The sequence below is a fragment of the Coturnix japonica genome, chromosome 16 (genome assembly GCF_054131305.1).
Source record: "Coturnix japonica strain WE chromosome 16, WE-NBRP24, whole genome shotgun sequence".
Lineage (NCBI taxonomy): Eukaryota > Metazoa > Chordata > Aves > Galliformes > Phasianidae > Coturnix > Coturnix japonica.
The window spans coordinates 8978963-9121722 of NC_140678.1; the positions used below are offsets into that span (position 1 = coordinate 8978963).

Genomic DNA, 142760 nt, shown 5'->3' on the forward strand with positions numbered 1-142760 from the left:
GTAGCATGAGAAATAAATGGGACAAATCAAGAGAAAACCACAGAGCATTTCCTTTCATGCAGGCTGCTGCTTCTGAGCAAGGCCCTGAACACCAGTACCACAGTGTAGATGCAAGACCCAGCCAGGCTAAATCAAAACATGCTTCTGGAAGGGGATGCTTTCTGAAGAGTCTTTACGCTAATGAGACAACCACAAACATTCACTCAGCGAACTCCAAATCTCTGTGCCTTTGCGGGCCTAGGGTCTTGTTTGTCTCACAGAGACATGGTGGGATGGTTTCCACCTCTGAACTGTAGCAAAGTAGGTACAGGCTCTTCATTATGATTAGGCAATGAAGATGAAGAAAGGCTGCTGCTCTCTGTGAGAGTGCACTGAGCTCTGCCTGGGGATGGCAGAGGAGCCAGCTGAGAACTGATGGAAAGTTCTCAAAGTGGAGAGCAGCAGATTCTGTTCCTTGCTTCCCGATCAGGAAGAACAAGAGGAGGGGGACAAGCAGGTATCTGAGTTACAGCTGGGATGGAATTGTTTTCTTCAGACTGTCTGCTATGGTGCAGTGTTTTGTTTCTAAGAGATAAACAATGTTGATAACACTCTGATGTTTACAGCTGCTGCTAAGCAGTGTTCTACTGAGCCAAGGCCATGGTCAGTGGAGTGCTCAAGGAGCTGGGAAGGAACAGACTGCGCACAGCTGACTGGAAGTGGCCAAAGGGATGTTTTGTAGCACCTGACAGCACGCAGAAATTGTATTGAAAGCAGTGGCAGTTCATCTCAGTCTTTTCACTGCCCAGGGCCCAGCTGAGCATCAGTCTGGTGGTGATGAGCAAGTGCTTGTGCATCAGTTGTTACGTATGATTCCATATCAACAGATATATAGTGATATCTATTACTCCTCTCCTTTTATATCTCTTAGTAAACTGCTTTGTTACAACCCAGAAGTTGTACTTTTTTTCCCATTTCTCTTCCCCGTACCACTGGGAATGGGGCAGTGCACCAAGCACTGTGTGCTGCTGAGCCACATGTTGGGTTCAACAACCACCATCATTTTGGTGCCTGATGTGAGGCTCCAAGGGTTGAGATAACAGCACATCTGTCCAGAGTGGACAGGGCTTTGTGGGAGCTGGAGATGTGCAGGCCATGGTGCTGATAGTTTCCCTATTTGTGAAGCTTGCTGAGTCTTCTCATGAAGCTGCATTGCACAGCTCCTTGCTTGCTGCTTGTTTTCCCTGCTGCATTATTTGTCAACTCTGGATGCTGGATTAGGGTATTTATTTTGCTATGCTGTTTGACCTTGGTCTATATCACAATAAAATTGGCAGCCAACAAAGTGAAGTTTTGTGCACATTCAGCTCTTTGGACATCTTTGGGTTTTGGAAGTAATATTGGTGGTATGATTAGGAATTACACATTTTACATAGTCTCCTCTGGGAGCCCAGGGGTATTCAAGGAGTGACTGGATATTGTATTGAGGGACATGGTGAAGTGGGAGCTATTGGTAATAGGTGAACGGTTGGACTGGATGATCTTTTAGGACTTTTCCAACCTTGGTGATTCTAGAATTCTAGGACTGAGGTTAAACATTATTCAGGAATACCAGTGAGAGATCTGTTTCTAGGTGAGAAGGCTCTGCATGGCAGGGGGTGTTGGATGGTCTGGGCAGCTGCCTGGAGCGGTGGGCACCCCCAGGGCTTTGGAACTTCATCTCCAGGCAACTGCAGGATCCTGAGAAACTGGTAGAATATTGGGGGCATGTCTGATGAAACCCTGGAGATCTCAAACAGGCACAAATAACTGGAGTTTGCCAGTGCCTGGCCCACACCTACTGAGCTGTGTTTAACATTCTTCAGCATCATCAATGGGAAGAGAGCTGGATCTGCTGACAGATCCCTCTGTCACTCCACCCCTCATAATGAGCTCTGCAGTCACTCCTGCTACAGGTCCTGTAGCTGTTCCAAGTATTGCTATAAGAAAATGAAACAAATGCTTCCCAAGGGAGGTGCACTGTGCCAGGAGGTACAGCCCTGTGGTCACTCCAACCCCTCCAATGAGCACAGTGGCTGCTCCAACTTCAGTCACAGGTCCTACGGTGATTTCAGCTCTGGCAATGAGCTCTACAGTTGCTCCAACTCCTGCAGTAGGAAAACAGCCTCTCCAGTTCCTACAATGAACCTTCAGGCTGTTAAAACCCCTGCAACAGGTCCTAGACTTGCAAACAGATATGCATATAAACTATTATCATCTATGTATCATATGTATATGTATTAGTACATGCAGATATGTTAGCAACTGCCTATATTGTATAAATGTGAAAATATACTATATATATAAGATATGTATACATGCATTTATCATATTTATAATCGTTTTCTTTTTATCTTGACCTTAGAACACAGATTCTAAACCTCAGCACTGCCTTGAGTCCCTTACAGATCTCCTTGGGACTTCTGAAACTATCCCTGCCAGTCAGTGAAATGCACCAGAATATCTTGAAGTCTTCTCAGGGAGCAGCTCCTGAGATATATTCCTTACACCAGCTTTGGAAGAGGCCTCCAGTTCTCTGGACCTGCTCCGAAGGGGCCCTCTTGTTATGGCAGTGACAGCAAGGAGACCAGCACTGACGCAGTCGTTCATATTGCTGGCTACTGACTGCTGTCCCGGAGTGCTGCTGTAGACACAACAGGACTGTTGTGAGACACAGAAGACCTGAGAGCACTGTGGCAGTGTAAAGAGATCAGAATGAAAATGTTGAGCTGCTGTCTGTGGCTGCACCTACCCAAATCCAGACAAAGTAGGAAGACAGAACAGCTAAGCAAATGTCATTTTTGAAACCTTTATAGGTATCCTATAACGTATTCAGGGAATCTGGTTACATGTTTACATCAGCTCCTAAAGTGACAAAATGAAATTAGGTAGGAAAGAATTTAAATTCATTTTTATTTATAAGTTCAATAACATTATTTTCTTTTGCACATTCCTATATCTCACATAATCAAACAATCAAAGATGCATAAAACATGAAGAACCATCACTGGGAATCCTATGAGGAACTTGTCCATTTTATGGAAGCTGGAATAGTGCTTATTGCAACACGTTCCTGAGAGCGTGCTTGATCTCCCTGTTCCTCATGCTGTAGATAATAGGGTTCAGTATTGGAGGAACCACTGAGTACAGAAGTGCCACTGTCAGATCCAGGAGTGGGGAGGAAATGGATGGGGGCTGAGGCAGTGCAGGAGTCTCATCCCTTGACAGAAATCCTGGAGCTGAAATGGGATTCAGCTCTGTACACACCCACAGGATCTGGGATTCCTCTGGTTCAGTTCAGAAGTGCACAAGGAGTTGCCTGCATGTGAGCTCCTGCTATGAATCCTCGGCCATTCAGCAGGGATGTAGCTGCTTACACACAGACACTGGGTGATGCCCAAGGTGCCTGGGCTGCTCCTGATGTGTGCCAGTGCTTGTAAACCGTGTGGGAAGTCCCTGTTCTCTGCTGGATCTCATACTCTCCGGCAATGACAGTCTGGTGGGAACTGTGAAGGTCAATGAGGCATCAGGCCAAGTGCAAGACGCAAATGGATCTCTTTTTATTAATCTATTTATTTATTTATTTATTTATTTATTTATTTATTTATTTATTTATTTGTATTTAGGCCGTAAGCTTAAAAGATGTTCATTAATGTCAGTCAAACTGAGACAAAAAATTGAAAACAGATATCAAAATCAATGAATATGTGTTAACCCTTCTCAACATGAGAAATTCTCATGAGTCTTGTTTAATTTTAAGTTGTACATATGAATCTTTGGCGTGATATGATGACTTTTTTTTTTTTTTTTTAGTTCTTTTTCTGAAACTACGATGTTTTCCACAACTGTGTTTGCTGGACACAAATGCCTTCAGGTTCAGGGACACAGACAGTGGTGCCAGTGCCAATGCCCTGTTATGAAATCCTGGCGTGGCCATTGCTCTTCCCTGCAGCCTATTTGATGTCCCTCATCCTCCAGATGTCTTCAGCTCTCCTAAATAAATGGTTGAGGTTAAGGGCATGTTTTCAGCAGGCCACTTAGACACATGCTCCTGCCACAGCCTGCCAGATTTCCCCATCCCTTGCTCTTTGTTCAGTCAGATACCTCCCAATTATCTGTCTGATTTCAGATTTTTAGGGGGATGACTCAAATTTGCTCCATCTCGCCAAAGTCTGATGGACTGTGTTGTCAACTCCTTCACTGTGATTCTATCTAGCCCTTCCTATCTTTTCTTTTTCTCTTTCTTTTTTTTTTCTATGTCATTTCCTTTTCCTTTTCCTTTTTCACTTTCTTTTTTTTTCCTTTTTCTCTTTCTCTTTCTCTTTCTCTTTCTCTTTCTCTTTCTCTTTCTCTTTCTCTTTCTCTTTCTCTTTCTCTTTCTCTTTCTCTTTCTCTTTCTCTTTCTCTTTCTCTTTCTCTTTCTCTTTCTCTTCTCTTTTATTTTTCATGCTTTTAAAAAAAGCATGAATTCTGAAAGATGTTCATTAATGTCAGTAAATGTGAAAAAAAGTTGAAGATAAATAGAAATCAAGAAGAATGTGTTAGCCCGTCTCAATTTCTGAAATACTCACGAGTCCTGTTCAATTTTAAGTTGATACCTCCCAACTCCCTGGCTGATCTATCCAGGGTGATTACTGGAATTTGCTCCATTCCTCAAAAGTCTGCTTTCAACTCCTTCACTGTGATTCTATCTATCCCATCCTATCTGTGTCTAACTCATTTCTTGTGCAGATATTCCCTATGAAAGATAAACCTCAATAGAAGCTGCTTGGACATGGCATGCAGTTGATCACTGTGTCTGACTGTTCATTCAATTGCATCACCTTTCCTTCTGTTTGTTGGACGTAAATAAAGAGAACTCTTTCTTCTTCCATGTGCAGCTGGTTCTCTGTCGAAAGCCAGTGGGAGTTGGTACAAAGGAGGTTTAATACTGAGCGGGTGACTGCAGAGGAGGAGAGTGATGTGAGGAGAAGTGATGCAAGTCCCATGGGGCCAATGTGAGTAGAAGTGGGGTGGGGAGGTTGAGGAGGAACTTTGTCCACACAGAAACAGAATAGAACTCATTTGGGACATCCTGGATTGACATCAGTTGCAAAGTGCTTCTTTTACTTCCTGTATAGAACAAACAATAAATAAATAGACAATAACTATGTTATTTTGGATTGCATTTTGGATTCTTGCTCTTTAAGCTGTCTCCATTTTGCTGAACAAGTTCTGAAAACCTGGAGAACAGGAAGGCACAAGGCACAGGAGGCTCTTTAAGTTTTAATGGGCCCCAGGGAGCATTTGGTGCTGCATCCATCAACTTCCAGTGCAGAGAGAAGTTTGCACAAAGAACTCAGCAAGACAAAGTCAGAAGCAACAGTGAAGTTTCTTGGAGTATTAATGGGCCCACTGAGGGCCATTAGCAAGCAACCTTCCTTAGTCGCTAGATAGGGCAGATAATTGGAAGCCATGAATCCAGTGAGGCAAAGGCACTGGCACGGTGGCTGTGATGCTAAGAAAATCCTTCTTTATCTTAAGAAGCAAACAGGACAAGCCCTGCTTCCCAGACCCTTGGCAGGGAGATCCTGTCTCTCATGTTGGCTCAGGGCCCTTCCTGGGGCAGTGGGATGGAGGTCTGTATGAAGTTAAATGAAAGACGTGGGGACAGAAGATCCCAGGCTCTACATGCGGTGCACGGATACTGTGAAGTTCATATCCCACATGTGCCCTGTGTCTCATCGCAGGATGTCAGATGTGAGAAGGGCACAGTCTGAAGAAGCAATCAGTTCCAATGAAACTCTGAACTTCAGATCTCTCAGTTCCAGTGCCCTCCTGTGCAAACCCTCCCATAGTTTGATGTTTTCTATGTTCCGCTTTGCCCAGAAGTGCACCCAGTGCTCCATGTGAAGCTGCAGCAGCGCAGAGCAGAGAGGGACAATCCTTTCCCTTACCCAGCTTGCAAGAAATTGCTTTATGCACTCCAGGGGACCGTTGGCTATCCTGGCTGACTGGGCACACTGCTGACTCACTTCCAAATTGATGTTGAGCAGGACCCCCAATCCTTCTCATTCAGGCCACTCTCCAGTGTCCCATATCCAGTCAGTGTTTATGTCCAGTGTTGCTCATACCCAGGTGTACAATCAGGCACTTGTTCTTGTTATGCTTTATGCACTTGGTGCTTAGTACCAACTGGTACCCACTTCTCTGACTTGTCAACATCTCTTTGCAAGTTTTGTCCACCCTCAGTGGAGGCAACTGCACCTCCTCATCTGGTCTCATCAGCAAACTTGCTGAGAACATCTTCTAGTCCTGCATGCAAGTCATCTGCATAAACATGGAAGAGAAGTGGCCCTACAATGGAGCCCTGGGGAACCCTGATAGTGACCGTCAACCAGGCTGATGGAACCCATTGACTATAATCCTTTGAGCCTGACCTATTGGCCAACTGCTCACCCACCAAATTCTGTTTCTGTCTAGCCGTATGCAGGACATTCTGCCCAGAAGGTTGTTGTGAGAAACAGTATCAAAGGCTCTACTGTAATCCTCAAGAATAACATCATCTGGCTTCCCTGGTACAACTAAATGGACAACTGTGTCATAAAGGGGCCTGAAGTTAAACAGGACCTTCCCCTTGGGAACTTGCGTTGGCTGCAACCAATGACAGAATTGTCCTTCAGCTGTTTTTCCATAACTTCCACCATCAATTTCTCCTTAATTTTATCAGGTGCTGGAGTGAGACTGACAGGTCCATAATTGCCCCTGTCATCTTTCTTGCTCTTCCTTACAATGAGACAACATTTGCCAGATTCCCTTCAACTGGTATGACCCTAGACTTAATTAGATGCAATTGAAATGCAAGCCCAGAGAATACTAAGGTGTCATCATTGCAAGAACATAGATGTGCCATAGCTTTGCAGTGCCTTGAACTCTGGAGTATGCCACAGATGGAGCATAGAGAAAGACTGGCCTCTTCTGTTGGTAAGCAGAATAACACTGCGTGATACATGGGGACTGTGTCTCTTCTGCTATGCTCTGCTCGCAGGGGAAAGGTGCAGGGGGTTGCTCTCATGTCAGTGCTCATATGTGAGGTGTGGAATCAAAGTGGAGAGACCAGGCTCTTTTCAGCAGTGTGTGGAGACAAGACAAGGGGAAATGGAACAGAAACTGGAGCATAGGAAGTTCTGCACAAATGTGTGCAAGAACATCTTTACAGTGAGGGTGATGGAGCCCTGGAACATACTGCCCAAGAGGTTGGGGAGTCTCCTTCTCTGGAGATATTCAAGACCCGCCTGGACGCCCACCTGTGTGCCTACCTGGTGTTCCCAAGGGGTCTGTGCTGGGGCCTGTCCTCTTCAGTATCTTTATTGATGACCTGGATGAGGGCACTGCGTGCATCCTATGTAGGTTTGCAGACTACACCAAATTGGCTGGGAGTCTGGATGTGCCTGAAGTTAGCAAGGCCCTACTGAGGGATCTGGACAGGCTGGAGAGCTGGGCTGAAGCCAATGGGATGAGGTTCACCAAGACCAAATGCCACGTCCTGAACTTTGGGACCTGGAATGGATTTCCTAGGGTGGGGGTGGTGGATTCACGGACCCTGGAGGCGTTCAAGGAATGATTGGACGTTTTTTTGTTGAGGGACATGGATTAGTGGGAGCTATTGGTGATAGGTGACCAGCTGGACTGGATGATCTTTTAGGTCTTTTCCTACCTTGGTGATTCTATGATTCTGTGATATCCTGTCCTTGTATGAGTGCCCTCTTTGAGCAAACACTCTCTGGGAGGACTCAGCACATGTCTGGAATTAGTCACTGACCACTAGAAATCTGGTGTTTAATTCAACAGATTTTAATGTACTGTCATGATGTTGTTGTCTTTCAGAAGCTGTTGGCCGCGAGGACCCCGGGACACCACAGGGGAGATGAGTGGGAAGGATAAAAAATGACATCATCTGTTACTGAGCTGGGCTGGGCTTCTGGGACACAGGGAGCTAATAAAAGTGGAAAGTGTTGTAGTTGTAGTGCTCAGCTGTGCCCAGGAGCAGCTCTTGTGCACAGCACAGCAGGGCTGGGGCTTGAGCAACAGTTCACAAGAGGATAGAAGAGAAGGGAGAGAGAGCTTACTGTGTTTGTACAGTGTGAGCCTGCTGTGAGCTGACTGCAGGAGCATTGATAACAGATCAGCAGAATGGTAAGTGTCATGCAGTAGGCAATGCATCTGCTTTTCCTAGAGAGATCACCAAATTTGGGACATTCCATAGCAGATCTGGCTGCAAGCACCACATGTTTCTTTGCTATGTTAAAAGGCTTCTGCTCCACCTGAGGGCTTCTGTACTGCAGGGTCTGAGCACAGCCCTGAGGGCTGCATGTCCCAGCACGGCTGCAGGCTGTGAAGCCGGGGCTGCAGGCGAGTGCCCAGGGCTGTCCTGCAGAGCAGGGTCCCTGCTGTGCCCCAGGGGCTGTGTGCCGGGTATGGGACTCTGCCGCCCGCCAGGCTCAGCACTCAGCCTGCCCGGGGAGCTGCCCAGGGCGCTGCGGGGAGACGTGTGGGGGGAAGGAGCCCCCCAGCAGGGCTTGTGCTGCCACAGCTGCTGCCTGGGGCAGGGGATCACAGCTCCACTGCACAACTGAATGTTTCTACGGTTGCTTTGCCAGAGGAGAGCCAAGGCAGGGGGTTTCCATTTCCTGCTCTGGGGGAACGCAGAAAGGATTGGAGGCAGAATTGTAAAAGGGGCTGTCACAGCTCTGAGAATTTTTCTTCACTCAATTGCTTATTTTGAGAACAGTCACACATGATGTGCTCTCAGTCTCCCGTTTCCTGAAGGATTGAACCAATTGAAAATATCATCATTTTCAGTAGACATGAATAATTCACTTAACCTGCAAACGGGCAGTTTTTTAGAATTCACACTGAATGGCACAGAGGCTGTTTTGGGGGCTCTAAGAGCACCTGGAATAAAGATATGAGACATGAAACAGATGAAAATATCCAGGGAGAAGGGATAAGATAATAAGTGGAATGTTAGAGCTCCATATGCTGCTTCTGCTTAAGGAATGCTGAACTACATGAAATTAAATGCAAGTAATGGTGCTAAATGTACACTGTTGTAGGAGAATGAAAACATTTTATTATATAGCAGGAGGAGTCTCTCTGAGAATGGTCTGGACTTGTCATTATCTTCTGCACTCTGAACAGGACTCCAAGCCCAACAACAGCAGATGCCCAACAGCAGCTCCATCAGTGAGTTCCTCCTGCTGCCGCTGGGAGACACGCGGCAGCTGCAGCTCCTGCACTTCTGGCTCTTCCTGGGCATCTACCTGGCTGCCCTCCTGGGCAACAGCCTCATCAGCACAGCCGTAGCCTGCGACCGCCGCCTGCACACCCCCATGTACTTCTTCCTCCTCAACCTGGCCCTCCTCGACCTGGGCAGCATCTCCACCACTCTCCCCAAAGCCATGGCCAACACCCTCTGGGACACCAGAGCCATCTCATACACAGGATGTGCTACACAGCTCTTTTTCCTTCTCCTCTTCATGTCAGCAGAGTTGTCCCTTCTCACCATCATGTCCTATGACCGCTACATTGCCATCTGCAAGCCCCTGCACTACGGGACCTTGATGGACAGCAGAGCTTGTGCCACCATGGCAGCAGCTGCCTGGGGCACTGGGGTTCTCTATTCCCTGCTGCGCACTGCCAGTACGTTTTCACTGCCTCTCTGCCAAGGCAATGTTGTCAACCAGTTTTTCTGTGAAATCCCCCAGATCCTCAAGCTCTCCTGCTCAGCCTCTTACCTCAGGGAAGTTGTGCTTCTCATTTTTAGTGTCAGTTTAGCCTTTGGTTGTTTTGTTTTCATAGTGGTGTCCTATGTGCAGATCTTCCTGGCTGTGCTGAGGATGCCATCTGAGCAGGGACGGCACAAAGCCTTCTCCACATGCCTCCCTCACCTGGCCGTGGTCTCCCTGTTTCTCAGCACTGGCTTTTTTGCCTACCTGAAACCCCGCTCCATTTCCTCCCCACTCCTGGATCTGACAGTGGCACTTCTGTATGCAGTGGTTCCACCAACACTGAACCCTGTTATCTACAGCATGAGGAACAGGGAGATCAAGCACGCTCTTAGGAAGGGGTTGCAATGAGCACTATTCCAGCTTTAATATAGTGCACATCTTCCTCACACGATTCCTACTGATGGTTCTTTATTTTTTATGTATCTTTGATTGTATGATTATGTGAGATATAGCAATGTGCAAATAAAATGTTATTGAACATATAAAAATGTATTTCATATCTTTTCTACCTAATTTCCATTTTCTCTTTTCAAGAGCTCATGGAAACATGTAACCAGATTCCCTGAATACGTTATAAGATACCTAAAAAGGTTTCAAAATAGACATTTCCTTAGCTTTTCTTTCTTTCTACTTTGTCTGGATTTGGGGAGGTGCAGCCACAGACAGGAGCTCAACGTGTTCTTATCATTTCTGATCTCTTTACACCGCCACAGTGCTCTCAAGTCCTCTCATTTGTGCAGGCTGAAGGTCTTGTTCTTCTCACAACAGTCCTGTTGTCTCTACAGCAGCACTCCGGGACAGCAGTCAGTAGCTAGTAATATGAACAGCTGTGTCAGAGCTGGCCTCCTTGCTGGCACTGCCATAACAAGAGGGCTGCTTCAGAGCAGGGCCAGAGTACTGGAGGCCTCTTCCAAAGCTGGTATAAGGAATGTACCGCATGAGCTGCTCCCTGAGAAGACTTCAAGATATTCTGGTGCATTTCACTGACTGGCAGGGATAGTTTCAGAATTCCCAAGGAGATCTGTAAGGGACTCAAGGCAGTGCTGAGGATTAGAATCTGTGGTCTAAGGTCAAGATAAAAAGAAAACGATTATAAATATGATAAATGCATGTATACATATCTTATATATATAGTATATTTTCACATATATACAATATAGGCAGTTGCTAACATATCTGCATGTACTAATACATATACATATGATACATAGATGATAATAGTTTATATGCATATCTGTTTGCAAGTCTAGGACCTGTTGCAGGGGTTTTAACAGCCTCAAGGTTCACTGTAGGAACTGGAGAGGCTGTTTTCCTACTGCAGGAGTTGGAGCAACTGCAGAGCTCATTGCCAGAGCTGAAATCACCGCAGGACCTGTGACTGAAGTTTGAGCAGCCACTGTGCTCATTGGAGGGGTTGGAGTGACCACAGGGCTGTACCTCCTGGCACAGTGCACCTCCCTTGGGAAGCATTTGTTTCATTTTCTTATAGCAATACTTGGAACAGCTACAGGACTTGTAGCAGGAGTGACTGCAGAGCTCATTATGAGGGGTGGAGTGACAGCGGGATCTGTCCAGAGCATGGAGCAAACGCAGGACATGTGGTAAAACCTTGGACCTGCTGCAGGGTCTGTGCCAAGAGTTGCAGAGGCTGCAGCACTGTCAGCATTTCCAGCTCTCTGGATCTGGCACACTGCAGTCATGTGTGTTTCTTGGGGGCTACCAGGGCCACACCAGAATTGCCCCCAATATTCTACCAGATTCTCAGGATCCTGCAGTTGCTCGGAGATGAAGTTCCAAAGCCCTGGGGGTGCCCACCACTCCAGGCAGCTGCCCAGACCATCCCACACCCCCTGCCATGCAGAGCCTTTTTACCTTGGGGCAGGTCTCTCACTGATATTCCTGAATAATGTTTAACCTCAATCACCGAATCATAGAATCACCAAGGTTGGAAAAGGCCTAAAAGAACATGCAGTCCAACCATTCACCTATTACCTATAGCTCCCACTAAACCATGTCCCTCAACACAATATCCAGTCACTCCTTGAATACCCCTGGGCTCCCGGAGAAGACAATGTAAAATGTGTAATTCCTAATCATATCAACAATATTACTTCCGAAACCCAAAGATGACCACAGAGCTGAATGTGCACAAAACTTCAGTTCAGCTGCCAATTTTATGGTGATACAAACCAAGGTCAAACAGCATAGCAAAATAAATACCCTAATCCAGCATCCCGTGTTGACAAATAATGCAGCAGGGAAAACAAGCAGCAAGCAAAGAGCTGTGCAGTGAAGCTTCATGAGAAGACTCAGCAAGCTCCACAAATAGGGAAGCTATCAGCATCATGGCCTGCAATTCTCCAGCTCCCACAAAGCCCTGTGTTATCTCGCTCTGGACAGATGTGCTGTTATCCCAACCCTTGGAGCCTCTCATTGGGCACCCAAATGATGGTGGTTGCTGAATCCAACATGTGGCTCAGCAGCACACAGTACTTTGGGCACTGCCCCATTCCCAGTGGGATGGGGAAGAGAATTGGGGGGAAAAAAGTACAACTTGTGGGTTGTAACAAAGCAGTTCACTAAGAGAGATAAAAGGAGAGAAGTAATAGTTATCACTATATATCTATTGATATGGAATAGTATGTAACAAGTGATGCACAAGCACTTGCTCATCACCACCAGACTGATGCTCAGCTGGGCCCTGGGCAGTGAAAAGACTGAGATGAACTGCCACTGCTTTCAATACAATTTCTGCGTGCTGTCAGGTGCTACAAAACATCCCTTTGGCCACTTCCAGTCAGCTGTGCGCAGTCTGTTCCCTCCCAGCTCCTTGAGCACTCCACTGACCATGGCCTTGGCTCTGTAGAACACTGCTTAGCAGCAGCTGTAAACACCAGAGTGTTATCAACATTGTTTTTCTCTTAGAAACAAAACACTGCACCATAGCAGACAGTCTGAAGAAAACAATTCCATCCCAGCTGTAACTCAGATACCTACTTGTCCCCCTCCTCTTGTTCTTCCTGATCAGGAAGCAAGGAACAGAATCTGCTGCTCTTTAAGAACTTTCAATCAGTTCTCAGCTGGCTCCTGTGCCATCCCCAGGCAGAGCTCAGTGCACTCTCACAGACAGCAGCAGCCTTTCTTCATCTTCATTGCCTAATCATAATGAAGAGCCTGTACCTGAACAGGTCAAAGTCTGCCCTCTAGAAGTTCATGATAGTAGTTTTGCTAGTCACCCTTCTGACATCTCCAAGAACAGAGAATTCTACCATTTCATGGCCACGCTGCCCAAGATAGTCCCCAACTTTCTCAACTCCTACAAGTCCTTCGCTGTTAGTGAAGACCAGGTCTAGCAAGGAACCACATCTGGTAGGCCTTCATACCAGCTGCGTAAGGAAGCTGTCTTCCATACAAGCTAGAAACCTCTTGGACTGCTTCCTCTGCTCTTTATTATATTCCCAGCATATATCAGGGAAGTTGAAGTCTCCCAAGAAAATGAGTGCTGGCAATCTTGTGACTTCAGTAAGCTGCTCATAGAATGCCTCACCCATCGATTCATCTTGATTAGGTGGTCTATAATAGAACATTAGCAAGATGTCACACCTAAAGGCCTTTCCCCTGATCCTTACAAACATGCACTCATCTTGATGGTTCTGAAGCCCAAGCTTTTCAACATCAAAACTCTCTTTAATATAAAGGGCCACACCTCCAAGCTTCCTTCCTCATCTATCCCTTCTGAAGAGCTTGTAACCATCCATCACAGCACTCCAGTCATGGCAGTGGTCCCACCATGGGTCAGTAATAGCAACTAGGTCATGGTTTGTCAGATGCACAGTTGCTTCCAGCTCCTCCTGCTTGTTGACCAAGCTCCTTGTGTTGGTGTAGACACTTCAGCTGAGGCATCTGCCTCTCTCCCAGCTCAAACAGCATTCCCCTAGGCTCATCTCTGGTGAGCCCTGTTTTGTCCCCTCCCACATCGTAGCTAGTTTAAAGGTCTTTCAATAAGCCCCACTACCTTCTGTGCTAGGATTCATTTCCCCCTTTGAGACAGTTGGGTTCCATTCATGGATAACAGACCATGAGCCAAGTAAACTGCCCTGTGATCAAAGAAACCAAAGTTTCTGGCTCAATACCAGTCTCTGAGACAATTGTTCATTGTTTTGCTTTCCAAGCCTGCTCCGTGTCCCTCACTGCCACTGAAGGTAGAGAACAAAAAATGACTTGATCTCCCACTCTATGAACTAAATGGCCTAAATTCCTGAAATCTCTTTTCATGGTTTGTAGTCTTATCTAAGAAATTTCATTACTGCCCACCTAAACTATGAGTAGTGGAAAATAATCAGTGGACCTAACCAGCATGGGGAGTTTCCTCGTTATGTCCCTGACCTGAAACCAAGAAGGCAGCAGACTTCCTGACGTCTCGGGTCTAGTCTGCAAATGGGGCCCTCTATTCCTCTGAGAAGGCAGTCACCCACCATGACCACCCTTCTTTCTTTCATGGCAGAGGAAGTCACAAGGCTTGGTAGTGACTGCCTTGCATTAGGCTCCCTCCTAGGCAGATCCTCCATTGCCTCCCTATTCTTATCTCCTTCAGATTTCAGAGTGTCAAACCTGTTGCTTAGATGGATCAGGGGTCAAGGGCTAGGCAGGCATGGGGGGGCTCCTGTGATGTTGAGCTGGGACTCTCTTCCAACCCTCCTCATCAGTCAGGTCTGTCCGACTGTGACAGGGCAGGGAGTCAACCACTTTTCTGGGGGTATCTGCCTGGCAGCCTTCCCTCGGGGATGCCAGCAAGTCACTCCACCAGCCCATCTCCAGATCACACTCCCTGATGGTGAATCGTGAGTAAAACCTTGAGTAAAGTGAGAGTTCACCTAGTGAAAAGTATGAGTAGAAACCTGGATTGACGTGAGGGTAAACCCAGAGTAAATCCAGGATCCCATCCATCATCATGCTCGGCCTCTAAGGGCAACTTTTTCCAGTGTTGCTGTGTAAAAAAATAGGTTCCTCACATCTAACCTATGTCTCCCCTTTTTAATTTAAATCCATTTCCATGTGTCCTGTTATCAACAGACCATCCCATCCTTATTCTAGCGTTAGGCATTTCATCCTCAGATGGAAACCCTGGGGCTGAATTGGGATCAGTTTTTCAAAGAACCACGGGGGCTGCAAGTTCACCTAGCTGAGTTCAGATGTGCACAGTGAGGTGTCTGTGTGTGAGTCCCTCATCTGAATCCTTGGTTTTTATTCCACAGTGACTGCACTGCTTATACACAGACTCACAGTGATGCCCAAGGTGCCTTGGGTGATCCTAGTTTTGTGCTAGTGCTTGTAAACTGTGACAGAAAATCTATGAGATAGACACCTCCTTCTGGAGCATCAGCTGAGGGCCAGAATGGAGGTATTCTTGGCCATCCTAAATACCACTGCAACCCCGTGCTTAGGGCACCCATTGTGTCTTTTGCACCTGACCCCATGGAGTACGTAGTGATATTCAGCTTATCAAAAGGATGAGCTCAGAACAGAAGAGGCAGATTTTCCTCTCTGCTCCATCTGTGGCATAGTCTGGATTTCAAGGCATTGCAAAGCTATGGCACATCTACGTTCTTGCACTGATGACACTTTAGCATGCTCTGGGCTCACATTTCAATGGCATCTAATAAATCTAGGGTCATGCCAGTTGACAGGAAGCTGGCAAATGTTGTCACATTGTAAGGAAGAGCAAGAAAGACGACACGGGCAACTATGGACCTGTCAGTCTCACTCCAGTGCCTGGTAAAATTATGGAGAAAATGATGGTGGGAGTTATGGAAAAACAACTGAAGGACAGGTCACAGACAACACAAGATACAGAGGGGAAGGTCCTATTTAATTTCAGGTCTTTTTATGATACCATTATTATCCATTGAGCTGAACAAGGGAAGGAAGTTGATGTAATCCTTGAGGATTTCAGTAGAGCTTTTGATACTATTTCTCCAGCACCCTTCTGGACAGAAATTCCTGCATACAGCTAGACAGAAACAGAACGTGGTGTGTTGTAATACAAGAAGAATTTTACAGAGCAGCAGCCATGGATTGAGATAAGGAGTTCACAGAGCAGCAGCTGCGGAGCAGGATAAACAGCATGAGAACAAAGGACATCTCTAGGAAAAGAATGAATGGCTCGTGGCTTTGAAGGGGGGTTATAGGGTTGTTATTGCAGTAGCTTTCCTCCAATTAGCGTGTGTGATTTTTGGACACCCTTGTCTGTCTCCTTTAAAATCATGGCTTTTCGGGCAATAAATTGACGCAGCTATATGTAACTATATTGGTGTTTGTCTGTTTGTCCCAGCACGCTGACCTTTTGCCTTTCAGGTTCACCAGCAGTGGTGGGTGAGCAGTTGGCCAGTAGTTCTGTCCCAAAGGATTATAGTCAGTGGGTTCCATTGGGCTGGTAGATGGTCACTTCCAGAGTTCCCCAGGGTTCCATTTTAGGGCCACTTTCCTTTCATGTTTATGCATATGACTTGCATGCAGGACTAGAAGATGTTCTGAGCAAGTTTGCTGGTGAGACCAGATGAGGAGGTGCTGTTGCCTCCACTGAGGGTGGAGAGGACTTGCAGAGAGATGTGGACAAGTCAGAGAACTGGGTACCAGTTGGTACTAAGCACCAAGTGCATAACGCATAACAAGAACAAGTGCCTGATTGTGCACCTGGGTATGGGCAACCCTGGACATAAACACTGTTTGTATATTGGACACATGACGTCTGACTGAAAAGGATTGGGGGTCCTGCTCAACATAAAATTTTAAGTGAGTCAGCAGTGTGCCCAGCCAGCCAAGAAGGCCAACAGTCCCCTAAACTGCATCAAGCAATTTATTGCCAGCTGGGTGAGGGAAAGGGTCGTCCCTGTCTGCTCTGCATTGCTATACCCTCACCAGGAGCACTGGGTGCACTTCTGGGCAATGCAGAACATAAAGGACATCAAACTCTGGGAGAATGTGCAAAGGAGGGCACTGGAACTGAGAGATCTGAAGTTCAGAGTTTCACTGGGATTGACTGCTTGTTCAGACTGGGCCCTTCTCACACCCCACATCCTGTGATGAGACACAGGGCACATGTGGGATATGAACTTTAACAGCATCCTTGCACCACATGCAAATGCTTTTCCCAGTGCTTCAGTGTTCCACCACCCATTGCTTTCAACATAGTTTTCAACACCCCATTGTATCTTTTAATTTTACCAGAAGCTGGTGCATGGTAGGGGATATGATAAATCCACTCAATGCTGTGAACTTTGGCCCAAGTATTTATTAAGGGAATTTTTGAAATGTGTCCCATTATGAGACTCAGTTCTTTCTGAGGTGTCATGTCTCTATAGGACTTGTTTCTAACAACCCAATATTGTGTTTCTGGCAGTAGCATGGGGTACTGCGTATGTTTCAAGCCACCCAGTGGTTGCTTCCACCATGGTAAGCACAAAACGCTTATCATTATGAGATCCTGGCAAGGTGACATCATTCACCTGTCACTCCTCCCCATATTTATACTTTTGCCTTGGCCTTCCCCCCAGAGAGGCTTCATATTCTTGGCTTGTTTAATTATGGCACATGATTCACAGTCATGAATAACCAGTGCAATAGCATCCATAGTTAAGTCCACCCCTCAGTCTCTAGCCCAGTTATATGTTATGTCCATTCCTTGATGGCCTGAGGTCTCATGGAACCATCAAGCTTGAAATAATTCACTCTTGTTCTGCCAGTCCAAGTCTATTTGAGTCACCTCAATTCTGGCAGCTCGATCCACCTGATGGTTGTTTTGTTTTTCTGCAATAGCCCGACTCTTGGGCAAGTGTGCATCCACGTGACACACCTTTACAATCATATCTTTTTTTTGAGCAGTTATGTTTTTCTACAGTTCAGCAGCCCAAATAGGTTTACACCTCCATTGCCAGTTATTTTGTTCCCACTGCTGTAACAACCCCCATAAAGCATTTGCCACCATCCATGAGTCACTATAAAGATACAGCATTGGCCACCTCTCCCGTTCAGCCACATCTAAGGTCAGCTGGACAGCTTTTACCTCTGCAAACTTACTTGATTCTCCTTTACCTTCAGTGGCCTCTGCAACCTGTCGTGTGGGGCTCCAAACAGCAGCTTTCCATCTCCGATGCTTCCCTTCAATATGAAATGATCCATCAGTGAAAAGAGCATATTTCTTTTCATTGTCTGGTAGTTCGATGTATGGTGGGGCCGCTTTAGCACATGACACCTCTTCTCCTGGTGATGTTCCAAATTTTTTATCTTCAGGCCAGTTCATGATCACTTCTAAAATTCCTGGACGATTGAGGTTCCCCATCCGCGCTTGTTGTCTAATCAGTGCAATCCACTTGCTCCAGGTGGCATCAGTAGCATGATGGGTGGAGGGAACCTCCCCTTTCAACATCCGGTTCATCATTGACAGTCGAGGTGCCAGAAAGAGCTGCATTTCAGTACCAGCTACTTCGGAAGCAGCCCGAGCCCCCTTATACGTGGCTAAGATCTCCTTCTCAGTTGGAGTGTAGCACTCTTCAGACCCCTTGCACGCTCAGCTCCAAAATCCCAGGGGTCAGCTTGGGTCCCTCCTGAGGCTCTTTGCCACAAACTCCAAGTGGGACCTTTCTCTCCAGCGGCAGTATAGAGGATGTTCTTTACATCCTGTCCAGTCCGTACTGGCCCCAGGTCCACGGCACAGGCTATCTCCTGTTTAATCTGTTCAAAAGCCTGCTGCTGCTCTGGGCCCTATGCAAAATCATTCTTCTTCTGCATCACCTGATAAAGGGGGCTTACAATGAGGCTGTAGTTTGGAATGTGCATCCTCCAAAAGCCCACTGCACCCAGGAAAGATTGTGTCTCTTTCTTGCTAGTTGGTGGAGACATGGCAGTGATTTTGTCAATCACTTTTGGGATGTGATGACATCCATCCTGCCACTTTATACCTAAGAACTGAATTTCCTGGGCAGGCCCTTTTACTTTGCTTCACTTAATAGCAAAACTGGCTCATAGAAGAATTTGAATTATTTGCTCTCCAGCACAGCAGCACTCAGTGGGGGTGTGACCTCATTCAGGCCACGGTAGTCTACTGTCAGCCTCCATTCTCCACTGGCTTTACGCACTGGCCATATGGGACTGTTAAAAGGTGAGTGAGTTTTACTGATCACTCCCTGATTCTCCAACTGGCGAATCAAATCATGAATGGGGAGCAAGGAATCCCTGTTGGTGCGATACTGCCGTCTGTGCACTGTCTTTGTAGCAGTCGGTACCTGCTGCTCTTTTATTTTTACTCGTAGCAGCCTCACAACAGACGGGTCCTCTGACAGGCCAGGTAAAACTGACAGCTGCTTAATGTTGTCCATATCTACAGCAGCGATTCCAAAGGCCCAGTGATACCCCTTAGTATCCTTGAAATGCCCTCTTCTGAGGTAATCAATACCAAGTATGAACGGAAACCCTGGGCCACTCACATAGGATGTTTTTGCCAGTCTTTGCCAGTGAGGCTTATTTCAGCCTCCAGCGCAGTCAATTCTTGAGAGCCCCCAGTCACTCCAGAAATATGGATTGATTCTGTCCCTTCATGACTGGAGGGCATTAGGGTGCACTGTGCACCGGTATCCACCAGCGCCTTATATTCCTGTGGTTCTGATGTGCCAGGCCATCGAATCCACACAGTCCAATAAACTCTATTATCCCTTTCCCTCCCCTGACTGAGGGCAGGGCCCCTCTATTGGTTACCTGTGATGACTGGAGCAACTCCACTGGTGGTTGGTATGTCTAGTAGTTCTTTCACCCGTGCTCGTAGTGCAGAAGTGGGCTGATCATGCCACTTCCTCATGTCCTCTCCACGGTCACGTAGGTAGCGCCACATGGAAACACGCGGTGCAATCGTACTGTTGTTCTTTGCTCGAGCTGGGAAGCGTGTGCGTTTAACAGCTGAGACTTTTGATGATGCAGGTGGGGAGTAGGACTGGACTAGTTTGATCAGATCCTTCATTAGACCTGGTGGCCCGTATGAGGATTGACCTTCATCAGTTGTTTCTGATACTATTACGGGATCATTACAATTAGTTGATGGAAACAATTTCTTGCACATTTCATCTACTCGGTTTTCTAGCCGTGAGATGGCAGAAACTGCGGCATGCAGTTGGGGGAGCTGCTGACTGGTGGTTTGAAGCATTATAATCAGCTCAACAACTCGGGGCCATCTGTCCTCGAACCCTTTAGAACCTGTTACCAATGACTGTGCAGTTCTCTCTGGTGCTGTACTTGTGATTTTCTGCCACATGTCAGGATTGGCCCTCACTCTCTCAGGATCATGTTCGCTTGGATCAGGGCTGTACAACATTTTCGCCATGGCCAATTCCCTCAGGCGCTGAATACCTTTTTGGACGGTATTCCAACTATCAAATTTAGGCTTCAAAGCATCCTTATAGGGGTACCTTTCTCTCACGGCTTCTAACAGCCGCAACCAGAGAGTGGCAGCTCCATCCGAACATCTGCTAATCCCTCTGTCGATACCTGCATCTTGGGCAATGCTTCCTAGTTGGCGAGCTTCATTACCATCTAGAGACAAGCTGTTGGCCCCGTTTTCCCAGCAGCGAAGCAACCAAGCAAGGATACCTTCATCTTGACGCCGTGTGAACTCCTTTCTTGAGCCTTGGATTTCAGTCAGCTTCAGAGGTCGACAATAGGTGATTTCCTCCTCATCATCAGTCTCTTCTTCATGCCTCTTGGTTTTTGCCTTTGCTTTTTTCGGTACTGCTCCATGCCCGGCACCTGGGTCTTCTGCTGCCCCCCCCCCATGCTTCTCCTTCTTTTCGTTCTAGACGCATGGACACCCGTTTCCATTTCTTGCCTTCCACAGGGGCAACTGATATTGCTACTGATGCCTCCTGTGACTGATCAGAATTAACTTGGGCTTGAATCTCAGATCGGAAACTCTCTCTCTCCAGAATAGTATGATACAAAGCACGGTATGCATAAGCCAAACCCCACATAAGGTTTACCTCCTTAGATCTCTGACCCAAATACTCACTTAATTTCTTAGGGCCCCTTAGGTGTTCAAGAGTGAAATCCCATGACACTGCGGGTCCCCATGCTTCTAACACTTTTCCTAAACCTTTCCATATTCCCTGCCAGTCATCATTCTCTGGTTCTGGAGGAGACTTCCGCATAGAACGAATGCGTAGGAACATATATGCATGCATTGATAGTGATAACATGAATGCAAGTATGAACCCTATCTCAGTTATTGCAAAGCGTGTGGAAATCTGAGAGTACAACCTAAATAAAAAGGGTTTTTTTAGCCTGTACAATGAATTAAACATGGTGGTGTTTGTAAAATTGCCTGTTCCATCTGGGATGCAAGTATTTGTAAAATTGCCTGTTCCATCTGGGATGCAAGTGTTTGTAAGATTCACAATTACATCTGGGGTGTAGATGCCAAAATTCTGACCATACCACATCTCGTAAAAGTACCAGGCAGGTGTCTCCATCAGTATCCACCTTATTAGGCTATATACCTGCACAATTCCACAACACCAAATTATGGTGTTAATAGTTGACCAATACTTTAAGAAGATCATAATTGCTTTCAATCCCTTAAACAGAGCAACTGGGATGAAGAGTGGATTCATAGCTGGCAGGCTCTGTAAAAGTCAGAGCTAGCTAGCTTTGCTCTAAGGGAGAAAGAAATCCCTTTGTTTTCTACACAAAAGTTAGATAGCAATGCTGAGAATGTGCAGCAGCCCTTAATGTTGACAATTTGTCTGGTATTTCAAGGTCACGTTCTCCGTGAGCAGCTACGGAAAGATAGCGCTCCCAACACTCCCGTAACGAAGCTCTTTAAGAGCAAAGAGAGAGTCGTTCTAAAAGCTAAAAAGCTCTATGCCCGCATTCTCCACCAAAAAGTCTGTCACGGGTTACTTATATTTACCTATGCCCGTGACAGGGGAAGCCACCCCACGGCCCCCCCCCCGGGGCCCGGAAAGGAGGGGGAAAAGGGGAGTGGGATAAAACAGCGACAATCTAAGGAGGAAAAACTTATTTTACTAAATACGATATCGAAATACAAGATAACACAATATAATATAATTAAGGCTAACAAATCGAACGAAACAGAGAGAGAGAGAGTCTCCGAAAACCGAGAGGCCTACTGTGAACTCTAGGCGACACGGCTGGAACGCTTCCCACTCTCCGAGAAGTTCGAGAGAAGAAGGAGGGCACTCCAGCCTGGGAACGAGATTATATAGAGTCCTGGTCCCGTGACTTATTGTTACTCCTGTTGTTCTCTGGGATATGTAGTCTTCTTCTGTGGACTGCACATTCAACAGAAGTATCCATACTTGACATGATGTTATGATGTGGAATACTGATAGCAAAATTACAAAATTACAAAATCCATGACAGGGCTGCAGCTGTCTGGCCTGAATAGTGGTTCACAAGCCATGCACAGAGCAAGCTGCACGGAAAGTGAAAGAACTACCGACTAGAGCAGTGCCATTGAGAACTTTATGTATCATTTAAAAACCAAAAATGCTGATGTACGGTGAGTCTGGTGACCCAGAAATCAGTGTGAACTTTCTATCTCTGACCTTTCTGAGTTAAAAATAGTCCTCCAGAGTTCTAGGCAAAAATTTCCTTATGCTGCATTCTGGGTAGTTGTCACGGTTTAAACAAAAATCTACCTGTGTCCGTGACAGGGGGGCCACAGGCAAGCGAGGTGCTAGAAGGAGCTGAACCTCTGTCCCAACTACTTCAGAAGCAGCCCAAACCCCCTCGTACATGGCTAAGATCTCCTTCTCAGTTGGAGTGTAGCAGTCCTCAGACCCTTTATATGCTCGACTCCAAAGTCCCGGGGGTTGGCCTTGGGTTTCTCCTAAAGCTCTTTGCCACAAACTCCAAGTGGGACCTTTCTCTCCAGCAGCAGTGTAGAGGATGTTCTTTACATCCTGTCCTGTCTGTACTGGCCCCAAGGCCACGGCACGGGCTATCTCTTGTTTTCTCTGCTCAAAAGCCTGCTGCTGCTCAGGACCCCATGAGAAATTATTCTTCTTCCGTGTTACCTGATAATGGGGGCTCACTATGTGACTGTAGTTTGGGACATGCATTCTCCAAAAGCCCACTACTCCCAGAAAAGATTGCATCTCTGTTTTGTTGGTGGGCGGAGACATAGCAGTGATTTTTTCAATCACATCTGCTGGGATGTGTCGATGCCCATCTTGCCATTTTACACCTAAGAACTGGATTTCCTGGGCAGACCCCTTCACCTTGCTGCGCTTAATGGCAAAACCAGCTTGCAAAAGAATTTGGATTATCTGTTTTCTTTTCTTGAATATCTCTGCTGCTGTATGGCCCCACACGACAATATCATCAATATACTGCAAGTGTTCGGGTGCATTACCATGTTCCAAGACAGCTTGGATCAACCCATGGCAAATTGTTGGGCTGTGCTTCTACCCTTGAGCTAAACGGTTCCAGGTATACTGAACAGCTCTACAGGAAAAAGCAAACTGTGGCCTTCATTTTGCAGCCAATGGGATGGAAAAGAAGGCATTAGTAATGTCAATGGTGGCATACCACCTAGCTTCTTTTGATTCCAGTTCATACTGGAGTTCTAGCATGTCTGATACAGCAGAACTCAATGGAGGTGTGATTTCATTTAGGCCACGGTAATCCACCGTCAACCTCCATTCTTCACTGGATTTATGCACTGGCCATATGGGGCTGTTAAAAGGCGAGTGAGTTTTGCTAATCGCTCCCTGATTCTCTAATTGGCGAATTAGCTTGTGAATAGGGAGCAATGAGTCCCTGTTGGTGCGGTACTGCCGTCTGTGAACCACTCTGGTGGCAATTGGTACCTCTTGGTCCTTTACCTGGAGCAACCCCACAGCAGAAGGATCATCTGACAGATCAGGTAAAGCTGACAGCAGATAAACACCATTTGTGTTAACAGCAGCTATCCCAAAGGCCCATTGATACCCCTTGGAATCCTTAAAATATCCCATCCTAAGGTAATCGATACCCAAAACACTTGGAGCCTCTGGACCAGTCACAATAGGGTGTTTTTGCCAGTTTTTACCAGTGAGGCTTATTTCGGCCTCCAACATAGTCAATTCTTGGGAACCCCCAGTCACTCCATGGATATATATTGGTTGTGTCCCTTGGTGACTTGAGGGCATTAGGGTGCATTGTGCACCAGTGTCCACCAAGGCTTTATATTTCTGTGGTTGAGATGTGCCAGGCCACTTAATCCACACAGTCCAGTATACTCTATTGTCCCTTTCCCCCCCAGGCTGGGGGCAGGGCCCCTCTATTGTTTACCTCGGTGGCTTGCAGCAACTGGAACTCTCCCCTTCTTAGAAGAGGTCACCTTGGTAGTTGTTTCACCTTGTAATTCTTCCACTCATGCCTGAAGTGCAGAAGTGGATGAATTACACCACTTCTTCATGTCCTCCCCATGACTACAGAGGAAAAGCAACAAGGCAAGACGTGTAGTCTCATCGTTGATTCGAGGTGACTTATCATTGTCATTTGCTTGAATACGAGGACGTCTCTTTTTAATGGTTGAGATTTTCGATGATACAGGTCGAGAGGAACTCATGTTGTTTAGCTTTCTCAATAGGCGATCGTGGAAATCCTGGTTTCCATCATCTTGTACCACCGTGGATTCATCTACATCAGGCACATTAGCCAATTTGTCAATAATATCATTTTGTGTTCCCTCCATTTTGTTTAATCTTTCCACAATTTTGACAATGGCTGAAGTATACAGATTAACTTCTGTAGCGCTTATAAATAATTCAAGTTCCTGAAGTCTGCCAATTAGTTCATTCACAAAGGGTTTCCTTTCCCCTTTGCCATATACTAATGCAAGTGCACTGGCATGCTTTTCTGGAGCTGCCTTTGTAAAGTCACGCCACATTTGTCGTGGAACGCGGACTGCTTCAGGATCATGTAATTGGTTTGGATTGTTACAATTGAACTGGGGGCTGTATAGCATTTCCACCAGAGCACTTTCTCTCAAAGATTGGATACCTTTCTCTATATCAGTCCATTTCTTTCTCTCAGGCTCCAAGTCCCGTTTAAAGGGGAATCTATCTCTTACTGCTATCAACATCCGCTTCCAGAGGGTGTAGGACCGATTTTGGCATGTGCCAATACCTCTGTCCACACGCGAGTCCCTGGAAATGCTACCCAGTTGGCGAGCTTCACTGCCATCAAGCCATGCACTGTTGGCACCATTGTCCCAGCAGTGAAGTAACCAAGTGACCATATTTTCTTTTGGCTGACATGTGAAATCCTTTCTTAGATCTCGAATTTCACTCAGTTTAAAAGATCGATCAATAATGCTGCCAGAAACACTGAGGAGGCCAAGACAAGGGTCCCGATCTCACAGAAACGGGAGGCAGCAACCAAGAAGACTGCAGAGACCCAGACTGACGTCCTGCACTTGCCTTATAGGAAGGCTGCTGCCAAAATGTCTGAGGAAACTCAGACTGAGCCCCCAACCCAAGATGCTGGTGTGCAGGTCTCTGGCTGTACTGAGTGCCAGAGCCTGGCCCTTGCAGGGCTGGGTGAGGGAGGCAGTGATTGTGTTCACTGCGACCAGGTGAACTACTTGCTCAGCCTCGTAGTTGACCTGAAGGAGGAAGTGGAGAGGCTGAGGACTATAAAAGAGTGTGAGAGGGAGATTGACTGGTGGTGTCAGTCCCTCTCGGCCTCAAGTTCTCAGCACACAGTCGAGGCTCCTAATGGAGCATGTCAGCCCCTGCCACCTCACAAACAGGTGGTAAAGGGTAACCAGCCAGCTGGCAACACTGCAGCCGGCCCCCTGTCCTCTCTTCCCCCCAGCAGTAATTTGAGAAGGGAGGAGGAGTGGAAATGGGTACCTGCTCGACGGAAGGGGCATCCTCCATCACGACCATCCCCGGCTCCCCAGGTGCCTCTGCGAAACCGGTTTGAGGCCCTGGAACTTGAGGGGGGGACTAGTGAGAGTGTGGAAACAGGTGCACCCATGAGGTTGCCTCAGGTGAAGCGGTCACCCCGAAGCCTCAAGACTGCTTCTACACGTAAGGACAGATGGGTGATTGTTGTAGGTGACTCCCTTCTGCAAGGAACAGAAGGCCCTATATGCCGGCCTGACCCTACCCGCAGAGAAGTGTGCTGCCTTCCTGGGGCACGGGTCAGGGACATTTCAAAGAAAATTTCTAGATTGATTCATCCTTCAGACTACTACCCACTTTTAATAATTCAGGCTGGCAGTGAGGAAGTTGGCAAGCAAAGCCTGAGGTCCATCAAGAAAGACTTCAGGGGAATGGGGCGAATACTTGAAGGAGCTGGGGTGCAGGTGATCTTTTCTTCTATGCCCGTGGTGTCAGGAAAAGATACAGGGAGGATCCAAAAAACCCATCTCTTAAACAGATGGCTTAAGAGCTGGTGCAGACACAAGAATTTCGGCTATTTTGACCATGGGGCAATCTACACTGCACCTGGAATGATGGCTGCTGATGCAAGCAGCCTGTCCCTGAGGGGTAAGAGGGTATTAGCTGAAGAATTAGCGGGACTCATTGATAGGTCTTTAAACTAGGAACGAAGGGGGAAGGGGACAAAATAAGGGCTACTGGGGTTGAACGGTGCATTCGAGGGATTGTACCAAACTCTGTGGGCAAAGATTGCAGAGTGCAAAAGGAGGGAGTAGGGCAGGGGGATGCTGGGGATGCCGCTGTTCTAGCGGATCCTGGATCGCTTATGAAGGTGGTGAGACGGACAGCCCGGCTGAAGTGCCTTTATACTAATGCACGGAGCCTGAGTAACAAGCAGGAGGAACTGGAAACTGTGATGCACTCTGAAAATTATGACATTGTTGCTATCACAGAAACATGGTGGGATGACTCCCACAATTGGGATACTACCATCGATGGCTATAGGCTCTTTAGGAGAGATAGGCGAGGTAGGAAGGGTGGGGGAGTCGCCCTTTATGTCAGAGATTGGATAAACTGTGAGGAGCTCCCCATGAGAAACAGTCAAGAACAGGCTGAGAGCCTGTGGGTTAGGATTAGAGATGGGACTAATAAAGGTCAGCTGGTATTAGGGGTATACTACAGGCCACCTGATCAAGGGGAGGCTGCTGATGAGGCTTTCTTGCTCCAGATGCGTGAGGCGTCTGGCTCACGGGCTCTTGTCCTGGTGGGGGACTTCAACCATCCTGACATCTGTTGGGAAAACCACACGGCGAGCTGCAAGAGCTCCAGAAGGCTCTTGGAATCCATTGATGATAGCTTTCTGGTTCAGGTATTGGACAGACCGACCAGAGGTCAAGCGTTGCTGGACCTGCTGCTCACCAACGCTGAGGAGATCATCAAAGGCGTCAAGGTTGGAGGCTGCCTGGGCTCCAGCGATCATGCCCTGGTTGAGTTTGTGATCTCAAGCGATGTGGGCCTGGCAAAGAGCAGGACCAGGATGCTCAACTTTAGAAGAGCAGACTTCAAGCTACTCAATGGAATGCTGGCCAAGATCCCCTGGCGCGCTGCCCTCAAAGATAAGGACGTTGAGGAGAGCTGGCTACTGTTCAAGGATGCCCTCCTGGCAGCACAAGAGGTCTCCATTCCCCTGATTAAGAAAGTGGGCAGGAGAGGTAGAAAACCGGCATGGCTCAGCAAGGACCTGCTAAGAGAACTGAGGGTGAAGAAAGGGGTGTACAAGCTCTGGAAACAAGGCTGTGTCACCCGGGAAGAATACAGGGATGCCGTCCGAACTTGCAGATGTGGGATCAGGAAAGCCAAGGCACAGGCAGAACTGAACTTGGCGAGGGATGTGAAAAACAATAAGAAAACCTTCTACAGGTACATTGGCCAGAAGAGACAGGCCAAAATGGGCGTACCTACTCTGGTAAATTCAAAAGGAGAAATGGCTTCAACAGTTGAAGAGAAAGCTGAGGTGCTGAATGAGTTCTTCACCTCGGACTTCACTGGTGGCCAGGATTCTAGTCTTTTTCACGTCCCTAAGTCTTGCACCCCCATACCTCCATGTGGGGACCAAGGAGGTAAATCCCTCCCCACTGTAAGGGTAGAGCAAGTCCGAGAGTGCCTCCTTAGACTGAATGAGTATAAGTCTATGGGGCCAGATGGCGTGCATCCCAGGGTCCTGAAGGAGCTGGCTGAGGTGGTTGCTGAGCCGCTCTCCATCATATTTGAGAAGTCGTGGCTGTCAGGTGAGGTCCCGGATGATTGGAGGAAGGGTCACGTCACTCCCATTTACAAGAAGGGGAGCAGGGACGACCCGGGTAACTACAGGCCGGTGAGTCTCACCTCTGTGCCTGGGAAGATTATGGAACAGATCCTCCTGGACAACATGCTTGATCACATAAAGAACAAGCATGTGATCCGAGACAGCCAGCACGGCTTCACCAGGGGAAGGTCATGCTTAACTAATCTTGTGGCCTTCTATGATGGAGTGACGGCGTTGGTGGATGAAGGGAAGGCGACCGATGTCATTTACCTGGACCTGAGCAAGGCCTTTGACATGGTCCCCCATCACATCCTCATCTCCAAATTGGAGGGAGGTGGATTTGATGGGTGGACAACTAGATGGATAAGCAATTGGTTGAAAGGCCGGAGACACAGGGTGGTGGTCAATGGCTCTATGTCCAGGTGGAGGCCGGTAACGAGCGGCGTCCCTCAAGGGTCTGTCTTGGGACCGGTGCTCTTTAACATCTTTATTAATGACATCGATGAGGGAATGGAGTGCACCCTCAGCAAGTTTGCTGATGACACCAAGCTGAGTGGTGCAGTTGATACGGTGGAGGGAACAGATGCCATTCAGAGGGACCTTGACAGGCTGGAAAGCTGGGCTCGGGTGAACCTAATGAGGTTCAACACGGCAAAGTGCAAGGTTTTGCACTTGGGCCGGAAGAACCCCAGGCACCTGTACAGGCTGGGAGGAGTTGTCCTTGAGAGCAGCTCGGCTGAAAAAGACCTAGGGGTCCTGATAGATGAGAAACTTAACATGAGCCAGCAGTGCGCTCTGGCAGCCCAGAAAGCAAATGGGATCCTGGGCTCCATCAGGAGAGGGGTGGTCAGCAGGGATAGGGAGGTGATCGTCCCTCTCTACTCTGCTCTTGTGAGGCCCCATCTGGAGTACTGTGTCCAGGTGTGGAGCCCTCAGTACAAAAAAGATATGGAGATTTTGGAAAGGGTCCAGAGGAGGGCCACAAAGATGATCAGGGGGCTGGAGCACCTCCCCTATGAGGACAGGCTGAGGGAGTTGGGTTTGTTCAGCCTGGAGAAGAGAAGGTTGCGGGGTGACCTCGTTGCAGCCTTTCAGTACCTGAAGGGAACTTACTCCCAGGAGGGGAGTAAACTCTTCGAAAGGGCTGATAATAGCAGGACTAGGGGAAATGGTTTTAAGTTGAAGGAGGGAAGATTTAGGTTGGATGTTAGGGGGAAGTTCTTTACTAGAAGGGTGGTTAGGTCCTGGAACAGGCTGCCCAGTGAGGTTGTGGATGCCCCGTCCTTGGAGGTGTTCAAGACCAGGTTGGACGGGGCCCTGGGCAACCTGATCTAGTAAAGGTGTATGTTTGGTGGCCCTGCTAGGCAGGGGGGTTGGAACTACATGATCCTTGAGGTCCCTTCCAACCCGGGTAATTCTGTGATTCTGTGTGATCTGTTATACTTTGCTCACCTTTTGCTCTATCAAGCGTCCCAGGTGTTGATGGTGGCAACTGTGTTGATGAGGCTGCCCCATCTATAAGTTTGGACTCGAGAAATTCTCGTAAAGAAAATCTAGCTTTTGGCTCCTCTTCAGACTCTGACCCCGACCCTTGTGTTATTTCCTCCAGGTAACCCTCCTTCTTTTTCCTCTCTCCTAACTTCCTCTGCTCCTCTAAATTCTTCTGCTCCTCTAACATCTTCTTATTCCCCTCAGACATCCTCTGCTCCTCCAACTTCATCTGCTCCTGAAACTTCTTCTGCTCCTCTAACATCTTCTTATACTGCTCTAACATCCTCTGCTCCTCTAACTTCTTCTGGTCCTCTGACTCTCCCTGCTCTCCTGAGTCCCCCTGCTCTCCTGAGTCCCCTTGCTCTCCTGAGTCCTGCTCTCCTAACTCCCTCCGCTCTTCTAACTCCTTCTGCATTTTCTCTAACTGAGTTGAAACTTGTTTTGTCTTTCGCCCTCTTACAGGGGCAACCAACATTGTATCTGGTGTCCCCGGTGGCTAGTCAAATTGGACTACATGCGCCCCCAGTGGCTGGCCAAATTGGACTACATGTGCCCCCAATGGCTGGTCAAATTGGACTACATGTGACCCTGGTAGTTGGTTAAATACATTCAACTCACCTCGGAGGGCACATAGCTGGTCTCGGAGAGCGTTCCGCTCGAACTGGACAGCACCCAACTCAGTCTGGAGGCTGTCGTAGTTGGACTGAAGAGTGTTGTACCCAAACCAGAGGACTTTATGCTCGGACTGGAGAGTGTCGAGTTTGGATTGGATACTCTCATTCTCGGCCCTGAGACTCTCTCTCTCAACCTCAAAATCTTCCCTCTCAGGAATGGTATTGAATAAGGCCCGATAAGCATTAGCTAGGCCCCAAGTCATTTGTGCCTCCTTAGATCTGCCTGAGCCACAACATTCCTGTCTCAAATATGCAGTCAAACTCTCAGGATTCTTTAAGTGTTCAGGAGTAAAGCTCCATGACACTAAAGATGTCTGTCCTCTAAAAGTCTCTCCAAAGTTTCTCCACACTCCCTGCCACTCAGTATTCTCTGAGTCTAAGGAAGACTTCCTCCTGATGTTATAAATCCAGATACCGAGTGAGATCACTACAATAACCAACAGCAAATTCAGGGAGATTAATATGATTGACAGTGTGGTCCACTGGGACAACTGGTCAGTCGAAGACTGCTTAAAAGATGCAAAGAAAAAAGGAAAAGCACACTCAAAAACCACCATATCCGTACTATTGGTTGCATTAGTTGCATTAGTTGCTCCCTCTGGAGCTGCATGCAAATACCAAATAAGCGTTGCTAACCATGCTTTCAATCTATTATACATTCCTATAACTTCATAGGAAAAATAGGCTAGCTTAAACACGGTCCAATATGTTTGGAGCATGGCAAAAGAGGAACTAATGAAATGCAGACCTTATAAAGCACACTTAGTAGAGGGAACTTTTTTTTTTTTTCCAATAGAGAGGGAAAAAAAGTAAAAAAAAAAAAACCAAAGCTCAGCAGTGTTTATAAAATAAACCGGAGTATTGGCAGTCTGCCTGGACTTTCAAGGTCAAGCTCACAATCGCAAACCTAAGATAGCTCCTTAACAGGAAAAAAAACTTGTAGCTCTGTTAAAAGCTAAAAGAGCAACAGAAGAAAACACAGAAAAACAGCAACTCAATTTGCCCGCATTCTCCACCAAAATCTGTCACGGTTTGAATGAAAAGTCCACCTGCGTCCGTGACAGGGGCTGTGGGCCCCGCAGGGGCCCTAGGCCGAAAGGAAAAAGTTAATTAGGAAAAGAAAACAGCGGCAACGATCTAAGGAGGCACACTTATTTACTAAATACTATATCGAAATACCGGATAACACAATATAATACAATATAATTGAAAATTGAAAATTGAGCTAACGAATCAAGCAAAATAGGAGAGAGAATGAGTCCCGTAACCGAGAGGCCTACTGTGAAATCTAGGCGAACGGCTGAAGGCTCCCACACACTGCCCTGAACGCCAGAACTCGAAAGACGTCAGTCTGTTCTGCGACCGAGTTAATATAGAGTCCAGGTCCCGTGACCCATCGTGTTGTTCTCTGGGAGATGTAGTCTTCTTCTGTAAGTTGCAGATTCAGTAAAATTATTCATGCTTTATATGATGTTATGATGTGGAATACTGATAGCAAAATTACAAAATTATTAAACCATGACACCCTGGTATTTTTCTTTTTTTTTTTCTTAAATATTTTCCTTTTTTTTTTCCTTAAATATTTTCCTTTTTACTATTTAAATGTTATGGGCACATCTTATAGAAACACAAGGCTGTTTACTAAGAAGTGCATGCTGTGTTGCTGTATGATGAGCAAGATACATCTATTCTTCATCTAGCAGGAATAGTTGCTGAGCCTTAAGAACAGTTTCAGAAAGCTTTGGGAATTTGGGCATTTTCCTTGTTTCTGCAACACAAAATGAAAATTTACGCTGTATACAAAGTAAAGGGGAGTCCGAACTTGTACGTTAAATTTGAAGGAGATCAATCTGGGGTAATATTTAAAAAAACAAAAAAAAAAAAAAAAAAAAGGGAGTGTGGTCATCAAATACTATAACATATATTAGCTGTTACTAGAATGCCACTTATCTTCCCCCCATACGAATCACTGTCATGTTGTATGTGAATTTGTGAGGTGGGTTTTGAAGCTGAAATTAAAAACTTCTTGTATGGCTGTCTTCATAGTGGCTATCCAGACTATCTGTAGAGATAACAGCTATTATGTAGTCAGCTATTCACCAGTTTTAACTGATTATAAATTACGTTTCAGGGTGGAGAACATAGCATAGTGCCTGACACCTGTGTTGATCCTGAGGGCATTCTTGATTCTGTGCATTATGATGTCATGGATATTAAAGAGCAAGCTGAGGCAGCACATAGTTCCATTGTATCCCTGGAGGACCCGAAGGAAGATACTGGCTGGTTTGAAAAGCAGCTGGAGAAAACTAACTTTGAACTGATGGAGACCAAAGAAGAGCTAACAGAGAAAAACACCAAACTACTTAAAACTGAAGAAGAGCTTATGCAGAAGAACAAAGGTGAGTTATGCGATGTGAAAGGTAGAAGACAGAAATAGTTCATTAATCTAAAAGAGAAATAACCAGTTTGAGTAGGAATTAGAGGAGATGTTCTACCTTTGGAACCATAGCCTGTAGATAAGTGATAGTTTGTTCCTTGTGTATATTCAGGTTCAGCAATTCCACGGTTTTTGGTTATTTCTTTTCTTTTTTCCCCCCTCTCCTTTAAACTGCAACTAGCAGCTTTACGCTTTCGTAAGTATGGGGTTAAATGTCTATATCTTGATTTTTACTTTTATATTGTAATCTCTACTCTTCTTTATGTCTTGTTGATGCAATGTTTTCGTTCCAAGAAATATAGAAAACTTTTGAATCACTCCCAATAAGTGAAGACCACATGCAAATTAATTAATCTGTTCAAAAGCTACCTAAACATTAGAATATCTGGAAAAATTGATTACTTAATAAACTATCTATTGGCTACTTATGTAATACAACCTTTTCTGTGTGTTACAGACTTTGAAATGCAGATGATTAAATTGGATGAGTCTGTTGAGCAACTTAAAGAAGCAACTGAGGTAACTTTATCAAGAAGATGTTGTGTAAAATTGTTTTAATACCAACTTGTGGTAGCTTAAAATGCTATTACAGTAGGCTCCATTAATAGATTTCTTACCGAGCTTAGCTTAACTGAATTTGCCTTTAATGCATTGTGTAATTCAGCTACTTAACACTACATTAGAGACTGATGACTGAATTTTTTTTATTTTTTATTTCCAAGAAAATGAATGCACAAAATGAAAGGATTCGAGAGCTAATGGACATCGTGGTGCAGAAAGATGACATTATTACAGAGCTACAAGACTTAAAATCTCATTTAGAAGAAAAAGTAAAAGATTATGTGAGTTTTACACATCTCCGTATCCTTATACAAAAAAAGAAAAACACTAATTCTATGCTTGTAATCAACACATTTTTGGAAAACTGATTTTCTGTATGTAGCTGGTACTCGCTTGAAATTGTAAACAATTCAAATTTATCTGAAGGTAGTTGTTGTTAACACAAACAACAAAAATATCAGTGTGTTCCACTAACTCCTGCCTCACACTCCTACATCAGAGGAAGAGCAACAGTACAAGTATGTTGAGTAGAGTTGGAAGTACGAGTATGAATGGTCAGGATATCTCCACGTTCTATGCAGATAAAACTTTATCCTGACTAATGTACTGCGAGCTACTGAATATGTGAAGACTAGCTTGATTAAGTATGTGTGCATACCACTTCTGGTGGTTTTTGTTCATTTTTTGATGTTTGGTAGCCTGAAGTAGCTCTGAAAACATTTATAGTTAATTCTGTCACTCAGATCTCTAACCTTGTAAGCTTAGCAACTTGACCCTTCTTAGTCTTTGACTGTCTGCATCAATGCAACTTAGTATTTCCATGGTATTAAAGCTGACTGTGATGAGTAGTCATGTCCTCACCTATTACTTCTTCCAAGAACAAGGCTCCAACTCTATCTGTGAGATTGTGTGGCCTGAACACTTCTGAGGCTTTTCTTTTCATAAGTTACTAAAGATGAATAATCAGTCCTTGGCAGTGCCAGCATGGCTTAACAATCGTCATCTTGTAAGTAAGGAAGCTTCACTTGTGATCAAGGACACAATCTAAAATATGCGTGACAGAGCTGACTAAGCTTTAAGGTTGGATTATATCTGTCACGATGAAAGTGATTTTAGCAGCTTAGCTGAAGTGTGATGTGATGAACTTGTATGAGAGCTGACCATTTGCTCTTTGACCATGTTTGTAATTTTGTTGACTTCTTGGAAACAGGAAATTCTTTGATAAACCAGTAAACTCTTGATTGTGTGCAAGTCTTTTACTTTGTAACCTGCTAGGCTCTTGCTTTCCCTTGTATACTCTACCGAGTATTGCACTTGTCATTATCTGAAGGTGTACTTGTTCTGTCTGCTATTGAGATTTGTAACTGATGTCTATAGAGTCACCGGGTAAATATTTTAGCTGTATGGTTTTGTGTAAATATTTGCCTACAGAAGATTACTGAGACTTAAGTGCTCCTTTTGTTAAGCTTCAATGAAACTGATCTTATATCAATACAGGAAAAGACTACCTACCATTTAACTACCATTAAAGCAGAACCGGCAGAAGAGAACACTAATAAAGGAACTGAAAGCAGCCAATTTTCAGTGCTTTCAGTTAAAGCACTGAAACAAGAGAAAACTGAGTTGGAAGTGGGAAGAAAGCGCAGTACTGACGAGGATAAGCCTACTGTGGAAGAGCCACCTTCAAAGAAAGGTACAGTTTCTTCCATCCTTGAACAGGGTGTCTTCCAAAACAATAAATTGCTTCCTATTCCGGATAGGAAGCAAAAGGCTGTGAAGCGCGTACCTTATGGTATAAGGAGAAAAGCCACTGTGTTAAACTGTAAATAGAAGTAACTGTTATGTAAATATCCCTTTTTCAGAAGGTCCTATGCTGTTCATTTTTGAATGCTTAAGAATAAAAGTTTTTTGCACTATTTTTTTCCTTTTTGCTGCTTTTTCCTCATCTGTTGAAGCACTTGCAGATTTGGTAATAGTTTTAAAGCAGTTTCTTTAGGATTGTAAAGCATCCTAAGGGGACTCAGCTGCTCAAGTGCTTTTTTTTGTTTGTCTGTTTTGTTTTTCCTGAAGCAACTATCAATGCTAGGTTATCTCAGCTTAAAGTTCAGGGTATTTACACCATTCTCTGAGCTTTTAGGTCTTGTTTCCTATGCTCTGTAATAATGCTTTTTCCCTACTTCCTCTGTAAGGAGCTTCTAGACTGAACATTACACATCTTCTCCCTAGTCTTATTTATCTTGCTTTAGTGCTTGCTTGTTGTTTTCAGCATAAAGTGTTTAGATTACTTATAAATCATATTCCCCTCACTAGTGTTGCTGGGAGCAGCAGTCAAAACCCAAAACCTGGTTTGGGGTGGAATATGCCACTGCTGTTTCTTCAGTATGACTTTTAAATCAGTTGAGGGCTGTATATAAAACTCCTTAGATGAGTTAAGAGGCTGTTTCCATGCAGTACATGTGAATCTGTATGTAATGCAGGCTGCACGTGGGCGCTATAAAATTCTGCATTTCTGTAGTTGTAGTAATAAAAGGACTGTACAAGAATCACCATGGAATATATTGTTGTGGTGACCCAGTCCCTAGTAAGTCTTGACTTATATTTATTTTTCTAATACTTAAAGTATGCATATTATGGAATGGACATAACTGGATTCTAAAGCAGTGATGAAATACAGCAGAAGTCGCTTTTGATAGAAAGAAAATGCATGTGATTTTAGCTAATTGCTCACCAGTTAAAGAAAAAAAACAGCCCCAAGCTAATGGAATATTTATGGAAACTTGAATCTGCAAATTTGTACAACTTTATGAGTGAACTTTATATGCAAAAGAGTAAGTGTGGACAGAAGTAGGAATCCTCATATTTTGTTTAGAGATCAACTGAATAAAAGAGACAGATATCAACACTTAAGTGATCAACTTGTCCAGGGTTTTATCTTTCTTTTGAAAGTAAGAGGACTGTGAGTTGGAATGAAATTTCTTAGAGAACTGTTTATCTACCATTTAGATGTAGATGGAGTGATTCCTGGCTGCCTTATAGGGATTGCTGAAGCACGGAAGATAGAAAGAATATAGCTGTGAATTATCTATCTCGTTCCCATGTTTCTTAAATCTAATTAGATTTTCTACTGGTGTGGAGTGGAAGGTTTGAGTAGTGCCATGGTAAAAGTGTTCTTCCAGACTGAAAACCTTTTGCTGTTAATTCTGTATAGAAATCTGAGGCACCTGATTACGTGTTCAGAGGACTTTAATTCCTTCACTAGTATCAAATACTATGTGATGTGAGGGCATGGCTTGCATATTTGTGACAGTTTTTCACTTAGAAGTTGCTACTTGGTGTTGTGAACTGCTATGTAATAATGATTTTAATCAATCTGAGCTACATTCCTTTTCCCTTTTTTTTTTTTGTTTGTTTGTTTGTTTTACAGTAGTTGTAAATGAGAGAAAGAAAAAGAACACTGTAGAGCAAAAGAAAATTGAACACATGAAACAAAAGTGCTCCGCTTACCGAAAGGAAGTACTAGCACTGAGGGAAAGAACTGAAATCTTGGAACATCATTTAACTGTGCTTGAAGAACAATGCAGAAGAGAACAAAATAAAAAAGAAGATTTCAGTAAGCAGGTAACAAGCCTGCGTATTGAGCTTTCTTTTTCTGAAGAAACAGCTGATGCCCTCCGTGAACAAATTCTGCAGGGTCAAGCTGACTATCGGGAAATTGCTTCTGAACTGGATGAACAGAAATCTATAAATATGACACTAGAAGACAAAAATGCCCAACTAACTAACAACATAGAAGTTGCCAAAGAATATATAATTGATAAAGTGTCACAAGTAAAAGAAATGTGGACCAAATTAGATGAATTATACAAATGTCACTTAGAGTTTCACGCCATCGGTACTGACTTTGTCAGTGTAAAGGATTCCTCAGACACTGAAAAAGATGAGCCAGGGACATCTCAAATTAGTTCTGCATGCATTCAGTCACAGACTTCTTCCATCTCAGATCTTGTGCAGGACCTCTCCTTTAACTATAGTCTTGAAAGGATTTGGGAAGTATGCAGAAGAATTGTTGATGTTTCCTCACAAAAAAGTCAGCACATCAAAGCACTGCTTCAAGACAATGAAAACCTAAAGGCGGGACTGAATAATGCTGAATATCATAATCGTCAACTTGTAATGAAGCTATGTGAGATTACAACTCACACTAGTCAGGAAGATGATCTTGTGAATCAGTTACATGAGCAAATAGAAAAGAAAACTCAGGAGTTTGAAGAAAAGACTGCAGAAGATCAGAGAGTGATTGCACAATTTCAGGAGGAAGTTGCCAACTGTGAGGTAAAAATAAGAGAGCTTGAATATCGCCTGGAGGCTTCCAAGACAATGGAAGACAATGTGTCACAACTCAATGAATTACTTAAAGAAAAAGAATCTATTATTGTTAATCTGGAGACAGTTACAGCAACTCTGCAGGAGAAGTCTGCAAATGCAGACAAAAAGGTTGAAGAGTTAAGTAGCAAAGAAGCAAATCTGATTCAAGAAGTTATGCAGCTGAAAAACAGCTTGGAGCAGATGAAACACTATCTTCAGGAAAAGGAAAAGAGTGAAATGGAGAAAGTGCAGCGTATAGAATCGTAAGTAACCACTGAGTTAACTTAGAGCCCTTTGAGAATGAACTAGAGTTAAAAATAGTTAATGGGAACATCCCTTCGACTTAATGCATCTGCATGCTTATCAATGGCCGAACTACTACTTTAGGATGCTTTGGTATGCTACTTGAGTTCCAAGGGAAAACAGGAGTGTGCAAGGAAATAAAGAATAATATGGGGATTGCTGGTGGTTTTGTTGTACATCCCTCAGAATAGCATCTGAATAATTTATTGCTTCAGCATCTGATTATGAGAAGCAAGCTGAAATTCAAAAGTAATTGTTTAAATCTTGTCACTGGTCTAGACAGATTTAAGAGTCTATTTACAAATAGAAACCAACAGGCAGGGCATGGATTAAGCTGTAATTGCTGTTTCCATGAGATGTGTAACAGTAATGTTCTTTGTGTCTTTATTTTTAACATAAGGCTAGAAAATATTCTTTCTGAGACTTCTGCCCTTGTACTGAATTTGAAAAAAGATTTGCAGAGGAAAGAAGAAGAGTATGCAGATCTAAAAGACAAACATTCTGATGCCGAGAAACAAATTCAGCAAGTACAAAGCGAGGTTTGTAATCAACTGAGCTATTTTTTTCTGTAAGATTATGCTTGGCTTTCTGCTGTTAAAACTTCTCAAACTTTAACTATGAAGCTTGAAATTTCACACTAGTGTGGCTAGCAGCAAATCTTAGGTAAAGTTGCCATTGAAGCTCTAGAGGGGACCAGAAGTTAAAACATGGTTTCACATAGATAATGAACAGAGGAAAGTAAAGTTGGTTAGTAGTCTGGAATAAGGTTTGTGAAGAGAATAGCTAATCTGTCTCTGGAGGGGACTTGTTATTATCTCTAAGTTACTGGTGACTTGCCATTGGTATCCGTGGTAACTCCAAAGCCTAAAACCTAAGTCTTGTGAAAAAACGCTGATAACTGGGAAGAAGAATGCTATTTACTTGAAGAGAAATAGACTAATTTCCAGAGGCTCTTTAATATAAGCATGTATATTTTTTTCCTTCAATTTCAGCTTCAGTGATGTTAATAGTTAAAATTTAATTATTAAACAAGAAGATATCTTAAAACCCATTTTGCAGGTACTTAGTCTGAAAGTTTATTGGGTGTGCTTGGGGTGGAAAATTGAAGCTTAAACATGAATTCATGTCTTCCTTGGTAACCTTGCACTTGCTGTCGTTTTCCTACTCAGCACTTGTTTGTGAATTCCTCTTTATTTAACAAAGAAGTATTTGGCCAGGTTGGATTACAGAAGTCTTTTAAATTAACCGTGATCTGTGCTTACATTACAGTTGTCCACGATGCGTTCTGTGGAGGAATCCCTCAGGAACAGGATGGAAGAACTTGAAAGGATTAATAACCAGTTTAAGGATGAGCTGGATTATAAAGACTTCTATATCCAACAAATTAAGCAGGTATTTTACTTGCTCTTAATTTTTATTAAATGAATGATGCAGGTTTTCCAAGCAACAGGAAAAAGGTCAAAAAAAAAAAAAATTGGAGCAAAATGAAAGTGGCCAACTGAAATTAGTGGTAGACCATGAAAGATATTCAAATAACTAGTCACTACAGAGCACTGGCAGATTGTTTTCAATACAATAATCTGCATAGTAAATACATATGTAATACATGCATGTAACCTGATCTTTTTGAGTGACATCATGATATGTTAATTGAAATGTCTTACCATAAATTCTTTTTATCAGCTTGAGTCCTTATTTATGCTTTATGAAAAACTTATTAATTCTAGGCTGTCTGAAAGATTCTGCTTGTTTTTACTGTGTATGCTTTTCTTTCAACATGAAATATAGGAGCTGGTGGAAACTGAGAGGATGGAAGATATCTCCAAAGACTATGACCAACTATGTGACGGTCAGCCATTATTTGTGTGTGTGTGTGTGTGTTGAATATCCATGTAAATGTTGTCACATTGCTAATGACTTTGAGTCTTCTGTGTTTCGATTTTAAAACATATCTGCATATATTTGTATGTAAATATTTCAATGGAGATGCTCTATTTCTTTTAAAAGAGCTTTTGGTCATGGGAGAATCTTGATTTGAGAATAATGGGAGCTAGTAGGGAGTTCATCTGTAAATTTTCAAACCTTCAGATCTGTGTGCAAGGGATAGAACAATTGAAGTTATGCGGATGACATTAGAAGAACAAGAGGTAACGCAGCTTGAACAAGATGAAATGCTTCAAGCTCAGTTAGAAGAGAACCAAAAATTAGCTTCAGGTAATCTTTCCAGGGAAAGGGAGCAGGGATGCAAAAGGGGTTTAGACGTACTGTGATAGCCACTTCCATTTTCATGTGACTGTTACTTAGGCATTAACGTTCCATAGTAAACAACAACTCTCTTGTAGTTAAAGTCTTCTGTTATTTCTTTATGTCTGTAGCAGATAAAACCGAAGCTGCTTTAGTAAAAAGTCATTGGTGTGGTATTTCAAATATATATTTGAAATGATATGCTATCTAACCTCATTTTGTGTATTGAGTAGAACTGATTGCATGGAAACACAAATACAGTGAACTGGAATACCAGAGCAATGGTGACTGGCAGCAAAAGAACAACGAAAGTGATGAGGCAAATTTGAATGAAAACAGTACAGAATTAATAAAGCTGCAAAAAGAGCTGGAGGTAACTTAACTTCAAAGTTGTAACTTGATAAAGTAAACTGTTATATTGATTACAGAAACTTCTTGTAAAAGCTGCAGTGCAACATGCAATAGGGACCAGGTGCAGCTTTTTTGTGGTACGTTAAGAATGGCATCACTGATGCCCCCATAGTATAGGAAGTGTAGCCTTCCCTACATTATGCTGCCATGAGCAGTGCTTCTTTTGCTGGCCTCTGAACAGTTAGTTGTCTTATCCCATCTGATGTTATTTTTTGTTGTTGTTGTTTGTTTGTTTGTTTTTTTAAATAAAAGTAATGGGCTGGCAGTGGGAGTTTTCTAAGTGAGTATACAATAGGTTACATCCACTCTGTTAGTGGAATGGTTCTGAACTTCTTTCCTCCTTCACCTTGAGTAAGCTTATTCATGATATTTTTTTTAATGCACAGAGCCAATTCCCTTTTTCAAGAAGAGAGGAAAGTTGAACATTCATTGCTTCATTCTATACCACGTCAATGTCCTATAAGCAGAGTATACTTATACAATTGTTGTTTGCAAGAAAGGAATACTAACTCAAAGCAAATTGTAACTTACGGTGTATTTGTCAAAACTGTTTTCTGTTAGTTGCTTGGGCAACTAATATAAGCTATCGAAATCACCATCTAACTTTATCACCAGGAAGCCTTTTTTGTTGGGCTGCGGGTCTACTAATTTTCCTTGGTTAAAAGACTTTTATTTTTTCCAAGCAGTTTCTCAGGTGCTCTGTCCTATATATGAGAATGTCTGCCAGTAGGTTTGATAGGAGACTACTCCTACAGTGTAAACTATGTTGCTTTTCTTTGTCTTTCAACCCTAAAGGAGCTGCAAGTTTTTCTACAACTGCTGCAAGGCAGCGTAAAGTGTTAGAAGTTTTTAAGTTAAAAGAGTTTTTCTTATACTGACTTTTGGTGTAAGTTCTGTAAAGCTTGTGTGAACATTTATAAAGAAAAAGAGATGTTTTATGGGGGCTCTCCAGTCTGAATAAGAAATACTGGAAATGATTATTTTTTAATGGAAAAGAACTAATGATTATCCAATACCTGCCTTTGGGAATATTCTGTAGTAAAAACTGCTAATGTTTCTGTTATCTTGCAGAAACAAGTCTATTTAATGATGACCTGGCTTTTAAGACTTTTATTCATTAATGACTCACTATTTCATTTTTGGTTTCTTTGAAACAGCAAAGTGAGACTAAGTATCAAACTGATAGAAAAAAGTGGCTGGAGGAGAAAGAAGATCTCCTAAATCAGATAAAAGAAGCTGAGAATCTTCGCAACAAAGAAATGAAACAATTTGCTGAGGACCGACAACATTATGGAAAGCAACAAGCAGAAACTGTAAGTGATGAGGTCCTGGCAGAGTTGTCTGGTGCCTGTAGTTTGGAGACAACTACATACCAAGTATTAACAGTAAGGGTGCATAAGAGCAGCTTGTCCAAGTCCCCTTGCTTTCTTATGCGCCAAAGCCCATATGAGAACTGCTTGATTTGGAAAAGGAAGGAATGGGGGGGGGGCACAAAAAGAAAGATCTTTCATAAGTGCATAATGAAATGTCACATATGTGGGACATCAATAAGAAAATTACAGTTGAAAAATAGATCACTATTTAATGAGACTAAGAAAGTATTTTGTACAATAGCTTTTGTTTGTTCTCTTTTCTGCAAAGCAGAAGGCCTTTAAGCCTTTATAAGGAAGAAAAGGCAATTGAGTTTCTAAAGAAACCCCACAAACTTCTCTCCAGATACTGAATAAAAATACTTGGTCAAACGGCCACAGTTTTGCTCCTTTATCACTTTCCAAATAGTGACTGATAACAAAGTCACTTGAGTTACTTGAGCTGTTTGCTGGGCTCTTGCCATGTAACTTCTTAAACATGTGAATCTGTACATTCTGCAAAGCTTTTTTTACATCTGGAAGTAGTTAGTCCCGACTTTCTGGACCTGCAAGCAGCATAGAAGGATGTGAGGAGCTTAGTATTATTATCACTTTGTGACTTTATTTTCCTAAAGCTCATTAGTAATCATTAAATGAGCAAATTGAAGTTGTTAAATAATACTAATATTTTTTCACAAGGAGAGTAATGTAGGTTGTCTAATAGAAGCATGGTTTTGCTTCTGTAGGTTTGTAGTGCAACTAGTTCTAGAGCTCCTGTGGATCTTGAAGAGATCATACATTTACTAAGACTGTAAAACGGTGCTAACTACCGAAGTGTTAGAACAGTTCAGTGTGTAGTAGGTGATGTTCACTGTTCATCTGTTCTTCTTTTAGGAAAGACATGTTGCCCAACTGGAGGAAAAGGACCGTAATCTTCAAAAGTGGCATGAGGAGAGAGATCAGTTAGTAGAAGCTTTGGAAAAACAGCTCAAAAGTATGGCTTTAAATGAAAGCTTGGAGCAGATGAAACATTCTCTTCAGGAAAAGGAAAAGAGTGAAATGGAGAAAGTGCAACGTATAGAATCGTAAGTAACCACTGAGTTAATTTAGAGCCCTTTGAGAATGAACTAGAGATAAAAATAGTTAATGGGAACATCCCTTCGACTTAATGCATTTGCATGCTTATCAATGGCCAAACTACTACTTTAGGATGCTTTGGTATGCTACTTGAGTTCCAAGGGAAAACAGGAGTGTGCAAGGAAATAAAGAATAATATGGGGATTGCTGGTGGTTTTGTTGTACATCCCTCAGAATAGCATCTGAATAATTTATTGCTTCAGCATCTGATTATGAGAAGCAAGCTGAAATTCAAAAGTAATTGTTTAAATCTTGTCACTGGTCTAGACAGATTTAAGAGTCTATTTACAAATAGAAACCAACAGGCAGGGCATGGATTAAGCTGTAATTGCTGTTTCCATGAGATGTGTAACAGTAATGTTCTTTGTGTCTTTATTTTTAACATAAGGCTAGAAAATATTCTTTCTGAGAGTTCTGCCCTTGTACTGAATTTGAAAAAAGATTTGCAGAGGAAAGAAGAAGAGTATGCAGATCTAAAAGACAAACATTCTGATGCCGAGAAACAAATTCAGCAACTACAAAGCGAGGTTTGTAATCAACTGAGCTATTTTTTTCTGTAAGATTATGCTTGGCTTTCTGCTGTTAAAACTTCTCAAACTTTAACTATGAAGCTTGAAATTTCACACTAGTGTGGCTAGCAGCAAATCTTAGGTAAAGTTGCCATTGAAGCTCTAGAGGGGACCAGAAGTTAAAACATGGTTTCGCATAGATAATGAACAGAGGAAAGTAAAGTTGGTTAGTAGTCTGGAATAAGGTTTGTGAAGAGAATAGCTAATCTGCCTCTGGAGGGGACTTGTTATTATCTCTACGTTACTGGTGACTTGCCATTGGTATCCGTGGTAACTCCAAAGCCTAAAACCTAAGTCTTGTGAAAAAACGCTGATAACTGGGAAGAAGAATGCTATTTACTTGAAGAGAAATAGACTAATTTCCAGAGGCTCTTTAATATAAGCATGTATATTTTTTTTCTTCAATTTCAGCTTCAGTGATGTTAATAGTTAAAATTTAATTATTAAACAAGAAGATATCTTAAAACCCATTTTGCAGGATCTTAGTCTGAAAGTTTATTGGGTGTGCTTGGGGTGGAAAATTGAAGCTTAAACATGAATTCATGTCTTCCTTGGTAACCTTGCACTTGCTGTCGTTTTCCTACTCAGCACTTGTTTGTGAATTCCTCTTTATTTAACAAAGAAGTATTTGGCCAGGTTGGATTACAGAAGTCTTTTAATGAACCGTGATCTGTGCTTACATTACAGGTGTCCACGATGCGTTCTGTGGAGGAATCCCTCAGGAACAAGATGGAAGAACTTGAAGGGATTAATAACCAGTTTAAGGATGAGCTGGATTATAAAGACTTCTATATCCAACAACTTAAACAGGTATTTTTCTTGCTCTTAATTTTTATTAAATGAATGATGCAGGTTTTCCAAGCAACAGGAAAAAGGTCAAAAAAAAAAATAAAAAAATTGGAGCAAAATGAAAGTGGCCAACTGAAATTAGTGGTAGACCATGAAAGATATTCAAATAATTAGTCACTACAGAGCACTGGCAGATTGCTTAAAATACAATAATCTGCATAGTAAATACATATGTAATACATGCATGTAACCTGATCTTGTTGAGTGACATCACGATATGTTAATTGAAATGTCTTACCATAAACTCTTTTTATCAGCTTGAGTCCTTATTTATGCTATATGAAAAACTTATTAATTCTAGGCTGTCTTAAAGATTCTGCTTGTTTCTACTGTGTATGCTTTTCTTTCAACATGAAATATAGGAGCTGGAGGAAAAGGACCATAATATTCAAAAGTGGCGTGAGGAGAGAGATCAGTTAGTTGAAGCTTTGGAAGAACAGCTCAAAACTTTGGCTTCTAATGTCATACAAAAAGAGACAGAAATAGCAGAACTGAGACAATCTGCCTTAAAGGATTCAAGCAAGGTCAGCTCTACTTTCCTCCTACCTGATTAGCTACCCATAAATTCTGTAAAACTCCTGTACCTGCTCTTTGTATTCTGGGTGTGGTTCTGTTCTTGAACACTGTCGTATTGACATCATGTGCAACTAACCAAAAAAAGCACCAGCTTTTATTGTTGTTCTTCAGAAACAGAATTTCTGTTAATTACTAAAATTTCAAATTTTTCAGTAGTTCAGATAAGCAGATGTCAGTTTGATGCTTATGATCCTACAGTCAGACTGGACATCTGTAGCTTTTTCTGATAATTCACAGCATTTCCGGATCCCAAGCTAGGCTCAATACTCAGACAGTAGTTCTGTCTCAGGTTTCTTACTTTCTTTGCTTTCTCTGAGGTAGTATCTACAATGGCATGAAAAGACAGAAGGGGACGTGGAGAGAGATTAAGGGAAGCATCAAAAAGCAGAGGGGGGATGATCTCTGGAAGTTGCATTTCTTATTTCAACATCCAGCTTTTAATCAGGATAGCCAATCTAAGCCGTAGCATAGAATTTCAGAAGCTAAACAGACGACTAAATGAGTTGTGCTCTTTTGAGAATGTTTGGATTCACTTTCTCTGAGAAGAAAGATGTTCTCATAGCAAAACTTCCCCTACAACTGCCGACTTTCTCACAGTACCGAGGATTTGGGAACAAATAAAAGCTCGGGTTATTATATCTTAAGAGAGATGAAGGCTGAAGCACATAAGTAAAATAGAAGAATCAAAATGTATTGTATTACAACTTCCCAGGCAATTCTGTGACTACTGCACTTGTAACAGTGACCGTACAAATCCGTGAAATGTTACTGTTCTTGAATAGTTAAGTGTTCTAGCCTGCAATTCTAAAACTGATGCTACTAAGTAATTGCAATACTGCTTGTGTGTGTTAATTCCTTTTGCCAGTCCCACAACTCAGCAGTTTTTACTGTTTATTAGGATAATGCAACTGTGATAGAAGAGTTAAGAAAAGAACTGGCTGACAAAGATGACTTTATAAAGGAATTAAAACAACGCATTAACCACAGTAGCCCTCAGTGTTTGCCAGAAATACCTTTACTTGAAGAAAGACAAAGTAGAAGGAATGACTCTGTAAATGAAAAGGTATGATTATATTTAAAGAAAGTCAGTACTTAACATCTTGTTAACCCCTTTTTGTTCTTCTGTTTTCCTAGGAGATACTGGAGCTGGAATCATTTTTCTTAGCATATAGTCCTTTAACTACATATTCAGTGATGAGTACTTGTTGGTTCTTTTTGTCTTCCACTCAAACATGAATTCTCATCTTCTCAAAAATATTTTATTTACTAGAACACCATCTCTCTGTGTACATTATGGAACTTTTCCATGCAGTTTTCCATGTATTCGTATGTGGATGCTGAAGATTAGGCAGAGGTTTAGCCTTTGGTGTTCTAACATAGCAGCTGTGAGCGCGCAGAGTATGGGGGGAATGGATGACAAAACGACCAGCGTTACAGATTTTGTCCCTAAATAATGTCTCGCTTTCTCTCTTTTGGAGGCAGAATACTGCCTGAGACTGTTAGTGAGACCCAGTAGGGTGTATCTGAAGATCACACAATGAATAGATGTTACTACCTTCCCACACTTGTGCTGTGTTTCAGCTTACGTGTTCATGTGGCGTCTGAGCTTGAGGTTTTACACTGTAACTTTAGAAAACTCGAGATATTTTGGAGGTCTAATGCATAGCCTAATCTTTCCTCCTTTTAAATATTTACAGCCTAGGAAACAACAAAGCAAAACTAAAACTGGAGAAAGTATTCCATTAAGATGCAAAGCTGAAGACAATTATTTGTCACGTCGATGTACTAGGAGCCTCACTTCATTAAATGAATCTGAGGTTAGTATGAAACTTCAGATCTGAAAATGTTGTGATTGTATTGCTTTTGATAAGGAATGAGTAGGAAAAGATCTCATGTTCTCTAAACAATTCCCAAGTTTTAATTTATTTATCCCTTTCAAGGTGATCAGATCACCTGTTTTTATAGCCTTTGATAGGAATAAAAGCTGTTGAAACAATTGTGTGATGAATTTTTGTCAGGTGCTGTTGAAAACTCTCCTCATGTTAATGCTTATGAAGTGGCTCATGATTAGATAAGTTACTTGGAAAAAATTCATGGAGCCACTGAAACGGGCACAGCAAATTGAACTTATTTTCTTCCTCTGCAGGATTTCTGGACATTGTTTTGTTAGCAGATGATGTTAATCATTCCTATATAAGTTTTTAATTGCTAACTTTCATAAAACAGCAGTTACATATATTTTAAAAACAAAGTATTTATTAACCAACTTAATTCTTGGAAATACAGTGGGTGGTGATACTCCATTCAGATTCTTAGCAGAGCCTGATAAAGTGGCTCTGACTACTTTTTGTCTTTCTACAATCTTTGGTAACTTTTTGAGAGGAAGAAGACTCCCCTCAGGGGGTCGGAACAGTGTAAGTAGTAAAAGCTGCTAGTCTGTGTTTGGGACACTGGAGTTTGCTAGTTACTAGCAGCAGTAGAAGCAGCCATCTACCATTTTCTGATGTCCCCAGCAGCCTGTCTTCCATGTGTTCAACCAGCATCTGAACTCATTTTTGATATGCTAGCTGAATTCCTGCCATAGAGAAGGAGGAGTCCAGGTGATCTCAGTTCTGACTTTGTTGTTCCTGTTGAGAAAAACAGGATTGGGTGGATTGTGGACAGTAAGTGCTGCTGGGGAAATGCATACTGACATTTCCCTGTCACTTAGCTGTGCATTTGCTGCCATTTGACCATGAGCAGGTACATGATAGCCTTCAGCTTAAGTACGGTGTCATTGCTTGAATGTCTGTATTCTCTCCAGGGAAAGATAGCAATGGAGTTCTTTAATGACTTGTACTGGGCTTGCACCTTGCCAGCTGGACCTTACTTATGTAAATAACATCTCTAGTGTAGAAGAGGAAGGGCAAATTCCCTAAGATTAAGCTGGAAGTTAATCGAACACTTGAATCAAATGCTCCTGTTCCTGCCCAGTTCTGACACAGCAGAGTTGAGATGAAGAAAATCGTGTCAGTTCTACCACCATTCTCTATAAAAAAAAAGTGTAGTTGTCTGTGCCCTTGAGAAAAAATGACTTGTAAAGTATCAGGCTCAGTTTTACATGGAGAACTTTTTTTGTGATCATAGATTGGAAATAATTTTAAATGTAACAAGTTCTAGGAAAGAAGGGTAAAACTCTGCTGAAACTGAAATAGACTCCTTCTGTTACAAGTGTTCTTACAGCAGGAAAATCGAATGCTTACATATCCTTTACCAGATGCTTTATAGCTTTTTAATCTCATGGCTACCTTAACACTTGCACTTAAAATTCTTCTGTGCTATCGGGAGCATTTGGAAACTGTCCTCGACTCTTCTGGAGTGTCCGCAGAAAATGGCAAAACTAGTCGGTTCCCAAAACCGGAGCTGGAAATCCCACTGACACCTCTGCAACCTGATAAGACGGAGATAAAGCAGCACGGCAGCATGATACCTTTAGGAGTGAAAATGCCTAAGGCAAAAAAGAAAAGAAGTGATGACATGGATGAGGTATGACCTAGACCCAACAGAAAACAAAATATCTGATGCCTTTTTACCATTCTCATTTAAGCATTAAAAAAATGCTATTTCTACCTCAGTAAAGTAGTTGAAGAATTTAATCAATGAACTGCTTTAATGAACAAAACTAATAGCCAAGCTCAGTGATAATGGTTTAAGAGAAGGGAATTTCTCTTAACTCCATTGTGTATTTTCTTTGAAACCTGTAGACATAAATCAGCTTTTTAGACATCATGAGATGTCTAATACTGATATCTTCATGTCCTGTTTTTATAATTGAATGCTTATTTATTATTTGATTTACAGTGGAATAGTTACCACTAGCAGATACTTCCCTACTATTAGCAAAAGTGTTTAAAGTGTTCACTTTTGTGACATCAGTTGTTCTTTCCAAAAGAATCATGGCTGAAACTTGTCTTATTTTCCCAGGATTTTGTGAAAAGTGACAACACGAAAAATACAAAATGTGTCATGGCTTTTAATTCACCCTCTGCAAGTGACGAGAAAATGGTTGGGTTTTGTTCTAGTTTTGAAGCTAGCTTGGGACTTCCTGTAATTGTGTGGTCACACGAAAGAAGCAGTGTCTTATCCTTATGTGTATACCTGAATGGGAATCTTACATGCTTATGAGCTCTTCCTATTAAATTCCATAAGCTAACCAAAGGGCAAGTCAGTCTGTCCCCAGAGCGTGTAATGGCTGTACTGTGTAATGAGTTGGAGGGAAGGATATTGCACACTGAATAGTTGGGAAGAGAAGCTTTAGTGTATTATCGTGTGCTTTTGTAAGTGAAGCCCTTGTATTAAACTAAGGTTCATATCATTAATATGCATGGCAGTTATTAAAAACAGATGTTCACATGTGATAGCAGTATCCTTGGCATGGTCAGAGTATGAGTAGTAGATTTTTCCCATCTGTTGTCTTCTGTTTTGTATGTTTGTTTATTTTATGTAATTAGAACAGCTTATGTAAGAAACAACTCCACAGCTTGGGAGCTACTTTTAAAGAAACTACTGCCTTATTAAGAAACTTTAAGAAACGCATGCCTTGAAATAGCTGAGATTTTGACAACTCCCTAAAGGGTATAAAATTGTCTACATTACTTGCCGTTGTGGTATCATCAGCATAATGAACAGAGGTGTCAGTAGTAAAGCTCAAAATGTCAACTTAAAATAACGTTGAACTAAAATGAAGTTTAAACAACGCTCTTGTTTCACATGTTCACATCTCTGTTGAACAGAAATCCGGAAAAGACTACTTCCTGAGAAAGCGAGTACATGCTTCAAGACTGACTAAAAAGAAGGATGAAACACTGCAAAACGTTGGAGATTTTATTCAAAGCTCTCCTATTATACACTCTAAAGGTTGGTGTAGAATAAGTTTTATTCCATGTTTTCTAGACATTGTAGAATGGCTTGTTTCTGCTGTAGGCTATTAATGTATGTGTTCTTAGAGAACTTGTCTGCCATGTTAAGTTGTCCATTGATTTATGAAGTAAATGCATTTATTCGTCTCTTCAGAGATTCATTATTACATTTGTGAAAACCTACAAGTATACAGAGAAAGTTGGTTCTGTCTTGTGCTTCTGTCAGCACGAAAGTTAGGCCTGTTGTTTAACTCCTGCTGAAGTTTCTGACTTCCAGCGACTTCTGAGCCATGATTGTCTTTCATACTCCATTTTAATGCGTGCTTTAAGCTGCCGTACCTGAACCTATAAACAGTTTCAGCTATAGAAGCAATAAAGAACCTCGATGAACAAATACAATTTCTGAGTATTTTCACTTAAATTTTACGTGTCATTTATAAACCAAGTTTGTTACGAAGCTTTTTTTGCATTCATTGATTTAAAGACTCACAAAACCAGTAAGTTGATTGGTTTATGTATCAAAACAAATTTCTTCTAGCCAAGAAGCTGATGTCAGCAGTAAGTTCTCCTAAATCAAACGAACCTGAAAGTCTTGAAGAAGGAGAGACCAAGCCAAAACGATCCAAAAGGAAGCTGTATTCCACTGTCGTTTCTGGCCCTCTAGATATACCTGCTTCTTCGGTAAGCGATTATACTGTAGTCTTGGCTTAAAATAAACTACTAAGGAGTCCAAACAGACTGGAGGTTTCATCTATTTGCAGGAGGAGGTTGAAAGTACTGAGGTATTTCTTTATTCTACCAAGTCATTCTTGTTGGTCTTCCTGCTGTTCTGTTTTATTTTGTCCTCAAAGATCTCTGTGTTTGGCTGGCTTACAGTTTACTAAGTAGGTGATGTAGCAGTCACGGAGATGTCTTCTAATTTGGAATCATAGATAATTTCAGTGTGTCGGAGTGGGATTATTCTACTACACGCTTTTCTAGAGCACAACTTTGACAGCTTTTTAGGTATGCTTAAACTATGATCTCCTGTCTAAGCCAACTTGCAAAGGATCTGATGTGCCAGTTTCATGACTCTGTCAACAGCTATTGTGCTAAGAACATTCTTGCTCTGTTGGAACTGCATCTTTTAATTATATTAGAGTCCTTTTTCTGTTCCGCAAAGTGATCATTTGCCCATACTGTAATATCCCTCTGAATTTTTTGATGATTTGACGAATGATAGGGGCAGAAACCAAAATGTTATATTTTTTTTGTTAGAGGATGAAGAAGATGAGACAATTTCTTCTCTCACTGTAGTTCTGAGAACATGGAACTGAACCGAGAACTGAAATTCTGGGCAAGTCATAGCTACAGGGATTGAGGCTAAAAATGTTTTCTGAACGCTTCATGTTTCACAAAACAAGTATTATAATACTCTTTTGAAAACAAGTATTTCAAAATGAAAGCTGCCTTCAGGCTTTCCTCAGATGTGTGTGCTTTTTTAAGATGAACAGGATTTTGTACATTCTGCATATTTGTTCCTTGTGATTAAGCTGCATTAAAATGATCTCTGTATCCCATAGTTTTCTGAATAAAATATAATAAGCAAATGCCATTCTGAAATCCATTTAGGGGAAGAAATATGTTTGCGTGGGTCAAGAAGAGCTTGTCAGTCTTGTGTGAAAAGATGAGTAACTTTTGAAATGTTTTCTTCAGGAATCTGAGGAACAAAAGAAGGAAAGTGATCATCTGATCATCAAGCGACGGCTGAGATCCAGAACAGCTAAAAAACCTTGAAGAAGCATGTTTGTTCCCCTTTCTCAGGACATACTTTTATCGTATTATTAAAACTGGTTGTTAATAAACAGTAACAGTTACTCCGTTGTGTTCTTAAATTTGTATATAGGTGTTTGTTGCAGAACGGCGGGAGAAAAGCAGACGACCACACCTGTCATTGACATATGATCAGCGAATCTCATTTATTCCTTGGCTGCATGTACCTTTATAATACGGATAATTAGCTCATACATATTGCAAAAGTGGAGCTCATCATTGGTTCCCAATTACATACCATCCCCGAGTATCTTAACAGCTAGTTGTTATCAACTGAAAGCTACTCCCTTGCTGAGTTCCCAGAACCATGGCTAGTTTCTCACCATCCCAGGGCATCCTGTTGTTCTTGCTGTCCTTGCAGGTGTTATGGCTGCTTGCTTAGCTGCACCGTGTTTACGACCCTTCTCAGCTAACTAGCTGTAAAAAACACTCTCTACATTTCCCCCGTTTTCTTTTAGGCTGAAAAAGGGTTTGATTTAACGACCAATTAATCATATTTAACAAGCAGTTGAGTTCATTTGTTCAATCAGTTCTCATGTAGTTTTATCCTGCTTCGTAGCTGCTGTTCTGTGAACTTCTCATCTGGATCCATGACGGACGCTCCGTAGAATTCTTCTTACAATACTGCCTATAGAATAGCAACACTACTTAAATTAATAACATAACTATTATAACTCAATCAAGGCCTCGATTGACAATACTCTAAAAGTGAAAAAAGAGACAAGTCAAATACAACATAACAACATTACTGTTAAACCCACTAAAAAGAACAAAAATGTTTGTACTGCAACCTAAGTTTCTGTAACCTGAAAATAAATCCATGAGGGTCCCATTGTGTTAATCTGTAACTGATCAGGAAAAGTCTTCAATTTTCATATACTCTGATATATTGATTTTAATGACCACTAAAATTTGTGCAATAAATGCTTTTAAGATGTTCATAACCATGCTCTACCGACTGAGTTATCCGGGCTAATAATTGATTAATGATCGTGCAATTTTATGAAGTAACATGTCAAATAGAACCAATTTTAGAGGACAAACGTACTAGAGTATCACTAGGGGCATTATTACTTATTGACCCTTGAGAAACAGCAAGCCATATTGGTGGTGGATGCGACAGGTAGTGCCAGCAGGGCGTCCCCTGCTTCAAGGTGCACATTTCCTCTCTCACCCATCACAGATTCTCTCCTGCATTCAGGGTCTGAAGGATTTCTTCCAGTTGTACACCACATCCGCATGGCCAGTGCGTGATATAGAGCCCAAGTGGAACACCTGCTTGGAAAACAGAATAAACTATCAAATTTAGTTCTATTAGCATGCACTTTTGTCTAAAATGATGCATGGTTATATTTCAAAAATCCCAATTAGTTGGATGTAAGAGAGGTATCTATTCTATGATACAGGGTCATCTCTTTGTCTGGGATTCCTTTCCAGGTTTTGTCTTTGCAAATTAAGAAAAGCTAACTAATAGGCTAATAACACCATAACCAAACAGTACTAAAACATTAAAAGAGCTATTCCTGTAGATTCTAGTATTGATTAGATCAAATCCTGTTTAATATACATCTGATCAATTACTAAAATAGAAGAAGCACACAACATCCTAGCTAATGCCTTAAACTCTAAATCTTGAGACTGCATTGGTAAAACAGAAAATCACACACTATGTCAAACTATTACTAATATTATCTATAACACAGCAAGTTACAAAGCAATATCACTAAGTAAGAAACACACAATTACAATTACTATGAAGGCTGGATGCTATTTTCTGCCTTCAGATGAGACCGAAGATATCATGCTGGAACCCACATAGGGCCAGTCCCTGTGGAAATACGAGCATATTCACGACCCCAAGTTGTCAGTGGTAGGGAACAGTCCCAAAGTCCTGTTGCAAAATTCCAAACATTAACCATAGGCTGTTCCTTTAGCACTGGGGAAGCCTCAAAATGACGATCCACATAAGGCGGGAGAAAAGCAGACGACCACACCTGTCATTGACATATGATCAGCTATTCTCGTTTATTCCTTGGCTGCGTGTACCTTTATAATACGGATAATTAGCTCATACATATTGCAAATGTGGAGCTCTTCATTGGTTCCCAATTACATACCATCCCCGAGTATCTTTGCAGCTTGTTGTTATCATCCTGAAAGTTACTCCCTTGCCGAGTTCACAAAACCATGGTTAGTTTCTCACCATCCCAGGGCATCCTGTTGATCTCACTGTCCTTGCAGGTGGCATGGCTGCTTGATTAACTGCACCATGTTTACGACACTTCTCAGCTAGCTGTAAAAAACACTCTCTACACAGGGCTCCTTTTCCAATTCTGTAATGCTTTTCTCTTTCAGGGCTGCTTTTCCTTGCTCTTTTCCCCTTGCAGGGCTCCTTTTCCCCTTGCAGGGCTCCTTTTCCCCTTTGGGGAAAACAGTATTTCCTCCTTTGGGAGGAAATTTTACTACTCGGAAAGGGTAGTCAGGCATTGGAATGCACTGCCCAGGGAGGTGGTGGAGTCACTGACCATGGGAGTGTTCAAGAAACACTTGGATGTGGTGTTGAGGAATATGATTTAGCCAGGAAGTATTGGTGATGGTTGGACTGGATGATCTTCCAGGTCTTTTCCAGCCTTGATAATTCTGTGATTCTGTGAACCACAGAGAAACACCGTCTGCTTCCTTAAGTGAATCTGGGCTGGAGAACAAAGGACTTGAGCTCATGTACAGTGAGGTGATCTACATGTAATTAAACTGATGTTCGAAAACCTACAGTACAGTGAGGTAATCTACATGTAATTAAACTGATGTTTGAAAACCTACGGTGTTTTACTCTGGTAGTATCTGCAACCTTAGATGTTTGGGAAAGTACTTAATTCTTGAATGGCTTCTTACCACGGTTTAGTGGGCAAATACTGGTGGTAGGTGGATGGACTGGATGATGCTTTAGGTCTTTTCCAACCTTGGTGATTCTATGATAGTATTTCTATCTACCTATCAGGCCTGGCTGCCCTGCCTGTCTCATAGAGGCATCAAGTTCAGTTTTGTTTCCTCATAAAGGAGCAGCATTTTGGAAGGGCTGTGGAGAAAACACTTCGCCACTGAGTTTATTTCCACAAGCTTTATTATTATCTTTGGGAGAATATCATGAGCAGGCTTTGTTACTACGACTACGGAAAGCCGCGTTACCACAACAACGGCTGGCCAATAGCGAACCTGTTCTAGTAAAGATCTATGTTTGATCTAGTAAATGTGTATGTTTGATCTAGTAAAGGTTTATGTTTGGTGGCCCTGCTAGGCAGGGGGTTGGAACTACATGATCCTTGAGGTCCCTTCCAACCCGGGTCATTCTGTGACTGAATCTGTGTGACTCTGTGGAGGGTGAGGAGGAAAGGCGGGATCGCAGCGGAGCACCAATCAGAACTGAGGGCTGAAGGGGAAGGCGGGAGGGATTGGCCCGGGGAGTTAGAGGAGGGGAGTGGGGAAAAACAACCAATCGTAAGTCTGAACGCAGAGGTGAGGGCGGGTTTTTGGCCATAGCAACCAATCATCTGTAGATTGAGATGGTCCAGCGAATCACATTCACGTTCTTCAGGTCGAGCCAATCGCATGCGGAGCGGTTGAGCGTCACCCAATGGGGACGCGCTGAGCGAACAAAAGGGGCATTCCAAGCTGCCGGCCCCTTTTTTCCCTCAGCCCAATTTCACATGACGCAACAGTTGGAGGAAGTGGTTCACGAGCCGTAGCCGCCGCCGCCATTTTGTGAGCGTTGAGACTTGAGCTGGCGGTGGTCGGAAGCGCATCGGCGATCCGGACGGCATTAGCAGCGTCATTAAGCAGCGGAGCCACAGCTCGGAGGATGCGGTAGAGGAGCCCAGCGGCAGCGGAGGGGGGGAAGCGTCGCTCGGCGGCGGAGGCGGCAGGGGAATCGCGGAGAGGGGGCCGTCGGTCGGTGGGTCAGGTCCTGGTGCGGGCCCCGGTTGGAGGAACATGTCGGCCCCGGAGAGCAGCGCTGGTAGCAGCGAGGCCCGGGAGGACACGTGCCGCGATTACCAGTCATTGTTGGAGGACCTGACGTTCAACAGCAAACCTCACATCAACATGCTGACCATCCTGGCCAAGGAGAACGTGCCCTTCGCCAAGGACATCGTCTCCCTGATCGAGGCGAAAATCGCCAAGGTTTTTATATTCAACCACCTACTACTCCTACCTATACTGCTGGGGGAACTGGCCGGTGTCAGGAGAAAGGGCTGAGGGACGGAGGAGGCAGGGAGAGAAGGAGGGCCCGAGAGAGGGAGGCAGCGGGGCCGAGGCTGGGAGGGGGAGGGAAGGGGAGCAGGGCTCGGGGCCTCGAGTGAGGTGCTCCCAGGGTCAGAGATGGCAATGGGGGGAACAGGGAGAGCTGAGGGAGGGGGGGTGGGGGCAGCAGGCCCGGGGGTCGTCGTTGGGAGCAAGCGGAGGACAGCGTGGCTCGGCAGGGAGCATGGCCCTCCCCTAAGCGGCCTTTTACCCCTCCCTTCCTGGCCAGGCTGAGGGCTGCCCCTTATTCCCACACCCTGTAGGGAACAGGGGACCCGAGGGCACCCGGACGGGTTGGGGTCCCTTGGGTTCGGTAACAGATGCAACATGGCAGCCCGGCCGTGACTGGGCAGAGCCTCGCCCTTGGAACTGAGTTTTCCCCTTTAAACTGGTGTCGAAACCGTTGAATTTAGCAATTTCTAACGTAGATAACGATTTTATAAGTCTCGTTAGCGAGAGCCTGACCTTGTGCAGGTTTGTTGTTTCCCCCCCCCCAATTTATATCCAGGTAGCGTGAAGGAATATAAATAAGGTTGAGTTTATAGCACAGAAATCGTCTGCTTTAGAAAGGCTAATTATAATGATTTATTTTAAAGTATTGTTTGTAGTTTGAAAGATAAGGTTATTTTCCCAGTGAGATATTAACTGGAGGAGTAAGGGTGGGGGACTGATCTTGCAGGGAAGTTTTGAGGTGAAAGGCGATCATCTGCTCTTAGTAGGGAAGTGTGTGTGTTGCTGGTCGGGTGATTCTTGTGTTTTCTGCTTAAAGAAAGCGATGTGGGCTTGGGGTAACCCATTTGGCTTGCAGGTGGCTGTTTGCCCTAAGTAAAGCGAGTGCTGTGTTATCTTCACGTGTCTTGGTTAGCGAGGTTGATTTGGTGAGGATGGGAAGAAGAAATTCTCCCCGACTGTGTAGAAAAGCCTGTAGGATCCTAACATGGCGTCTGAAAGGCACGTGATAGAAAAGGAAGGGAAAGAAGAGGCTCCCTCTGAGCCCAACCCAGGCAGTTGCTGACATCAGTCAGCCTCAGAACACGGATGGGGGCGGGGTGGGGGGTTACTGTACCTTTCTATTGCAGCTTTCTGTAAGAAAAGGGTTATTTCTTCAATCCACCGTGTGTTCTTGCCAGTCACCCCTTCCCCATTGTCTCCCTTGCTCCCTCTAATACCAGGCTCCCTCTAATATAGGCCTTTTTTTCCCCCCTTTGGCTTTAAATCGCTGTTTATAATGGTGAGAATTGTATTGTCTTAATGCTGGGGAGGGAAAGATCTCTTACATTATTTAATCTGTCTTTCTACCAATGCAGGATGGCTCTTTAGCGTTCCACAGACCTCTTCCAGTCTAGTTTTAAATGGTACCAGTGACCAAGTTTTGCCATTCCTTGGGGAGGTGACGTCATAATCGAATAGATCTCACCATTATATCTCCTAAAGGGCAGTGGTGGATGTATATAACATGTGATAAATATCAATGCTGTCAAATTTCTTCATTTCTGGGTGTTTTAGAGCCTGCCCTGAAGTGTGTTTTTAATTTTTTTTTCCTCCTTCTTTTGAAAGCTGTCTTTAATCTTGTATCAATGGTTAGTTTTGCCTTAGTTACTATTTGTGACTGTGGTTTATTCAAGGCAAGTTTTCTTAGTTGTTTTTTTGGGGGGAAAGTGCTCTCCTTTGCTTAAGCCACTTTTAAAAAGTGTTGCCTGGAGGCAGTTTTGTTTAGTGTAAAACTGGAGTGCTCTGCTTTATGACTGAATTAATGGCTCTGAGATGTGTGACTGCTATGATAAAAAAATATGTAAATAAAAAGTGTGAAATATGTATTTGTCTTTTTATTTACCATTGTATAGTGCAGAGTTTGTTTCTGAGACCCATTTTGTGTACAAAGTTGGTTTTTAAAGTCTTTTTTTTCTTTGCAAGTTTGTGACTTGGGGTTTGATTATGGTTTGATTTTCAGTTGTTTTTTTTTTTTAAGTTTTTTTTAGGAAACTAATAAAAAAAAAACCAAAGCCACACATTTCCAACAATAGCTTTCATACGTTATTTGAAAGAAGAGTGGGAATTCTGTTGTGATGAGCTCAGCGTTAGCATTCTGTGTGTTCTGGTGGTATGCGGAGCCTCCCTGCTGTTGGTTTAGCTCTGTGTGGGTCTCTTTCTTTGCTTAGGGGGTACTGTCTAGATCACCTGAAAACAAGAGGTTCAAATCTGGGATTCCATTTGTGTGGTTATTGGAACGTGGGCTAGAGAACATAATAAACATTACCAAAAAATGAAGACTTAAATAACCCAACTCTTTTGAAGTCACGGTTCTTAGACTGTGCCACCTGAGTAGCTGATGTTGGAAGGAGGGCACTGCTAAACTAATGCTGTCACATTTTGAAGTAGGCTTCCTTAATTTCTGTGTGATTACTTCTAACTACTCCCAAACACATGAAGTGCCAACAGAGACTGGGACTGCTTGCTCCGTTCCCTTGGATTACAGTGATATAGTTGTGACCTTTTCTGCGTGTGGCTTGTGAAAGGACTGTGATGTTCAACGTATAATCTGCTACTACCGAAGTTCTCTAACTCGGGCTGTTCGCAGGAAGTCTGATTTGTGTTCCGTGAGATGGAGAAAAGCAGCACTCGGGAGGTCCAAATGATAAACTATTTTTTAGAAGTTCCTTGAAGTGCTAGTGATGGCTTCCTGCTCATTTCAAGTTACTTTCTCCAGTGGGTTTTGAAAGGCTGCACTCAGTACACTAGCAGTAATATTGTCTTGTGGGCTTCTTTTTTCTTTTTTTTTTTCCCTTTTTTCACCCCAAAGCTTTGAGACAAACAGGATTAACCCAAGTTGTTCCTTTTCTCTGTGGTAGACCCACCGCATTATACTTTGAACTGAGTATTGATTTTCCAGATTTAAGTTTTTAAGTTTTTGTATAAACCAAAACCAAAATCCCAAGCAAATCCCTTGGTGTGGATAGTGGCAACCCAAAAGAGAGGTCTGTATTTCTGGGATTGGTAATCCCTGTATATATAGTTTAACGTATGTCTTTGTTGTACTAAACTTCTCAGTTTCTTCTTATTACTCCAGGCTCCTGCGTCAGAGAAGCTTCCTGTTATGTACCTTATGGATTCCATTGTCAAGAAAGTTGGAAGAGAGTATCTTACTGCATTTACTAAAAACCTAGTTGCAACATTTATTTGTGTATTTGAAAAGGTATATATACACTTTCAGAAAAGTTCTGTATTTAAGCAAAGTTGTTCCTGGTAAAATAAATACATGCTCTCAGCTTTGGGTTTTCTTGGGTACCGAACCAGAAGAACTAATTGCTTTTTATGAATGGCAAATACTGTATCTATAATGTGGAAGGGCATTCCTGCTGTTGTCAAGCCTGTAAGTTAAGTTAGTAGAACAGTTAATTATGAATTGCTGATTTATTTTTTAAGGAAGTAGTTAGTCTTTGTGTCAGGAATATATTGAGAATCAGTTTCTTAGAGGTTTTCTGAGCTCTCTGAGTTAGATTTGTCTGATTCACTTAATTTTTGGTGTGAAAAATGGGTGCTTAAATTGCAACAAATACCACTAGCAGCTGATATTCTTCAAGTGGTCTGTGATTAAAAAACATGATGGGCGAGGGGGAAAGGTTGTGAGAGTATATTATTGCTTTGTTACGTTAAAGATACCCATTTTAATTTCATTCAGTGTTGAAAATTGCTGCCAAATGTATTCACTTTTTTTTTTTTCCTAAGTCTTTAAACCCAGTGAAGTAATTGTGCTTATTCCTCAATGAGAATGGCAAATCCAAGTCCGGCTTTTGAAAGACTGGACTTGAATGGGTTTAAGTTGAATTAATGGTTAATTTCTGTGGTTTCCTGTATGCCCTAACATAACAAAGTGGCACTGAATCTGAATGAGATAAGTGGAGCTTTGGTGTATTTGTTATTGCATAGCAGCGAGGATCTGTGATCCCAGAATGTTTTATATCTGTTTTTCAGGTGTACAATGAGTGACTAAATAAGGGGTAGATTGTAATAGTGAGCTCAGAGATATTGAACTCCTTTGTATAGAGTAGATAGGCAGGCATTTACTTATTTTTCCAATATTAGTTTGTGTTCTTTCACATAGTTGCATTTAAACTTGCAGCTGAAGCTCTGGGTAATTCATTTTCTGAGTTTTGTAGTTAACTGTCCAATAAGCTAACTAGAACTATTAAATTGATATTAAATATGTAAAGTGTCAGTCACTTTAGATAACTCATGATATCGCAAGATGAAATTCTCACCCTGACATTGCTAGAGATTCTGTTTTATCAGTAAATGATCACTGAAGGTATCTTTAAACACTTAGCGATGTCAGAAACTGGCTCAGTCATGGCAGCAGTGAACTTGATACCCTCACACTGAAAGTTGTGTAGAGGCACCTCCCACCCATATTAGCGAAGTATGAGTTACTTTTATTGAAGTTCCTGCCCTCTTTTTCAAAGAACTTCTGAACTTTCTGGACAACGTGTCTTAATGTGACACCTAAAATAAAACTGTAGCCCGAAAAAGGTTGAAAAGCCAAAAAAAAAGGGTCAATGTGTAATGGTTGAGCTAGCAGCAGCATGTGTTTTGTCAGCAGATGTTTTCCATTTGTTTAAATTAACTACTTGAGTTATGAGATTAATTGAATTTTTTCTTTAATGTGAGTTTTGAGCTTAATTGCTACATCTGATTGCAAAGAGAAAATGGGTTGTAGCACTATTAGTGCTTGATTTATGGGTCTGATTTTGCAGTTGAACTGAAATGTACTTGAGTTCGTTTTGACTCATACACCTTTTGTTGGATTTATTAGGGGGAAAAAAACCTTCAGTGATTAAACAGCTCAACAAAACACTTTCTCTGTTCAGAAAGTTTGTTGTTCTCTGATTTGGTTGTTGTTGCTGTGTGCCGCTCAGCACGAACATTTGAGTTACTGTATTGTTTCAGAGGCATTTTCCTTGGATATTTTTGTCGCTGTATTTTTTTTGACAGAAATTGGCCAAGTAAAATGAGAATTTTGGTAATGGAAAAGCTGAAAGAAAATTCTCAGAGAATGGTAATACACAATTAAACCTTCACATGTCCGCATTTGAACTTCTGTTACCGATTCTGTTGGTGTAGATGTATCAATCTACACCACTTACAAGTTCTTTGTAGCCAGTTCGTTGTGTTAAAATGATAACTTTGGTAAGAATATAAAGCATATGAGATCTTAAGTTCTACAGAAAAGTATAGGTTGTTTTATATTAACTTAACAAGCCATAGAATTGTTTTATTGTTTTAGGTGGATGCAAATACTAGGAAAAGTTTATTTAAATTACGCTCCACATGGGACGATATTTTTCCTTTGAAGAAACTGTATGCACTTGACGTCAGAGTCAACTCATTAGATCCTGCTTGGCCAATTAAACCTCTGCCCCTAAATGTGAATACTTCTAGCATCCATGTGAATCCTAAGTTTTTAAATAAATCGGTAAGTCTCTATACCTACTGTATGAACAGATGGCAGTACATGTTGTTTTTGTTGTTTGTATGCTGCTTTTGACAAACGTAGTGTGATAAGAATAAAGCATCTGATCTCTGGAGACAGGCAAGAGGAATTTATGGACTCAGTATTTAAGGGGCTTATTGTAAGTATTTATAACTTGAATTCTAGATTTCCAAACATTTATGTTAAATGCCATATTCTGTCATGGTGGCACAGTTAATCCTATGACAGTAGGCAATTCCTAGAGGAGCAGAAATTGTTTTGTTTGTATTTTGCATAAAAAATGCAGTCATTAACTTGTGCAAGCTAAGTCCCAGTTTTGTATCACACTAGCAGTTAAGAGAGATGGAGTTAGCTGGATCCATTAAGACGTTGAATGTAACCTTATGTTCTATTTTTAGCCAGAGGAATCTACTGCATCTACCTCTGCTGTCACTTCTGGTGCCTCTACTCCTCCAGCTGTTCCAGAAATACAAAAGAATTTGACACAGGAGAAACTGATAAGGCAGCAATTGCTTGCGAAGCAAAAACAGTTGTTAGAACTTCAGCAAAAAATGCTGGAGTTGGAACAGACTAAAGCACAGTTGGTGAGTAGGATAGTTGGTGAATGGTCCATAGTTCGGTCTCACTTTGTTTGGTCGTACCTTAGCGTCTATACTGGTAACTGCAGTTAAGTTTAGACAAGAGGAGCTGTTTTAGGACTAGAGTAGTGCAAGTTGATCTGGTCCTCTAGACCAGTAATTGTTACATAAAAATCTTAAGGATTACATTCAGAACAGGTTAAAAAAGGTTTGTGGTCTTTTGTTCTCATCTTGAAAATTATGTCTGCCTGTGATGTGTCTTCCACCTCTTTTTGTGGCTCACCATAAACAAGGCTTTTTCTGAATACATTTGCGCTTAGAAAATTGAGTATTTCCATAAGGAACGGGGAATCCTGATTGTTGGAAATGTCAAGGCAGTTTCTGTCTTCATTACGTCAGGTTGGTTTGATGTCACAATCTGAGGGTGACATTGAGGGTGGTGGCTGTCACAATCTGAAGGTGGTGGCAGTTAAACCTGTTTTGTTTTTACATTCATAATTGAAAGTCATCTTGTGTTGAAAGTTGATGATACTAAAGTGAAATATCGTAGAAGTGTAGAAATGAAAATATATAAACATGCTTGGCCATTTAGTTGTCTTGGAAATGAGGAATGTATAGAAAAACTAAAGCTGTATTGAGGTGTGCTTTTGTTGATTTTTTTGCTGCGTTGACCTTGTAGTATTGACTTTGTACTTGATCTTCGCCTTTTGTGTTGGTACTATGTTATTTTAATTGCTGCGATGAGGAATGAATGGGTCATTTTCAGTTAAATGGATTAGTCTGATAACTACTTCAAAACATTTCTATTTTCATCTTTCTTTTCAAAACAGAACACGATCATCTCTGTGCAGGTGTTGTATCACACAGATTAATGCTAGGTTTTTTTTTTTCTTGTCACCTTATTTCAGGCTGTTTCTCTTAGTGTTCAGCAAGGATCATCTTCTATACCTTCAGTTCCAGCGCCTTCCAAGCCACATGTGTCCCAGACACCTCACGTGGCCGTTAAGACGCCTACTCAGGCTTCATTACAGTCTGAGAAGATCAAACCATCCTCAAGTCCTCCACTTCACGATGTCAAAATAGTAAATAGAGATCCTCGACTTAATAGAATGTCACAACATTCTTCTCATGCTAAAGATCAGTCCCATAGGAAAGAATTTCCACCAAGCGCATCTGGTCAGTCTGATACCAAGGCGAGCAAAACATCCCAGTCTGAAAAACAAAGCTCAACAAAGCCAGAGAAAATGAAAGCAGGTGAAAAACCACAAAAGAAAGAACCTGATCAGTTGGAAACAAAGTCTAAATCTCCATCTCCTTTGAAAAACAAGCTTCCCAATACTAAAGATACTAAAACCCAAGAATCTGAAAGCACAAAAGTATCTGAAATGAGTAAACGGGATCCAAGACTGAAAAAACATCTTCAAGAAAAGCCAGAGAGCAAAGGGGATGAGGTGAAAGAAAAGAGGAGAAATACAGAGAAAAAAGAAAAAGATGAGCATAAGACATCTGAGCATAGACCAGTAGGCAGCAGGAATAAAACAATTAATGGTGTTGTCCAGAAACAAGACGTGACTACAGAAGAATCAGAAAAACAGGGTGGAAAACAAGGGAGATCCAGTAATAGAAAACGGTCACGATCCCGTTCTCCTAAGTCATGGTCACCATCTACACATTCTCCAAAACGAAGAGAGAGGAGATCACCCAAAAGAATACTCAGGAGTTTATCTCCCACTTCTTCAACTCCTAAAATTGGAAAGATATGCCAGATTGGCGCTAAACAGTCTCATGCTGAAGAAGCCTCACAAGGGGCAAGAGATGAAAGAAATTCTAATAAGCGAAATGTTAAACAAGAGGTGCGAGATCCAAGGAGGGTGAAAAAAAGCCAAGAAGACAGGCCCCAAGAAACAGCAAGCCAGCATTCTACAAAAGGTTCTCCTGATCCAAAGGAGAATGCAGAGAATTGGCAGGGATCCAAAGCAGGCAAGAGGTGGAAACCCAGTTGGGAGGAAAATAAAAAGTAAGTTACCATATTTCGAACAAATTCTCTCTGAAGTAAGTGGAAATTCTGCTCTTGGCTGAAGTACAGTTAGGTTTGGGAGGAAACATTCAGACAGCCCATGCTGACAGAAGTTCTTGATTGAGATTCATAATTTGCTTGTAGTGAAAAATGGCAATTATGCATACTTTCTGAATCGATAGTGATGTTTTACCATGATCGGTTCTGATAGAGATGTAATACATCCTGAATAAATAACTAACTTGTGTTTTAAACGTGTTCCTATTTACAGCTCTCAGCAGACTGAAGAACACCAAGCAGTTGGTAAATCCCCTCACCAACAACACCGAGAAAACTGGCCTGCTGCTAAAGGAATTCTGTCACCCCGAGCACCGAAACAGCAACACCGGTTAAGTGTGGATGCCAATTTGCAAATTCCCAAAGAACTCACGTCTGCAAGCAAGAGAGAATTACTTAAAAAGGTAATACAGATTGATTGTCTTTCTAGAGGTGTCTTGGATATAGTTGTGCTTTGCTTTTCTTCTTAGAAATCCAAACTTTATGTTACAGGCCAATGACTGCTTAGCATCTGGTGAAATAACACAAGACGAGTGCAGAACTGAACTTGGCGAGGGACGTGAAAAACAATAAGAAAACCTTCTACAGGTACATTGGCCAGAAGAGACAGGCCAAAATGGGCGTGCCTACTCTGGTAAATTTAAAAGGAGAAATGGCTTCAACAGATGAAGAGAAAGCTGAGGTGCTGAATGAGTTCTTCACCTCGGTCTTCACTGGTGGCCAGGATTCTAGTCTTTTTCACGTCCCTAAGTCTTGCACCCCCATACCTCCATGTGGGGACCAAGGAGGTAAATCCCTCCCCACTGTAAGGGTAGAGCAAGTCCGAGAGTGCCTCCTTAGACTGAATGAGTATAAGTCTATGGGGCCAGATGGCGTGCATCCCAGGGTCCTGAAGGAGCTGGCTGAGGTGGTTGCTGAGCCGCTCTCCATCATATTTGAGAAGTCGTGGCTGTCAGGTGAGGTCCCGGATGATTGGAGGAAGGGTCACGTCACTCCCATTTACAAGAAGGGGAGCAGGGACGACCCGGGTAACTACAGGCCGGTGAGTCTCACCTCTGTGCCTGGGAAGATTATGGAACAGATCCTCCTGGACAACATGCTTGATCACATAAAAAACAAGCATGTGATCCGAGACAGCCAGCATGGCTTCACCAGGGGAAGGTCATGCTTAACTAATCTTGTGGCCTTCTATGATGGAGTGACGGCGTTGGTGGATGAAGGGAAGGCGACCGATGTCATTTACCTGGACCTGAGCAAGGCCTTTGACATGGTCCCCCATCACATCCTCATCTCCAAATTGGAGGGAGGTGGATTTGATGGGTGGACAACTAGATGGATAAGCAATTGGTTGAAAGGCCGCAGACAGAGGGTGGTGGTCAATGGCTCTATGTCCAGGTGGAGGCCGGTAACAAGCGGCGTCCCTCAAGGGTCTGTCTTGGGACCGGTGCTCTTTAACATCTTTATTAATGACATCGATGAGGGAATGGAGTGCACCCTCAGCAAGTTTGCTGATGACACCAAGCTGAGTGGTGCAGTTGATACGGTGGAGGGAACAGATGCCATTCAGAGGGACCTTGACAGGCTGGAAAGCTGGGCTCGGGTGAACCTAATGAGGTTCAACACGGCAAAGTGCAAGGTTTTGCACTTGGGCCGGAAGAACCCCAGGCACCTGTACAGGCTGGGAGGAGTTGTCCTTGAGAGCAGCTCGGCTGAAAAAGACCTAGGGGTCCTGATAGATGAGAAACTTAACATGAGCCAGCAGTGCGCTCTGGCAGCCCGGAAAGCAAACGGGATCCTGGGCTCCATCAGGAGAGGGGTGGTCAGCAGGGATAGGGAGGTGATTGTCCCTCTCTACTCTGCTCTTGTGAGGCCCCATCTGGAGTACTGTGTCCAGGTGTGGAGCCCTCAGTACAAAAAAGATATGGAGATTTTGGAAAGGGTCCAGAGGAGGGCCACAAAGATGATCAGGGGGCTGGAGCACCTCCCCTATGAGGACAGGCTGAGGGAGTTGGGTTTGTTCAGCCTGGAGAAGAGAAGGTTGCGGGGTGACCTCATTGCAGCCTTTCAATACCTGAAGGGAACTTACTCCCAGGAGGGGAGTAAACTCTTCGAAAGGGCTGATAATAGCAGGACTAGGGGAAATGGTTTTAAGTTGAAGGAGGGAAGATTTAGGTTGGATGTTAGGGGAAAGTTCTTTACTAGAAGGGTGGTTAGGTCCTGGAACAGGCTGCCCAGTGAGGTTGTGGATGCCCCATCCTTGGAGGTGTTCAAGACCAGGTTGGACAGGGCCCTGGGCAACCTGATCTAGTAAATGTGTATGTTTGGTGGCCCTGCTAGGCAGGGGGGTTGGAACTACATGATCCTTGAGGTCCCTTCCAACCCGGGTAATTCTGTGATTCTGTGATTCTGAGTTCCTTGTGGTAGCTCATCAGATTCAACAGCTGTTCCAGTACCAGGAAGGAAAGCACAGATGTAATGTGTGGGATAGCCCTACAGTTGAAAAAGGCTCTTTGAAAAGGAAGCCTCTTCTGTCGGATGCGGAGTTAACATACTATGAGCATAAAGCTAAACTGAAGAGAACACAAGTTCAGCATTCATTGTCAGGACTTGATCTCTTGGATCCTGATGATATTTTGGATTATCATGTACCTGATGCGTTGCTCTCTGTGGACTGTGAGCAAGCGAAAGCAAAGCGTGGAGTGCAGTTTGAAAGAAAAGAACCCTTTGGAGAAAGATCAAGACGGCACTCTCCTGTAAGTGGCACCAGCAGACCCTTTGCTGATAACCTTTCACCTCTGGAGGGTCGACGAAGGCTTGAGGAACAAAATGCTACTAAAGGAGGAAGGGGTTCGAAAAACTTCAACCCTTATGACAACTGGGGAGAATCAGATGAATTCAGAGATGCTCTCAGACAGCAGGGAAAAGGTACAACAGAGTTCCAGAAGATCGATGGTGATGCAGTCTGTAGGTTTGATAACCGTGAAGAAAGACAGCTGCTTGGGAAATCTGGTATGTATTTTTGCCTTATTTTACAGATGTCAAATAATTTGCAATCTTTTTGCAAGTAGTTATTGTTGAGTTGTAGGAGATACATAGTCCAACGCCCCAGTGCTAAAGCAAGTACCTTAGAGTAGGAAAGTGTCTGGGCAGATTATGATTATCTCTGGAGAAGGAAAACCTTTCTGGGCAGTTCGTTCCAGTGCTCTTTAACCCTCAGAGTAAAGTGTTTTGTCTTTTTTCTTTATGTTTTTATGGAACTTTCTATGTTACAGTTTGGTTCCCATTGCACCTTATCTTGTCGCTGAGCACTGCTGAAAAGAGCCTGACCTCATCTATTATTCCCTTGACCTGCTGGCCGTGCTCTTTTTAACGCACTCTAGGTTTATCATTGGTCTCGTTGGCCACAAGGGCCTACTGTTGATACATGGTCAACCTTTTGTCCACCAGGACACCTAGGTCCTTCTCTGTACAGTGCCTTATCTTTTATTTTCTCCTCTTTCAGGTGTTCGAGATGAACCAAGATCACCATTCAATGAACGTTTCAAAAGAGCTAGATACGAAGATCCAGATAAAGAACCATTTCCTGACAGTCCAGGGTCAAGATTTGGAGGCATAGAAGCAAAGCCGAGAATAAGTGCACTAATGGAAGACAGACCTTTATTTGATGGCTCATCTAGACTATCTGCTGCAAGAGTTGGGGCAGATGGACAAGGAAGTCCTTTTATCGATAGCCCTACTGCTGGTTCAAGTTCTAGAATTGATGGACCGACTGGACAAGCTGCTCTGAGATTTGAGGGCCCTTTGGTGGGGGCAGGTGCTTCTCAGTTTGATGGGCCCCTGGCAGGAGCAGGGGGAGCTGGATCCCTAAGATTTGATGGGCCACCAGGGCAGCTGGCAGGGGCTCTCAGGTTTGAAGGACCTCACGGACAGGTTGGTGGGGGAGGTCCTTTGAGGCTTGAGGGACCTCTTGGACCATTGCGGTTTGAGGGGCCTGCAGGCCAGCCTGTTGGTGGTCCTAGATTCAAAGGACCTGGAGTTGGTCTCAGGTTTGAGGGACCCCGTGGTCAGCCTTCAGGTGGTCTCAGGTTTGAGGGACCTCATGGTCAACCTCTGGGGCCTCGAGGTCAGCCAGGAGGTGGTCTCAGGTTTGAGGGAGGACCACATGGTCAGCCCTTGGGGCCTCATGGTCAAGGTGGTCTCAGGTTTGAGGGTCCGCATTTACAGCCATTGGGGCCCCATGGTCAACCTGGAAGCGGCCTCAGATTTGAGGGGCCACATGGGCAGCCAGGTGTAGGGCCCAGGTTGATTGATGGACCAGTGCACCAGGGCGTTGGTGGACTTAGATTTGATGGTCCTATGGGACGGACCGGTCCGAGATTTGATGGCTGTCATGCTGGCTTTGATGGTCAACCTGGACAACTGTCTCTTTTGCAAAGATTTTATGGAATTCATGGACAGCCCGGCCCAAGATTTGAAAGGGCTCCTGGCCAGCCCGCACAGCCACGATTTGATGCAGCCATACCTCAAAGATTTGATGGCCCTCACCAGCCTGCCTCAAGATTTGTCCTGCCCCTTGGCCTTCATGGTTCACGTTTTGAAAATATAGCTAGCCATCCTGCCTCACGATTAGAGATGTCGCCATATGGACAAAGTGGTCCGTTTGTTGACCATCCCGGACAGGGCTACAGCGGACCAGCTCATGGAATGCAGTTCCAAAGGCCTGAAATGTTTGACAGTTCACTAGGACCAAATTTCAGTGGGCCAGCTGGCCCAGGAGCACAGAATTTTGCATTGAGAGCATCCGGACATTACTTTGACGACAAACTTCAAGGTTCACAATACGGAAACTTCAATAATATGTCAATGGGAGGTCATCAGGTAAGAACTGATTCTAGTAAATAATTTACTTAGAGAAGAATTCTTGTGTAGAAAATTAGCAGTTTTTCCTCTAAAAGCATTTTTTTTGCAGACTAAAAATACCCTTAAGTAGTATCTGGATGATTCAAGGAAAAAGGGGCAGGCATTGCTATTTGTTAAGTCTTTGTTTTTAGAAATTAAAAGCCAGTTCTTTGCAACCATTTTATAGCTGAGGATATTGCACTGACATCAGTATCTTTTATTTGAAAATGAATTAAGTAATAGGAAGAATGCGATGTTTTCTCTTACACAAAGCATGTTACCTACAAATCATGACAGATTATTGAAGCGAATATACGTAATTACTTTTTCTGAGAGGTTTAGAATTAAAATGAACCAAAATAATTGCAGTCTTTTTGGAGACAACCATAACTTGGGAGCAGTTGAGAAAGATGCAGGCTTTTAAGCTATGGCTTCTGAAGAATGATCATGGCACTGGCAGGCTTTATGGTGTCAGTTGTCCTTGCTGTTGCTTCTTGGAAGCGCTCTCTTCTAAAGGAGAAAGTAATTGTAAATCAGTGAAAACAATGTCTGTTCTCCCAGTAGATTGGAGGTTGTAGGGGACATACTTCAAGCATGCTGTAAAAATTTATTTTCTTTCTGAAGTTTCTTGCAGCTGGCTTGCTGAAAATCCATCTTTCAGGATGCATTTCATGTCATGGGTACTATCTCAGTTATTAGATAAAACCTCATTGTGATCTTGGTGAACGTTTACCAGTTTCTTTTGTTATTAGCCCTTTTTTTTTTGGTGAAAAGGATTGCTTTGAAATACTTTAAGTGGAAAATGTGCTTGAAGGATGCGCAAGTAGAAGAAAAGTTTGTACTGAGAAGTGTGTAGAGGTTAATGATGGAATAATTAAAAACAAATTGCCTTGCCAAGATTGCATAAATACTTAATTTTACAGGTTTCGCACATGTCTGCTCAGACAGGACCTTATGGCCAAGGTCAACAGTATCTACCAAATCCTGGAAGCTTTGTTCAGAACCCTGCAGGTACTGTAATAGTTAACTTCCTTCTGTGTCCTTTGGACTGTTCTCTGTTCATGACCACAAAAATTAGTGCTGTACGGTGATGGTGCCGTGGGTCCTTGTACACTAAAGGGCATCCTTCTCTGTGAGATGGCAGTAGGTGGGGTTTCAGGAGTACTGTCATCTCTCCAGGGGTTTCTCTCAAGCAGTGAGTGCTTTAACTGCGTGGTTTTGGTATGTAGTTACACTTTAAAACAAAACAGAACCACTGAAACCAATTTTTGGATTGCTTTTCACATAGCAGAAGGGCACCTCAATTGGCCAGGCTGAATACACATTCCCACTATATTAATTGTTAGTAATAAAAGTCTTGTATCAAGTTGTAAATGATACAAGTAGATGGATTCTCATGAGATCTTTAAGCACAGAACAAGAAAATACTACGTTTTCCATGGGAATTTCAGTAGAAAACAGGTAGATGGCATTTCAAAACACATTAGGAAGGAAGTTGTAGGGGCAGAAATGAGGCAAAGGCTGCGTATGAGGCAAACTGAAGTGGATGAGTAGATTGAAGTTAAAAATGGAAGTAAGAAGGGGTAGAAGGAAAAGAGTGTTGTGAAATGCTGATGGAGGTGATTTTTTTTTTTTATGCTAACCTTTGGTTTCCTTGAGTGTTGTGACCTTATTTCCCCTCTCCTAGGAGGAGCAGTTCCACATTCATATCCTGATAACCACGTTGGTCAGCTCGATGTCAACGAATTGTTTGCTAAACTGTTGTCGACAGGAATCCTCAAACTGTCAAAAACGGATTCCACTTCAGCACGTATGTAGCTTTCATTACATTCTGACTCTCCAGTTTATGCGTAGCTGAAGTGTAAAGTGAAATGTAAGAACTATGTGAACTATTGCATTCTTTTTTCTTAAATGGATCTTTGTGGGAAACCATTTGGTGTGTGTGATAAAGTGAATTATTAACTTTCTAAATGTATCTTTTAAGCTATTTAGAGCCTCCATTTCTTTTTTTTTTTTTTTTTTTGGTGCCCCACCTCAATAACTTGTCAGTGATTCTAATCAGATTCCTGTCAGTCTCTGAAATATTTGTCTCTCTCTAAATACTGAATTTTAGTGCCAGAAGCTTAGATGAAGTAGAGTCATGTTAAATTGCCATTTGGAGTTGCATACTGTCTTTTGTACGCTTTTTAAAGCTATGAGACTGACTCAGCTCTTATACACATTCAGGTTAACGTAGTCAGGTTATATTTATTAGTATTTGAATAAAAATAATATCCAGGTGCACCTTATTTTGTTCTGAAAATGAGCTGAAATTTTGATGAAATTCTTTCTTTTAAAGAAGCGAATGAAACATCGGCGCAGCCAGCAGCTGAAGAGGAGGATGATGACCAGGGTGATCACGATGTCCCAGACCTCACGAACTTTAAAGTTGAAGAACTCAGTCAGTGCGTATTGCAGCATGAGCTTACTCTGCACTAGGAATAATGGCATGGTGGTATCTAGGCGGTTAATCCAAGGCGATTGAGTAGGTGTGATATAACAATGCTAGTGTGTTCACTGTGAGTAGTTCATGCTTATTTGAATGCTTTTTAATGTACTTACATGAATGCTTTGACTGTCAAATGCTTTAACCTTATAGGACAATCATGCTTTTCTTCTACTCCTGAGGTCACTTGAAACAACTTACTGAGAAACTTCCAATTTCTTTCCAAAGAAATGTTAACTTCTTTTTGTTTTTCTAGGCGTTATGATAGTGTTATAAATCGACTATACACTGGAATTCAGTGCTGCTCGTGTGGAATGAGATTTACTACTTCAAAGACAGACGTTTATGCAGACCATTTAGATTGGCACTATCGCCAGAACCGTTCGAAAAAAGACGTTCGCCGAAAAATTACACACAGAAGGTGGTACTACAGCGTAACGGTGAGCAATGCAGGACCTGGGCCTTGTTAATTAGGGCTGGGTTTGGTGTTTCACATACATGGAGTGGGATTGAGATTGAAGTTGTATTACCATTGGAGTTTGGTGATCAGTGATGTATGAAAACTACTTGATATATCAGACATACTTGCCAAAAGAAAAGGCTGTTATGTGGTGAACAATAAGCAGCTTGGAGTTATCCATACTGCTTTGGTTGGACTAAGAATGAAATGGAAGTTGAAGTATAATGGCCTTTCGCAGACTGTTTCAGTTTAACGAACTAAGGCTGATTATATCTGTTACTTCAGGGATTCCATTTTTCTTCTCTTTTTTTTTTTTTTTTTTTTTCAAACGTATTTTTTAATGATTTCTGGCTGTTTGTGATTGTGATTGAATTATTGTCCTTAGGATTGGATTGAGTTTGAAGAAATAGCTGACCTAGAGGAGCGTGCAAAAAGCCAGTTCTTTGAAAAAGCTGCAAAAGAAAAGCAGTTTCAGAGTGTGCCTGCTGGACCAGCTGGAGCAGTTGAGGTGAGTTCCAGTTTTCCTGCTGTAACCCATATGGTCTGTAAGTAGATTCAAGTCTTGTGCCTTGTTCTCAGAGGTCGCTGTTTATTTTGCAGAGAAGTGTGAAGGGTGTTAATGCTTTGTGCAGTTCTCACTCTAACTCAGAGTTGAGTTTTGGAAGATGCCATGAAATAAACTAAATCCCTGCACCAGATTGTCTTAATTGACAGTAAAACAGCATTAGATTGTTACAGAGTGTCTTGCTGAGACTTCCTTGTTAAAGGGACAAGACTTAACTTTTTCAATTGACAAATGTTGTTGCTCATTCTACCAACTGTACTCAAATAATTTCTATTAACATTTTCTTAAAGATATTTTGGAAGCGTGGAGGTAAAATGTAGTTTTCGTGTTATCTTAATGTATATATATATGTGACTGTTACTAGCCAAGTTCTTGATGTTGGTGTTCAGTAATGGCTTTAATAACACCATGTATCTATCATGTTACTTCAATAACTTTCAGAGGTGTGAAATCTGCCGGGAGCAGTTTGAGCAGTACTGGGATGAGGAAGAGGAAGAGTGGCATCTAAAGAATGCTATCAGAATGCATGAGAAGGTAATCCAATCTTGTTACGTGGCACTCATTTATATTAAAAAGCAAAACAAAAGCATAAGAGAAGAATTACAGAAATAGACCACAGTGACCCATCTTTTCTGAAGGACTCCCCTGTTAGTTTTCCTGCTTCTAGTTGTATAAATATCTCAACCTTTGGACATGCTTGAAGTCCTGGGATCATTAGTACAGGCTCAATAGGCTTCCATCGTAATATGTTGCTAAAAGATAAATGAAGGTGATCTTCTCTACTTAGCATTGTTGAGTCTGCCTGGATTACTGGGTCCACTTCTGGGCCCCTCATTACAAGAGAGACCGTGCTGGAAAGAGCCCAGTGGTGGAGCCTGTTTCTCTTTGGAGGCCTTCAAAAGCCAAAGGATGTGGTGCTGGGCAGCTTGGCTCCAGATGTCCCTTCCACCCATTCTGTTCTGTGAATGTTCTGTGAGTGTAGGTGTTGGTTTTGGTCCAGTTATTTCCCTGTGCTAAACAAGGTTTTTATATGATGGCTTTTCCTAACTAAGCATACACCAGATATCTTCCCAGTCACATTTGACACCATACTTGTTCTACACATTGTTGTCCTGGAGGAATAGTGTGATTTGGATTTGTTCTGTTTATGACTGGTGCTTTTACTGTATCCCTAATGTATTTAAATGGTTAACAATTATTTTCCAGATTTACCATCCATCCTGCTATGAAGATTACCAAAACGTAAGAAAACCTTTACTTTCATATATATATATATTTAAACTATTTTGCTTTCAGTTTGTTTGCTTGATCACTGTCTTTATATAGAGCAGGTCTGCAGAATCAGTTCCTCTTGCATGTGCCTAGGCAAAGAATCAGAGGGAATGCCTTGGGAATGGCAAGTTTGTAATGTATAGTTAGAGTTAGCTATGATGTATCCATGACAGCTTTCGTGTTATATAGGTGAGACTAAAGTGAAGCCATTATGATTTTATTGTTAACATGTGTAATCTTAAGAATTTTAAGAAACGGAAAAAATGAGTGTTAGTATATGTTAAATTTGTTATGACTTGGGAGCTAACAGTGGGGGGAATAGTTGGGAATATTTTACAGTAACATATTAAGCATTTCATCGCTGTGAGGATAATACCATTTGATAGTAATTATGGAAAAGTAATGCTATGATATAGTAACTTTGTATTATTAGATAAAGTAGAAAGTAATAAGTGGAAGTTTGGATTTTGAGTGCTCTGCTTGCCCACATGTTTGCGCTTTGAAAGAGACAGAAAGGAAAAGAAGGTAAAAAAAAATGGTTGTTTGAACAATGTGTTAATGCTGTGTGAATGTTTGTTTTATAGACATCATCATCTGATTGCACACCCTCTCCCAGCAAGACCCCTGTAGAAAATCCCCTACATATTATGTTGAACATTGTTAAACAGGAAACGGATGAGTCCTGTGACTCACCTCAAGTGAAAGAAGAACCTGATGGCACCCCTGCTGCCTGTGCAGAAGAGAGCACACCTGCCTCTATAGATGTTAAAACAGAACCAGATGAGTCTGTTTAGAATGAGGTTTGATTTTTTTTTTTTTTTACAGAAGAGCTCCTGTGTTAATTCTGGAAAGCAGATACTTTTTATAGGAAATAAAAGCACTCAAATTGAGGCAGGGCCTCAGCGACTGTTTGGTTAATAAATACATTTTTGTATTTAAATTTCTTATTGCCTGCACTGTTTCAGGTGTCATTGTGTGAAAATTCTGTAGATGCGTGAAAATTTAATGGAATGAAATTGTATATGTAAAAAATGTACAATTTTCACTTGTGGAAATGTAAATTATAAATAAAACCTATTTTTGCTATATACGGGGAGTGTAATGTTTATGCACACCATCAAACAAAGACAGCGTTTCTGTACTTTTTTCAGTTTAAATGGAAATAAAAAGACCTCAGTTTTAAACCTGTTGCTGAATCAGATTCAGAAAAGTAAAAGCAAGCAACTTCCTTCAGTTATTTCATAAGCGGGTGATCAAGGGAAGCAATGCTGGGACTTCTCAAGATAAAATCCTAGATTTCTTCTTAACCTTAACTTGAACAATCTTTTACATATCCAGATGTTAAAACAAGTAACCATAAGACCGTTTTGGGTAGAAATGCCAGAATTTAACAAAGCAACCAGAGTTGCTCAGTTGTGAACACAAGTGCCAACAGACCATTAACAAACCAGGATGCCTGGTAGCTGAGACATCTTCAATGATATATTTTCCCATTAGTCACACATAAGAGTTTAATACAGCTGGACAAACTTTTCTTTACAGGGGAGGTATGAATCTAAGAATGCTCATTTGAAGTTTTTTTTAAAAAATTTTTTTTTTTTTAATTTTTTCGTTGCTTATGACTGAATTTAGGTGATAAACCAGATATCCTGAGATGTTAATATTTCTTAAATGTAATAAATAAAATTGAAGCATATGTTTGTGTCAGTCTCTTTCCTTTCTGTAGTGGGTTTGTGTGGTTGGGTGTGTTTGTGGGATGGGCAGTAAGCTGCATAGGTATGTATGCATGGAAGTGTAAGTGTGCATAAGTCATAGGGTGTTTGTCTTGGGATAAAAATGCATTTTGCCAGGTGTGGATTTCATCTAAAAGTCAGAGGAAATGTCACTGTCTTAGGATAGATGGCTCTTGCAAGGTCGGGTACTCAGAAAATCCAAATTCATCCCAGTGCATGTTGTAAGTATCAGCTGTGAACTTTGACAACCAGACCTCAAGCAATAACCCACACCTTTATGTAAGGCTGCAGTGAGAGGTTTGATACAGGGAAAATCCGGTCTAAAAGCAGTGATGCATTGGCACAGGCTGCTGGGGAAGTGCTGTGGCACTGAGGGAAGTGGCCTTCATGATTCTGAGAGGAGCCACAGCAACCTCCCGCATCACTGTGGGGCAGGGCCCGTCCCCCTGAGCCGCCATGGCCGCCCGCCATTTTCCTCCCGCGAGGACTGCGCCCATAGCAACCCTGCTGCGGTGTGGGGGAAGGACTGGAAGAAGAGGAGAACGCGGCTCCAGCCCTATTCCGGCCAGTGAGACCACTCCGCCCGCGGCCTTATCCCCGCGTCCTCCCCTGACGGCCGGGCCGGGCTGTGCTGCTCCTTGTCCCGCTTCCCCCCATCGGCCGTGAGGGGGACGCCCGCGGGGCGGCTGTGCCCGCGCTTTCCGGCTCTCCTCAGTTGTTTTGCCCGTTAGTTAACTTCATATTTCATATTGGGCCCACCTAAAATACCCCAGACTAATCGATATTTACCAAACATGTGGAGAAAGGTGGCATAACCCCCACGGGCACTGCCGGGATGGGGTTATAACCCCACACAGGGCTCAGGACCTCGGTCTTTGCCCACTGTGTGGTTTTGTGCCTCATCCCCTTCAACTGCTGCCAAAAAGCACCACAATGGCTTATTTTTGTGTGTTATGGAGATGTAGGGAAAACCTAACACTGTCTCCTTCCCTCAGGCTGAGTAATTTCTTGGGTGAATTCTGGCTAAGTACCATTGTAACACTTACTCTCTTATCTACTTCTTTCTACAGGGCAACTAGGGAACAAGCATTTGATAACAAAGTGCACTGAAGTTATGGAAAATATCACTTGCTCTCAAAACTGGTTGTGTTTTGTAGGGAGTTTGTGTTAACAGCTGTTCATTAAACTCCAGTCCCAGCTGTGCTCATGGTGCCTGAGCCATGGGGCTGCAGCTTGGCACCCACCTGCACACAGCTGTAGTTCATTGCCCCTTCTGGAAGAAAAAAGAGGGCAAAATTGTTCTGGATTAAAAAACAGTAAATATTACCTTGAACCCATTGCACTGGTACGTGGTGTTAAGCACATTTGTGCTCTGGCAAGCAGTCTGGTTGGCTAGATATGCTTCTGATGTCAGCCTGCATCACCGTGCTGAAGTCTGTAACCCTCACCTGGCATCGTGAGAAGTCTCTCCCTTGGGGGAAAATCAGGTCCTAGTGATGCTTTGTTTAAAAAACACAACACCAGAATGCTGCATGTACTTAAGTTCTATTTAAAAACATGGACCCCAGGAGGTCCCTTCCAACATGAGCTGTTCTGAGTTGCAGCTGGTGTTGGTTCATGCACTGTTTTGCTGCCTCTGGGCAGGGCAGTGGTACAGCCTGGCGCTGGGGGGAGTGGGAGTGAAGTGATGGTACACCAGGGTGTGATACAACACTCAGCTTTGCTTAATGAAACAGTTTAACCCCCTCTTTTCCTCTCTGTGGCAGTGCTGAATCTGGCCAAGCATTACTTTCATGCTACAGACTACATGGGAACAGGTATAAGTACTGGTAAACAACGTCAGCTGTTTTCATCATAATTTCTGCTTTTATGTACGCCAGGCACCTTTGAGCAGCAACTCATTGATATGCTTTAACATTTTTGATCTCACATTTATAACTATTTGAACTGTTGCCTCAATTTCTTCTCCATGGGCAGGAAAACTGAGGCTCTAATAACTTAAGACCAATATTTCTGTGTATGCTTGACTTGCAGAACAACAACCTGCCTCTTAAAGACTTCTTAGAGCCTGAAATTTAATCAAAGAGTGTTGGTGCGTTTTGGTTCCAGAATGATGACTACTCCAGAAGGTGATTATCAATTGTTTTGGCTTACTCATATGCTTAGCTATCTCAAGTTAGCCATCCCAGCCATTAAAACTACTTACATCACTTATTTTTATTGGCAAATATAGGCAAAATGCCAAAATGTTGCAAGAGGATTTAGATATCCAGCTCCCATTGTTTACAGTTACAGTGTCAAACAGTAACTAGGCCTGAAGGAAAATACAGACTATTTGATCCCATGGCCTGGTGATGGTTTTGTGTTTTTTTTTGGACCACGCTGTGTCTACATTCAGAGTTTGATTCTGAGCCACTGAAGTCCACGAAAACACTATTGACTTTGGTGGGAGAAAAATACTAGGTTTCTAACAAAGTAACCTGTGCCAGAGCAGTGCTATGGGTATAGCAGCAGAACAGAGCAGGATGACTAACACATTGTATAAAGCATTGCTTTTATGTAGCAGCTTTAACTGATAGGTTCAGCTCAGTCAAGAGCATCTGCATGACCTTATGTCCTATTAGCAAGGTTTGCCTACTTAGCGAAGGGCCCTTGGTGTGCCGTGTCCTTGGGTGGCAGTAAGGAGTGTGGCCATGCAGAGCCCCTGAGGAGCAATGGCTGAACACCTGAAGGCGTGATTGATGAAACAGTTTAGGAAGAGAGCCAGCATTGGGTTGGACTTGATCCAGCATCTGTATACATAGATGGAGTTTCTCTGCTGTCCTGTTCTTTATCTGTGGCTGGAGGGGACGTGGCTCTTTCAGGTTCTTGAATATTGGTTTGCTTCTGGGAAACACAAAGGGCTAAAGACTTGTGCTGATACAAGTTACACTCTCATAGGTTACACTATTGTCTGGTTCTTATAAACTGTCACCCTGATGCTTATTTGATTCATCACTTCTTTCATCTCTCTGAAATGTGACTGAGCTGGCTAATGCTTTTATTATCCCTCACTAGATGTCAGGAAGAAGCAAACTTACACCAGTGTACATGAGGCAGTGAAAGCTGGTGATGTAGAACAGCTTGCATTAATGATAAAACGTGGAGCCTCTATCGACGAGGTGGATTTAGTCCACAAGTTCACACCATTGCACTGTGCTGCACACTTTGGAAGCCTGGAGGTAAAATCATAAAATCATAGAATAACCTGGGTTGAAAAGGACCACAATGATCATCCAGTTTCAACCACCTGCAGGGTTGGCAACAACCAGACCAGGCTGCCCAGAGTCACATCCAGCCTGGCCTTGAATGCCTGCAGGGATGGGGCATCCACAGCCTCCTTGGGCAACCTGTCACCACCCTCTATGTGAAAAACTTCCCTCTAATCTCTAACCTAAACCTCCCCTGTCTCAGTTTAAATTCATCCCCCCTTGTCCTAAAAATATCTACCCTTGAAAACAGCCATTCCTCCCCTGTTTATGTTAGTGTTTGGACACAGCAAGGTTTTATGGGTTAACGTTTTCCTCTGGGGAGAGGCTGAACACAACATTGCTAGCTTTGATCAAGCTAGATCTATAATCTCTGCCTGCTCTTTTTTTCTGATTTAAGGTATTCACTAAGGAAAGATGTGCAGTTTGTTAGGACTACATTTTACCTTTCTGAAGCCCCAGGCAGTTTATGTAATCAGTGTCCTCAGATTTTACAAAATCAGAGCTTTTCTAACACCAAACAAGGTGTGCCTTCTGGTCTCCCCTTCTAGCCTCATTACCTTCTTTTGTCCTTGTGTTTTCCCCTTCACTCAGAACACTTGGAAAATCCATAAGGATATGTTTAATATTCTGAAAGTGACTGAGCCAAGCGAGAAGTGACACAAAAATGTTTGTTCATTTCCCAGTGTTCTGTCCCATGCCTCATTCTCTACAGAAACAGTTCAAATACAGTTCATTTTCATAAGCAAGAACACTGACTGTTGATGCAGAAATGATTTGATTTCCAGAAGGACTGAGCTGCTGCATTCAGCACATTCACCTTCCTGTTACAGCCTCCTTGTGCAATGTTTATAGCGATCTTACTTTGAAACAGCAAGGCTGTAAATAACCGTATAAAAAATGAAGTCCCAAAGGAAAGAGAGCTGGAGACTAGCCTAAAAGAAGACAGTAAATAGTAATGATGTGTAACAAAAAGCTTTAACTAGTTTTGTAGTTTATTATTTTCTTAATTGTTCTTTAAGCTTTCCATGGAAAGCAATAACACCTGCTGAAAAAAAGGTGAATAAAGTTAAAATAATCTGTGATGGGTGAGAGGAGAGATGGGATTACATATACTCAAGAAAGCCTAATAAATGAACTGAGGCTTTACTTTTGATTCATGGCATCTTTCCTGCTGTTCATTTTAGCTGGACTTCAAATGAGCATCTTTGCACCATTTTTCCCCAGTGTTTTTACCTCATGCCACATGAACGCTCTCACAGTCTGCATTTTAAGTATGGAATTGTAAGATAAAGAAGGCACACTGCAAGTCATTGCAATTAGTAGGTTGGTTGTGCTTTTTGTGCCCTTGGATGAAGCCTTGAGACCATGTCATTTCCTAACACTGTTTGAAATGTAACATCTACTGTTGATTTATAGTTAGCATTTGCCTCAGATGAGTTATAAGAATTGTTATGGAATAAGAGTTTATTAAATGAATAAGAGCTTGTTTTTGGTTGCACAGTGCCTTCACTGGTTGCTCTGGCATGGAGCTGATGTGACACGTGTGACAGTCAGAGGCTGGACAGCAGCTCACCTTGCGGCAATCCGTGGGCAGGATGCTTGCATGCAGGTATGTAGAGATATTCACTCTCCAGCAAAAGGAAGGCAGGCCTTTGGTTTGGACACTTCCTTATGAAGATCAGTGGAAGTGCTCCTACTGGAGCTGGCTCTGTGTCTTTACAGCTGAAACCAAGTCACTGGTAAAATGACTGCACTCGTTTGTTCCCTCTGTGCTATCAGATTTATCAGAGGAACCCAGCTGACCATCTCAAGTCACCCTGTGAGACAGTGTTTGCTCTTTCAGCCTGTGAGCTTTGCATTTCTTGTAGGCTTTGTTAATAAATGGAGCAAACGTAGAAGCTCGAGATGACCGCGGGTGCACTCCATCACACCTGGCTGCAGCCCATGGGCAGTCGTACACATTGCAAACCATACTGCGAAGTGAAGCGGTGAGAGCCTTCCACCTGCAATTCCCTAATGCAGAGCCAGAGTCTGGTATCCTTTTCCATACCAAACCCCTCACTAACTGAGGTTTGGGACTACAGATTAACCTCTGTTGGTACATTCTCATTGGTGACGCTGTGAATTTATTTGTAGTGTAAATTTGCATTTTTTTAATCGTAAGATGTTAAAAAAATCCAGTTGTGTATTATATAACAACTAACACGGTGGTAGATGTCTGAAAACACACCTTTTATGTGTGTTTTATTTCAATGAAGCCACGAACCTGTGAGAAATACGTCTTATGCTGCTTTCGTGGCTTGAATTTGGAGAAATATTTGATTTTGTTTAAATAAAGTAGCACAATGAACTGTTGATACTTATTTATAGAATGTCTCATGTCTAAGCTTCATAAACAAACTAACCTGCAGCTTTTGTTTTAGAATGTAAACGCAGCAGACAGGAATGACTGGAAGCCTGTTCATTATGCTGCTTGTCATGGTCGCTTGGGCTGTTTGCAGCTTCTTGTTAGATGGGGAGCATGCATAGGTGATGTGGATACTGATGGAAACCTTCCAGGTATGTCAGGAATAATCATTTGGTTTTTCAGCCCTTGTTGTGGATGTGATAACTCTAGCACATCATATATAAAACACACCAGCAGCACTGATAGGACAATAGATAATGGTTTGGTAGGACAGAAGGGAACCACTTAAAACTAAAAAAGGAGATTAAATGGTAGGAATAAATTCTTTACTCACAGGGTGCTGAGGCCCTGGCATGGCTGCCCAGAGAGCTGTGGGTTCCCCATCCCTGGAGGTTCTCAGGGTCAGGTTGGATGGGCCCTGGGCAGCCTGAGTTGTTGGGGGGCAGGCAGCCCATGGCAGGAGGTAGGAACTGGGTGATCTTTGAGGTCCCTTCCAACTGAACATGTCATTCTGTGATTCCAAGTCTCTGGAGCTGTTCAAGGCCAGGTCAGGTGGCATTTTGGGCAGCCTGGTCTAGTGGGAAGCATCACTGCCTCCCTGCCCATGGATGGTCTCTAAAGTCCTTTCCAAACCTAACCGATGACTGTATGATTTGTTCCATGCTATCAACCTCGTTATTCTATTTTTATAATGATGGGGGAATACATAAATCCCAAAGTACTTGTTGGTTGGCAGCAGTATCCTGTTCAGCTCCCACTGCTGCTGGCAAGGCTCAGAGCTCCTGGGAGCTGGCATAACTCACATCAGAAGCAGGCACAGCCTGACTGAGTGCTGTGTAGGTGGGCATTCCCTGTGCCTGTGCCAATGGAGATCATAGGAGGAGAAGGGCAGGTGGGGCAGCAGGCAGGTTCTGCTGCTATCTGCTCCTTTTTGAATGTATGCCAAGCTTGAACAGCTGTGCCAGTGTGATCAGATTCTGGCATGTTCATATGCAAGCTTTTGCATCCAACTACTTCTTAACTGGCTTGGTAAAACCCTTGTTCTCATTTACCTCTGATTTCTCCATCTTGATTTATGGCATACCAGTATTTCTGTGTTATCTATAGTCTGTACTCTCTTCAAAATCCTGTGTGTAGCCACTTTAGCACAAAAAATGAGCACTCTTTGTTTCTTGCCCTTCATAGTTTCTCCACTGTCCCTTTGCTTACCACGCTACTGCCTCAAATTACTCTGTAAGGTGAATGCTGTCTTTCAACCCTTTATTCTTGTTACATCATTTCCCCTTTAACATTTGCCTTCTTAAGGTTTGTCATATTATTTGTTCTAAATAGCCTATTTTCTTACCTCTATAACTTGTTTGCAGGTTTAGATTTATTCTTTAAATCCATTTTAAAATATTTTATCCTCTGCCGAGTGCCATTTACCCAGAAAACTGATGTCTATATTCTGTTCTGCAAACCCAGGCTTTGTTAAAGGACCTGGGGCTCTTACATCCCAGCAGGACATCTGGTGTAGTGGCTCAGGCAATAAAGAATCATGATGTTAGGTGCTCTGGTGACAACATAGAAGGTAGCTCAGTTTGCACTTGCTTCTGTTATCATCCAGAAGAAAGAAAATGCATTGTAACACTGTTAATAAAAGATTAACAGAAGTGCTGTGCTCTACATACCACTGTCAATTTAAATCATCTTTATATAATTCAGCTTCAAGATTAGCTGGCCAGTGCTATAATTTAATCTGAAAGTACTGACAGGAATTTACTGAGGTTGCAAATCTATGCTCCTAAAGCTCAAGAATTGTAACACTGCAACTTTTGCATGTTCAGCCTGGAGAAGAGGAGGTCCAGGGGAGACCTTATTGCTCTCTTTAACTTCCTGAAGGGGGGTTGTAGTGAGCTGGGGGTTGGCCTCTTCTCTCGTGTAATCAGTGATAGAACTAGAGGGAATGGTTTTAAGCTGCGCCAGGGGAGGTTCAGGCTGGACATTAGGAAGTATTACTTTCTCGGAAAGGGTGGTGAGGCATTGGAATGCACTGCCCAGGGAGGTGGTGGAGTCACCAACCATGGGAGTGTTCAAGAAATGTTTGGATGTTGTGCTGAGGAATATGATTTAGCCGGGAAGTATTGGTGATGGTTGGACTAGATGATCTTCTAGGTCTTTTCCAACCTTGATAATTCTGTGATTCTGTGATTCTGTGATGTGCCAGAAGTTAGCTTAGGGGACTTGTCCTGGATACATCATTAGCAACTATGAAGATAATCAGAAATACATAACTCTTTTGCCCACAGAATGTCAGTCAGAGCATTTTGATGGAGTGATAATGCATACTGAGTTAATACGTGGGGTGATAATCTATATTGAGTTAATACATGGGGTGATAATATGTTGCATAATAACTGTGTTTATTTTGCAACTTCTTCCCATTGATGGGACTGGAGACTATGATTTATTACATAATAACAAACATATATTTTGTACCTCTTACTTTGCTACAGGCCCGGCACTCTACTGGTGTTGAATAACTAAAGCTCAGAGTAGCCTAAAGGACAGGGGAGGGAGCACTTCTGCCATATAGGGAAGCAGTCAGTGCTGCGCTGGGTCAGAACAGCTCCTGCTCACACAACTCTCCACAACTGTAAATGTTAAAATTGTAATAGAAGTGCATTGAATACATCTACATATTAATGGGAATATCAGGGGACGTACCTCCAAAGCTCTTCCCAATAAAGTGAATGTCACTGTCATTTTATAAGGTGAAGTAATGGAGCTGCAGAGGTGTGATGCAGTTTGTTGGGAGTGGTGCAATGGATGTGGGACTGAAACAGGTGCCCTAACTCCTAACCAAAGACTCCTCTTTCAATCCCTCTGTAGTCTTATCTAGGAGAGAGAGGCCAGATCACAGCTGCTAAGGAGTAAACATTCTATGGGGAACAGAAGACCCCACCAGTGCATCCCTAGTTGTTGCTCTGGGGTCTCTTGGCAGTGTCATGATGTGTTGGCTGCAGTCAGCTCTGACAGGGCATTTTCTTTTCAGATCCTGTATTTGACAGCTTTCTTTTACCTCCTTTGCCTATAGCTGAACTCTGTCCTGGATAGGAGCTGAGCATTCCGTATCCAGCTGCCTGCTCCCTCCCACTGTGCAGTGTTGGACACTAGATCTAACAGTTGGTGGGAACACTGCCTTCCTGGTGGTCAGCAATACCCTGCTCTAACATACTTGGTTTCCCCTTGTTCCATAGCTCATTTGGCAGCAGTGGAAGGACACCTGCATTGCTTTAAGTTCCTGGTCAGTAAAATGGCCAGTGTTATGCACACTTTAAAAGCAAGGAATGACCATGGAGAGACTCCAAGGGACTTGGCTGAGAGGTTCTATAAAGACAATATTCTGCAATATATTGACAGTGTGGAAAAAGAGGGGGAGCATCCAGAGACACAGGAAGGTGAGTAGGTATCAAATCTTAAAAGTTGATTAAAATTTACTGTTAAAATAGACATAGTAATTCTATGAAGCACTCGATTCTGAAATCTTGTATAAGCAGAACTATAACCTTTATATATTGCTATTGTAAGGTATGACTGTTGCTTAGGATGCTTGTGGCTCTTACTGACAGCTAGACTGGGATACTCTGCTCAACTTCATAAATAGTATTTACAATAATCAGAATAAAGCTTCTCACATTGTGTTGCAATATGAGTTGTTGTACCAAGTTGCCCATATTCTGCCTAGACTCCAGCAGAGATCCAGAATCAATGAGTTTGCAGATTTGCCTGTTCATGATTCTCAATAACTGCTTAGCCTGGAAAGATCCCACTGAAATTAAGGTTACTTGCTAACCAGGAATACTACTGCAGTCAGCATAGCAAAGGACACGAGGGTGGTGAGGTTTCAGAGGAGGACGCTGAACAAAACAAGGATATGAGCACTGCACCTTCACCTCTCTACTATTCCCAGACACATGATTTCCCTATCTGCTAGTCTTTTGTCATTGTGCTTACAGGTATAAACACTAACACTCTCCACCTATAAAAAATAACCAGAAAAATCAAATGGCCTGCATGAATAGTTTTTAAACAAGAATCGTAGAATCATAGAATGGCCTGGACTGAAAAGGACTGCAGTGATCATCCAGTTTCAACCCCACTGCTATGTGCAGGGTCACCAGCCACCGGACCAGGCTGCCCAGAGCCACATCCAGCCTGGCCTTGAATGCCTGCAGGGATGGGGCATCCACAACCTCCTTGGGCAACCTGTTCCAGTGCGTCACCACCCTCTGTGTGAAAAATATCCTCCTAATATCTAACCTAAATCTGCCCTGCCTCAGTTTAAAACCATTCCCCTTTGTCCTATCACTGTCCACCCTCATAAACAGCCATTTCCCCTCCAGTTTATATGCTCCTTTCAAGGACTGGAAGGCCACAACAAGGTCTCTCCTGAGCCTTCTCTTCTCCAATCTAAACAAGCTCAGTTCCCTCAACCTTTCCTCATAGGACAGATGCTCCAGCCCTCTGATCATCTTAGTGGCCCTCCTCTGGACCCGCACCAAGAGCTCCATGTCCTTCCTGTACTGGGGACCCCAGGCCTGGATGCAGTACTGCAGATGGGGCCTCACAAGAGCTGAGTAGAGGGGGAGAAGTAGTATAGTTTATGTATTTGTTTAGACTATGGAAATCTGAATAGGTAGATGACTACTGTTACCGCCAGTAATAAACATTAGCTATAAAATAAAGGTATACTTCTTAGTTCAGATTTGTGAAATTAATCACTCAGCTGTATAAGATGCCTGTAGACATAACCAAGTGAAGTTTAGTCAAGTCTGTGATGAACAATCCTAGATATGCAGCTGCATTTTAGCTAATTAAAGGTGCATTAACCTTGCTATGGAATGCCTGTGAGTGAGTTGTTATCAAAGATGCAAATTGAGACAAATATGAGCACGTTTAGTGGAATTACTGGCATCTGCTCAGAAACATGCATTTCATTTTCAGTTTTAGATTTCCCAGCTCATGACGCTGCTTTCAGAGGGGACTTGTTAGAACTCAGAAGATTAGTGAGTTGTGGAGCAATCAATATTAATGAGCGGGATGATAAGGGATCCACTCTCATGCACAAAGGTCAGTAATTATGATCAGTGTTTGAGCTTTTTACTGTTTATTGCTGGCTTCTTTACTTACATTTTCAACTGGCTGCTCATTAGATAAACTTAATGAAAACCAGCATCTCATTTTCTGAAGGCCTGAAGGAGCAACCTTGAAAAACATTTAATGACATATGCATATGCAGGGGTCACTTTAACAACAAAATAACCAAGCTGAAGTCAAGATAGAACACAGAATCACAGAATCACAGAATGACCCGGGTTGGAAGGGACCTCAAGGATCATGCAGTTCCAACCCCCCTGCCTAGCAGGGCCACCAAACATACACCTTTACTACATCAGGTTGCCCAGGGCCCCATCCAACCTGGTCTTGAACGCCTCCAAGGACGGGGCATCCACAACCTCCCTGGGCAGCCTGTTCCAGGCCCTAACCACTCTCCTAGTGAAGAACTTCCCCCTAACATCCAACCTAAATCTTCCCTCTTTTAACTTAAAACCATTTCCCCTAGTCCTGCTATTAACAGTTTGTTTTAAAAAGAAAACAATTTGTATCCAAATAGAAATGGCAAAGAAAAGATAGAGGTATTCCTGTAATATGCTTTTAACACAATTTCCCATAATTCGTTTTGCTCAGAGAAAAAATGGCAGAATTTTTTAAAACATGTAGAGAAAAACTTTACATTCCTTCACATTTCTTCCCACTACCTTTTCTTGGATAGTTTCTAGCCAACAATTGTTTCACCCCCAAACTTCACCTCCAGTGTTTCCGTTATGGAGAACTTTTATGGCTGATTATCAGTACATTTCCTTGTTTTAGTCTGACACATCTCCCAATGGGGTGCTGTCAGAGGCAGATCTGTTTTACCTTAAGAAAAAGGCTCGCTGGTTTCAGTCAGACATGCCAAGGACAATCTTCCATATGTGAGACATCATTACTGGGGACCATGCAGTGTGGGCAGTAGCCGTGCTGATGCATGGGACTGAGAACATTTAGTACAGAAAGCTCACGTACAGAAAGAGTTGCACGTACATTTCAGGGACCAGAAAAAGGTTCAAACCCACTCTGTGTGATATTCCCTAAAAATCAATATACTCACATATTCTCTGAAATAGCATCTCTCCTTTGTGGTCTTAATGAACCCAAATTATGTCATGTTAAACCATGACAGAAAGGGGAAGTAGGAAGTTCAAAATGCTGCTGTACATGGCTGACTTGTGTTTACCTTTCTTCCCCCAGCTGCAGGACAAGGGCATATCCATTGCTTGCAGTGGTTGATTGAAATGGGGGCTGACTGTGACATTACAGATGATGCTGGAGAGACTCCAAAGGACATAGCCAAGAGGTAGCAGTACATGCCACAGCTCTTTTCTTCAACATTTAATTTACTATTTAAATATCAAGTCAGCTTTGTTGTAATTACTCCTGATTTTTGGTGATGAAGCAAGAACTAATCAAGCCCTTAAACTACACTAATAAGCAAAGCCACATCGTAGCTGTAAAAGTCTGAACGTTTATTTTTTACTTATTTATTTTGAGCAAGGTCAGGCATGAAAGATGAAAACTATTGGATCTGCAAAAGGAAAATTGCGAACCTGTGTGCTCCAGCTGTACAGAGCAAATGGGAGCTAGAGAAGGCTGGTTGATTTTTATTTGATAAAAGTAATGTAGTTGCTGATGAGATTCAGTTAAGAAATCCTACAAAGCAAAACATGTTTCTGAAGTGGGAGTCGCTGTAATAAGATTTCAGTGAGGCAGAGCGCTGTGGAAAGGAGATTGCTGCTCATGGTTTGTGCACTAATGCTTCCTCAGATCCTGAAACACTGTCCTCTGGACAGGAACACAAAGTGTTTTAGAGTTTCTATCTTATGTGGGGGGCATGGATGTGTGCTTATAGGTTACAGGGTTATATCAGTGTAGGTTAACTGTTCTCTGTGCAGATTTGCCCAGCTAGCAGCTGTGGACCTTTTGACCCAAAGAACTGGAGATGGTAGCTCTAGTGATGAAGAAGTGGATGCAAGCAACATAGCATTTTTTGAAAGACATGGTGTGGAAGGGAGTACAGATAGCAAAGAAGACTTAATCCTGGATAAAGAAGAGAAAAGGAATGCACGCAGTAAGCACTGTCTTTCTTCACTCCTTATTCCAACAGGCAGAAGAATTAGTTCTGTTTTCTAAGTAAGTCAACCTATCTGCTTTGCTGTCAGTGGGTTTGATAATTAAGATGACATGAGACCAGTTGTTGAATTCAGCCACTGCACACAGCAATGCTGTAATACAGGCCTCTACTAACTCTATTTCCAGCCTGGGGCAAAAGGGGGGAGAATAAACCCATTCTGAAGGAGAGTTCTGATGCAAAAGAGTGATCCTGCAATATGCGTGGTAGCTGCTATGACCTGTGGCAGCTGGGGAATGGGGGGACAATTCCTAAAGTCCCCAGTCCAGTCTGAACTGGGCATCAGCTACCCAGCAAGATGAACAGCCAGCAGCCAGTCACCATGGAAGCATTCAAGGACCATTTCACTCCCTTTTCTAAATACAGAGAATTCATATACTCTGTCCGGGACAAACTGATAACCTCTCAGTTCAGAATGTAGCAAAGGCTGCAGCTCACTTCAGTGTCCCAAGCTGAAAGCTGTTAACATACTCACTCCAGAATTTCCTTGCACCACACCTCACAATCTTAGCGAGATCAAGCAGCAGGGCTGCCATCCATCCCACTAACCGGAGGCAGAGCAGCAGGGCTGCCATCCATCCCACTAACCGGAGGCAAAGCAGCAGGGCTGCGGGCTCTATCCCGGCTCTCCCTGAGGCGGCCGATCTCGGCTCGGCAGCCATCCAGCTGGCTCTCCAGGTTTTCCCTCCTGACTCGCTCGGATTCCAGCTGAGCCTCCAGCTCCCTCACGGTCCTGCAAAACACAAAGGGGACAAACAGCATCAAGAACAGCCAGCCGTGCCCAGTCCGCTCCAAGAGTGTTTTAAGGAACAGGCTAGTGAGAGCAGAAAACAGTTCAAATGCAGCGTACTCCTGGCTCGGGACCCTTTGTAAAAGCTCCTGCGTCGACTGCTTTGACTACCATAGAGTCAGCTGTGCTCGACTCTTCTGACCGCGAGATGGAGACGTCTCCCTGCGCAGCGAACCAGCGCAGGGCTCCTGATGGGACGAAACCCAGCTCCGCCCCCAGCAGCAGCTGGCTCCTGTGCACACTTTCCAAAGTGATTTGGAACAATCAAATGAGAGACTGCATGACACTTCTAAAAGGAAGCTGAAGCACTGGCTGAGCCAGTTGCACAGGTCACATCAGTCACATTCACAGTGGCTATTAAATTAACTATTAAATTCCCGAAACTGCTTAGCTGAGACCTAATTCTGATCTATACCTATATATAACAGCAATTGACCACCTGAGAACCACTACTTCAGTTTCAGAAGGTCCTAGGGATGGACCTAGAGATGATGCTCTCTGGCCTCCACTAATTGCACATCACTTGTGACATGGGTTTGAGGAGGCCCAAGCACGTTAAGGACATGTTCATCTACAGTGACTAAGAACACCACATAGCCAAATGTTTGACAGGCAGAGGTAGAGTTAGGGATGTCTTCTTGTGCAGGCTGTCATCCTGCACAAGCACAAGAAGAATGGAGCCATCAGTCATTTGTGTTGTACTGCAGTGTTGATCCTCATGGCAGGAGCCCACAAATGGCCTGAAGTCCTTTTCTTTTAAGCCTGGCTAAATTCACTAAGTGAAAAAGGCAGAAAGGCCAAAGCAATCTGAGTGTAAAGTACCCTTAAAAAATGCACTAAAATGGAACACATTATAATGTTGGCCTTACTTCTTAACATAGTTTTCCTCTTTTTTCATCTTCCTCTCCTCCTCAGTTATTCCTCCCAGCTGTCTGTAGTTGCTGTAGGCAATTTCCACAAGTTGCTGAAGTTCCTGAATCCTGTGATAGGCCCTTACTGTAAGACAGGATTCAACAGGTAAGTAAAATGCATGGAAATAGCTGAAGACATTCATCAAAAGAAACAAAGAGCATTCAACTGTGGTTTCACTGCAGGGATTATAACAGTCTAACAGTCAGAATGTCCTGTGCCACAATTCTCTATAATTTCCTGAAGGGAGGATGTAGTGAGCTGGGGGTTGGCCTCATCTCAGTGCTTACACTGAGCAAGTGCAAAAAGGGAAAAGCAAGACTAAAAGACAAAAGCAAGACTAAAAGGGAAAAGCAGCAGTGAAAGAGAAAAGCAAGAATAAAAGGAAAAAGCAAGACTAAAATGGAAAAGCAGCAGTGAAAGGGAAAAGCAAGACTGAAAGGGAAAAGCAAGACTGAAAGGGAAAAGCAAGACTGAAAGGGAAAAGCAAGACTGAAAGGGAAAAGCAAGACTGAAAGGGAAAAGCAAGACTGAAAGGGAAAAGCAAGACTGAAAGGGAAAAGCAAGACTGAAAGGGAAAAGCAAGACTGAAAGGGAAAAGCAAGACTGAAAGGGAAAAGCAAGACTGAAAGGGAAAAGCAAGACTGAAAGGGAAAAGCAAGACTGAAAGGGAAAAGCAAGACTGAAAGGGAAAAGCAAGACTGAAAGGGAAAAGCAAGACTGAAAGGGAAAAGCAAGACTGAAAGGGAAAAGCAAGACTGAAAGGGAAAAGCAAGACTGAAAGGGAAAAGCAAGACTGAAAGGGAAAAGCAAGACTGAAAGGGAAAAGCAAGACTGAAAGGGAAAAGCAAGACTGAAAGGGAAAAGCAAGACTGAAAGGGAAAAGCAAGACTGAAAGGGAAAAGCAAGACTGAAAGGGAAAAGCAAGACTGAAAGGGAAAAGCAAGACTGAAAGGGAAAAGCAAGACTGAAAGGGAAAAGCAAGACTGAAAGGGAAAAGCAAGACTGAAAGGGAAAAGCAAGACTGAAAGGGAAAAGCAAGACTGAAAGGGAAAAGCAAGACTGAAAGGGAAAAGCAAGACTGAAAGGGAAAAGCAAGACTGAAAGGGAAAAGCAAGACTGAAAGGGAAAAGCAAGACTGAAAGGGAAAAGCAAGACTGAAAGGGAAAAGCAAGACTGAAAGGGAAAAGCAAGACTGAAAGGGAAAAGCAAGACTGAAAGGGAAAAGCAAGACTGAAAGGGAAAAGCAAGACTAAAAGGGAAAAGCAAGACTAAAAGGGAAAAGCAAGACTAAAAGGAAAAAGCAAGACTAAAAGGAAAAAGCAAGACTAAAAGGAAAAAGCAAGACTAAAAGGGAAAAGCTAGACTAAAAGGGAAAATCAGCAGTGAAAGGCAAAAGCAAGACTAATAGGGAACAGCAGCAGGGAAAGGGAACAGCAGCAGGGAAAGGGAACAGCAGCAGGGAAAGGGAACAGCAGCAGGGAAAGGGAACAGCAGCAGGGAAAGGGAACAGCAGCAGGGAAAGGGAACAGCAGCAGGGAAAGGGAACAGCAGCAGGGAAAGGGAACAGCAGCAGGGAAAGGGAACAGCAGCAGGGAAAGGGAACAGCAGCAGGGAAAGGGAACAGCAGCAGGGAAAGGGAACAGCAGCAGGGAAAGGGAACAGCAGCAGGGAAAGGGAACAGCAGCAGGGAAAGGGAACAGCAGCAGGGAAAGGGAACAGCAGCAGGGAAAGGGAACAGCAGCAGGGAAAGGGAACAGCAGCAGGGAAAGGGAACAGCAGCAGGGAAAGGGAACAGCAGCAGGGAAAGGGAACAGCAGCAGGGAAAGGGAACAGCAGCAGGGAAAGGGAACAGCAGCAGGGAAAGGGAACAGCAGCAGGGAAAGGGAACAGCAGCAGGGAAAGGGAACAGCAGCAGGGAAAGGGAACAGCAGCAGGGAAAGGGAACAGCAGCAGGGAAAGGGAACAGCAGCAGGGAAAGGGAACAGCAGCAGGGAAAGGGAACAGCAGCAGGGAAAGGGAACAGCAGCAGGGAAAGGGAACAGCAGCAGGGAAAGGGAACAGCAGCAGGGAAAGGGAACAGCAGCAGGGAAAGGGAACAGCAGCAGGGAAAGGGAACAGCAGCAGGGAAAGGGAACAGCAGCAGGGAAAGGGAACAGCAGCAGGGAAAGGGAACAGCAGCAGGGAAAGGGAACAGCAGCAGGGAAAGGGAACAGCAGCAGGGAAAGGGAACAGCAGCAGGGAAAGGGAACAGCAGCAGGGAAAGGGAACAGCAGCAGGGAAAGGGAACAGCAGCAGGGAAAGGGAACAGCAGCAGGGAAAGGGAACAGCAGCAGGGAAAGGGAACAGCAGCAGGGAAAGGGAACAGCAGCAGGGAAAGGGAACAGCAGCAGGGAAAGGGAACAGCAGCAGGGAAAGGGAAAAGCAGCAGGGAAAGGGAAAAGCAGCAGGGAAAGGGAAAAGGAACAAGAAAATGCAGCCCTGAAAGGGAAATGCAGAACTGATAAAGAAAAGGAGCCCTGAAAGTGAAAAGGAGCCCCGAAAGGGAAAGGAACAGCATAAAGCAACACTGGTAGGGAAAAGGAGTACATAAAGGGCAAAGGCAGCACTGAAAGAGAAAAGGAGCCCTGAAAGGGAAAAGCATCAAAGCAAGGGAAAAGAAGCACTGAAAGGTAAAAGGAACAAGCACAGGGAGCAGGCAGGTAGGCACAGCAAAGCAGCAAGCAAAGCCCAATCTCTCAGAGGGGGCCTGCTAACAGGAAGACCAGACATTGTCCTCCACCATTTTGACAGCCAAAGCAGAAACTACGGTTTCGGTTCTCATGACTCTTCCCTGCGCTCCCAAATAAATGGTTCCGTGACATCCTCTACCACACTGCAACTGCTCTGAATAATCAAAATTATATCATTCATGACATAAGAAACTCACTTTTGCCTGGTGGCAACGGCAGTCCATTCCCATCCTGTCCCTCCATGTAATGAACATTGCATTTGGCCTTCTAACTGCCTCCTGGATGAATCCACCAAAAGCAAGGAAGCACCCTGCCCTTACTCGGAAGAGAGAAAGAAAGCAAGGTTCATGGAAACAGGCACACAAGGCTCGCAACAAGACACGGTGCTCCAGATCATGACAGAGATAGGGCTACCACAGTGCCAGAACATGATTTACCACTAAAGGAAACATCTGGGGGCACATTCACAACTTCAGCACAAGCTGTAACGGCTCAACATGTTTAGCTTTCTTATCGTTCAGCTGGAGAACGAGATACTCCCAAGTATCAGTCAGCAAGCACTCGGATGAGCCTGCCCTCTGGTTTTTATGATGACAGACATCATTACTGCCACCTCTGACACCTTACCAGGAGATGCTTCCATTTATTAGCCTGGTCTTGATTCCTTCCATCAGCAGCTGCTCCTAAACTGACCTCCATTCATACAGTGATACCACTGACTTCTAGCATGAGCTGACCTGCAAGACAGAGAAGAGAAAGCAGGATGGCAACAAACACTGACATAGCACGTTCAAATATTCTTGAACTGCCACAAAAGAGACAAAACAGGAGAGAAACGCATCCACAGCAACACCCCAGTTCATAAAGAAATGCAACTCCAGCCTGGCCTCAGCAGCCCTTATGTATTTCTTACGCATTTGATTAAGCCAACTGCAGTTTGAACCAGGAGAATTCACAGTCTCTTGCAAATGTCACCGTAAAGCAGAACATGAGTCAGCAAAAGAAAGAAAAAAAATAAAAAATAGCAATGCAAACACCAATAAAGAAAAAATCAAGCCAAAGACCAAGGAATCAAAGTTTTAAAATAAACACACAAAAGAAATATAAAAAAAAAACCACAAAGTATCTGTAATAGCAGAAATACTGGCACAATGGGAACATATTACAAAGGCAAGGAAAGAACAGCTCACCCACCTCTGAGGATAGAATTGCACAGAACAAACTCCACAGCGGAGAAATCCTCAGAAAAATTCCACCCAGGGGCAGTCAGCCTTCAAAAATGAGCTGTAAGAGAGGTGCAGCCAGGCTCCATCCCTTCCAGTCACTCAGCTGCATTGCCATCACCTGCACTAACCAGGGCTGACCAGGTCCCTTCCCTAGGTGATAATCAGTGGCTCAGGCTGTGATTCAACAGTTCTCATACAGCGTATCTAAAGAAAAATAGCAAAGCATAGATGAAAAACACAACAACAACAAATAAACCTTGAAGGATTCTAGGAAACAACACAAAATTTTAAAAAAAGATAAATAAATAAAAGGAAAGAAAAAATAATAAATCAAACAAAAGCAAAAAACTAAGACAAGGAAAAACAGAAACAAACTTATTAAAAAAAAAAACCAAAACAACATAGAAAACACCAAATAGGAAAGAAAACCATAGCACTGCAAAGGAAAAAAAATCACACAGCAAAGCAAAGCACAGATGACAAAAAACAACAAGGAAAACACACCTCCCTGACATGACATCTTGCCTCCTGAGCAGGTCACAATGTTTCTCACTCAGGTGCAGGGCAGGAAGGAAGCTGAGACCCCATGTGTTCCTTGCTACACTCCCATCTAAAAGGTCCATATGCTCCTTGGGAAGCACAATGCCACCTGGGGAAAAGAGAAAGCAGGAACAGGACATGCAGGCGGCTATCACCCAGCAGAAGGCCAGATCCTTCCATCTGTTATCTGCTCCTCTTTTTAGTCCTAACAGGGCCCCGAGGATACAGAAATAGCAGTGCTTAGCAGAAGGACTCGGAGAAGGACCGGTAGAAACTGTCAGGAGGACAACTGGCATCGCATGGACACTAACAGGCTGTTGGTGCAAGGAAGGAAACAGCACCTGAGCATTTCACCAAACAGGTTCCCTCCTCTCTGTCTTCCTGCAAAGATACAAGGATAAAAACCTCATTTCCTCTGAGCAACAACTGGAAACAAGACCAGAAAATTATTCATTCAAAGGCACTTTTAGGAGATGTATAACAGAGTCCTTCCCAGTTACACGAGCTTACGCTGTGGCCTTTGGAGAAACAAGCTGCCTTTGTGGTCCTGAGGGTTCCTTTTTGTCATCTGTTGGGCACAGCAAGAGAGCTTTTCTTGTACAAATCTATGCCCTGTGTACCTTTCTCCATCCCAAAACCTAGAGTTGCGGTGCAGACACTGGATGCTGACCAGAGCAGTAAAAGAACAGAAGAGGGGAAAAGCAGATACAGGTAAGACAACTAAAGGAAAGGAAAAGAGCAGAAGAGAAGGAAGGATACGGTTAAGAACAAAGGACAGAAGATGGAAAGTGCTATAGAGGATTGGACTGGACATGAGCAGATCAGAGCTACACCAAGGTGTGGCTTCTCCCTGTGTCCCTGTCCACCACTGGCAACATCCCCCAATGACAGGGATGCTGCTGCCCCAGCAGCTGATGGGGTTGTGGTCTGGGGTTACGTTCTATGCAGAGCCTCCACAACCTGCTACAGACCTCCAGTTCCCTGCCACTTCTTTTTTTCAGGTGTCTGCACACAAGGAACAGGTGTTCTCTATGCCCTGCATGCTGGTAATTAGTGTGGGCAATTACTGTGTGGGAATTGGGGGAGGGAAATTCAGGGGTGGGATAGTGAGGAGGAATTGGAGGGGGCTGGGAAATTGTTTGGGTGGGATTGTAGAGATCAGATATGACTGTGAGGATGGGGGACATTTGGTTGGAAATACTGTCATTTCTATTACTCATTGCTTTGTATGATAAGTTATTAAATGCTTTATGTTCCCTCTGCTACATCTCTGCTTGCAGTCATTTGTGCAGTGACAAAGGTCCTCAGCTCTACATGCCCCTCCAGGGTAGGATGGAGCACCACAGATGGCAGTGTTCCACAGCTGCCACCAGCAGCCCCAGCTCGTCCCTCCACACCTGAGGTGTGAGTGGCTGTGAGAGGAATGAATGTCTCTGTGGAAGTGCAGCTCATTCCTCCCCTCTGATGGGGGCAGAAGGCATCTGCATTTCCCTCATGGCTCTTATTTCCTGTGTTTCTGTGGGAAATGAGCTGAGCCACTGTGCCTCCCTACTATGGCAAGCTCTGCAGCTCTGCCACTGTCTTTATACTCAGCTGTTCCTGTGTGTAAAGCTCCACACTTGAATCCTGCAGAGCCCAAAGGCCTCCTTGGCTGCTGTTACTCACCTGGACATTGAGGGTGCTGTGTCTCCAGTCTGTACCTGCTTCCAGGTGTCACTTGCAAGACACTGCGAGTCCACCTGGTTGGAACTGCAGTCAACAAACACAAATGTGAAAGAAATAAGAAAGGATTCTTTCATTTCACAGGCTTTCATCTCCATTGAAAGATGTTCTGCTGTGCAGCACAGCTGGGAGCATTTCATATGTGCAAAAAAGGGGGATAGGCCCTGGCTGTGCCCGGCCCCCTTCCGGCCCAGGCCCCAAAGCAGCCCCGACTGTGCTGGGTTCCCCTCTCACCTGGGCCCTGCAGTGGCCTCAGCTGTGCCTGGTCCCCCTCTGCTCTGGGCCCTGAGCTGGCCCCAGCTGTGCCTGGTCCTCCTCCATCCTGGGCCCCAAGGCCCTGCCTCTGCCTGCTCCCCCTCTGCTCTGGGCCCTGAGCTGGCCCTAACTGTGCCAGGCCCCCCTCTGGCACAGGCCCTGCCTCAAGCCCCGCCCCCTGTGGGCAGCAGTGCTAGTGCCTGTTGGTTTTGCTCTCTTCCCTCTTCTTTCCCTGTTCTCTTCACAAATGCTTTCAGATCCCCCAGGATGACGTGCACTGACACTGCTGCCTTCTTCCTGCACAAACTTTCTGGGCAGCTCAGCTTTTTCTACAGAGCAGCGTGCCTTTGGAAGTGCTTGGAGGATGTAAACTAACAGCAAGAGAACACTGAGCTCTTCTGGGTCTTTCTAGACATGGCAAAGGGACAGGAGAGTGTGCTCAGCCTCGAGTGGTTGCTTGTATGCAGAAATCACAGTTGTCAACATCTGTGCTGTTTTGCTGTAGGCAGTAGTGTGTGACAAGAAGCCTACAATTATCAATTTAGTGAACATAATTAATTGTAACAGTTCCCCTTCCTTCTTCCCTTGACACTTGGGTTATGGAGTTCTCCTATGCTATGTGCCGGTGTAATACCTCTGAGCCACAGCACTGTTGCGTTTAGCAAAGCTCATGGCAACAGGCTTTGGCCAACCTCAGAGCTACGTAGATGATGAGAAGATATCCGATGATAGGAGAGAAAATGAACAAGCTCCAAGGTAAGTGTTGTTTTTTCCTTCTAGTCAGCACGCCATCGCTAAATCTTCCATGCTGTGACTTTTATCGTGACAGTGATGATACCTTAACCTCACACCTTTAGCACAGCACTTTCTGTGGAGATTCCCACCAGTGACAAAGTATTAGTGCCGCTTTTCTGCCTGTTTCTTTTTTGTCTGTATTTTCCAGAATGTGGGTATTTCTTTCATTGCCCACAAACACTGCCCAGTGCAGGAGGAGGCAGGGACAAGAGTCAGGAGCAAGGGCAGAATAGTTTCTCTGTTAGTGAATGGAATGCCAGTGTTTTCTGCATATGGACTTGCCATAGTGCTTCTTACAAGGCCTAACAGTGGGATGAAATGTGCCCTGAAGCAGGTGTGCTTGCAGGAAGGCAAAAGAGAATTGCAAATAATGCTAAGGGGGGCCAGTAAGATGATCAGAGGGCTGGAGTACCTTTCCTGTGAGGACAGGTTGAGGGAACTGGGCTTGTTGTGCTTGGAGAAGAGAAGGTTCCAGGGAAACCTCGCTGTGGCCTTCTAGTATTTGAAAGGAGCATATAAACAGGCAGGGGAATGGCTGTTTACAAGGGTGGATAGTGATAGGACAAGGGGGAATGGTTTTAAAGTTATATGGGGACGTTTAGGTTGGATATTAGGTTGATGTTTTTCACACAGAGGGTGGTGACACACTGGAACAGGTTGCCCATGGAGGTTGTGGATGCTCCATCCCTGGAGGCATTCCAGGCCAGGCTGGATGTGGCTCTGGGCAGCCTGGTCTGCTGGTTGGAGACCCTGCACACTGTGGTCCTTTTCAACCCAGGCTATTCTATGAGTCTATGGCTGTTTTTAACACCAAAATGCAACTTGGCTTGTAATTGTTTCTAAAATGATCTGGTTCGTCCTGTTTGGAATGTGATATTTCTACAGCAGAAGGATGCAGAAGTGAAAAGGCTCAAAATGCTACTGAAGGAAATTGCCAGATGTCAGGACAACCTCGAGGAAGCAAATGAATCCATAAGAAAACCATCGAGATGAATTATTTCCTATGGTCAGACTGCGGGGGGGCAACGAGGCGGCCGCCACCCACCCCCCATCTCCGTCCCCTTCATCCAACATGAAGGGGGTGATGACGGCGGGGGGCCGAGCCCCTTCTCACACCAACTGGCTTTCGGGTCCCACTCCCAGCGTTTCCCACATGGCGTCGAACATGCGGCGTCGCCTGGAGGCATCCCAAGGTGGGGGGAGGGTCGCAATTGAGCCGCTACGGGTAAAGTAAGGGGGGGCAAAGAGGAGTTGGAGACACCCCCCACCACCAGGGGCGTTAGGAGCTGAATAGGGCATTGACCGGGAGGAGTGGGGGGTGGGGGGGAAACCGGGAGGGGCGCAGGGTGAGCCTTAATTCTGCTCCCCCCGACTCCAACCGCACCGATCAGCCCTGAGCCCCCCCCCCCACCTGCAGCAGCACCGGCAGGATGTGGAGGCGATGAGGAGGGGTCGCGTTGTCGGGCTCCAAACGGAGGCAAAGCCGTTACTCCCCTCCGGGGCTCCCCATCGTGCCAAAGCCCTCCCGTAACCCCCCCAGGCTCTGGGCAGCCAAACGCCGCAGGTAGCGGCTGCACGCTTTGGGCCGGGGGGGGCCGGGCGCCCGAGCCAATACTCTCAGGTATCCCCGCAGCCCCCCTTCGTTTTGGGTGGTGGGGGGGGGCGCCCACGGGGGTACACGAGCAGCAGCAGCAGCAGCTCCACCTGTAGGGGGGGGACACACAGCCCTCCGTGGAGACACAGCTGACACGTCCCCACTCCTCTGAGGACACCACCCCCCCCCTCTTCCCGGGATCGCCTTCCTCCGGCTCTGTAGGCCGTAGGAACCAAAGCAAGGGCGGAACGCCAGTGAAGTGGATCGCGTTTCCCAGGGGACTCATTTCCGCAGAGCACGCGTTCCCTCCGGGGGAGCGGGTTACGGCACGGACCCATTGGGGATAATGGGGGGAAGGGGGAGTGGAGACCGGAGAGGCCTGACCTGGTTGCGTGGGGCGGAGGGGGGGGAACGGCAGAGGGAGCGGAAGAGGTTTGTGGGCTGAGGGCCGCCAACAGCCGCCCCCAAGGCTCCAGCATGGTTTAAGGGGGTATTTTGGAGCTAAGGGGTGGATTTGAGATCCATAGGGTGGGTTTAAGGGGGTATTTGGGGGCTGAGGGGTGGATTTGGGGTCCATAGGGTGGGTTTGGGGGGTATCTGGGGGTTATGGGGTGGCCTTTGGGGGTTTTAAGGTGGGCTTGGGGGGTGTTTGGGGGCTGTGGGGTGGGATTAGGGTGCAGTGGGGTGGGTTTGGGGTCTATATTGTAGGTTTAAGGGAGTATTTGGGGGCTGAGGGGTGGATTTTGGGGCCATAGGGTGGGTTTGGGGGGTATCTGGGGGTTATGGGGTGGACTTTGGGGGTTTTAAGGTGGGCTTGGGGGAGTGTTTGGGGGCTGTGGGGTGGGATTAGGGTGCAGTGGGGTGGGTTTGGGGTCTATAGGGTGGGTTGGCGGAGGTATTTGGAGTCAGTGGGGGCACTCTAAGACCCCAGTTTAATGGGGGGGGCGGGGGGTCTCTTTGGAACCAAATTGGGTTGAAGGGGAAGGGGCGTGGGGGGCAATCTTTATGCCTACGGCGCCCCCTAGTGGTCACCCACAGCCACGACAGGGGAACTTTGTGTCCTTCCGTGCAGGGGGGCAGAGCTTAGGGGCGGGCCCATATGAGTGTATATGGCCCGGCCCCCTCCCATCATCAGCGCTTCCTGCCCCGGGGCTGCGCCGCACCCAACGCTGCGTTCCAGGTTTCTATATAAAGGGTGTGTGTGTGTGTGTTATTAATGAGTATATATTGAAGGGGGGGGGGGTGGGCTTTATTTTGGGGAGTTGGTAAGGGAGGAGAGGGCAGTGAGCGGCGTGACGCAGTGCAACAGCAATCCTTGCTGCTCTCTCTGCTTGTTTGCTCACAGGCATGTTTTCATGCTGCATGAAGGCTTTCTAAAGCTGTTAGCAGGGTCACTTGGGATAGGAGGAGGGGAAACAGTTTCAGGCAGAAAGAGGGAAGATTGGCTTTGGATGGGAGGAAGAAGGATTTGGCTGGAGGGTGGTGAGGCACTGGGATGTCTTGCCCAGAGAGGTGGTGGGTGCCCAGACAGGCTTTCAAGGCCAGGCTGGACCAGGCTCAGAGCAACCTCATCTGGAGGTAGGTGTCCCTGTTCCCCGCAGGGCGGTGGGACCGGGTGCCCTTTTGGGGTTCCTTCCTGCTCCAATTGTTCCATGATTCTCTCATACAAAGGCGGCCACCGCATCCCAGACGGCAACTCGCTCTGGAGATTAAAATAAAAGCAGGTCACACTCTGCATCTGCTGCTTCCTGGCACCCCTCCCACTGCTGGGCAGGATGGAGGTGGCAGATGGAAAGTGCCATTTCCATCCCAAGACTGGCTGCAGCACCGCTCCCTTGGTGGCTGTGGGCACGTGCACCTTCAGTGTCACTGCATGTCTGTCCAGAGGCAGTTCCCACCCTGGGGCCATTCTTGCTCATCCTGGGTTGCTCCTTGTTGGTGCCAGCCATGCTGGAGCTCATCCTTCAGATGTGTCTGCTCTGTACCAGATGCTCCTTCAGGATGCAGGACCCTCATCTGTGCTCTGCCTTCAACCCCCCTCCTGGGTGGCCGTGACTCCAACCCCAATGGCTTCTTTATAGGTCAACGTGGGATCCCAGACTCCAACCCCAATGGCTTCCAAGGCCAACATGGGCTCCCATCATGGCCTGGTGAGACACGGCAACAGCTGAACGCAGAGCTCACGAGGTACGAAGGGGAACTGAAGGCTGTGATGAAGAAGCTGAAGGAGGAATATGGCGACGTCGTGACCTTAAAGGGCTGAAGCTATGAGGAAAAGATGAGGAGGAACCGGGGGGAGATGCTCTACAGGCTGCAGCAGGGCAGGAGAGCTGCTGCCATGGGGGGCATCAAGCAGCCAAAGGTGGGAAGGTGCTGAGGTGGAGTTTGGAAGCCCCACGGCTTAATTTGGGGTCTGGTTTTGGGTTCATTTTGCATCATTTTGGGCCTGTTTATTTAGGGTTTGGATTTTGGGTTCATTTTTAGGCCCACAATGTGTCAGTTCTGTGCGTTGAGGCTGAAGGGGGAAGTGGGGGGTTGGGGATGGGATGGAGGGGTTAATTGGTTCCTATAAATGGAAGGGAAGGATTTGGGACCATCAATGAAGGGGTTCGTTGGTTCCTATAAATGAAAGGGATGGATTTGGGGTGGTGGATGAAAGTTCATTGGTGATGGGTTTGGGGTCATGGGTGGAGGTACATTGGAGATGGATTTGGGGCTGTGGATAAAGGGGTTCATTGGTTCCTCTAAATGGAGGGATGAATTTGGGGCTGTGAATAAAGGTTCATTGGAGATGGATCTGGGGCCATGGATGTAGCAGAGTATCACAGTCTCATGCGGGTTGGAAGGGACCTTAGAGATCATCGAGTCCAACCCCCAGGATTTGAGCCTCCTGTGTAGCAGAGCGGCACTTCTACCACTTGCGACACAGGGGGGATTTGAACCCGGGCCTCTGGTGTTGCAAAGTGGCGTCCTTAACCACTGTGCCACCGGAGGCACACAATGTAGCTTCATTGGTTCCTAGAAATGGAAGGGGGGGATTTGGGGCCGTGGATGGAGGGGTTGATTGGTGATGGATTTGGGGATGGGGGCAGGGGAAGGGATTCATGATGTGGCTGCAGCTTTCTATAATGCATCATTTGGAGCCTTTTGAATGCTCTCTACTACCTGATCAACAACACCACCAGGCAGTACAGCTTTGTGGCATCTCCTTTAAAAAAAGGGGCTTTGGAAGCTGATCTATGACCAGTCCTATAAGCTGTGGCCATGGTGAAGCCAAGGAAATCAAGACAGGAATGTGACACGCCAATGAGTTCTGTTCCCTTTATTGCAGCACTGGGTGCGTGGGGATCACTGCAGCGACTACCCATTGATAGGCATAGCCTATACATGGTCATTAATCCCAATGACATGGGCAGAGATTCCAAGCATTAATGAACATCTCTGGTGGTGGTGGGATGAAGGCTAATAGCCATTCTCACTATAAATGCCCAACTCTCTAAGGGGGGGTGCCCAAACTGGTTCCTGTTGATGCTACGTCCAGCTGAGGCATCTGTTCTGCCATCTTATCTTCAACACCAGCACATCTGCAATCTTATTTTCAACAGCAGCACATCTGTCCAATCTTCCCTTGAAAGCAAACTCTGCGGCCCACTCCCAGTTCTGTTCCTGAGCTGACATTTACTCCAGCGCCTTTGTCCTTCAGGTTGGATCTGCTTAAGTTGTGCATGATTCACAACCCTAACTCTGACCCAAACGCCATCCCAAACCCTAAACCAAAACCGAACCCTAATCCAAGGCCGAAGCCTAACCCAAACCCAACCCTACCCTAATCCAGTGCCAAAGCCTAACCATAAACCAACACAGACTGTCACGGGTTACTTAGATTTACCTATGCCCGTGACAGGGGAAGCCACCCCGTGGGCCCCCCTCCCGGGGCCCGGAAAGGAGGGGGAAAAAGGGAGTGGGATAAAACAGCGACAATCTAAGGAGGAAAAAACTTATTTTACTAAATATGATACCGAAATACAAGATAATACAATATAATATAATTGAGGCTAACAAATTGAACGAAACAGAGAGAGAGAGTCCCCGAAAACCGAGAGGCCTACTGTGAACTCTAGGCGACACGGCTGGAACGCTTCCCACTCTCCGAGAAGTTCGAGAGAAGAAGGAGGGCACTCCAGCCTGGGAACGAGATTATACAGCGTCCTGGTCCCGTGACTTATCATTAACCCTGTTGTTCTATGGGATATGTAGTCTTCTTCTGTGGACTGCACATTCAATAGAAGTATCCATACTTTACATGATGTTATGATGTGGAATACTGATACTGATAGCAAAATTACAAAACCATGACATTCCACCCCTTATTCTACATTATTACATCATGGTAAATATATATATACATATATATACACGTATGTAAAATTATGATAGCTAAACAGTAGAATTACATGTAACATAACTAAATGTACAACTATAATAACTAAAATACACTACACATGCAAACATATATACATATAAATACATAAAATTATTGACTGCACTCCCCCAGCATCAAATTCCCTTGTGGCACACATTGAACATCCCCATCCTTCTGCATTACCCACCAAGTACACCCAGGTCCCTGGGCAAAGACAGTTCCACGGATAGGTTTGCCCTTTCCAGAAGCTGGAAGGACCCAAACAGCTTTTCCCAACATGTTCTTTACATGTACAACAGGGACCTTATCTCCTTCTACAGTGTGTAGGGGGCTAGATTGACTAGGACCATCACGATTGACAGATCCTCTAGTATTCACCAACCAAGTGGCTTCTGCCAGATTCTTCTCCCAGTGCTTAAATGTTCCGCCACCCATTGCTTTCAACATAGTTTTCAACAACCCATTATATCGTTCAATTTTACCAGAAGCTGGTGCATGGTAGGGAGTATGATAAATCCACTCAATGCCATGATCTTTGGCCCAAGTATTTATAAGGGAATTTTTAAAATGTGTCCCATTATCAGATTCAATTCTTTCTGGGGTGCCATGTCGCCACAGGACTTGTTTCTCAAGACCTAATATGGTGTTTCGAGCAGTAGCATGGGGTACTGCGTATGTTTCAAGCCACCCAGTGGTTGCCTCTACCATGGTGAGTACATAACACTTACCACTGCGAGATCGTGGCAAGGTGATATAATCAACCTGCCACGCCTCCCCATATTTATACTTTTGCCACCGCCCTTCCTCCCAGAGAGGTTTCATCCTTTTGGCTTGTTTAATTATGGCACATGTTTCACAATCATGAATAATCTGCGCAATAGCGTCCATGGTTAAGTCCACCCCTCGGTCTCTGGCCCACTTATATGTCGCGTCTCTTCCTTGATGACCTGAGGTCTCATGAGCCCATCGAGCTAGAAATAATTCACCCTTATTCTGCCAGTCTAAGTCAATTTGAGCCACCTCAATTTTGGCAGCTTTATCTACCTGATGGTTGTTTTGTTGTTCTTCAGTAGCCCTTAATGTTGACAATTTGCCTGGTATTTCAAGGTCACGTTCTCAGTGAGCAGCTACGAAAAGATAACACTCCCCTAACGAAGCTCTTTAAGAGTAAAGAGAGAGTTGTTCTAAAAGCTAAAAAGCTCTATGCCCGCATTCTCCACCAAAAATCTGTCACGGGTTACTTAGATTTACCTATGCCCGTGACAGGGGAAGCCACCCCGTGGGCCCCCCTCCCGGGGCCCGGAAAGGAGGGGGAAAAAGGGAGTGGGATAAAACAGCGACAATCTAAGGAGGAAAAAACTTATTTTACTAAATATGATACCGAAATACAAGATAACACAATATAATATAATTGAGGCTAACAAATTGAACGAAACAGAGAGAGAGAGTCCCCGAAAACCGAGAGGCCTACTGTGAACTCTAGGCGACACGGCTGGAACGCTTCCCACTCTCCGAGAAGTTCGAGAGAAGAAGGAGGGCACTCCAGCCTGGGAACGAGATTATACAGCGTCCTGGTCCCGTGACTTATCATTAACCCTGTTGTTCTATGGGATATGTAGTCTTCTTCTGTGGACTGCACATTCAATAGAAGTATCCATACTTTACATGATGTTATGATGTGGAATACTGATACTGATAGCAAAATTACAAAACCATGACAACAGACACAAACCCAAACTCAACATAGACACAAACCCAAACCCCAAACCTAAAACCAACTGTACCCCTAACCCAAACCCAGCATAGATACAATCGCAAACCACAAATCTAAAACAAACCCTACCCCAAACTGAAACCCCAAAACCAACATAGACACAAACCCAAACCCCAAAGCTAAACCTAACCCTACCCTGAACCCTAATCCAAATCTAAAACCAACCCTACCCTGAAGCCAAATCCAAATCGAAAACCAACCCTACCCCAAACCCCAAACCTAAAACCTAAAAGCAAGCCTACCCCAAACCCAACATAGACACAAACCCAAATCCCAAACCTAAAACCAACCCTACCCTGAACCCTAATCCAAATCTAAAACCAACCCTGCCCCAAACCCAAATCCAAATCTAAAACCAACCCTACCCCAAACCAAAAACCCAAACCCAAAACCAACCCTACCCCAAACCCAAACCCCAAACGTTAAACCAACCATATCCCAAACCCAAACCCCAAACCTAAAACCAACCCTGCCCCAAACGCAAACCCCAAAGCTAAAACCACAGCTACCCCAAACTGAACACAGACACAAACCCAAACCCCAAACCTAAAACCAACCCTACCCCAAACCCAACATAGACACAAACCCAAACCCCAAACCTAAAACCAACCTTACCCTGAACCCTAATCCAAATCTAAAACCAACCCTACCCCAAGCCCAAACCCCAAACCTAAAACCAATCCTATCCCAAACCGAACATAGACACAAACCCTAATCCAAATCTAAAACCAACCCTACCCCAAACCCAAACCCCAAACCTAAAACCAACCCTACCCCAAACCCAACCCAAAACCAACCCTACCCCAAACCCAAACCCCAAACCTAAAACCAACCCTGCCCCAAATGCAAACCCCAAAGCTAAAACCACAGCTACCCCAAACTGAACACAGACACAAACCCAAACCCCAAACCTAAAACCAACCCTACCCCAAACCCAACCCAAAACCAACCCTACCCCAAACCCAAACCCCAAACCTAAAACCAACCCTATCCCAAACGCAAACCCCAAACCTAAAACCAACCCTGCCCCAAACCCAAACCCCAAACCTAAACCCAATATAGACACAAACCCAAACCCCAAAGCTAAACCCAACCCTACCCTGAACCCTAATCCAAATCTAAAACCAACCCTACCCTGAAGCCAAATCCAAATCGAAAACCAACCCTACCCCAAACCCCAAACCTAAAACCTAAAAGCAAGCCTACCCCAAACCCAACATAGACACAAACCCAAATCCCAAACCTAAAACCAACCCTACCCTGAACCCTAATCCAAATCTAAAACCAACCCTGCCCCAAACCCAAATCCAAATCTAAAACCAACCCTACCCCAAACCAAAAACCCAAACCCAAAACCAACCCTACCCCAAACCCAAACCCCAAACGTTAAACCAACCATATCCCAAACCCAAACCCCAAACCTAAAACCAACCCTGCCCCAAATGCAAACCCCAAAGCTAAAACCACAGCTACCCCAAACTGAACACAGACACAAACCCAAACCCCAAACCTAAAACCAACCCTACCCCAAACCCAACATAGACACAAACCCAAACCCCAAACCTAAAACCAACCTTACCCTGAACCCTAATCCAAATCTAAAACCAACCCTACCTCAAGCCCAAACCCCAAACCTAAAAGCAACCCTACCCCAAACCCAACATAGACACAAACCCAAACCCCAAAGCTAAAAGCAGCCCTACCCCAAACTGAACACAGACACAAACCCAAACCCCAAACCTAAAACCAATCCTATCCCAAACCGAACATAGACACAAACCCTAATCCAAATCTAAAACCAACCCTACCCCAAACCCAAACCCCAAACCTAAAACCAACCCTACCCCAAACCCAACCCAAAACCAACCCTACCCCAAACCCAAACCCCAAACCTAAAATCAACCCTGCCCCAAATGCAAACCCCAAAGCTAAAACCACAGCTACCCCAAACTGAACACAGACACAAACCCAAACCCCAAACCTAAAACCAACCCTACCCCAAACCCAACCCAAAACCAACCCTACCCCAAACCCAAACCCCAAACCTAAAACCAACCCTATCCCAAACGCAAACCCCAAACCTAAAACCAACCCTGCCCCAAACCCAAACCCCAAACCTAAACCCAATATAGACACAAAACCAAACCCCAAAGCTAAAACCAACCCTACCCCAAACCCAAACCCCAAACCTAAAACCAACCCTACTCCAAACCCAAACCAAAACCAACCCTACCCCAAACCCAAACCCCAAACCTAAAACCAACCCTACCCTGAACCCAAACCCCAAACCTAAAACCAATCCTATCCCAAACCCAAACCCCAAACCTAAAACCAACCCTGCCCCAAACCCAAACCCCAAAGCTAAAACCACAGCTACCCCAAACCCAAACCCCAAACCTAAACCCAACATAGACACAAAACCAAACTCCAAAGCTAAAACCAACCCTACCCCAAACCCAATCCTCAAACCCAAACCCAACATAGACACAAACCCACTGTGACCTTCAAGGACCCTCCTGTGCTGGTGTGTCACAATGACACTCTGACCTCATAGAAGCAACCCAGGGTGGGGCAGGGGCAGTGGGGCAGCACGGAACCCACCGGCCCCATTCTGCAATTGGTTCAGGTCCTGCAAGGAGCTGTGTGAGCGGTGCAGCAATGCGGGCCCAATTTGCCAGCGGAACATTAACAGCGCTGCAGTGTCTGAAGCTGCTGCAGGAGCAGAAGCAGGTGAGCAATGAATGGACGAGCAGCATTGAGTTGAGCTGCAGCTGGATGGAGGGCAACCTGCACAAGGCATGGCAGCACTGGGTTGAGCTGCAACTGGAGGGCACCCTGCACATAGCATGGCAGCATTGGGTTGAGCTGCTGCTGGATGTGTCATGTCACTCACATATACAAGAAGGGGAGCAGGGAGGACCCGGGGAACTACAGGCCGGTGAGTCTCACCTCCGTGCCTGGGAATATCATGGAACAGATCGTCCTGGACAACATGCTCCATTACATAAAGAATGAGCATGTGATCCGAGACAGCCAGCACGGCTTCACCATGGGAAGGTCATGCTTAACTAATCTTGTGGCCTTCTATGATGGAGTGACGGTGTTGGTGGACGAAGGGAAGGTGACTGATGTCATTTACCTGGACCTGAGCAAGGCCTTTGACATGGTCCCCCATCACATCCCCATCTCCAAATTGGAGGGAAGTGGATGTGATGGGTGGACAACTCGATGGATAAGCAATTGGTTGAAAGGCCGCAGACAGAGGGTGGTGGTCAATGGCTCTATGTCCAGGTGGAGGCCAGTAACGAGCGGTGTCCCTCAAGGGTCTGTCTTGGGATCGGTGCTCTTGAACATCTTTATTAATGACATTGATAAGGGAATTGAGTGCACCCTCAGCAAGTTTGCTGACGACACCAAGCTGAGTGGTGCGGTCGATACGTTGGAAGGAAGGGGTGCCATTCAGAGGGACCTCAACAGACTAGAAAGCTGGGCTTGTGTGAATCTAATGAGGATCAACACGGCAAAGTGCAAGGTTTTGCACATGGGCCGGAAGAACCCCAGGCACCTGTACAGGCTGGGAGGAGTTGTCCTTGAGAGCAGCTCGGCTGAGAAGGACCTGGGGGTCCTGATGGACAAGAGACTTAACATGAGCCAGCAGTGCGCTCTGGCAGCTCGGAAAGCAAATGGGATCCTGGGCTCCATCAGGAGACGGGTGGTCAGCAGGGATAGGGATTGTCCCTCTCTACTCAGCTCTTGTGAGGCCCCATCTGGAGTACTGTGTCCAGGTGTGGAGCCCTCAGTACAAGAAAGACATAGAGATTTTGGAAAGGGTCCAGAGGAGGGCCATCAAGGAGCAGCTCGGCAGAAAAAGACCTAGGGGTCCTGATAGATGAGAAACTTAACATGAGCCAGCAGTGCGCTCTGGCAGCCCGGAGAGCAAATGGGATCCTGGGCTCCATCAGGAGAGGGGTGGTCAGCAGGGATAGGGAGGTGATCGTCCCTCTCTACTCTGCTCTTGTGAGGCCCCATCTGGAGTACTGTGTCCAGGTGTGGAGCCCTCAGTACAAAAAAGATATGGAGATATTGGAAAGGGTCCAGAGGAGGGCCACAAAGATGATCAGGGGGCTGGAGCACCTCCCCTATGAGGACAGGCTGAGGGAGTTGGGTTTGTTCAGCCTGGAGAAGAGAAGGTTGCGGGGCGACCACATTGCAGCCTTTCAATACCTGAAGGGAACTTACTCCCAGGAAGGGAGTAAACTCTTCGAAAGGGCTGATAATAGCAGGACTAGGGGAAATGGTTTTAAGTTGAAGGAGGGAAGATTTAGGTTGGATGTTAGGGGAAAGTTCTTTACTAGAAGAGTGGTTAGGTCCTGGAACAGGCTGCCCAGTGAGGTTGTGGATGCCCCGTCCTTGGAGGTGTTCAAGGCCAGGTTGGACGGGGCCCTGGGCAACCTGATCTAGTAGAGGTGTATGTTTGGTGGCCCTGCTAGGCAGGGGGGTTGGAACTACATGATCCTTGAGGTCCCTTCCAACCCGGGTAATTCTGTGATTCTGTGATTCTGTGATTCTGTGATTCCCTGGTTCTTAATGACCTTCAAGGACTCTTCCATCACAAACCATGCTTTGCGTCTGTGACCTTCAAGGACCCTCCAGTGCTGGTGTGTCACAATGACACTCTGACCTCATAGAAGCCACCCAGGGTGGGGCAGGGGCAGTGGGGCAGCACGGAACCCACTGGCCCCATTCTGCAATTGGCTCAGGTCCTGCAAGGAGCTGTATGAGCAGTGCAGCAATGCGGGCCCAATTTGCCAGCGGAACATTAACAGCGCTGCAGTGTCTGAAGCTGCTGCAGGAGCAGAAGCAGGTGAGCAACGAATGGACGAGCAGCATTGGGTTGAGCTGCAGCTGGATGGAGGGCAACCTGCACAAGGCATAGCAGTACTGGGTTGAGCTGCAACTGGAGGGCACCCTGCACATCGCATGGCAGCATTGGGTTAAGCAGCAAAGGGAGGGCAACCTGCTCAAGTCATGGCAGCATTGGGTTGACCTTCATCTGGAGACAGATAACTGGGGTAGAAATGTCTTTATTTTGTAGAGGAAAACAGGAATTCTTGAAACAATGGATTCTCTTATCCAACAAACCAACATTCAGTAAAGAAAATATCTTCTTTGGGGATGAAAACCATTATTTGGTTTAGAAAATGCAATTTTTAGGGATGAAAATAATTTTATTTGGTAAGAAAAATGTATTTTTGCAAGGATAAAGAGTGATACTCAAAAATGAACTTTTTATTTCTTTCAGAGATAAGTACAGCTATTGGTGTCAAAGTTCTCTATATCTTGACAGAAATCGATATTTCGGGTGGAAATGTCCTTATTTTGTAGAGGAATACAGGAATTCTGGAAACAATCTACCATGTTATGCTCCAAAGCATAATTTTGTAGAGATAATGTCTTCCTTTGGGTATGAAAACCAGTATTTTGTTTAGAAAATGCTATTTTTAGGAATGAAAAGAACTATTTTGCAAAAAAATGAAATTTTTGCAAGGATAATTAGTGATACTTATGAGATTCCTTTATATTTCTGAGATAAGCAAGGATATTAGTGTGAAAGTTTTCTACATTATGACACAACTTGATATTTCTGGTGGGAATGTCCTTATTTTGTAGAGGAATTTGGGAATTGTAAAAACACCGTATTGTATTTTGCTCCAAAGCATCATTCTGTAGGGAAAATTTCTTCTTTTGGCGATGAAAAGCAGATGTGGTTAAGAATATGCTATTCTTAGGAATGAAAAGCATTTTCTTAGGTAAGAAAAAAATATTTTTGCCAGAATACGAAGTGATACTTAAGAGAGGACTCCTTATATCTGGAAGAAGTGGCGATATTCCTGTGTAAATTTAAAAATTTCTTACAGAAATTGTCATTTTGGGTGGAAATGTCCATAGTTTGTAGAGGAAAACGGGTATTCTGGTAGAAATGCATCCTATAATGCTACAGTGCATCATTTTCTAGAGAAAATATCTTCTTTTGGTTATGAAAACAGGTATTAGGTTTAGAAAATGCTATTTTTAGTGAAGAAAATTCATATTTTCAAAAGAAACTCAAATATTTGCCAGGATAAATGGTGATGCTTTAGAGAGAACTTATTATTTCTGGTCTATGTAGTGAAAGTTGTGTGTAAATTTCAAAAATTAGAACAGAAATTGATCTTTAGGGGGGAAGTGTCCTTATTTGAAAGAGGAATTCCGGTATTCTGTAAACAGTGTATCATATTATGCTGCAAATATTCATTTTTTTGAGGAACTGTCTTCTTTTGAGGATGAAACCCAGTATTTTGGGGAGAAAATGATATTTTTAGGGCTGAAAAGCATTGTATTTGTTAAGAAAAATGTATTTTTGCAAGGATAAGAAGTGATACTCAAGAATGTACCTTTTTTTTTTTCTGGGATAAGTACTGCTATTAATGTCACAGTTCTCTAAATCTTGACAGAAATTGATATTTTGGGCGGAAATGTCCTTATTTTGTAGAGGAATACAGGAATTCATGAAACACTGTATTCTATTATGCTCCAAAGGAACATTCTGTAGAGATAATGTCTACCTTTGGGGATGAAAACCAGTATTTTGTTTAGAAAATGCTATTTTTAGGAATGAAAAGCATTAGTTTGGTAAGAAAATGAAATATTTGAAAGGATAATTAGTGATACTTATGAGATTCCTTTTTATTTCTGAGATAAGCAAGGATATTAGTGTGAAAGTTTTCTACATTATGACACAACTTGATATTTCTGGTGGGAATGTCCTTATTTTGTAGAGGAATTTGGGAATTCTTGAATCACTGTATTCTATTAGGCTCCAAAGCATCATTCTGTAGGGATAAAGTCTTTCTTTGTGTATGAAAACCAGTGTTTTGTTTAGAAATGCTATTTTTAGGAATGAAATGCTTTATTTTTGAAAGAAAATGAAATTTTTGCAAGGATAATTAGTGATACTTCAGTGATAACTTTTTATTTCTGGTATGTGTAGTGATATTCGTGTGAAAATTTTTAATGTTTTGACAGAAATTGATATTTCGGGTGGAACTGTCCTTATTTTGTAGAGTAAAACTGGTGTTCTGGAAACAATGTGTCATATTATGCTCCTAAGTATCATTTAGTAGAGAGAATATCTTCTTTGGGGAATTCAAAACCATATGTTGTTTAGAACATACTATTCTCAGGAATGAAAAGCATTTTCTTAGGTAAGAAAAATGTATTTTTGCCAGAATACGGAGTGATACTTAAGAGAGAACTTCTTATTTCTGGAAGAAGTGGTGATATTCATGTGTAAATGGTAAAAATTTTAACAGAAACTGTCATTTTGGGTGGAAATGTCCATAATTTGTAGAGGAAAACGGGTATTCTGGTAGAAATGCATCCTATAATGCTACAGTGCATCATTTTCTAGAGAAAATATCTTCTTTTGGTTATGAAAACAGGTATTAGGTTTAGAAAATGCTATTTTTAGTGAAGAAAATTCATATTTTCAAAAGAAACTCAAATATTTGCCAGGATAAATGGTGATGCTTTAGAGAGAACTTATTATTTCTGGTCTATGTAGTGAAAGTCGTGTGTAAATTTCAAAAATTAGAACAGAAATTGATCTTTAGGGGGAGAGTGTCCTTATTTGAAAGAGGAATTCCGGTATTCTGTAAACAATGTATCATATTATGCTGCAAATATTCATTTTCTAGAGGAACTGTCTTCTTTTGAGGATGAAACCCAGTATTTTGGGGAGAAAATGATATTTTTAGGGCTGAAAAGCATTGTATTTGTTAAGAAAAATGTATTTTTGCAAGGATAAGAAGTGATACTCAAGAATGTACCTTTTTTTTTTTCTGGGATAAGTACTGCTATTATTGTCAAAGTTCTCTAAATCTTGACAGAAATTGATATTTTGGGCGGAAATGTCCTTATTTTGTAGAGGAATACAGGAATTCATGAAACACTGTATTCTATTATGCTCCAAAGGAACATTCTGTAGAGATAATGTCTACCTTTGGGGATGAAAACCAGTATTTTGTTTAGAAAATGCTATTTTTAGGAATGAAAAGCATTAGTTTGGTAAGAAAATGAAATATTTGGAAAGGATAATTAGTGATACTTATGAGATTCCTTTTTATTTCTGAGATAAGCAAGGATATTAGTGTGAAAGTTTTCTACATTATGACACAACTTGATATTTTTGGTGGGAATGTCCTTATTTTGTAGAGGAATTTGGGAATTCTTGAATCACTGTATTCTATTAGGCTCCAAAGCATCATTCTGTAGGGATAAAGTCTTTCTTTGTGTATGAAAACCAGTGTTTTGTTTAGAAATGCTATTTTTAGGAATGAAATGCTTTATTTTTGAAAGAAAATGAAATTTTTGCAAGGATAATTAGTGATACTTCAGTGATAACTTTTTATTTCTGGTATGTGTAGTGATATTCGTGTGAAAATTTTTAATGTTTTGACAGAAATTGATATTTCGGGTGGAACTGTCCTTATTTTGTAGAGTAAAACTGGTGTTCTGGAAACAATGTGTCATATTATGCTCCTAAGTATCATTTAGTAGAGAGAATATCTTCTTTTGGGAATTAAAAACCATATGTTGTTTAGAACATACTATTCTCAGGAATGAAAAGCATTTTCTTAGGTAAGAAAAATGTATTTTTGCCAGAATACGGTGTGATACTTAAGAGAGAACTTCTTATTTCTGGAAGAAGTGGTGATATTCATGTGTAAATGGTAAAAATTTTAACAGAAACTGTCATTTTGGGTGGAAATGTCCATAATTTGTAGAGGAAAACGGGTATTCTGGTAGAAATGCATCCTATAATGCTACAGTGCATCATTTTCTAGAGAAAATATCTTCTTTTGGTTATGAAAACAGGTATTAGGTTTAGAAAATGCTATTTTTAGTGAAGAAAATTCATATTTTCAAAAGAAACTCAAATATTTGCCAGGATAAATGGTGATGCTTTAGAGAGAACTTATTATTTCTGGTCTATGTAGTGAAAGTCGTGTGTAAATTTCAAAAATTAGAACAGAAATTGATCTTTAGGGGGGAAGTGTCCTTATTTGAAAGAGGAATTCCGGTATTCTGTAAACAATGTATCATATTATGCTGCAAATATTCATTTTTTAGAGGAACTGTCTTCTTTTGAGGATGAAACCCAGTATTTTGGGGAGAAAATGATATTTTTAGGGCTGAAAAGCATTGTATTTGTTAAGAAAAATGTATTTTTGCAAGGATAAGAAGTGATACTCAAGAATGTACCTTTTATTTTTTTTTCTGGGATAAGTACTGCTATTAATGTCAAAGTTCTCTAAATCTTGACAGAAATTGATATTTTGGGTGGAAATGTCCTTATTTTGTAGAGGAATACAGGAATTCATGAAACACTGTATTCTATTATGCTCCAAAGGAACATTCTGTAGAGATAATGTCTACCTTTGGGGATGAAAACCAGTATTTTGTTTAGAAAATGCTATTTTTAGGAATGAAAAGCATTAGTTTGGTAAGAAAATGAAATATTTGGAAAGGATAATTAGTGATACTTATGAGATTCCTTTTTATTTCTGAGATAAGCAAGGATATTAGTGTGAAAGTTTTCTACATTATGACACAACTTGATATTTTTGGTGGGAATGTCCTTATTTTGTAGAGGAATTTGGGAATTCTTGAATCACTGTATTCTATTAGGCTCCAAAGCATCATTCTGTAGGGATAAAGTCTTTCTTTGTGTATGAAAACCAGTGTTTTGTTTAGAAATGCTATTTTTAGGAATGAAATGCTTTATTTTTGAAAGAAAATGAAATTTTTGCAAGGATAATTAGTGATACTTCAGTGATAACTTTTTATTTCTGGTATGTGTAGTGATATTCGTGTGAAAATTTTTAATGTTTTGACAGAAATTGATATTTCGGGTGGAACTGTCCTTATTTTGTAGAGTAAAACTGGTGTTCTGGAAACAATGTGTCATATTATGCTCCTAAGTATCATTTAGTAGAGAGAATATCTTCTTTTGGGAATTAAAAACCATATGTTGTTTAGAACATACTATTCTCAGGAATGAAAAGCATTTTCTTAGGTAAGAAAAATGTATTTTTGCCAGAATACGGTGTGATACTTAAGAGAGAACTTCTTATTTCTGGAAGAAGTGGTGATATTCATGTGTAAATGGTAAAAATTTTAACAGAAACTGTCATTTTGGGTGGAAATGTCCATAATTTGTAGAGGAAAACGGGTATTCTGGTAGAAATGCATCCTATAATGCTACAGTGCATCATTTTCTAGAGAAAATATCTTCTTTTGGTTATGAAAACAGGTATTAGGTTTAGAAAATGCTATTTTTAGTGAAGAAAATTCATATTTTCAAAAGAAACTCAAATATTTGCCAGGATAAATGGTGATGCTTTAGAGAGAACTTATTATTTCTGGTCTATGTAGTGAAAGTCGTGTGTAAATTTCAAAAATTAGAACAGAAATTGATCTTTAGGGGGGAAGTGTCCTTATTTGAAAGAGGAATTCCGGTATTCTGTAAACAATGTATCATATTATGCTGCAAATATTCATTTTTTAGAGGAACTGTCTTCTTTTGAGGATGAAACCCAGTATTTTGGGGAGAAAATGATATTTTTAGGGCTGAAAAGCATTGTATTTGTTAAGAAAAATGTATTTTTGCAAGGATAAGAAGTGATACTCAAGAATGTACCTTTTATTTTTTTTTCTGGGATAAGTACTGCTATTAATGTCAAAGTTCTCTAAATCTTGACAGAAATTGATATTTTGGGTGGAAATGTCCTTATTTTGTAGAGGAATACAGGAATTCATGAAACACTGTATTCTATTATGCTCCAAAGGAACATTCTGTAGAGATAATGTCTACCTTTGGGGATGAAAACCAGTATTTTGTTTAGAAAATGCTATTTTTAGGAATGAAAAGCATTAGTTTGGTAAGAAAATGAAATATTTGAAAGGATAATTAGTGATACTTATGAGATTCCTTTTTATTTCTGAGATAAGCAAGGATATTAGTGTGAAAGTTTTCTACATTATGACACAACTTGATATTTTTGGTGGGAATGTCCTTATTTTGTAGAGGAATTTGGGAATTCTTGAATCACTGTATTCTATTAGGCTCCAAAGCATCATTCTGTAGGGATAAAGTCTTTCTTTGTGTATGAAAACCAGTGTTTTGTTTAGAAATGCTATTTTTAGGAATGAAATGCTTTATTTTTGAAAGAAAATGAAATTTTTGCAAGGATAATTAGTGATACTTCAGTGATAACTTTTTATTTCTGGTATGTGTAGTGATATTCGTGTGAAAATTTTTAATGTTTTGACAGAAATTGATATTTCGGGTGGAACTGTTTTTTGTATTTTGTAGAGTAAAACTGGTGTTCTGGAAACAATGTGTCATATTATGCTCCTAAGTATCATTTAGTAGAGAGAATATCTTCTTTTGGGAATTCAAAACCATATGTTGTTTAGAACATACTATTCTCAGGAATGAAAAGCATTTTCTTAGGTAAGAAAAATGTATTTTTGCCAGAATACGGAGTGATACTTAAGAGAGAACTTCTTATTTCTGGAAGAAGTGGTGATATTCATGTGTAAATGGTAAAAATTTTAACAGAAACTGTCATTTTGGGTGGAAATGTCCATAATTTGTAGAGGAAAACAGGTATTCTGGTAGAAATGCATCCTATAATGCTACAGTGCATCATTTTCTAGAGAAAATATCTTCTTTTGGTTATGAAAACAGGTATTAGGTTTAGAAAATGCTATTTTTAGTGAAGAAAATTCATATTTTCAAAAGAAACTCAAATATTTGCCAGGATAAATGGTGATGCTTTAGAGAGAACTTATTATTTCTGTTCTATGTAGTGAAAGTCGTGTGTAAATTTCAAAAATTAGAACAGAAATTGATCTTTAGGGGGAGAGTGTCCTTATTTGAAAGAGGAATTCCGGTATTCTGTAAACAATGTATCATATTATGCTGCAAATATTCATTTTTTAGAGGAACTGTCTTCTTTTGAGGATGAAACTCAGTATTTTGGGGAGAAAATGATATTTTTAGGGCTGAAAAGCATTGTATTTGTTAAGAAAAATGTATTTTTGCAAGGATAAGAAGTGATACTCAAGAATGTACCTTTTTTTTTTTCTGGGATAAGTACTGCTATTATTGTCAAAGTTCTCTAAATCTTGACAGAAATTGATATTTTGGGTGGAAATGTCCTTATTTTGTAGAGGAATACAGGAATTCATGAAACACTGTATTCTATTATGCTCCAAAGGAACATTCTGTAGAGATAATGTCTACCTTTGGGGATGAAAACCAGTATTTTGTTTAGAAAATGCTATTTTTAGGAATGAAAAGCATTAGTTTGGTAAGAAAATGAAATATTTGAAAGGATAATTAGTGATACTTATGAGATTCCTTTTTATTTCTGAGATAAGCAAGGATATTAGTGTGAAAGTTTTCTACATTATGACACAACTTGATATTTCTGGTGGGAATGTCCTTATTTTGTAGAGGAATTTGGGAATTCTTGAATCACTGTATTCTATTAGGCTCCAAAGCATCATTCTGTAGGGATAAAGTCTTTCTTTGTGTATGAAAACCAGTGTTTTGTTTAGAAATGCTATTTTTAGGAATGAAATGCTTTATTTTTGAAAGAAAATGAAATTTTTGCAAGGATAATTAGTGATACTTCAGTGATAACTTTTTATTTCTGGTATGTGTAGTGATATTCGTGTGAAAATTTTTAATGTTTTGACAGAAATTGATATTTCGGGTGGAACTGTCCTTATTTTGTAGAGTAAAACTGGTGTTCTGGAAACAATGTGTCATATTATGCTCCTAAGTATCATTTAGTAGAGAGAATATCTTCTTTTGGGAATTCAAAACCATATGTTGTTTAGAACATACTATACTCAGGAATGAAAAGCATTTTCTTAGGTAAGAAAAATGTATTTTTGCCAGAATACGGAGTGATACTTAAGAGAGAACTTCTTATTTCTGGAAGAAGTGGTGATATTCATGTGTAAATGGTAAAAATTTTAACAGAAATTGTCATTTTGGGTGGAAATGTCCATAATTTGTAGAGGAAAACGGGTATTCTGGTAGAAATGCATCCTATAATGCTACAGTGCATCATTTTCTAGAGAAAATATCTTCTTTTGGTTATGAAAACAGGTATTAGGTTTAGAAAATGCTATTTTTAGTGAAGAAAATTCATATTTTCAAAAGAAACTCAAATATTTGCCAGGATAAATGGTGATGCTTTAGAGAGAACTTATTATTTCTGGTGTATGTAGTGAAAGTCGTGTGTAAATTTCAAAAATTAGAACAGAAATTGATCTTTAGGGGGGAAGTGTCCTTATTTGAAAGAGGAATTCCGGTATTCTGTAAACAATGTATCATATTATGCTGCAAATATTCATTTTTTAGAGGAACTGTCTTCTTTTGAGGATGAGACCCAGTATTTTGGGGAGAAAATGATATTTTTAGGGCTGAAAAGCATTGTATTTGTTAAGAAAAATGTATTTTTGCAAGGATAAGAAGTGATACTCAAGAATGTACCTTTTATTTTTTTTCTGGGATAAGTACTGCTATTAATGTCAAAGTTCTCTAAATCTTGACAGAAATTGATATTTTGGGTGGAAATGTCCTTATTTTGTAGAGGAATACAGGAATTCATGAAACACTGTATTCTATTATGCTCCAAAGGAACATTCTGTAGAGATAATGTCTACCTTTGGGGATGAAAACCAGTATTTTGTTTAGAAAATGCTATTTTTAGGAATGAAAAGCATTAGTTTGGTAAGAAAATGAAATATTTGAAAGGATAATTAGTGATACTTATGAGATTCCTTTTTATTTCTGAGATAAGCAAGGATATTAGTGTGAAAGTTTTCTACATTATGACACAACTTGATATTTTTGGTGGGAATGTCCTTATTTTGTAGAGGAATTTGGGAATTCTTGAATCACTGTATTCTATTAGGCTCCAAAGCATCATTCTGTAGGGATAAAGTCTTTCTTTGTGTATGAAAACCAGTGTTTTGTTTAGAAATGCTATTTTTAGGAATGAAATGCTTTATTTTTGAAAGAAAATGAAATTTTTGCAAGGATAATTAGTGATACTTCAGTGATAACTTTTTATTTCTGGTATGTGTAGTGATATTCGTGTGAAAATTTTTAATGTTTTGACAGAAATTGATATTTCGGGTGGAACTGTCCTTATTTTGTAGAGTAAAACTGGTGTTCTGGAAACAATGTGTCATATTATGCTCCTAAGTATCATTTAGTAGAGAGAATATCTTCTTTTGGGAATTAAAAACCATATGTTGTTTAGAACATACTATTCTCAGGAATGAAAAGCATTTTCTTAGGTAAGAAAAATGTATTTTTGCCAGAATACGGAGTGATACTTAATAGAGAACTTCTTATTTCTGGAAGAAGTGGTGATATTCATGTGTAAATGGTAAAAATTTTAACAGAAACTGTCATTTTGGGTGGAAATGTCCATAATTTGTAGAGGAAAACGGGTATTCTGGTAGAAATGCATCCTATAATGCTACAGTGCATCATTTTCTAGAGAAAATATCTTCTTTTGGTTATGAAAACAGGTATTAGGTTTAGAAAATGCTATTTTTAGTGAAGAAAATTCATATTTTCAAAAGAAACTCAAATATTTGCCAGGATAAATGGTGATGCATTAGAGAGAACTTATTATTTCTGGTCTATGTAGTGAAAGTCGTGTGTAAATTTCAAAAATTAGAACAGAAATTGATCTTTAGGGGGGAAGTGTCCTTATTTGAAAGAGGAATTCCGGTATTCTGTAAACAATGTATCATATTATGCTGCAAATATTCATTTTTTAGAGGAACTGTCTTCTTTTGAGGATGAAACCCAGTATTTTGGGGAGAAAATGATATTTTTAGGGCTGAAAAGCATTGTATTTGTTAAGAAAAATGTATTTTTGCAAGGATAAGAAGTGATACTCAAGAATGTACCTTTTATTTTTTTTCTGGGATAAGTACTGCTATTAATGTCAAAGTTCTCTAAATCTTGACAGAAATTGATATTTTGGGTGGAAATGTCCTTATTTTGTAGAGGAATACAGGAATTCATGAAACACTGTATTCTATTATGCTCCAAAGGAACATTCTGTAGAGATAATGTCTACCTTTGGGGATGAAAACCAGTATTTTGTTTAGAAAATGCTATTTTTAGGAATGAAAAGCATTAGTTTGGTAAGAAAATGAAATATTTGAAAGGATAATTAGTGATACTTATGAGATTCCTTTTTATTTCTGAGATAAGCAAGGATATTAGTGTGAAAGTTTTCTACATTATGACACAACTTGATATTTTTGGTGGGAATGTCCTTATTTTGTAGAGGAATTTGGGAATTCTTGAATCACTGTATTCTATTAGGCTCCAAAGCATCATTCTGTAGGGATAAAGTCTTTCTTTGTGTATGAAAACCAGTGTTTTGTTTAGAAATGCTATTTTTAGGAATGAAATGCTTTATTTTTGAAAGAAAATGAAATTTTTGCAAGGATAATTAGTGATACTTCAGTGATAACTTTTTATTTCTGGTATGTGTAGTGATATTCGTGTGAAAATTTTTAATGTTTTGACAGAAATTGATATTTCGGGTGGAACTGTCCTTATTTTGTAGAGTAAAACTGGTGTTCTGGAAACAATGTGTCATATTATGCTCCTAAGTATCATTTAGTAGAGAGAATATCTTCTTTTGGGAATTCAAAACCATATGTTGTTTAGAACATACTATTCTCAGGAATGAAAAGCATTTTCTTAGGTAAGAAAAATGTATTTTTGCCAGAATACGGAGTGATACTTAAGAGAGAACTTCTTATTTCTGGAAGAAGTGGTGATATTCATGTGTAAATGGTAAAAATTTTAACAGAAACTGTCATTTTGGGTGGAAATGTCCATAATTTGTAGAGGAAAACGGGTATTCTGGTAGAAATGCATCCTATAATGCTACAGTGCATCATTTTCTAGAGAAAATATTTTCTTTTGGTTATGAAAACAGGTATTAGGTTTAGAAAATGCTATTTTTAGTGAAGAAAATTCATATTTTCAAAAGAAACTCAAATATTTGCCAGGATAAATGGTGATGCTTTAGAGAGAACTTATTATTTCTGGTCTATGTAGTGAAAGTCGTGTGTAAATTTCAAAAATTAGAACAGAAATTGATCTTTAGGGGGGAAGTGTCCTTATTTGAAAGAGGAATTCCGGTATTCTGTAAACAATGTATCATATTATGCTGCAAATATTCATTTTTTAGAGGAACTGTCTTCTTTTGAGGATGAAACCCAGTATTTTGGGGAGAAAATGATATTTTTAGGGCTGAAAAGCATTGTATTTGTTAAGAAAAATGTATTTTTGCAAGGATAAGAAGTGATACTCAAGAATGTACCTTTTATTTTTTTTCTGGGATAAGTACTGCTATTAATGTCAAAGTTCTCTAAATCTTGACAGAAATTGATATTTTGGGTGGAAATGTCCTTATTTTGTAGAGGAATACAGGAATTCATGAAACACTGTATTCTATTATGCTCCAAAGGAACATTCTGTAGAGATAATGTCTACCTTTGGGGATGAAAACCAGTATTTTGTTTAGAAAATGCTATTTTTAGGAATGAAAAGCATTAGTTTGGTAAGAAAATGAAATATTTGAAAGGATAATTAGTGATACTTATGAGATTCCTTTTTATTTCTGAGATAAGCAAGGATATTAGTGTGAAAGTTTTCTACATTATGACACAACTTGATATTTCTGGTGGGAATGTCCTTATTTTGTAGAGGAATTTGGGAATTCTTGAATCACTGTATTCTATTAGGCTCCAAAGCATCATTCTGTAGGGATAAAGTCTTTCTTTGTGTATGAAAACCAGTGTTTTGTTTAGAAATGCTATTTTTAGGAATGAAATGCTTTATTTTTGAAAGAAAATGAAATTTTTGCAAGGATAATTAGTGATACTTCAGTGATAACTTTTTATTTCTGGTATGTGTAGTGATATTCGTGTGAAAATTTTTAATGTTTTGACAGAAATTGATATTTCGGGTGGAACTGTCCTTATTTTGTAGAGTAAAACTGGTGTTCTGGAAACAATGTGTCATATTATGCTCCTAAGTATCATTTAGTAGAGAGAATATCTTATTTTGGGAATTAAAAACCATATGTTGTTTAGAACATACTATACTCAGGAATGAAAAGCATTTTCTTAGTTAAGAAATATGTATTTTTGCCAGAATACGGAGTGATACTTAAGAGAGAACTTCTTATTTCTGGAAGAAGTGGTGATATTCATGTGTAAATAGTAAAAATTTTAACAGAAACTGTCATTTTGGGTGGAAATGTCCATAATTTGTAGAGGAAAACGGGTATTCTGGTAGAAATGCATCCTATAATGCTACAGTGCATCATTTTCTAGAGAAAATATCTTCTTTTGGTTATGAAAACAGGTATTAGGTTTAGAAAATGCTATTTTTAGTGAAGAAAATTCATATTTTCAAAAGAAACTCAAATATTTGCCAGGATAAATGGTGATGCTTTAGAGAGAACTTATTATTTCTGGTCTATGTAGTGAAAGTCGTGTGTAAATTTCAAAAATTAGAACAGAAATTGATCTTTAGGGGGGAAGTGTCCTTATTTGAAAGAGGAATTCCGGTATTCTGTAAACAATGTATCATATTATGCTGCAAATATTCATTTTTTAGAGGAACTGTCTTCTTTTGAGGATGAAACCCAGTATTTTGGGGAGAAAATGATATTTTTAGGGCTGAAAAGCATTGTATTTGTTAAGAAAAATGTATTTTTGCAAGGATAAGAAGTGATACTCAAGAATGTACCTTTTAATTTTTTCTGGGATAAGTACTGCTATTAATGTCAAAGTTCTCTAAATCTTGACAGAAATTGATATTTTGGGTGGAAATGTCCTTATTTTGTAGAGGAATACAGGAATTCATGAAACACTGTATTCTATTATGCTCCAAAGGAACATTCTGTAGAGATAATGTCTACCTTTGGGGATGAAAACCAATATTTTGTTTAGAAAATGCTATTTTTAGGAATGAAAAGCATTAGTTTGGTAAGAAAATGAAATATTTGAAAGGATAATTAGTGATACTTATGAGATTCCTTTTTATTTCTGAGATAAGCAAGGATATTAGTGTGAAAGTTTTCTACATTATGACACAACTTGATATTTCTGGTGGGAATGTCCTTATTTTGTAGAGGAATTTGGGAATTCTTGAATCACTGTATTCTATTAGGCTCCAAAGCATCATTCTGTAGGGATAAAGTCTTTCTTTGTGTATGAAAACCAGTGTTTTGTTTAGAAATGCTATTTTTAGGAATGAAATGCTTTATTTTTGAAAGAAAATGAAATTTTTGCAAGGATAATTAGTGATACTTCAGTGATAACTTTTTATTTCTGGTATGTGTAGTGATATTCGTGTGAAAATTTTTAATGTTTTGACAGAAATTGATATTTCGGGTGGAACTGTCCTTATTTTGTAGAGTAAAACTGGTGTTCTGGAAACAATGTGTCATATTATGCTCCTAAGTATCATTTAGTAGAGAGAATATCTTCTTTTGGGAATTAAAAACCATATGTTGTTTAGAACATACTATTCTCAGGAATGAAAAGCATTTTCTTAGGTAAGAAAAATGTATTTTTGCCAGAATACGGTGTGATACTTAAGAGAGAACTTATTTCTGGAAGAAGTGGTGATATTCATGTGTAAATGGTAAAAAATTTAACAGAAACTGTCATTTTGGGTGGAAATGTCCATAATTTGTAGAGGAAAACGGGTATTCTGGTAGAAATGCATCCTATAATGCTACAGTGCATCATTTTCTAGAGAAAATATCTTCTTTTGGTTATGAAAACAGGTATTAGGTTTAGAAAATGCTATTTTTAGTGAAGAAAATTCATATTTTCAAAAGAAACTCAAATATTTGCCAGGATAAATGGTGATGCTTTAGAGAGAACTTATTATTTCTGGTCTATGTAGTGAAAGTCGTGTGTAAATTTCAAAAATTAGAACAGAAATTGATCTTTAGGGGGGAAGTGTCCTTATTTGAAAGAGGAATTCCGGTATTCTGTAAACAATGTATCATATTATGCTGCAAATATTCATTTTTTAGAGGAACTGTCTTCTTTTGAGGATGAAACCCAGTATTTTGGGGAGAAAATGATATTTTTAGGGCTGAAAAGCATTGTATTTGTTAAGAAAAATGTATTTTTGCAAGGATAAGAAGTGATACTCAAGAATGTACCTTTTATTTTTTTCTGGGATAAGTACTGCTATTAATGTCAAAGTTCTCTAAATCTTGACAGAAATTGATATTTTGGGTGGAAATGTCCTTATTTTGTAGAGGAATACAGGAATTCATGAAACACTGTATTCTATTATGCTCCAAAGGAACATTCTGTAGAGATAATGTCTACTTTTGGGGATAAAAACCAGTATTTTGTTTAGAAAATGCTATTTTTAGGAATGAAAAGCATTAGTTTGGTAAGAAAATGAAATATTTGAAAGGATAATTAGTGATACTTATGAGATTCCTTTTTATTTCTGAGATAAGCAAGGATATTAGTGTGAAAGTTTTCTACATTATGACACAACTTGATATTTCTGGTGGGAATGTCCTTATTTTGTAGAGGAATTTGGGAATTCTTGAATCACTGTATTCTATTAGGCTCCAAAGCATCATTCTGTAGGGATAAAGTCTTTCTTTGTGTATGAAAACCAGTGTTTTGTTTAGAAATGCTATTTTTAGGAATGAAATGCTTTATTTTTGAAAGAAAATGAAATTTTTGCAAGGATAATTAGTGATACTTCAGTGATAACTTTTTATTTCTGGTATGTGTAGTGATATTCGTGTGAAAATTTTTAATGTTTTGACAGAAATTGATATTTCGGGTGGAACTGTCCTTATTTTGTAGAGTAAAACTGGTGTTCTGGAAACAATGTGTCATATTATGCTCCTAAGTATCATTTAGTAGAGAGAATATCTTCTTTTGGGAATTCAAAACCATATGTTGTTTAGAACATACTATTCTTAGGAATGAAAAGCATTTTCTTAGGTAAGAAAAATGTATTTTTGCCAGAATACGGAGTGATACTTAAGAGAGAACTTCTTATTTCTGGAAGAAGTGGTGATATTCATGTGTAAATGGTAAAAATTTTAACAGAAACTGTCATTTTGGGTGGAAATGTCCATAATTTGTAGAGGAAAACGGGTATTCTGGTAGAAATGCATCCTATAATGCTACAGTGCATCATTTTCTAGAGAAAATATCTTCTTTTGGTTATGAAAACAGGTATTAGGTTTAGAAAATGCTATTTTTAGTGAAGAAAATTCATATTTTCAAAAGAAACTCAAATATTTGCCAGGATAAATGGTGATGCTTTAGAGAGAACTTATTATTTCCGGTCTATGTAGATAAAGTCGTGTGTAAATTTCAAAAATTAGAACAGAAATTGATCTTTAGGGGGAAGTGTCCTTATTTGAAAGAGGAATTCCGGTATTCTGTAAACAATGTATCATATTATGCTGCAAATATTCATTTTTTAGAGGAACTGTCTTCTTTTGAGGATGAAACCCAGTATTTTGGGGAGAAAATGATATTTTTAGGGCTGAAAAGCATTGTATTTGTTAAGAAAAATGTATTTTTGCAAGGATAAGAAGTGATACTCAAGAATGTACCTTTTATTTTTTTTCTGGGATAAGTACTGCTATTAATGTCAAAGTTCTCTAAATCTTGACAGAAATTGATATTTTGGGTGGAAATGTCCTTATTTTGTAGAGGAATACAGGAATTCATGAAACACTGTATTCTATTATGCTCCAAAGGAACATTCTGTAGAGATAATGTCTACCTTTGGGGATGAAAACCAGTATTTTGTTTAAAAAATGCTATTTTTAGGAATGAAAAGCATTAGTTTGGTAAGAAAATGAAATATTTGAAAGGATAATTAGTGATACTTATGAGATTCCTTTTTATTTCTGAGATAAGCAAGGATATTAGTGTGAAAGTTTTCTACATTATGACACAACTTGATATTTCTGGTGGGAATGTCCTTATTTTGTAGAGGAATTTGGGAATTCTTGAATCACTGTATTCTATTAGGCTCCAAAGCATCATTCTGTAGGGATAAAGTCTTTCTTTGTGTATGAAAACCAGTGTTTTGTTTAGAAATGCTATTTTTAGGAATGAAATGCTTTATTTTTGAAAGAAAATGAAATTTTTGCAAGGATAATTAGTGATACTTCAGTGATAACTTTTTATTTCTGGTATGTGTAGTGATATTCGTGTGAAAATTTTTAATGTTTTGACAGAAATTGATATTTCGGGTGGAACTGTCCTTATTTTGTAGAGTAAAACTGGTGTTCTGGAAACAATGTGTCATATTATGCTCCTAAGTATCATTTAGTAGAGAGAATATCTTCTTTTGGGAATTCAAAACCATATGTTGTTTAGAACATACTATTCTTAGGAATGAAAAGCATTTTCTTAGGTAAGAAAAATGTATTTTTGCCAGAATACGGAGTGATACTTAAGAGAGAACTTCTTATTTCTGGAAGAAGTGGTGATATTCATGTGTAAATGGTAAAAATTTTAACAGAAACTGTCATTTTGGGTGGAAATGTCCATAATTTGTAGAGGAAAACGGGTATTCTGGTAGAAATGCATCCTATAATGCTACAGTGCATCATTTTCTAGAGAAAATATCTTCTTTTGGTTATGAAAACAGGTATTAGGTTTAGAAAATGCTATTTTTAGTGAAGAAAATTCATATTTTCAAAAGAAACTCAAATATTTGCCAGGATAAATGGTGATGCTTTAGAGAGAACTTATTATTTCCGGTCTATGTAGATAAAGTCGTGTGTAAATTTCAAAAATTAGAACAGAAATTGATCTTTAGGGGGAAGTGTCCTTATTTGAAAGAGGAATTCCGGTATTCTGTAAACAATGTATCATATTATGCTGCAAATATTCATTTTTTAGAGGAACTGTCTTCTTTTGAGGATGAAACCCAGTATTTTGGGGAGAAAATGATATTTTTAGGGCTGAAAAGCATTGTATTTGTTAAGAAAAATGTATTTTTGCAAGGATAAGAAGTGATACTCAAGAATGTACCTTTTATTTTTTTTCTGGGATAAGTACTGCTATTAATGTCAAAGTTCTCTAAATCTTGACAGAAATTGATATTTTGGGTGGAAATGTCCTTATTTTGTAGAGGAATACAGGAATTCATGAAACACTGTATTCTATTATGCTCCAAAGGAACATTCTGTAGAGATAATGTCTACCTTTGGGGATGAAAACCAGTATTTTGTTTAAAAAATGCTATTTTTAGGAATGAAAAGCATTAGTTTGGTAAGAAAATGAAATATTTGAAAGGATAATTAGTGATACTTATGAGATTCCTTTTTATTTCTGAGATAAGCAAGGATATTAGTGTGAAAGTTTTCTACATTATGACACAACTTGATATTTCTGGTGGGAATGTCCTTATTTTGTAGAGGAATTTGGGAATTCTTGAATCACTGTATTCTATTAGGCTCCAAAGCATCATTCTGTAGGGATAAAGTCTTTCTTTGTGTATGAAAACCAGTGTTTTGTTTAGAAATGCTATTTTTAGGAATGAAATGCTTTATTTTTGAAAGAAAATGAAATTTTTGCAAGGATAATTAGTGATACTTCAGTGATAACTTTTTATTTCTGGTATGTGTAGTGATATTCGTGTGAAAATTTTTAATGTTTTGACAGAAATTGATATTTCGGGTGGAACTGTCCTTATTTTGTAGAGTAAAACTGGTGTTCTGGAAACAATGTGTCATATTATGCTCCTAAGTATCATTTAGTAGAGAGAATATCTTCTTTTGGGAATTCAAAACCATATGTTGTTTAGAACATACTATTCTCAGGAATGAAAAGCATTTTCTTAGGTAAGAAAAATGTATTTTTGCCAGAATACGGAGTGATACTTAAGAGAGAACTTCTTATTTCTGGAAGAAGTGGTGATATTCATGTGTAAATGGTAAAAATTTTAACAGAAACTGTCATTTTGGGTGGAAATGTCCATAATTTGTAGAGGAAAACGGGTATTCTGGTAGAAATGCATCCTATAATGCTACAGTGCATCATTTTCTAGAGAAAATATCTTCTTTTGGTTATGAAAACAGGTATTAGGTTTAGAAAATGCTATTTTTAGTGAAGAAAATTCATATTTTCAAAAGAAACTCAAATATTTGCCAGGATAAATGGTGATGCTTTAGAGAGAACTTATTATTTCTGGTCTATGTAGTGAAAGTCGTGTGTAAATTTCAAAAATTAGAACAGAAATTGATCTTTAGGGGGGAAGTGTCCTTATTTGAAAGAGGAATTCCGGTATTCTGTAAACAACGTATCATATTATGCTGCAAATATTCATTTTTTAGAGGAACTGTCTTCTTTTGAGGATGAAACCCAGTATTTTGGGGAGAAAATGATATTTTTAGGGCTGAAAAGCATTGTATTTGTTAAGAAAAATGTATTTTTGCAAGGATAAGAAGTGATACTCAAGAATGTACCTTTTAATTTTTTCTGGGATAAGTACTGCTATTAATGTCAAAGTTCTCTAAATCTTGACAGAAATTGATATTTTGGGTGGAAATGTCCTTATTTTGTAGAGGAATACAGGAATTCATGAAACACTGTATTCTATTATGCTCCAAAGGAACATTCTGTAGAGATAATGTCTACCTTTGGGGATGAAAACCAATATTTTGTTTAGAAAATGCTATTTTTAGGAATGAAAAGCATTAGTTTGGTAAGAAAATGAAATATTTGAAAGGATAATTAGTGATACTTATGAGATTCCTTTTTATTTCTGGGATAAGCAAGGATATTAGTGTGAAAGTTTTCTACATTATGACACAACTTGATATTTCTGGTGGGAATGTCCTTATTTTGTAGAGGAATTTGGGAATTCTTGAATCACTGTATTCTATTAGGCTCCAAAGCATCATTCTGTAGGGATAAAGTCTTTCTTTGTGTATGAAAACCAGTGTTTTGTTTAGAAATGCTATTTTTAGGAATGAAATGCTTTATTTTTGAAAGAAAATGAAATTTTTGCAAGGATAATTAGTGATACTTCAGTGATAACTTTTTATTTCTGGTATGTGTAGTGATATTCGTGTGAAAATTTTTAATGTTTTGACAGAAATTGATATTTCGGGTGGAACTGTCCTTATTTTGTAGAGTAAAACTGGTGTTCTGGAAACAATGTGTCATATTATGCTCCTAAGTATCATTTAGTAGAGAGAATATCTTCTTTTGGGAATTAAAAACCATATGTTGTTTAGAACATACTATTCTCAGGAATGAAAAGCATTTTCTTAGGTAAGAAAAATGTATTTTTGCCAGAATACGGTGTGATACTTAAGAGAGAACTTCTTATTTCTGGAAGAAGTGGTGATATTCATGCGTAAATTGTAAAAAATTTAACAGAAACTGTCATTTTGGGTGGAAATGTCCATAATTTGTAGAGGAAAACGGGTATTCTTATAGAAATGCATCCTATAATGCTACAGTGCATCATTTTCTAGAGAAAATATCTTCTTTTGGTTATGAAAACAGGTATTAGGTATAGAAAATGCTATTTTTAGTGAAGAAAATTCATATTTTCAAAAGAAACTCAAATATTTGCCAGGATAAATGGTGATGCTTTAGAGAGAACTTATTATTTCTGGTCTATGTAGTGAAAGTCGTGTGTAAATTTCAAAAATTAGAACAGAAATTGATCTTTAGGGGGGAAGTGTCCTTATTTGAAAGAGGAATTCCGGTATTCTGTAAACAATGTATCATATTATGCTGCAAATATTCATTTTTTAGAGGAACTGTCTTCTTTTGAGGATGAAACCCAGTATTTTGGGGAGAAAATGATATTTTTAGGGCTGAAAAGCATTGTATTTGTTAAGAAAAATGTATTTTTGCAAGGATAAGAAGTGATACTCAAGAATGTACCTTTTATTTTTTTCTGGGATAAGTACTGCTATTAATGTCAAAGTTCTCTAAATCTTGACAGAAATTGATATTTTGGGTGGAAATGTCCTTATTTTGTAGAGGAATACAGGAATTCATGAAACACTGTATTCTATTATGCTCCAAAGGAACATTCTGTAGAGATAATGTCTACTTTTGGGGATGAAAACCAGTATTTTGTTTAGAAAATGCTATTTTTAGGAATGAAAAGCATTAGTTTGGTAAGAAAATGAAATATTTGAAAGGATAATTAGTGATACTTATGAGATTCCTTTTTATTTCTGAGATAAGCAAGGATATTAGTGTGAAAGTTTTCTACATTATGTCACAACTTGATATTTCTGGTGGGAATGTCCTTATTTTGTAGAGGAATTTGGGAATTCTTGAATCACTGTATTCTATTAGGCTCCAAAGCATCATTCTGTAGGGATAAAGTCTTTCTTTGTGTATGAAAACCAGTGTTTTGTTTAGAAATGCTATTTTTAGGAATGAAATGCTTTATTTTTGAAAGAAAATGAAATTTTTGCAAGGATAATTAGTGATACTTCAGTGATAACTTTTTATTTCTGGTATGTGTAGTGATATTCGTGTGAAAATTTTTAATGTTTTGACAGAAATTGATATTTCGGGTGGAACTGTCCTTATTTTGTAGAGTAAAACTGGTGTTCTGGAAACAATGTGTCATATTATGCTCCTAAGTATCATTTAGTAGAGAGAATATCTTCTTTTGGGAATTCAAAACCATATGTTGTTTAGAACATACTATTCTTAGGAATGAAAAGCATTTTCTTAGGTAAGAAAAATGTATTTTTGCCAGAATACGGAGTGATACTTAAGAGAGAACTTCTTATTTCTGGAAGAAGTGGTGATATTCATGTGTAAATGGTAAAAATTTTAACAGAAACTGTCATTTTGGGTGGAAATGTCCATAATTTGTAGAGGAAAACGGGTATTCTGGTAGAAATGCATCCTATAATGCTACAGTGCATCATTTTCTAGAGAAAATATCTTCTTTTGGTTATGAAAACAGGTATTAGGTTTAGAAAATGCTATTTTTAGTGAAGAAAATTCATATTTTCAAAAGAAACTCAAATATTTGCCAGGATAAATGGTGATGCTTTAGAGAGAACTTATTATTTCTGGTCTATGTAGATAAAGTCGTGTGTAAATTTCAAAAATTAGAACAGAAATTGATCTTTAGGGGGAAGTGTCCTTATTTGAAAGAGGAATTCCGGTATTCTGTAAACAATGTATCATATTATGCTGCAAATATTCATTTTTTAGAGGAACTGTCTTCTTTTGAGGATGAAACCCAGTATTTTGGGGAGAAAATGATATTTTTAGGGCTGAAAAGCATTGTATTTGTTAAGAAAAATGTATTTTTGCAAGGATAAGAAGTGATACTCAAGAATGTACCTTTTATTTTTTTTCTGGGATAAGTACTGCTATTAATGTCAAAGTTCTCTAAATCTTGACAGAAATTGATATTTTGGGTGGAAATGTCCTTATTTTGTAGAGGAATACAGGAATTCATGAAACACTGTATTCTATTATGCTCCAAAGGAACATTCTGTAGAGATAATGTCTACCTTTGGGGATGAAAACCAGTATTTTGTTTAGAAAATGCTATTTTTAGGAATGAAAAGCATTAGTTTGGTAAGAAAATGAAATATTTGAAAGGATAATTAGTGATACTTATGAGATTCCTTTTTATTTCTGAGATAAGCAAGGATATTAGTGTGAAAGTTTTCTACATTATGACACAACTTGATATTTCTGGTGGGAATGTCCTTATTTTGTAGAGGAATTTGGGAATTCTTGAATCACTGTATTCTATTAGGCTCCAAAGCATCATTCTGTAGGGATAAAGTCTTTCTTTGTGTATGAAAACCAGTGTTTTGTTTAGAAATGCTATTTTTAGGAATGAAATGCTTTATTTTTGAAAGAAAATGAAATTTTTGCAAGGATAATTAGTGATACTTCAGTGATAACTTTTTATTTCTGGTATGTGTAGTGATATTCGTGTGAAAATTTTTAATGTTTTGACAGAAATTGATATTTCGGGTGGAACTGTCCTTATTTTGTAGAGTAAAACTGGTGTTCTGGAAACAATGTGTCATATTATGCTCCTAAGTATCATTTAGTAGAGAGAATATCTTCTTTTGGGAATTAAAAACCATATGTTGTTTAGAACATACTATTCTCAGGAATGAAAAGCATTTTCTTAGGTAAGAAAAATGTATTTTTGCCAGAATACGGAGTGATACTTAAGAGAGAACTTCTTATTTCGGGAAGAAGTGGTGATATTCATGTGTAAATGGTAAAAATTTTAACAGAAACTGTCATTTTGGGTGGAAATGTCCATAATTTGTAGAGGAAAACGGGTATTCTGGTAGAAATGCATCCTATAATGCTACAGTGCATCATTTTCTAGAGAAAATATCTTCTTTTGGTTATGAAAACAGGTATTAGGTTTAGAAAATGCTATTTTTAGTGAAGAAAATTCATATTTTCAAAAGAAACTCAAATATTTGCCAGGATAAATGGTGATGCTTTAGAGAGAACTTATTATTTCTGGTCTATGTAGTGAAAGTCGTGTGTAAATTTCAAAAATTAGAACAGAAATTGATCTTTAGGGGGGAAGTGTCCTTATTTGAAAGAGGAATTCCGGTATTCTGTAAACAACGTATCATATTATGCTGCAAATATTCATTTTTTAGAGGAACTGTCTTCTTTTGAGGATGAAACCCAGTATTTTGGGGAGAAAATGATATTTTTAGGGCTGAAAAGCATTGTATTTGTTAAGAAAAATGTATTTTTGCAAGGATAAGAAGTGATACTCAAGAATGTACCTTTTAATTTTTTCTGGGATAAGTACTGCTATTAATGTCAAAGTTCTCTAAATCTTGACAGAAATTGATATTTTGGGTGGAAATGTCCTTATTTTGTAGAGGAATACAGGAATTCATGAAACACTGTATTCTATTATGCTCCAAAGGAACATTCTGTAGAGATAATGTCTACCTTTGGGGATGAAAACCAGTATTTTGTTTAGAAAATGCTATTTTTAGGAATGAAAAGCATTAGTTTGGTAAGAAAATGAAATATTTGAAAGGATAATTAGTGATACTTATGAGATTCCTTTTTATTTCTGAGATAAGCAAGGATATTAGTGTGAAAGTTTTCTACATTATGACACAACTTGATATTTCTGGTGGGAATGTCCTTATTTTGTAGAGGAATTTGGGAATTCTTGAATCACTGTATTCTATTAGGCTCCAAAGCATCATTCTGTAGGGATAAAGTCTTTCTTTGTGTATGAAAACCAGTGTTTTGTTTAGAAATGCTATTTTTAGGAATGAAATGCTTTATTTTTGAAAGAAAATGAAATTTTTGCAAGGATAATTAGTGATACTTCAGTGATAACTTTTTATTTCTGGTATGTGTAGTGATATTCGTGTGAAAATTTTTAATGTTTTGACAGAAATTGATATTTCGGGTGGAACTGTCCTTATTTTGTAGAGTAAAACTGGTGTTCTGGAAACAATGTGTCATATTATGCTCCTAAGTATCATTTAGTAGAGAGAATATCTTCTTTTGGGAATTAAAAACCATATGTTGTTTAGAACATACTATTCTCAGGAATGAAAAGCATTTTCTTAGGTAAGAAAAATGTATTTTTGCCAGAATACGGTGTGATACTTAAGAGAGAACTTCTTATTTCTGGAAGAAGTGGTGATATTCATGCGTAAATGGTAAAAAATTTAACAGAAACTGTCATTTTGGGTGGAAATGTCCATAATTTGTAGAGGAAAACGGGTATTCTTATAGAAATGCATCCTATAATGCTACAGTGCATCATTTTCTAGAGAAAATATCTTCTTTTGGTTATGAAAACAGGTATTAGGTATAGAAAATGCTATTTTTAGTGAAGAAAATTCATATTTTCAAAAGAAACTCAAATATTTGCCAGGATAAATGGTGATGCTTTAGAGAGAACTTATTATTTCTGGTCTATGTAGTGAAAGTCGTGTGTAAATTTCAAAAATTAGAACAGAAATTGATCTTTAGGGGGGAAGTGTCCTTATTTGAAAGAGGAATTCCGGTATTCTGTAAACAATGTATCATATTATGCTGCAAATATTCATTTTTTAGAGGAACTGTCTTCTTTTGAGGATGAAACCCAGTATTTTGGGGAGAAAATGATATTTTTAGGGCTGAAAAGCATTGTATTTGTTAAGAAAAATGTATTTTTGCAAGGATAAGAAGTGATACTCAAGAATGTACCTTTTATTTTTTTTCTGGGATAAGTACTGCTATTAATGTCAAAGTTCTCTAAATCTTGACAGAAATTGATATTTTGGGTGGAAATGTCCTTATTTTGTAGAGGAATACAGGAATTCATGAAACACTGTATTCTATTATGCTCCAAAGGAACATTCTGTAGAGATAATGTCTACCTTTGGGGATGAAAACCAGTATTTTGTTTAGAAAATGCTATTTTTAGGAATGAAAAGCATTAGTTTGGTAAGAAAATGAAATATTTGAAAGGATAATTAGTGATACTTATGAGATTCCTTTTTATTTCTGAGATAAGCAAGGATATTAGTGTGAAAGTTTTCTACATTATGACACAACTTGATATTTCTGGTGGGAATGTCCTTATTTTGTAGAGGAATTTGGGAATTCTTGAATCACTGTATTCTATTAGGCTCCAAAGCATCATTCTGTAGGGATAAAGTCTTTCTTTGTGTATGAAAACCAGTGTTTTGTTTAGAAATGCTATTTTTAGGAATGAAATGCTTTATTTTTGAAAGAAAATGAAATTTTTGCAAGGATAATTAGTGATACTTCAGTGATAACTTTTTATTTCTGGTATGTGTAGTGATATTCGTGTGAAAATTTTTAATGTTTTGACAGAAATTGATATTTCGGGTGGAACTGTCCTTATTTTGTAGAGTAAAACTGGTGTTCTGGAAACAATGTGTCATATTATGCTCCTAAGTATCATTTAGTAGAGAGAATATCTTCTTTTGGGAATTCAAAACCATATGTTGTTTAGAACATACTATTCTTAGGAATGAAAAGCATTTTCTTAGGTAAGAAAAATGTATTTTTGCCAGAATACGGAGTGATACTTAAGAGAGAACTTCTTATTTCTGGAAGAAGTGGTGATATTCATGTGTAAATGGTAAAAATTTTAACAGAAACTGTCATTTTGGGTGGAAATGTCCATAATTTGTAGAGGAAAACGGGTATTCTGGTAGAAATGCATCCTATAATGCTACAGTGCATCATTTTCTAGAGAAAATATCTTCTTTTGGTTATGAAAACAGGTATTAGGTTTAGAAAATGCTATTTTTAGTGAAGAAAATTCATATTTTCAAAAGAAACTCAAATATTTGCCAGGATAAATGGTGATGCTTTAGAGAGAACTTATTATTTCCGGTCTATGTAGATAAAGTCGTGTGTAAATTTCAAAAATTAGAACAGAAATTGATCTTTAGGGGGAAGTGTCCTTATTTGAAAGAGGAATTCCGGTATTCTGTAAACAATGTATCATATTATGCTGCAAATATTCATTTTTTAGAGGAACTGTCTTCTTTTGAGGATGAAACCCAGTATTTTGGGGAGAAAATGATATTTTTAGGGCTGAAAAGCATTGTATTTGTTAAGAAAAATGTATTTTTGCAAGGATAAGAAGTGATACTCAAGAATGTACCTTTTATTTTTTTTCTGGGATAAGTACTGCTATTAATGTCAAAGTTCTCTAAATCTTGACAGAAATTGATATTTTGGGTGGAAATGTCCTTATTTTGTAGAGGAATACAGGAATTCATGAAACACTGTATTCTATTATGCTCCAAAGGAACATTCTGTAGAGATAATGTCTACCTTTGGGGATGAAAACCAGTATTTTGTTTAGAAAATGCTATTTTTAGGAATGAAAAGCATTAGTTTGGTAAGAAAATGAAATATTTGAAAGGATAATTAGTGATACTTATGAGATTCCTTTTTATTTCTGAGATAAGCAAGGATATTAGTGTGAAAGTTTTCTACATTATGACACAACTTGATATTTCTGGTGGGAATGTCCTTATTTTGTAGAGGAATTTGGGAATTCTTGAATCACTGTATTCTATTAGGCTCCAAAGCATCATTCTGTAGGGATAAAGTCTTTCTTTGTGTATGAAAACCAGTGTTTTGTTTAGAAATGCTATTTTTAGGAATGAAATGCTTTATTTTTGAAAGAAAATGAAATTTTTGCAAGGATAATTAGTGATACTTCAGTGATAACTTTTTATTTCTGGTATGTGTAGTGATATTCGTGTGAAAATTTTTAATGTTTTGACAGAAATTGATATTTCGGGTGGAACTGTCCTTATTTTGTAGAGTAAAACTGGTGTTCTGGAAACAATGTGTCATATTATGCTCCTAAGTATCATTTAGTAGAGAGAATATCTTCTTTTGGGAATTCAAAACCATATGTTGTTTAGAACATACTATTCTTAGGAATGAAAAGCATTTTCTTAGGTAAGAAAAATGTATTTTTGCCAGAATACGGAGTGATACTTAAGAGAGAACTTCTTATTTCTGGAAGAAGTGGTGATATTCATGTGTAAATGGTAAAAATTTTAACAGAAACTGTCATTTTGGGTGGAAATGTCCATAATTTGTAGAGGAAAACGGGTATTCTGGTAGAAATGCATCCTATAATGCTACAGTGCATCATTTTCTAGAGAAAATATCTTCTTTTGGTTATGAAAACAGGTATTAGGTTTAGAAAATGCTATTTTTAGTGAAGAAAATTCATATTTTCAAAAGAAACTCAAATATTTGCCAGGATAAATGGTGATGCTTTAGAGAGAACTTATTATTTCCGGTCTATGTAGATAAAGTCGTGTGTAAATTTCAAAAATTAGAACAGAAATTGATCTTTAGGGGGAAGTGTCCTTATTTGAAAGAGGAATTCCGGTATTCTGTAAACAATGTATCATATTATGCTGCAAATATTCATTTTTTAGAGGAACTGTCTTCTTTTGAGGATGAAACCCAGTATTTTGGGGAGAAAATGATATTTTTAGGGCTGAAAAGCATTGTATTTGTTAAGAAAAATGTATTTTTGCAAGGATAAGAAGTGATACTCAAGAATGTACCTTTTATTTTTTTTCTGGGATAAGTACTGCTATTAATGTCAAAGTTCTCTAAATCTTGACAGAAATTGATATTTTGGGTGGAAATGTCCTTATTTTGTAGAGGAATACAGGAATTCATGAAACACTGTATTCTATTATGCTCCAAAGGAACATTCTGTAGAGATAATGTCTACCTTTGGGGATGAAAACCAATATTTTGTTTAGAAAATGCTATTTTTAGGAATGAAAAGCATTAGTTTGGTAAGAAAATGAAATATTTGAAAGGATAATTAGTGATACTTATGAGATTCCTTTTTATTTCTGAGATAAGCAAGGATATTAGTGTGAAAGTTTTCTACATTATGACACAACTTGATATTTCTGGTGGGAATGTCCTTATTTTGTAGAGGAATTTGGGAATTCTTGAATCACTGTATTCTATTAGGCTCCAAAGCATCATTCTGTAGGGATAAAGTCTTTCTTTGTGTATGAAAACCAGTGTTTTGGTTAGAAATGCTATTTTTAGGAATGAAATGCTTTATTTTTGAAAGAAAATGAAATTTTTGCAAGGATAATTAGTGATACTTCAGTGATAACTTTTTATTTCTGGTATGTGTAGTGATATTCGTGTGAAAATTTTTAATGTTTTGACAGAAATTGATATTTCGGGTGGAACTGTCCTTATTTTGTAGAGTAAAACTGGTGTTCTGGAAACAATGTGTCATATTATGCTCCTAAGTATCATTTAGTAGAGAGAATATCTTCTTTTGGGAATTCAAAACCATATGTTGTTTAGAACATACTATTCTTAGGAATGAAAAGCATTTTCTTAGGTAAGAAAAATGTATTTTTGCCAGAATACGGAGTGATACTTAAGAGAGAACTTCTTATTTCTGGAAGAAGTGGTGATATTCATGTGTAAATGGTAAAAATTTTAACAGAAACTGTCATTTTGGGTGGAAATGTCCATAATTTGTAGAGGAAAACGGGTATTCTGGTAGAAATGCATCCTATAATGCTACAGTGCATCATTTTCTAGAGAAAATACCTTCTTTTGGTTATGAAAACAGGTATTAGGTTTAGAAAATGCTATTTTTAGTGAAGAAAATTCATATTTTCAAAAGAAACTCAAATATTTGCCAGGATAAATGGTGATGCTTTAGAGAGAACTTATTATTTCTGGTCTATGTAGTGAAAGTCGTGTGTAAATTTCAAAAATTAGAACAGAAATTGATCTTTAGGGGGGAAGTGTCCTTATTTGAAAGAGGAATTCCGGTATTCTGTAAACAATGTATCATATTATGCTGCAAATATTCATTTTTTAGAGGAACTGTCTTCTTTTGAGGATGAAACCCAGTATTTTGGGGAGAAAATGATATTTTTAGGGCTGAAAAGCATTGTATTTGTTAAGAAAAATGTATTTTTGCAAGGATAAGAAGTGATACTCAAGAATGTACCTTTTATTTTTTTTCTGGGATAAGTACTGCTATTAATGTCAAAGTTCTCTAAATCTTGACAGAAATTGATATTTTGGGTGGAAATGTCCTTATTTTGTAGAGGAATACAGGAATTCATGAAACACTGTATTCTATTATGCTCCAAAGGAACATTCTGTAGAGATAATGTCTACCTTTGGGGATGAAAACCAGTATTTTGTTTAGAAAATGCTATTTTTAGGAATGAAAAGCATTAGTTTGGTAAGAAAATGAAATATTTGAAAGGATAATTAGTGATACTTATGAGATTCCTTTTTATTTCTGAGATAAGCAAGGATATTAGTGTGAAAGTTTTCTACATTATGACACAACTTGATATTTCTGGTGGGAATGTCCTTATTTTGTAGAGGAATTTGGGAATTCTTGAATCACTGTATTCTATTAGGCTCCAAAGCATCATTCTGTAGGGATAAAGTCTTTCTTTGTGTATGAAAACCAGTGTTTTGTTTAGAAATGCTATTTTTAGGAATGAAATGCTTTATTTTTGAAAGAAAATGAAATTTTTGCAAGGATAATTAGTGATACTTCAGTGATAACTTTTTATTTCTGGTATGTGTAGTGATATTCGTGTGAAAATTTTTAATGTTTTGACAGAAATTGATATTTCGGGTGGAACTGTCCTTATTTTGTAGAGTAAAACTGGTGTTCTGGAAACAATGTGTCATATTATGCTCCTAAGTATCATTTAGTAGAGAGAATATCTTCTTTTGGGAATTCAAAACCATATGTTGTTTAGAACATACTATTCTTAGGAATGAAAAGCATTTTCTTAGGTAAGAAAAATGTATTTTTGCCAGAATACGGAGTGATACTTAAGAGAGAACTTCTTATTTCTGGAAGAAGTGGTGATATTCATGTGTAAATGGTAAAAATTTTAACAGAAACTGTCATTTTGGGTGGAAATGTCCATAATTTGTAGAGGAAAACGGGTATTCTGGTAGAAATGCATCCTATAATGCTACAGTGCATCATTTTCTAGAGAAAATATCTTCTTTTGGTTATGAAAACAGGTATTAGGTTTAGAAAATGCTATTTTTAGTGAAGAAAATTCATATTTTCAAAAGAAACTCAAATATTTGCCAGGATAAATGGTGATGCTTTAGAGAGAACTTATTATTTCTGGTCTATGTAGTGAAAGTCGTGTGTAAATTTCAAAAATTAGAACAGAAATTGATCTTTAGGGGGGAAGTGTCCTTATTTGAAAGAGGAATTCCGGTATTCTGTAAACAATGTATCATATTATGCTGCAAATATTCATTTTTTAGAGGAACTGTCTTCTTTTGAGGATGAAACCCAGTATTTTGGGGAGAAAATGATATTTTTAGGGCTGAAAAGCATTGTATTTGTTAAGAAAAATGTATTTTTGCAAGGATAAGAAGTGATACTCAAGAATGTACCTTTTATTTTTTGTCTGGGATAAGTACTGCTATTAATGTCAAAGTTCTCTAAATCTTGACAGAAATTGATATTTTGGGTGGAAATGTCCTTATTTTGTAGAGGAATACAGGAATTCATGAAACACTGTATTCTATTATGCTCCAAAGGAACATTCTGTAGAGATAATGTCTACCTTTGGGGATGAAAACCAGTATTTTGTTTAGAAAATGCTATTTTTAGGAATGAAAAGCATTAGTTTGGTAAGAAAATGAAATATTTGAAAGGATAATTAGTGATACTTATGAGATTCCTTTTTATTTCTGAGATAAGCAAGGATATTAGTGTGAAAGTTTTCTACATTATGACACAACTTGATATTTCTGGTGGGAATGTCCTTATTTTGTAGAGGAATTTGGGAATTTTTGAATCACTGTATTCTATTAGGCTCCAAAGCATCATTCTGTAGGGATAAAGTCTTTCTTTGTGTATGAAAACCAGTGTTTTGTTTAGAAATGCTATTTTTAGGAATGAAATGCTTTATTTTTGAAAGAAAATGAAATTTTTGCAAGGATAATTAGTGATACTTCAGTGATAACTTTTTATTTCTGGTATGTGTAGTGATATTCGTGTGAAAATTTTTAATGTTTTGACAGAAATTGATATTTCGGGTGGAACTGTCCTTATTTTGTAGAGTAAAACTGGTGTTCTGGAAACAATGTGTCATATTATGCTCCTAAGTATCATTTAGTAGAGAGAATATCTTCTTTTGGGAATTCAAAACCATATGTTGTTTAGAACATACTATACTCAGGAATGAAAAGCATTTTCTTAGGTAAGAAAAATGTATTTTTGCCAGAATACGGAGTGATACTTAAGAGAGAACTTCTTATTTCTGGAAGAAGTGGTGATATTCATGTGTAAATGGTAAAAATTTTAACAGAAATTGTCATTTTGGGTGGAAATGTCCATAATTTGTAGAGGAAAACGGGTATTCTGGTAGAAATGCATCCTATAATGCTACAGTGCATCATTTTCTAGAGAAAATATCTTCTTTTGGTTATGAAAACAGGTATTAGGTTTAGAAAATGCTATTTTTAGTGAAGAAAATTCATATTTTCAAAAGAAACTCAAATATTTGCCAGGATAAATGGTGATGCTTTAGAGAGAACTTATTATTTCTGGTCTATGTAGTGAAAGTCGTGTGTAAATTTCAAAAATTAGAACAGAAATTGATCTTTAGGGGGGAAGTGTCCTTATTTGAAAGAGGAATTCCGGTATTCTGTAAACAATGTATCATATTATGCTGCAAATATTCATTTTTTAGAGGAACTGTCTTCTTTTGAGGATGAAACCCAGTATTTTGGGGAGAAAATGATATTTTTAGGGCTGAAAAGCATTGTATTTGTTAAGAAAAATGTATTTTTGCAAGGATAAGAAGTGATACTCAAGAATGTACCTTTTATTTTTTTCTGGGATAAGTACTGCTATTAATGTCAAAGTTCTCTAAATCTTGACAGAAATTGATATTTTGGGTGGAAATGTCCTTATTTTGTAGAGGAGTACAGGAATTCATGAAACACTGTATTCTATTATGCTCCGAAGGAACATTCTGTAGAGATAATATCTACCTTTGGGGATGAAAACCAGTATTTTGTTTAGAAAATGCTATTTTTAGGAATGAAAAGCATTAGTTTGGTAAGAAAATGAAATATTTGAAAGGATAATTAGTGATACTTATGAGATTCCTTTTTATTTCTGAGATAAGCAAGGATATTAGTGTGAAAGTTTTCTACATTATGACACAACTTGATATTTCTGGTGGGAATGTCCTTATTTTGTAGAGGAATTTGGGAATTCTTGAATCACTGTATTCTATTAGGCTCCAAAGCATCATTCTGTAGGGATAAAGTCTTTCTTTGTGTATGAAAACCAGTGTTTTGTTTAGAAATGCTATTTTTAGGAATGAAATGCTTTATTTTTGAAAGAAAATGAAATTTTTGCAAGGATAATTAGTGATACTTCAGTGATAACTTTTTATTTCTGGTATGTGTAGTGATATTCGTGTGAAAATTTTTAATGTTTTGACAGAAATTGATATTTCGGGTGGAACTGTCCTTATTTTGTAGAGTAAAACTGGTGTTCTGGAAACAATGTGTCATATTATGCTCCTAAGTATCATTTAGTAGAGAGAATATCTTATTTTGGGAATTAAAAACCATATGTTGTTTAGAACATACTATACTCAGGAATGAAAAGCATTTTCTTAGGTAAGAAAAATGTATTTTTGCCAGAATACGGAGTGATACTTAAGAGAGAACTTCTTATTTCTGGAAGAAGTGGTGATATTCATGTGTAAATGGTAAAAATTTTAACAGAAACTGTCATTTTGGGTG

At 41.1% G+C, this 142760-nt stretch overlaps 6 protein-coding genes across 6 annotated transcripts; 5 read left to right on the forward strand and 1 right to left on the reverse strand.

The window, feature by feature from the left end:
- The first annotated feature begins 32336 nt into the window (after window positions 1-32336).
- On the forward strand, window positions 32337-40488 carry LOC146758239 (kinesin-like protein KIF20B). The gene is made up of 10 exons (XM_085517284.1): window positions 32337-32595; window positions 33091-33152; window positions 33356-33475; window positions 34692-34887; window positions 36619-37822; window positions 38263-38389; window positions 39132-39254; window positions 39651-39711; window positions 39951-40076; window positions 40340-40488. Exons 1-10 carry the CDS (start codon window positions 32403-32405, stop codon window positions 40486-40488), a joined length of 2361 nt encoding a protein of 786 aa, XP_085373410.1. The 5' UTR covers window positions 32337-32402.
- A 1939-nt stretch (window positions 40489-42427) lies between these two features.
- On the forward strand, window positions 42428-44985 carry LOC146758240 (uncharacterized). Its single transcript, XM_085517412.1, has 4 exons — window positions 42428-42951; window positions 43392-43530; window positions 44260-44382; window positions 44784-44985. The coding sequence occupies exons 1-4, from the start codon at window positions 42863-42865 to the stop codon at window positions 44973-44975; spliced, it is 543 nt and encodes a 180-aa protein (XP_085373538.1). The 5' UTR covers window positions 42428-42862; the 3' UTR covers window positions 44976-44985.
- Window positions 44986-48697: 3712 nt separating this feature from the next.
- Window positions 48698-51827, forward strand: LOC146758241 (kinesin-like protein KIF20B). Its single transcript, XM_085517413.1, has 4 exons — window positions 48698-49041; window positions 49770-49893; window positions 50434-50576; window positions 51591-51827. Exons 1-4 carry the CDS (start codon window positions 49003-49005, stop codon window positions 51669-51671), a joined length of 387 nt encoding a protein of 128 aa, XP_085373539.1. The 5' UTR covers window positions 48698-49002; the 3' UTR covers window positions 51672-51827.
- Window positions 51828-55686: 3859 nt separating this feature from the next.
- LOC146758242 (pre-mRNA cleavage complex 2 protein Pcf11-like) lies at window positions 55687-74912 on the forward strand. The gene is made up of 18 exons (XM_085517414.1): window positions 55687-55883; window positions 59071-59196; window positions 61285-61473; window positions 61890-62075; window positions 62978-64086; window positions 64358-64547; window positions 64636-64676; window position 64954; window positions 66555-67152; window positions 67646-69021; window positions 69966-70053; window positions 70730-70852; window positions 71381-71486; window positions 71784-71967; window positions 72373-72495; window positions 72994-73086; window positions 73759-73794; window positions 74409-74912. The coding sequence occupies exons 1-18, from the start codon at window positions 55695-55697 to the stop codon at window positions 74616-74618; spliced, it is 4968 nt and encodes a 1655-aa protein (XP_085373540.1). The 5' UTR covers window positions 55687-55694; the 3' UTR covers window positions 74619-74912.
- Window positions 74913-76955: 2043 nt separating this feature from the next.
- Window positions 76956-88675, forward strand: LOC146758243 (ankyrin repeat domain-containing protein 42-like). Its single transcript, XM_085517285.1, has 10 exons — window positions 76956-77013; window positions 77324-77374; window positions 78615-78778; window positions 80677-80796; window positions 81232-81367; window positions 84455-84655; window positions 86202-86327; window positions 87549-87654; window positions 88250-88425; window positions 88614-88675. The coding sequence occupies exons 1-10, from the start codon at window positions 76956-76958 to the stop codon at window positions 88673-88675; spliced, it is 1200 nt and encodes a 399-aa protein (XP_085373411.1).
- On the reverse strand, window positions 87803-96483 carry LOC146758244 (ankyrin repeat domain-containing protein 42-like). The gene is made up of 6 exons (XM_085517415.1): window positions 96348-96483; window positions 94647-94791; window positions 94111-94346; window positions 93114-93653; window positions 90145-90271; window positions 87803-89218 (listed from the first exon to the last, which is right to left on the reverse strand). The coding sequence occupies exons 4-6, from the start codon at window positions 93157-93159 to the stop codon at window positions 89002-89004; spliced, it is 390 nt and encodes a 129-aa protein (XP_085373541.1). The 5' UTR covers window positions 93160-93653; window positions 94111-94346; window positions 94647-94791; window positions 96348-96483; the 3' UTR covers window positions 87803-89001.
- Between the last annotated feature and the right edge of the window lie 46277 nt (window positions 96484-142760).

What these genes read in the sequence shown, in the direction of transcription:
- LOC146758239 (XM_085517284.1), top strand. Translation starts at nt 32,403, where the DNA reads ATGGATATTAAAGAGCAAGCTGAGGCAGCACATAGTTCCATTGTATCC. An exon ending in AAAGTGCAGCGTATAGAATC is followed by an intron (nt 37,823 to 38,262) that starts GTAAGTAACCAC and finishes TTTTAACATAAG; the next exon opens with GCTAGAAAATATTCTTTCTG. An exon ending in ATATCCAACAAATTAAGCAG is followed by an intron (nt 39,255 to 39,650) that starts GTATTTTACTTG and finishes CATGAAATATAG; the next exon opens with GAGCTGGTGGAAACTGAGAG.
- LOC146758240 (XM_085517412.1), top strand. Translation starts at nt 42,863, where the DNA reads ATGGCTTTAAATGAAAGCTTGGAGCAGATGAAACATTCTCTTCAGGAA. An exon ending in TTCAGCAACTACAAAGCGAG is followed by an intron (nt 43,531 to 44,259) that starts GTTTGTAATCAA and finishes CTTACATTACAG; the next exon opens with GTGTCCACGATGCGTTCTGT. An exon ending in ATATCCAACAACTTAAACAG is followed by an intron (nt 44,383 to 44,783) that starts GTATTTTTCTTG and finishes CATGAAATATAG; the next exon opens with GAGCTGGAGGAAAAGGACCA.
- LOC146758241 (XM_085517413.1), top strand. Translation starts at nt 49,003, where the DNA reads ATGGCTTTTAATTCACCCTCTGCAAGTGACGAGAAAATG. An exon ending in TCCTATTATACACTCTAAAG is followed by an intron (nt 49,894 to 50,433) that starts GTTGGTGTAGAA and finishes AATTTCTTCTAG; the next exon opens with CCAAGAAGCTGATGTCAGCA. An exon ending in TAGATATACCTGCTTCTTCG is followed by an intron (nt 50,577 to 51,590) that starts GTAAGCGATTAT and finishes TGTTTTCTTCAG; the next exon opens with GAATCTGAGGAACAAAAGAA.
- LOC146758242 (XM_085517414.1), top strand. Translation starts at nt 55,695, where the DNA reads ATGTCGGCCCCGGAGAGCAGCGCTGGTAGCAGCGAGGCCCGGGAGGAC. An exon ending in ACAGCTGCTTGGGAAATCTG is followed by an intron (nt 67,153 to 67,645) that starts GTATGTATTTTT and finishes CTCCTCTTTCAG; the next exon opens with GTGTTCGAGATGAACCAAGA. An exon ending in TGTCAATGGGAGGTCATCAG is followed by an intron (nt 69,022 to 69,965) that starts GTAAGAACTGAT and finishes TTAATTTTACAG; the next exon opens with GTTTCGCACATGTCTGCTCA.
- LOC146758243 (XM_085517285.1), top strand. Translation starts at nt 76,956, where the DNA reads ATGCTTCTGATGTCAGCCTGCATCACCGTGCTGAAGTCTGTAACCCTC. An exon ending in TACAGACTACATGGGAACAG is followed by an intron (nt 77,375 to 78,614) that starts GTATAAGTACTG and finishes ATCCCTCACTAG; the next exon opens with ATGTCAGGAAGAAGCAAACT. An exon ending in CCAAAGGACATAGCCAAGAG is followed by an intron (nt 87,655 to 88,249) that starts GTAGCAGTACAT and finishes TTCTCTGTGCAG; the next exon opens with ATTTGCCCAGCTAGCAGCTG.
- LOC146758244 (XM_085517415.1), bottom strand. Translation starts at nt 93,159, where the DNA reads ATGGAGGGACAGGATGGGAATGGACTGCCGTTGCCACCAGGCAAAA. An exon ending in GCCGTTGCCACCAGGCAAAA is followed by an intron (nt 90,272 to 93,113) that starts GTGAGTTTCTTA and finishes CCTGTCTTACAG; the next exon opens with TAAGGGCCTATCACAGGATT. An exon ending in GAGGAAAACTATGTTAAGAA is followed by an intron (nt 89,219 to 90,144) that starts GTAAGGCCAACA and finishes TGTGTTTTGCAG; the next exon opens with GACCGTGAGGGAGCTGGAGG.